Source organism: Doryrhamphus excisus, linkage group LG10, assembly GCF_037039965.1.
Source record: "Doryrhamphus excisus strain RoL-2023G ecotype Guam linkage group LG10, RoL_Dexc_Guam_v1.1, whole genome shotgun sequence".
Lineage (NCBI taxonomy): Eukaryota > Metazoa > Chordata > Actinopteri > Syngnathiformes > Syngnathidae > Doryrhamphus > Doryrhamphus excisus.
In genome coordinates this window covers 17828451-17948520 of record NC_136366.1, presented here as the reverse complement: position 1 = coordinate 17948520, position 120070 = coordinate 17828451, and the positions used below count along the sequence as shown (strand labels likewise).

The 120070-nt window shown below is 43.2% G+C and overlaps 7 protein-coding genes across 9 annotated transcripts; 4 read left to right on the top strand and 3 right to left on the bottom strand.

Annotated features, from left to right (window-relative positions):
* Positions 1-4544: 4544 nt before the first annotated feature.
* On the top strand, positions 4545-17655 carry LOC131119839 (long-chain fatty acid transport protein 6). The gene is made up of 10 exons (XM_058064771.2): positions 4545-5072; positions 8473-8676; positions 8796-8954; positions 10543-10667; positions 12964-13158; positions 13689-13779; positions 13842-14040; positions 15053-15150; positions 16461-16591; positions 16663-17655. Exons 1-10 carry the CDS (start codon positions 4601-4603, stop codon positions 16837-16839), a joined length of 1851 nt encoding a protein of 616 aa, XP_057920754.2. The 5' UTR covers positions 4545-4600; the 3' UTR covers positions 16840-17655.
* A 670-nt stretch (positions 17656-18325) lies between these two features.
* On the top strand, positions 18326-28159 carry prrc1 (proline-rich coiled-coil 1). Of its 3 annotated transcripts, none has more exons than XM_058059704.2 (9): positions 18326-18441; positions 18985-19122; positions 19349-19726; positions 19991-20133; positions 20367-20469; positions 20574-20737; positions 22235-22338; positions 22811-22913; positions 24655-28159. In XM_058059704.2, the coding sequence occupies exons 2-9, from the start codon at positions 19026-19028 to the stop codon at positions 24862-24864; spliced, it is 1302 nt and encodes a 433-aa protein (XP_057915687.2). In that variant the 5' UTR covers positions 18326-18441; positions 18985-19025; the 3' UTR covers positions 24865-28159. The 3 variants fall into 3 exon arrangements, with proteins under 3 accessions (XP_057915687.2, XP_057915697.2, XP_057915705.2); XM_058059714.2 differs by having other exon boundaries at positions 18417-18441; positions 18989-19122; XM_058059722.2 differs by lacking the exon at positions 18326-18441 and adding an exon at positions 18452-18615.
* A 2901-nt stretch (positions 28160-31060) lies between these two features.
* Positions 31061-42939, top strand: LOC144901179 (ras-GEF domain-containing family member 1B-B-like). The gene is made up of 13 exons (XM_078794364.1): positions 31061-31126; positions 31207-31326; positions 31401-31538; positions 32127-32309; positions 32458-32520; positions 32654-32731; positions 32835-32937; positions 33093-33172; positions 33257-33448; positions 33611-33734; positions 33886-33940; positions 38534-39015; positions 42902-42939. The coding sequence occupies exons 1-13, from the start codon at positions 31061-31063 to the stop codon at positions 42937-42939; spliced, it is 1722 nt and encodes a 573-aa protein (XP_078650490.1).
* Positions 42940-46320: 3381 nt separating this feature from the next.
* LOC144901178 (ras-GEF domain-containing family member 1B-B-like) lies at positions 46321-58155 on the bottom strand. The gene is made up of 14 exons (XM_078794363.1): positions 58116-58155; positions 56878-57115; positions 56651-56774; positions 52732-52821; positions 52532-52651; positions 52320-52457; positions 51561-51743; positions 51350-51412; positions 51139-51216; positions 50933-51035; positions 50691-50770; positions 50418-50606; positions 50132-50255; positions 46321-46334 (listed from the first exon to the last, which is right to left on the bottom strand). Exons 1-14 carry the CDS (start codon positions 58153-58155, stop codon positions 46321-46323), a joined length of 1584 nt encoding a protein of 527 aa, XP_078650489.1.
* Positions 58156-66391: 8236 nt separating this feature from the next.
* On the bottom strand, positions 66392-78290 carry LOC144901177 (ras-GEF domain-containing family member 1B-B-like). Its single transcript, XM_078794362.1, has 19 exons — positions 78225-78290; positions 78025-78144; positions 77813-77950; positions 77035-77217; positions 76819-76881; positions 76608-76685; positions 76402-76504; positions 76160-76239; positions 75887-76075; positions 75601-75724; positions 75395-75449; positions 70335-70389; positions 68109-68358; positions 67992-68048; positions 67369-67733; positions 67248-67310; positions 67119-67170; positions 66997-67061; positions 66392-66412 (listed from the first exon to the last, which is right to left on the bottom strand). Exons 1-19 carry the CDS (start codon positions 78288-78290, stop codon positions 66392-66394), a joined length of 2127 nt encoding a protein of 708 aa, XP_078650488.1.
* Positions 78291-90151: 11861 nt separating this feature from the next.
* On the bottom strand, positions 90152-96706 carry LOC144901176 (ras-GEF domain-containing family member 1B-A-like). Its single transcript, XM_078794361.1, has 12 exons — positions 96641-96706; positions 96441-96560; positions 96229-96366; positions 95456-95638; positions 95234-95302; positions 95029-95106; positions 94823-94925; positions 94581-94660; positions 94305-94496; positions 94019-94142; positions 90586-90646; positions 90152-90179 (listed from the first exon to the last, which is right to left on the bottom strand). The coding sequence occupies exons 1-12, from the start codon at positions 96704-96706 to the stop codon at positions 90152-90154; spliced, it is 1242 nt and encodes a 413-aa protein (XP_078650487.1).
* Positions 96707-97163: 457 nt separating this feature from the next.
* Positions 97164-118738, top strand: LOC144901175 (ras-GEF domain-containing family member 1B-B-like). Its single transcript, XM_078794360.1, has 21 exons — positions 97164-97178; positions 98328-98393; positions 98533-98605; positions 107061-107171; positions 107496-107576; positions 107715-107852; positions 107901-107998; positions 108773-108879; positions 109027-109171; positions 113348-113437; positions 113518-113637; positions 113712-113849; positions 114444-114626; positions 114780-114842; positions 114976-115053; positions 115157-115259; positions 115422-115501; positions 115586-115777; positions 115940-116063; positions 116215-116269; positions 118699-118738. Exons 1-21 carry the CDS (start codon positions 97164-97166, stop codon positions 118736-118738), a joined length of 2100 nt encoding a protein of 699 aa, XP_078650486.1.
* The last annotated feature ends 1332 nt before the right edge of the window (positions 118739-120070 follow it).

The window sequence follows — 120070 nt, the reverse complement described above, 5'->3', positions numbered from 1 at the left end:
CAGTAATGTTTGGTGAGACACACAAGCACCAGACTTGATCACTTTTATTGCAGGTTTGAATGATCTCACAATAGTGACAGTAAGCCATAACATGGATTACTGTTGTGGTATATATCTCAACTCTGAACCCCCGATGTCACTTCCTGGCTGGCCCCCACTCAGCTCCTCACACATTTACAGTAACACACATGATATTTAAAGTATCAAGGTGACTCTAGGGATGTTATTTAATGTCTAGAGGGCTCTAATAATGTAAAAGACTGTATAACTACCAAAATATTTCAAAACTGGCCCCAAAACTTGTGTGTCGTCTGTAATAATGTTGCATAACAAATACTGTACCATAAAACACAGGCCATCTTACAGTAGGGCATCATCAAGGTATTTATATTTTTAAGAACAAAGAATCAATTGCTTTATTGCTGTGCAATTTAAAAAAAGGCTGAGATGATCGTATGAAATTTAAGCTTAAGCTGGACTTTGGCTTTGTGAAAAGAACGCTCCCTGCGCTGATAATTGGCTGTTCCTGTTATAGGGGGAGGGAAAAAAAGGAAATTCCCCACACTTGATGAGTGATGAGTGTTTTTGAAGCATTGTAAATAATGTATAAAGTTTGTTCTGTTTTGATGTAAAAATGCAAACGTTAGTGTCTTATTTGTGTATATCAGTCAGAATATTGATATAATAATGTGTAACCATTTGGACTTTTAACCATCTCCCAAATGGCAGTTATGTTGGTTGTAGTCTTGACTGTGCATGTATTGCTTATAAAGACGTGTTTGGGTGAAAAGTGTAAAATAAAATTTATGTTGCGTTATGTTGGTGTCCTGGTCTAACACTGGTCTACATAGTTTGGACTCCATCTGCTTCCCAGAGTTCAATGGAAAGAGATCTAGAAGGGGAATGCAAAAAGTCCATCTTCTGACTTCAGGAGGTTTGCCACCAGCTGCTTATCATTATCTGACTTGCAGCTTCCAAGACACTATGATGCAAAAGTCAACGTCTGCTACCGTTTATGAAATTTCTTGACATGCTTGCATTTTGGACATTTCTACAAAAAAACAAAAACAAAACATTTATGTAAAAACTCTAGGCGTATTAAAAAGAACGTGTTGGAATGTGCAGACAGGCTTTCAGATAGAACAGGTTGTTATAGACACTCTGTACGTTCTGATAAACTACCGTTTTAGCAGTATTTTGCATGAGTTTTCTATTCCGTATCTTGGAAACTATAGCCAATCTGCACTTACTTCTTCTTTACTAGTGACCTAAACCAGGAGAAAATCACTACTTTTGTTCCGGAAGCATTTTGCTAGTAGATCAAATCAAAACAAAGTGAATTATTTTTGTCGCATACTACTTCTGGATGTCCTATGATGACATTTTATTAGACAAAAGTCTAATAATGCATCACATCCTTTGTGACCATACAAATCCTATACGGCTCCAACTCTGTGGGAACTGTTGCAGGAAAGACTCTTTCCTGTTTCCAGTGCTGACACACATCCTTGGACAGGTTCAGTTATTCAGTTGTTTTCTGTCATGCTCCCCTAGGGGACAGAAATTTTTCCAGGCTTCCCCTGCACTGAAATAGAATGAAGAACGAGGTATTTATCCCATGCATCAGTTCAAATCACTGTAGGATTGGCTTGCTGAAGCATAAATAAACAGAAAATAGACACTGGTCTATAAACACTTGAACCAGTCCACTGCAGGTCAATATATGCTCAGCTGTTTGGACAATACATTGACATCTTAGCTTCATGTTATTGCTGACAAAGTAAACTAGTGTAATACTATATCATAATACATCACATTAATGAAGAATCAACTTGCTGAGGGCCTACCACCTTTACAGATTGTTTAAACACATTTTCTGAAAGGATGCCTCATATTCTCAGAACTCAGAAATCCAAAAATCACTCACACATTTCTGAAAACCCCTCAATTCTCCTGCAAAATGAATCTCTACATCCAAAACAGTCTTCATTCTTCTCAAAATGGTGTTTTGTCTCCAAATGACGCACACAAACCACTATATGAACAACATTTATATGAACCAGTTGAACACTGATGTGCTCAGTGTAAAACACTGGGATTACATCATATTCATCATGACTTTTGTGTTCAGTGTGACACTTCTTGCAAAATGTTTTACAATTGTTTTTTGGTATTTTTTTGCCTCAGAACACAAAATTACACAGAAATATATATATATTTTTCACAGAAAAACAGTGTTCATCACAGCCAACACAAAGTTCCACATACAGTGGTCTGCATATAAATGTATACAGCTTCAGTTAAAGAAATAATCATAATCATGAAGAAAAAATCAATGAATAACAAAGCAAAAGTCTATGCTGCATCACGTCTTCTGTTTGGGTCAGGCCACAGCACCTCATCTGAAATATCGCCTAGCATGGCGAATCCAGCCATGGAAAGCATCCGCTGGAATCTCTCCACATGCATCTTCCATAGCTTGGAGAAGGGGATTGTGTGTTTGTGGATTTCTGACCCTCTGCCCAGCCTCCCTCATTGTTAGACCGCTAATCGTAAAAATGTGTGCCAGGTGTTTACCCATGTGATGAGTCAGTGTGAATAATAGGAATATTCATTTGACTGTTTTGAGTGGCATTGTGTTCTTTGTGAAAACAAGAAGTTTACTTCATGAAAATTGGGCCAAAACTCAGAGAATTGTGTGTAGTGTTTGGAAAAAAGTGTGTTGTAGATCTGCAGTCTAAAGTGTAAAGCAGGAATTGTGCTTATAGTTTAGCAGACTTGGTTCATGGAGTTGGTGCATTGGTTATATGTTGTGGTCATTGGGTCTCAGGCAGCACAAATTGTGTGTAAACAATCGAGAAAAACTGTAATAAAGAATCAACTTGCTGAGGGTCTACCACCTTAACATGATGGAGGCGCTGCTGCACGTTGTCCGGGGCTTTTATGCCCCCGGTGGGGTCACCTATCACAAACAGGTCCGCGGTGAGCTCAAAAGGCCATTATGATGAAATCACACAGTGTTCCATATTTACTCTTGCCTGGATGTGGATCACTGGAGGAGGGGCACGATGGCGAGCATCTAGTGGCCGGGCCTACACACATGGGGCCCTGCTGGGCATACCCTAAAGAGGCCCATATGGGTCCCCTCTCCAATGAGCTCACCACGGTGCAGAGTGAGCTGGGTGGCAATCAGAGGGGAAGGGGGGGACATTGGCGGCTGTTCCGGCTCGATATAGTCGGACTCACCTTAAGCACAGCAAGGGCTCTTGAACCAGTCCTCTCAAGGTCCTCGCTTCGAAGAGATTCTGGATCACCATCCGCCGTCTCACTGCACAGTTTCTACCGTGTATGGTGGCGATAGTTTGCTGCTGACCAAGGAATTTTATCAAGGATTTGTTTCTTCTCACGCCATGCTTTTGTTTCTTTAGAAACATTCCAACAGGTGTTCAGGGCATGTCCAACCGGTAGAAGGCCTTGGGGAAGAACCAGGACACGTTGGAGAGACTAGGTCTCCCAACTGGCCTGGGAACACCTCGGGATCCGCTGGGAAGTCTGGGCCTCTCAGTTTGGGCTGCTGCCCCCCAAAAATTGTAATCCAATGAGAAGAATTGTCATTTTATGACAACTTTTCTTTTTATGTACAGTGGAGAGTGGTTAGCGTGCAGGCCACACAGCTAGGAAACCCGAGTTTGATTCCACCCTCGGCCATCTGGAGTTTGCATGTTCTCCCCATGCATGTGTGGGTTTTTTTCCGGGTACTCCGGTTTCCTCCCACATTCCAAAAACATGCTAGTTGGGCAAAAGGTTATAACTGTATGAGAATAAAGTAAAAAAAAAAAGATTATGGGAATAAAGACATATTATGAGAGGAAAATTTCCAAGAAGAAATTAAAAAATTTTTTGAAATCTAAATATAAAATTAAAATATCAAAGAAGAATAACATTAAAAAAGGGCGGCACGGTAGTCGAGTGGTTCGCGTGCAGACCTCACAGCTCGGAGGACCAGGGTTCGATTCCATCTGTGTGTGGAGTTTGCATGTTCTCCCCGTGAATGCGTGGGTTTTCTCCGGGTACTCTGGTTTCCTCCCACATTCCAAAACCATGCTAGGTTAATTGGCGACTCCAAATTGTCCATAGGTATGAATGTGAGTGTGAATGGTTGTTTGTCTATATGTGCCCTGTGATTGGCTGGCCACCAGTCCAGGGTGTACCCCGCCTCTCGCCCAAAGACAGCTGGGATAGGCCCCAGCACCTCCGCAACCCTCATAGTCAAAATACTATGAGGAAAAGAAAAAGTTATAATATTTTGGGAATAAAGTGAAAATATTATGAAAAGAAATTTTACACAGAAAGTTTATTGAATATATTTTTAATAGTAAAGTTCCTCCATAATAATAATTTGTATATAGCTTGTTGTCATATCTACATGTGAAAATATGAAAGTGGCCCTTGCATTCTTTCATTCTTTACTATGTGGCCCTCGCTGGAAAAAAGTTGGACACCCCTATTCCCGATCCATGCATTGCGCATGCGCAGCTACCTATCAAGCCTTTGCCTGACTGTTTAGTGTGCTTTTGAGAAACAGTATTTTTACACCACGATGCTAACGGCGGTGTTTACTCTTTTAGCCGGGCTGCTGGCTCTTCTTGTCTACCAGAAAGTGTTTTATCCTTTCCTGTGGGTGGATTTAAGGTATTACTGGAAACTCCGGATGTACAGAAAGTCTTTGCAGGCTCGGGCGCAGCAAGGCTTGATCACATTTCTGGACGGCTTTCTCCTTCAAGTGAGGAGGAACCCCGACAAAGCCTTCATTATCTACGAGGACCAGACGCTAACATACCAGGATGTGGACAGAAGAAGTAACCAGTTTGCGAACCTATTCGGGGAGATGTCTTTAAAACAAGGAGACATTGTTGCGCTGTTGATGTGCAACGAACCGGATTTTATGAGCGTGTGGCTGGGACTTTGTAAACTGGGCTGTCAAGTCGCATTTCTGAACACCAACAATAAATCCAAATCGGTGCTTCACTGCATCCAGACTTGCGGAGCCAAGGCACTTGTTGTGGGCACAGGTATTGCACTGTTTCTGTGTTTCCATAATGGTGGTAGTACTACATGGAATGTGTTTTCCAAGACAGGCACAGACATGTGTAAAGATATCACTTGTTGTCATAATTACCAGTGGCAGGACAAAGCCCCTTAGCAAGAACTGACACATTGGACTAATGTAGAGCAGGGGTCTCCAATAGGTGGCTCGTGAGCCCGGTCCTGGGTGGCTCGTGAGCCCGGTCCTGGGTGGCTCGTGAGCCCGGTCCTAGGTGGCTCCTGAGCCCGGTCCTGGGTGGCTCGTGAGCCCGGTCCTGGGTGGCTCGTGAGCCCGGTCCTAGGTGGCTCCTGAGCCCGGTCCTAGGTGGCTCCTGAGCCCGGTCCTAGGTGACTGGTGAGCCCGGTCCTGGGTGGCTCGTGAGCCCGGTCCTGGGTGGCTCGTGAGCCCGGTCCTGGGTGGCTCGTGAGCCCGGTCCTGGGTGGCTCGTGAGCCCGGTCCTCGGTGGCTCCTGAGCCCGGTCCTAGGTGGCTCGTGAGCCCGGTCCTGGGTGGCTCGTGAGCCCGGTCCTCGGTGGCTCCTGAGCCCGGTCCTCGGTGGCTCGTGAGCCCGGTCCTAGGTGGCTCATGAGCCCGGTCCTAGGTGGCTCCTGAGCCCGGTCCTAGGTGGCTCCTGAGCCCGGTCCTGGGTGGCTGGTGAGCCCGGTCCTGGGTGGCTCGTGAGCCCGGTCCTGGGTGGCTCGTGAGCCCGGTCCTCGGTGGCTCCTGAGCCCGGTCCTCGGTGGCTCCTGAGCCCGGTCCTCGGTGGCTCGTGAGCCCGGTCCTCGGTGGCTCGTGAGCCTGGTCCTAGGTAGCTCACCAAAGGTCAAGATCAGCTGACGTTATACATCGTGACAAGTGAGATAATTAGCGTAAAAACAACGATCTGCTTCATAAATGAAGATCATTTAAAGGAAAAGCTCACTTTTGGGGGGAATTTTGCCCATCATCCACAATCCTTAAATGAAACATGAGCACGTCTTTCTGTACATTTTAAAGATATAAAAACAGACAGAGGGCTGCATGGCGGCTTAGTGGTTAGCGCGCAGGCTTCACAGCTAGGGAACCCGAGTTGAATTCCACCTCGACCATCTCTGTGTGGAGTTTGCATGTTTTCCCTGTGCATGCATGGGTTTTCTCCGAGTACTCCAGTTTCCGGTGTTATTTAATATCCTGGGCAATTTAAATGCCCATTTATGCAGGTGTTTCACATTTTCTATTACTGAATCACTACAGTCACATGGCTTGGTTGGTAGAGTAATACTTCCCAACCCAAATGTTTGTAGTTCAATTCCCAGGTAGGAATGTTGTATAAAACTATATTACCATACATCAGACAGAAGGCATTTTGGTACAGCTTCAGCTCAGATTCCAAACTATTGACATTCATTCTACACTTTAGCATATTTCCACAGCATTTCAGTCCAGCTTCAGCTGCCAAACGGCTGTTCCTTCTTCATTTCGATTTCCATAATTTTCAAAGCTTAGGCTTTCAGAATTCACACGCAATGTCTACTGACATGGGATCATCTATTGATTATTAAAATTGTGACGCCAATCCAAGTGCGTTACTGGCACATTGACAAGAAACGCGGCCAGTGCTGCTAAGTTTTTGTTTTAATTGCATCATTAAGTTCTATGATGACACTTCAAATCTGGCACTTGAAAAAGAACCATGACATATCCGAATACTAAATTCAGAGGATTGTGGACTGGTGTGATGATAACCATCTTGTTTTAAATGTGAACAAGACCGAGGAAATTGTGTTTGACCATCCAAGCAAACCATTGCTCAGGTGTATCACAAGTATCTTCACTGACAAACACACACACATTGGCAGGATCTACTGCACATTCCAACAGCAGTTGGAAAGCATCCCAGTATCACATCCTGGCTTTGTAACCTACCTGTGCAACCAAAGATAAACTAAGTCGGCTAATTCATGTCACTGGTAAAATTATGGGTACAAAAGACCACTGCAATAAAAATAAATAAAATCATCAATGATCCATGACACAACCTGCATAGTGAGTTTGAGCTGCTACCATCGGGTACAAGGTACAGAGTTCCTCACTGCAGACTGAACAGACTTAAAGTAGAGACTGGACAGTTCAAAGGTTCTCAACCAAAGAGGTTACTTCAAGATGTCTGGTAAGTAGCTTTAGCATTGGTAACGTGTAAAGTGCTCATTATACCTTTTTTGGGGGACTACCAATGTTTAAAATACTTGGATAGAGCCACTGATTGTAGTGGGAAACAGCTATTAGCAACCCCGTTCCCTGCATGCACACTCTATAATGCTACACAGGCAAGCGCTTTTGCTCCATGACTACATTGTTACTTACTGCTTGCTCTTCTGACTCAGGCTTCAGCAACAGTTTGTCGGCTAGTCCAGCTGCATACTGGCCAATGTTTACAAAACAGTCCAGTTTGAAATGCCGTTGACTGATTAAAATGCATTTCTTTTGCTAGTAGGGAATCAGGAACCCCAAGCACTTGGACCTTATACGTAATTAGGAAGTTTAAACAAACACTTCCCGTGAGCCATCGTTAACATCTGAAACACAAAAGCACAGCTTGGGGAAGGGCAGAGAGTACATCTGCGCTTCTACGCATGCCCATATAGGGATGCCCGGCGATCTGTGACATCACAAACCTCCAGTTTTACAACACCCTTTGAAACCGAGCGTTTTGTGCCATCCCAAACTTCCTTCAGGACTCACTTAGAAATGCACAAACTAGTGGTGTGTTGGTCATGAACGAACGGGTCAAAAGAACTAGTTCTTTTTTGTGAACCGAATGAACGAGGGCACCGCCCCTAAAATTTCCGTTCGGTCCGTTCAGTTGCAAATGCTTTTTTTTGATTGGCTGGAGAGTCAGTGCACCGTTCCTTTTGGATGGCGGGACCATCTGCGTGCTTGCCTGTCTTATCCTTCTGTCGCGCCTCGCTCTGTGGGTGGGTGGGTGGGGTTAGCTGACTGAAAGACCGAGACCTGGGGGGGCCGGACCGGGGAGCTTAGATGCTCCGATACGTAGGGCTGTAATAATACTTCAGATTTCAAGGTACGTCATCACGTGTTGTTGTGCTGTTGAGTCGGAACGAACGTGAACATGAGTGACGGACTGACTCGACACAGCTCACCGGGTCTATGCACAGAAAATGAACGGATCTTTTTACTGAATGAACCGCAATGATCCGGTCCACTGACATTAACGGTTTTGCCCACCACTAGCTCAAACGTCATTATCTGAAACTTGCACAACTTGCGGTCCGGACAACGTCTGCAAAATACATCCACATGCCAGTAAAATACCATGGTTGCATCACAGCAGGCAGTCAGGTCTGGTGGAAGATCCAAATCTCCCCCTCCTTGTGTCTGTCTATGCAGGTTTGGTCCATTTGGCGGAGGGTGTGCTACCTGACCTGAAGAAGGACAACATGACTGTGTTTGTGGTACACCACTCAGCGCCTTCAGAGGATTTTGTCAGTTTATTGGATAAGGTGGAAAACAGCTCAACAGAAAACCAAATTGAGCTTCCCAAAGTTGACATCATGTCCAATTTCCTCTTCATATTTACTTCTGGCACAACAGGTATCGTATAAGAGTTACTATGAATAATAAATGCGTTATTTTTAAAATACCCAATATGTTATTAACTCCACACTGTATGGTGTCAGCCCTAACTGGTGGTCTCTCCTTCTCCTGGACAGGTCTCCCAAAGGCCGCCTGTGTAAGTCATCTAAAAGCCATTATGAGTATGGCATTCTTTCAGATATGTGGGGCTACATCTGATGACATCATCTACATCACCCTTCCTCTTTACCACATGTCTGCTTCCCTGTTAGGAATTGGAGGAACCATACAGCTTGGTAAGCACATTTGATATCAGTAAGGAAAGCATCACAGTATCATCATTGATTGTGATCTGGGGAGACCCAGGTGGCACCATGTCATTTGCATAACTGGTCATGAATCATGCATTTCCTGTTTTCTTGGACTTATAGTGTAGTGCGACTTACAGTGATAGCAACTTATAGTCTGAAAAATACGGTATGTTATTATAGTGACTGTCGTAAGATCTTTCGAACCTGCAGTAAATGCCTGTTGTTCTGGCCATCCAGGCTCGCTGAACATTAAAGCAACATTACTGACATCTAGTGACCGGTGCGGAATACTACGTTCACAATTTGAATGAGTCTCCTCCATGCCTTGTATTTGGATGTTGCTTCATATGGCCAATTTTATGCTAGAAAATGCATCATTTAGGCAAAGTTTTTTTTAATTCTTGTAATAAATATGTAATGTATCTAATTGGGGATGGGTGGAGAAGCCAACAAAACAACTGTACTCATGTAAGAGTGTTGTTACTTTTCAGCAATTTTTGCCAAGAAAACATATACAGTGGTATGACAATGTTTGGGCACCCCTGATAATTTTGAAGATTTTACTTGCATACACAAGTGAAGCCAATCATGAGAAAGGGTATTCAAGGTGGCCAATTGTAAGTTCTGTATCTTCTTGTATCTTCTCTGTAGAGTAGCACCATGGTAGCCTCAAAACAACCGTCCAATGACCTGAAAGATAGATAGATAGATAGATAGATAGACTCCCTTTATTGTCATTGCACAAAAACACAGTAGTGAAATTGCCAACGAAATGTCGTTGCCTGGCTCCCATATAATAACAGACACAAAAGATAAGTAATAATAAATAATAATAATAATAATAATAATAATGTGGAGAATAAATAGATAGAACAGACACCAAATATGAACAACATAATGTAAAGTGCAGCGTGAACAGTAAATTGCCCAAATAATTTAAATAAATAATAATAATGTAATTAAGGGTAGAGGGGCTTATTTGGCATTCAGCAGTCTGATGCAAAGATTGTTCGACATCATGGTCGAAGGGAAGGATACAATAAGCTAGCTCAGAGATTTCATCTGTCAGGTTCCGCTCTGAGGAACATAGTGAGGAAATGGAAGACCACAGGCACAGTTCTAGTTAAGGCCCGGTCAGATAAGCAGAGGCCATGGAGATTATTGATTATTGAAAATCCGTGGTGTGGTTTAAAGTGGGCTTGGAAACCATCAAACCTGACTCACCTGGAGATGTTTTGGAAAGAGGAATGGTCAAAAATACCCTCAACCAGAATCTAGAACCTCATTGGAAGCTATAGGAAGCATTTATTTCTGCAAAAGGAGGATCTACTAAATATTGATGTTCTTTAACTGATATGGCTGATTCCAGTCCTTTATAAAGGAAAATCTTGAAAATGATCCAAACATTTTCATACCACTGTACAGTATGTGATGTTACACATATCGATTGATATCGGTTATCAACCAAAAAGCTAATATCGGACATCCCTAATTATATTGTAATAATTTCAATACTGATGTTCCTATAGCTTATACAGACTATGTCCTCTCTTTCTCTTCACTTGTATCAAAGGTGCAACTTGTGTCTTAAAGAAGAAGTTTTCAGCCAGTCAGTTTTGGAAGGATTGTGTGAAATATAAGGTGACTGTGGTGCAATACATCGGAGAGCTCTGTCGATATTTGGTCACACATCCCAGAGTAAGTTGAACCTTTTAAACCATTATTTTGTGATTCTTGCTTTTTTTAAATTTTCACACACATCGGCTTTGACTGTGGAAATGTATATACAGTAAAGTCTCGTTATATCAATATTCTCGGGAGTCGGAAAAAATACCGATATAACCGGACGATCCATATATCCGATCCTGCGCCGAACTGCATTAAAAGTGGGCGGATCTTTGATATGGCATGTCATTTTCTCCTTGAGTTCATGGATTGCGTATCTAGCATGCTTTTGTACTACAATAAATTTTGTACTACAGTAAATAAAAATAAACTTACGCTGTAGTGATTACCGGTTACCGGGACATAATTCACCCCGGAACTATCGATAGGGATGACGGGTGTTTTCCGCTGTGTGCTGCACTCTGGTGGTGGAAGTGTGAAAAATAAAGTTGACTGGAAGCAGCCGTTCGCCGTGTTCTTTTTTGGTATTGAAATCCTTAAGCAAAGATTGATTTAAGCTGCTTTTGTATCGATATAAGCAGACCAAATTGGCTGGCGGGAGATGAAAAGGGCATCCTAGTAACCGGATTATCATAATAACCGGGTATCGTACTAACGGAGCTAATTATATCATAAAAGACTAGAAATTTGCCGGGAAATGAAAATAGTATCGTAATAAGTAGTAATTCGTTTTAACCGATATCGATATAACGAGACTTTACTGTATATGATATTTTTGCTTCTTTTCTGATATGTTGACCAAACTAGTACTAACTGTTTCTTTGTGTCATTGGTTCATATTGATTTGGTCCTTCTAGGGCAGGGGTGTTCAAAGTGCATCTGCGGCCCTTTTATTGGCCCTTGACACATTCTGAAAAAACTGTAGTCTCTTTTAAGGTGTTATTTTGTACAGACAGTGCATCATAGTTAAGGTGCTTCTGTTGTTATTATTTTGACTTTTGGTCTGAATCTGGCACCCTAATTAAGAATGGTTGTGAATTTCCTGCTATATACAATATTGTTTCCACTTTAAAAATGATTATGTCAGAAGAGTAGTTTATACCGGAGGAATTGATTAACCTTTTAATACCAAAATCTGTATTTATATATTTTTATAATCCAAACTTCAGATCCCAAATGCGTATTTACCTTATTTTTGTGAGAGGCACACTAATGGATGTTTTAGAGCAGTTTTAAGCAATGAAAACGTCCAGAATTGTGGCAGAAGTGCAATGATAAGAGCTGGCATGTGAATTTGAATAGAAAATCAGCAACATTGTGGAGGAATGTAGCGTGGGGAGGGTTTTAACAAATTTGAACAAATGCATGCGCACACACATTTTCTTTTCCAAACGTGAAAAATGTAAATAGTTGTTATTTTGATGTAAAACGAACTTTTTTTGCACAAAAAGGTAGAAACACTTTTTTTGTCTGATGGTAGTCGGCTGCACGGCGGACGAGTGGTTAGCACGCAGACCTCACAGCTAGTAGACCCAAGTTCAATTCCACCCTCGGCCATCTCTGTGTGGAGTTTGTGAATAAATAGCGTAAAAACAACGAGCACCCTGTTTGAGTGGAGATCTGCTTCATAAATAAAGATCATTTAAAGGAAAAGCTCACTTTTTGGGGGAATTTTGCCCATCATCCATAATCCGTAAGTGAAACATGAACCCGTCTTAATAAAAACAGACAGAGGGCTGCTCGGCGGACGAGTGGTTAGTGTGCAGGCCTCACAACTAGGAGACCCGAGTTCAATGCATGTTCTCCCCGTGCGTGCGTGGGTTTTCTCCGGGTACTCCGGTTTCCTCCCACATTCCAAAAACATGCTAGGTTAATTGGTGACTCCAAATTGTCCATAGGTATGAATGTGAGTGTGAATGGTTGCTTGTCTATATGTGCCCTGTGATTGGCTGGCGACCAGTCTAGGGTGTACCCCGCCTCTCGCCCAAACACAGCTGGGATAGGCTCCAGCACCCTCCGCGACCCTCGTGAGGATAAATGGTAGAAGATGAATGAATGTGAGAGAAGACAGGAGTCTACTTTTTCTTTTGGTAGGTTCCATGTTTATATAGCCAGAGAACACAATATTCAAGTGCTTTAAAACGTCAACATAAACGGTTGCTTTTGTTAAAAAAAAAATCCATTATTATCGTCCATTCTCCGTACGTCTGGCCAAGTCACGGGAAAATGTGCAAGCAGTGGCTATGCCAACGTGAGTCAGCCAATCTGAGGTGTGTCGACTTAAACTTAAAACAGTCACGATGAAGGAACGTTTTCCAAATATTGTTCATCCATTCCACAGTCAAACTCATTCCTCTTCTCCACACAGGTTCCAGAAGAGAGAAGTCACATAGTTCGGCTAGCAGCAGGAAGTGGGCTTAGGTCAGACGTGTGGAAGGAGTTTGCCAAACGCTTTGGGAGAATCACCATCAGAGAAGGTTATGGTTTAACCGAGGCCAGCATTGGCTTCCTCAACTACACGGATGAGATTGGACCCATTGGAAGAGCAAGTGCCTTCAACAAGGTTGGGAAGTAAAAAAAAAGACCTTTTTTTATGGACCTTAATGTTGATGTGGAATTACTGTTCAACCTGGTGAGATTGGCCACACGGACGCCATCTTTGTTGTTTGGGATGACTCTTTTCTTTAATTAAATCTTGTTTCTCACCTTATTTATCAAATAGCTGCGCTCACGAGTCTCTTTGGCCCCATGGTGGGTTATTTCACCGAGTCCAACATACTGCATGATTATCAAGAGAGCGTACAATAACCAAAAAACTATGGCCAAGATTTGTATTGTATTAGTCCAAGGGTGTCCAAAGTGCGGAGGCTGTTTTTTTAACCGACATGTGGCACATATTAAAAATACAATTTCTATAAACACGATGTCTATTGTGGTGCATTCACAGTACGTTCATGACTAGTTCACATAAATCTGTACCTCATAGTTGTAGTAGAAATGTGTAAGTTGATGTGGAGTAGAAAAGACTCATTTGTCAGATGATTGCATCTAAAATGGCCATTTTTTCTTTTTATTTTTTCTCTGCTCCTTCAGCTTTTAACGCCATTTGAACTCCTGAGATATGACACGCAAACATACGAGCCCCTCAGAACGGCCTCCGGGAGATGTGTACGAGCGCAGAAAGGTAATCCCACCATCTCCACCAACGCTGAAAGCCAGTAATCGTAACACATCATCGATGAGCAGGTGAGGCTGGTATCCTGGTAGCTCCTCTGACACCAATGAACCGGTTCCCGGGTTACGCTGGAAATAAGGTCCAGTCTGAGAAGAAGTTGGTCAAGGATGTGTTCAGGATGGGTGATGTCTATTTTAACACCGGGGATCTTCTGCTCCAAGACCATAGAGACTTTCTTTTCTTCTGTGACCGCGTTGGAGACACTTTCAGGTAGTCACTGTCACAAAACATTTTCTACATCAAATGATCATGTTTACAGTGTTTGGCAAGTTCATTCCATAATGTAGACTGGAAGTACTACAACAAGTAGGTGATATTATACCAGTTTCACTATGGGAGGGGATGGACCGAGGTCTGTCCTGAGACCATCTTTAATGGTTGGTCCTCTTCACCTGAACGTCTGCAAAAACGTTCAGTTCAAGCTGTAGGCAGATTCAGTAAAAATACCATATACTTCAATTTCTGGAATGGGGCATGTTGTTCCAATAGCTGATGATAGCTTACAGGAACAGAAGCTAGGAGGACCTCTTCTTCTAGAGGTGCTGCTGAAGTCCTGAAGGCAGGGGTATGCTGGAGCCTATCCCAGCTGACTTTGGGCAAGAGGCAGGGTCACCAGTCTCATTTATACATGTAGATCCAACCAAACATCCAACACTGCTGGGAAAGCCGATGGACTTTTTCAAGACAACATGGGCCTCAGATCTGTCAGTTACATTTCTTTTATTGAACCAATTTAATTTATTTATGTACAGTAATACCTTGTTGATGATTTCATCGTTTTATTTGGATTCCTTATTTATAAATGGAATATTTTCATAGTTAGAGCATAGAAAACTTGTTTATGACCTTTGAAATATCAGTTTTTTAAATAGAATTAGAGCCCTGTATGCATGAAATAACAACCCTATTGTCACCTTTACATGGTAACAATGGTGACCTTTACACCTTTACACCCCATATAGTAGACACGATGAGAGCCAATAAGACATGCATGCTTGTGTGTGTGGCTGTAAATATGTTTCCGTGCTAGGGGAGCTGAGTGGGCAGGCGGACAGGAAGTGACATCAGGGCTTCACAGAGTTTTAACTTACTGTGGGGTTACGGCCACAATTATTGTACCTGCTGTGAGATCAGTGTATGATTAAATGAGAGTTCATATTGTTAAACTTAAGTGAGTTATTAATATCAATGTTAACATTTGAATGGGCCCCGTGTCTTACAGGTGGAAAGGAGAGAATGTGTCCACCATGGAGGTTTCAGACGTTTTATGTCTTCTTGACTTTATTCAAGAGGCCAGTGTGTATGGAGTCACAGTACCAGGTCTGCCACACTACAAGTCATGACCTCACTGTGACTGTGTAAACATTAGCACTTTCACTTTCAATCTAGCCATACAATAGGGATCCGCTTTTCACTCTGTTCGCTGTTGTTCTATGAAACGTTTAGGTGCTGAGCCGATGCACCTACCGTGAACCCTCTTACTGCCCTGGTGGGGGGGCGAGAGAGGAGGAAAACAGACACCCATGCATATGGAATGGCAAAATGATCAAGTTAATTTTCATTTATTGTGAGATTAATTCATTTATTTAACATCCTGACACCCCTATAAATATTAAATGGCATGGTCGGATTGAACTGCATAATCAAGGCCTCTCGCAGGGCTCCACGACTTGAAAAAAAATAACACAGGGTATTTTTATGAATATTTTCATAATATTTCCATAAATGTGTAACTTTTTTTCTCATTAGAATACAGTGGCTTTTTTTCTGCAATATTTTTACTTTATTTTCTATCTCTGCTTAGGTTTTTTCTAACTATTTCAACTTTCTTCTTGTAAATTTTGTCCCCATAAATTGGACTTTATTCCCGTAATATTCTGACTTCAGTCTCATAACTTTTCCTGCAACCTAATTTTCCATAATGTACAACTTTTTTCATTGTTTTGTTTGTCGTAATATTACGACTTTAAAAATAATAACGTCTTTTTCTTGAATATTACAAGTTTAGACAAGTTTTTTTCATGTTTATCACATTATTTTAGTCATATTAGTCTAAAATTATTTTAGTCATATAGTCATATTCCTTCTTCTGGTTAGATTACAACCTTTTTCTCTTAATATTTTCACTTTATTCTTGTAAAATGACGATGATTTTTCAGATTGGAGGTGGAGGTGCCCACCACCACAAAACATCAGTGAAGCATGAAGGCATAAACATAGAAATTATGGGGTTTTTTTATTATCAAATATTATTGACGTAGGGTGAATGAGGTGTGTGTTTTGTGGAAAAAAATGCCCATTTTGTGAACATTTTAAAATGCATATTTTTAACCACAAGCCCACAATTTTGTGACACCATGAATGCTCAATCGTAAATGTGCAGGGATCCGCTCTATATCCGTCCTTCAATCTATCCATGTTTTCATAAATAAATGTGATATGCACATCCAAATATTTCTAATATTTGTATACCATAAGGTCTAGTTGAATAGCTTAGTGTATGTAGCTTCCCATAGAAATGCTTTTGTGACAACCACACTCACGTAGCACAACGAGAGTTGCAAAAGAGAGTTGTTCGTGCTATGTCTTGAAGAACATGGAGTGAGTGAGAAACTTTGTGTCATTTGCAGGGCACGAAGGCCGAGCAGGCATGGCTGCTATTGTTTTAAAACCGGAACACAAACTGAATGGTCCAGAACTCTACAGACACTTGGTTGAAGCACTTCCTCAATACGCCTGGCCGTGGTTTCTCAGAATACGGGTATGTTTCTGAACATTTCTGAAATCCAGTTTGTATTTTTACAGCTCAGAATGTCAATGATTTCATTGCAGCCCTCTTTGGATGTGACGGAGACCTTTAAGCAGCAGAAGGGGAAGCTAGTCCAGGACGGATTTAACCCAGATATCACCCGGGATCCTCTGTTTTTCTTAGATATCACTCAGAAGGACTATATTCTCATCAACGAATCCCTTTATGAGAAGATTGTGTTGGGAAAAATCAAGCTATAATATATATATATATATGTATATATATAAGTCGTAAGGTCTTAATTGTCTTAATAAGTCATAGCATTAAAATAGATGGCATTTACATACAGAATTATGTTTCTTGTCAGCAAAGTTGTAGCTATTGTTCCAGCGGTCTTCAACGCAGAGTAAACCTGCATATACTCAAGTCAACGCCATAAAATGGTGGAATCAATTGTTATATACTGTACAAAGTCATGTATAAAACAATATTGCAAGACTCAGTTTAGCACAACAGCAGCAAATTACCCGCTGTACAAAATGTGGGTATGAGTACCGCCTCAGTACGGCTTTGGGAGCATGCAGACACTCTGTAGCACTTTTAGTGCAGGAGAAACTTTGGTTGTGTGTGGGGCTGCGTCGGGCTACGGATGACGTGTGACGTGGGTGCCCTCTGCAACCACTTCTGACTCTGTGGTGGGTGCATGTTAGCCTCGGCGCAAACCTGCTTTTCATTCAGGTTTTCAGTTAATAATGTGAGAAGACTAGAAATAAATGAATTGTCAAATACCAGCATGTTGTTCATGTTCTGGTAAAACAAGGATATTGGCTTTGCTTGGCTTGAAATAAGCTATGAAAATAAATGTTACAAAAATGAGTAGCTCTTGGCATCTATGTGATCAGTATCAGCCAATTTCACTTTCTGCTTTTAAACTGGATTTGGGTCCACCTGTCTCAGTTAGATGACAACTTCCTTCTAGAGGAAGGTGAAATGGTATATTTTGGATTGTCTGAGGATATTTGATGTGAAGAACATTTTACCAGTAGGATGTGAGAGAGGCTGTGTTGGCTTTTCTTCTACCATACATTTATTTTTTTATTTTTTCACTGTCGACATGCCCTGAGCATCAGTATGGACAGAAGCAGTGTTATCCAATAAACCAGGGTAAAACATTTAATCCAGATTGTGTTAGATTAGTCAATATTTAAAAAGTCCAGACAACTGAGGGAACTAAAGGACATTCTGATCTTACAGCAGCATATATGTGCACAAACATGCCTACAACTCTTTGCTGCCGACTGTGGGTACAATCGAGGTATTTTACTGTAGCGTGTCTTTTATTTTGAAGGCCTGATTTTACTGGTCACAGGATGTATTACTCCGATTTTTTCCGATGTGTTGTCGAGCTGACCGGAAGCCGTGTTGCTCTGACAGAACCGTAAAGGTTTTTTTATAAAGAAAAATACCTGAAAACACGGGAAACTATTAAAACGTGGGGCACCGGGGGAAAGGGACAAATATGACTGTTTCCTGGTGAAACGGAAGGGTTTCCAGGTATTCATCAACGTGAATTTTTAAAATGTATTTGTTGACTTGTTTTCCTCGTGAGATCTGGCAACACCCATTTTATTTTGTACACATTGCGTATCGACCATCATGAAGAAAATCAAATGTTATAAAATATTTCAAAGTTATTGTTAATATAGATTTATATTTCCTTTAATTGACTTGTACAAGTCCTCTCGCGACATTGTCCGGCTTCTCACGGTAGTGGGAGGGGCTACTATTGAGCAGACGTGGCAACGTGTGACGTCATCAAAGTGGGTCCGTGGTTGATGGGCTTGAGCTAGTCAAGCTAGCAGGTGAGTGGTCCAGCTGTTTACGTTTGTGCAGTATTGGTAACTTCTATAAAAGTCAATCGATACCTTTTCCTCCTCCTTTTAAGAACAGATAGCAGACGTTTTTGTAGTTGGGTTTGTCGTCAACATTTACCTAATAGCTTTGTACACGTGTACAGCTGATGTGGAATAGTGAAGGTGCTCGACTGAATTGGCCTGTAAAATGCCCATGTTCGAGTATTCATCACTAACGAAAAATTTTGCTGGATATTTTATGAATTAATCTGACACTGTAGCACTCTTAGCTAGAGTATTTTGTCAGAGTACATGTAGTCAGAGTACATACGGCTGTGTGCTCTGGCATCACAAATGCAGATTCTATTAAAAACAATTGTAACAACATGAGGCATACAGATTCTATGAATTATTTCCACAGCTCTTTAAATCTGCAAGAAAGGTCATGTTGGAGAATCATCTTTCTATGGCAGATAATTCACCCTGTTTTGAGTCTGCTGTCACATTGTTTCATACCATTTTGTGAATCACATGTACATGTATGTATTCCAGCTAGATTCTGCTCCCCATAAGTGGACGTTGAAGGCCAGGAGATGATGGAAGAGAGTGGGATTGAGACTACACCTCCAACCAGCCCTACACCCAGTGGGGGTGCAGCAGCCTCAGTCAGCTCCCCACCAATGAGCATGGGTGAGACTGCTGTGTGTGCTTTCTATGCCTGTCGATGGCCTTGTGTAATAGATCTCATAGAATAATAGACTGAATTCTAAGAACCCCAATGCTGAAAAGTGAAGGTGTACTCACTTTTGCATGGTGCTGTATGCTTTACCTTTTTACCTGTGCCATTTACCTGTTGGGGATAGAACATGATACAGAGATTGAACTCTAAAAAAATATCTGCTCACTTTTGTTACAGGTCTGTCGAGCCCCATTCCTGCTGCAGGCACCAGTTCAGTGGCCATTACTTCCCACTCAGTCAGTGGTCCTCCCCCACCTGGTCCCCCCCATCCCGCTTTTAGCAGCCCCATGGCTCCACTGTCCATTTTTCCTCCACCATCTTCACTTGCTCCTCCTTTCAGCACCACCTCTTCCTTCCCCTCTGTACCTTCCGTGTCTGTGCCCCCCCTGTCCTCTTCTACTGGACCACCCCCCTTGTCTTCTGGTGCACCTCCCGTTGGGCCGCCTATTTCTGGGTATTTCATGAGTGCAGGATATGACATCACACGGGGACATGCTGGTCGAACACCACAGACACCGCTGATGCCAACGTTTTCCAGTCCTTCCGCTATTTCAGGTAACGTCTCAAAAACACAACAGATCTCCCTTATGCTATGCTAATGTTTTTATACTGTTCTGTAATATACTACTTTTAACAAATAAAATGACATTGGTGTTAGAAGTTAAGCCCATGAAGCACACAAACTACTCTTGTCTTTGTAAGAAGGTACTCCTAACTCAATTTCCGCCCCTTGTGTTTAAAAACGGCTAATATCAGGAGAATCAACTGAAACATCACAATCGACCCATGGAAAGCTCACGTTTTTCCCTTTATCTCTAGGTGCAGTGTCCAACCCCATGGTTCAGCAGCCTGTCATGACAGGAGGTTTGGATGCCAGATCCCCTATCACATTTCCAGAGGAGCAGGAAGATCCCAGAGTCTCTGCAGAGAATTCTGGTGGAGGAATATGGGGCTTTTTTAAGGTAATACTGGTCAAATGTTTTTACTGTGGCGATGTGAATATTGTAGTTTAAAGGTATGAAGGTAATTCTTTACAGTAGCAGTCTATAAAATGAGGTTGTATTTCGTACCGATCATGTACAAAAGTTTAAAAAAGAATTTTCCAGTTGTAAAAGTTCAGTGTAGGCTGAAGCTACTGTAGTCTAAATGCATGCTGGTGATGTTAAGCCTACATAGAGTTTTTTGTTTCCTCTAGGGAGTTGCAGGGAACCCTGTCGTAAAAACAGTCCTGGATAAGACCAAACATTCCGTAGAGTCTATGATCACTACTCTGGATCCCGGCATGGCTCCATATATAAGTAAGCGAAGCATGTTTACAGCCAATTTTGTGGCTCTGCCGATGACGATCTTGATTTCACTGTGACGAGTACAAATACATTACAGAATGTGTTCTTGTTTACAGAGTCTGGAGGGGACATTGACATTGTGGTGACTTGCGAGAAAGAAGCGAATGTTGATGCAGTTCGGGATGCCTTTCAGGAGGTGTTTGGGATGGCCATGGTCACTGGGGAAAATGGTCTGTCCAACATTGCCCCACAGCCTGTGGGCTACGCAGCTGGGATGAAGGTGTGTTCACTGCAGATCATATCATTGAAAATGATATCAATGAAATTAAACTCACAGGTTGTACAAAGAACAACAGGCTGTGCAATTATATTGATAATGATCACTTGATAACAATACAGTAATGCTTTGTTTATCATGGTGAATTGGTTCCAGACCCCAACATGATAAGTGAATTTCCGCAAAGGAGGATTTGTTACTTGCAGATTGAAAATGTTTGAAGTTAGAGCATAGAAAACCTTTTTATGACCTTCTAAATATGGTTTTGAACATAATTAGGGGCCTCTAGACATGAAATAACACTCATATAGTCACCTTTACATTCATAGTATCCAAAATAGTAGACATGTTAAGAGAAAATAAGATTCATTCATTAATTTTCTACCGCTTATCCTCACGAGGGTCGCGGGGGTGCTGGAGCCTATTACACCCTGGACTGGTCGCCAGCCAATCACAGGGCACATATAGACAAACAACCATTCACACTCACATTCATACCTATGGACAATTTGGAGTCACCAGTTAACCTAGCATGTTTTTAAAATGTGGTGGAAAGCCGGAGTCCCCGGAGAAAACCCACGCATGCACGGGGAGAACAGGCAATCCCCACACAGGGATGGTCGAGGGTGGAATTGAACTCTGGTCTCCTAGCTGTGAGGCCTGCATGCATAAAGGCATAAATAAGATGTTAGCATTGTGAGATTTCTGTTTTTTTTCAGGACTGCATACGTCCTGCAGTGGCTATTGTCTCATCAATGACAATGAAATGGTGGTTGAATGACACCACATCACGATGGTTATACATTAGTCTTTTTATTTGAAATATATAAAGGGCAGATGGTCCAAACCTGACATGAGTAGTTCAATAGCTAAAGCCAGTGGCTATCATTAGCTGACAGCAAATATAGTAACTAATGCCTATGCTGGCATTGCATTGACATGTTATGTTCCATGCACTCTTGGGGCAGCTGGAGGAACCGCTGTCTCTTTAAGAGCAGCTGCTCTAAGCACACACATGCCACATTCTTACGATACAGAAGTGTACTTTTTGAATCAACTATGAAGCGCTTTGAGTAGATGACAGCTGAACTGTCACTGAGAGGCTGTAACAGGTGAACAACAGTTGTTCCACATGTAATCCTGATGCTAAGTTGTTTAAAACCCTACAGTGCTGCTTTGCTTGTGGGGGAAATCATTATTTGATCCCCCACTGATTGCATGAGTTTACCTCTGAAAAATGGGCATGCCCAATCCGCACCAGAGCGGGGGAGGCAGGTCTATGACAGGAGGATCCCGTGTTTCCCTAAAACCGAGCATTCAGAACCATCCCAAACCTCTTTCAGGGCTCACTTCTAAATGTGCAAACCTCATTATCTGAAACGTTTGGCATCATTTAACACGATAATACAACATTCTAACGACATTTATAGGTCAGAAAAGTGAGCATAGTAGGTCACTTTAACCTATCAAATGACCGACTGGCTTTTCTCTGTTGTGCAGGGGGCTCAGGAGCGCATTGATGGTCTCAGAAGATCCGGGGTGATCCATGAGAAGCAGCCTGTGGTCTCTCTGGAAAACTTTATTGCTGAGCTCTTTCCTGAAAAGTAAGAAACAAATCCAGTGTCTGAGATTGAGACAATCTTTGTTGGCGAAACGCACACATTGCCGCTTTAGTTGTTTGCAAAATGTTTTTTTAGTTATCTTTTAAACACCATAACCTTCAACAAAAGATTTGCAGAGCCCGCAGTTCATTCTGGATGTACAGTCTTCCAACTGTCCAACTGAAGTCTTCCTCGCGGACAGGAAGTGGCATTGGCGCTTGAGAGTAGTTTTAGCTTGTTGTTGGTTATTGTAACAACGCTAACCCACGCTGTTATTATAGAGCCTGGTGTGAGATAAACACATACGTAAGTATCCCCAGGTACTTCCTGTGGTGGCTATTGTTGCATCATTGTAACATTACTGACACCTACTGACCAGTGTAGAATAAAATATTACTATTACCTTTTGGTCTGGAACAGAGTACGGGACTATGGAAGTCTCAGTCTCATGACTTAGTGCTGGTTTTCTCTCCAGGTGGTTTGACATTGGCTGTTTGATCCTGGAAGACCCTGGTTATAACATCAGAGTGGAGGTCTTCACCCAAGCAATTCCTCTGGCTCTGGAACATGTCCAGCAGGTACGCATAATTACTTGGAACAGAACACCACACTTTTGTGTATCTTGACTTTTTCATGGCAGTGTGCACAGTACATTCTGCATTTTTTCAGGCCTCTTTTGTACGTGGGTATAAATTAGGGGTGTGAATCTCAGCACTGAAGGCGATTCGATACACATCTCGAGGCAAAGCCAGCGATACGATACTTTAACGATACATGGACTTTTCTGGCCATATGATGCGATACGATTCACCCTCTTCACGGTGCGATTTTATGTGATAATTATTAATTATAATTTAGTTCAAGTCAATGAGATCCAATACGGTGCAATTTCTTGTGATATGATGCAAATAAGGAAAAAAATGGAATTCAGTATGGTCCTATAAAAAGGATTTGGATTTATTCCTTGTAGGCACTTGGCAGTAAATTCAACAAAAGTGTTGTTTGTCTTTTTTACTATGCACCACTTCTTGATCATTCTTTTTGCCATCTTAAAACGGCAACGACTTTTCAAAAACAACTTTCCTCACACTTTCACATCAGCTATGCAATTACAATAGCAGCGGTTCAGTGGTGGAGTCAAACAATTAAACAATAATTACTGTTGTAAAGAATACAGTACGCAGCAACAGCAAAGTTAAGGTGACACTTTCAACAGTGTAATCAGTGTTTGTTTATATTCCTGTCTGCAAAACATACTGCTAATATGAATGCACTAGCAGCTAGGCTAATACGGTAGGGAGGAGCAGAAAGTGTAAAACAACTTTTACCTTTTTAAAATTGATGTTCTAATGTCACCTGCTGTGCTGAACACTCGTTCAGAGGGGGGAGGGGGCACTTGTTGCAGGGACGGACAAATAGCTCCTGGACAATTTTGAAAGCAGTGGAAGATCCACTTGTTCTGACCTGATTTGCTTGGTTTTTACCCGGTATCTGACGAGGAACTAGACGGGAGGCGGCGGTAGACTTGTCCGTGTTGTGGTGTCCCCTTTTTAAAGGGGTCTGCATTTTTGTCGTGCTGCTGTTCTTAACGTACAGCTTAACAGTACAGCTGGGATTCTTTGCAAATGACGGACGTTTTGTCGAGCTTTCCGCCGTTCTTTGTGAATCCATAGTGTTTCCAAACATACCATTTAAACGTTGTGGGTGGGTTAAATATAGAAACTTCCTGGCTGCTGCTTGCATGAGCAGGTACATGCTGTTTTATTACTTCTGTCCGTATTCAACACAAAAGGCGAAATAATGATGGTACATTCATTGCGCCTGGGGAACAGCATATGGGGTGAAGTTGAACATTAATAAAATGGCGCTTGTATCAGATTTTACCCACGAACGCATCGAGATGAATCTAGATTTCACCCGTTAGTTGCATCCATACCCAGTGAATGAGCCGATGCACTCGCATCGCGCACATGCGAAACGATGTATCGATTAATATTGATTATTTTCCACACCCTTAGTATAAATCCGATGTGACTGCAGTTTAACGTTAAGGTTGCATCTTCTGGCCATTGGAAATGATTTAACAATCCAGTTGGTAGTTGTATGTGGTGCAGCAAGACATACGTGTCCCTTTAAACATGGGGATGGAAGGGGGAACGTTCGTGATATTTCCTGGGCTCCACGTAAATGTAGGCTAAATTTAAATGAACTCATTGTACACCTCATGTATCATTGTATTGATTAACAGATGTGCAAACAAGTTTAGGGGACAAAGCTTCAAGTCAAACCAAATCCAATGTGTTTGTCATCTGCATACAGGCGCAGTCCCTGACTCCTCCAGACTACAGCCTTCGTTGGTCTGGTCTTACAGTTACTGTGGGTGAGATCCTGGAGCGCAATCTGCCCAACATCAATAGAACAGAATGGCATTTGGCCATGACGGGGATGACACAAAGGCAGATGATCCATAGTGCTGCCAGAGCCTTGGCTGGAATCTACAAACAGAGGCTGCCTCCTAGAACGACATGAGGCTTTACCGCTTTCTCTGTGTTTCTCATCTATTGAGGACTTCCAGACATTTTGAAGGAACACTAGCTGACCGCTACGTGGTATGTCGTTTTTTTATTTCCTCAGTGGGCAAAGCCAGATGCTCGTCTGTGAAGATTAGTGTTTATTGACATTCCAGCCCAACAGGATTTTACTGTAGCATATCACTTACAAACATCATCTCAAGGAAATTATTTCAAGTTCATGCATTGTGATTTATATTAATGATGGAACAATATTATTTTATGCGGTATACTGCCATTGTTACCTGGTGTGTACCCGTGTTTGACAGCCAAAAACGGTCCAAAAAATATGCTTCTGAAAAATCCAGAGTATCGGAATAAATGATGGAGATAACCCCCCCAGCCCACATTAGCTCCTTTAATTGAACAGATGGGTGCAGGTATGCACATTCTCCCAAACTTGCTTTTCATAATTCCTAAACTTGCCGAAAAAAGGGAGGTACGCTATTTTGCACCACCACAAATTTCCTAAATGAGACCGCAGATTATTGATGAGTGGAGTAAAATTGTAGCCATGCGGGACTCAGAACTCCGAGTGGTTGGCTGCCGTACAGATAATACAATATGAGTCTGTAAACACTGACAAATGCTACTAGCCACAATGCTACTTGCTACTGTATGGGTCAGTCTCCTGAATGGGTGACACAGCAAGCAAAAACTCCTCCAGGTTTTTGCTTTTACTTCAAACAACCCTCATTAAACGACAAAACAATGGACATTCAGGATATCACAACATTACATTTGAAATATCCCTAAATTGTCACAAACATGCTCCAAAACTCAGCAGAAGCATGATGTATTATTAACAAAAAAAAGAACATGGTCACACGTATCCCGGACATTACGCCATATTGCGTGTGGTGCACAATGAGGTGTTATATAACAGCGGCTGAAACATAAGTCCCCCTCTTTCGTATTATTTATTTCATTGTATTTGTGACAAACTTTGCATGTCACAAAAGTATGGTCCCAAAGTTGACGTCAGATTGTTTTTTTTTACACACAACAGACACAAATAAAATATGTTTCCCGTGTTTATTCAGTGGGCTTGCAGTATATTTCCATTGGTGGATAGCTGCAAGTCACTGTGGCCATGCCCCTTAAAGTGACAGCGCCCTCTTTGGTACCCCTTTCAGTAGATTGACCCATATACGGTGGATCCTCGCATATTTGTGGATTTTCGACAATTTGTTGGATAATAATCTCCAAAATGAAACCGTTTATTGATGCAATACCCATCATGTTCCTTATATACAGTCAATGGGACTGCAACTAATGATTATTATTTTTTTTGATTCATCTGAAGTTTGTTCTTTTGATTAAGTTATCAGTTTGGCCTCAGCCGGCCCAAATCAATATGAACCATAAACAGTTAGTGGTTTGGCCCACAGCATATGATTAATTGGATAATTGACTAATCATTGAGTCAATAAATGTTGCAGCTCTACCTTGATATTTATTGTGAGACATGAACATACATCTTTCTCTTTCCTGTGCATTCTAAAGATATAAAAACAGCTCAAATGTGGCAGCTCATGATTGCACGTAATGGGACACACCTAGAAAGTCTGCTATTAATATAATGATATCCTTATTATGATAACACGTAATGCTTACAGTTTTTGGCTGTATTTTGGTCATTTTAAGCATGACTGGAACTTCCTTCCTGGGCACAGCAGCAGTGGCAGTGCCCAAAGGGCAAAGGGTTACTTTATTGTTATTTTGGGGTGCACAGTGAGTGAGGCAGACGTTTGGTTTGATGACCCCTTAAATCAACAAGAACACAACACCTGCAAATCGTGGGGAAGTGCCATATACTGTATACATATATTAATATAGAATGTATTACATTATTTTTCAGTAGCATTTGTGCCTAAGACATGCCAAAAAGAGTTTACCTTATTGAAAAAGCGATGTCGCCAATGTAGGAAAAATATTCAAATGCGTGTTTGTGTGTCACAGCACAGTGTAGACTGTGTTTACATGCATGCAACTGAGTGAGAAAGACAGGTTGAAAAGTTACATTACGTTCCTTTGTGATTGTTACTTTCACTGTGTTTGTGCTCGAGGCTAACCTTGTGTTTGAATTGCATAAGTACCGTAAATGCTCCAATTTACACCGTGGCTCAAGGCAACCTCTTCATGTCGTTAATAACTCCACAAGATGGCAGTAGCCGCAATTGTTGCATCGTGAGTGTTTCGTATCGAGCAGCTTGATTTGCCTCTGCATGCGCTTGAAAACATCGATGGCGTTGCTCAGCTGACACATGCCATACTGTCATGCTGCTGTTTACATATGAACTCTTTACTGGTATTACAACATCGGTTCTGTTGATGCTGTGTTGTGCAACATACTTGTTAATAAATGACCGTGTGCTCAAAAAGAACTGTTTTCCATTCCACTTTCTCGTGTACTCTAAGTGATTATTGTATTATTAGATGAGTTTTTGAATTTCGGAAAACGGCCTCTGTCCAATGATAACTTACAGTTTAAAATTGGAGCATTTATGGCACATGTCTTTCAAACAACACTGATTTGATGTTTTTTTTCAGAATATGGAACACAAGCACAATAAAAAAAAAAAACGAGCAGTGGAATTCCGGTGTTCGTTATTAATCCATGCAAAAGGTGAATCCTTCTCATAAGAAATCATGTAAATCCAATTCATCCGTTCTAGACACCCAAAAATAAGAACACAAAACTCATTTTTACAGAGTAATTATGTGCAGAAAAAATGCAAAATACACATAAATCACAAATTACAGACTTGGCTGACTTTGTGTTGTGCGTCTCACTTACACTGGTCCTCCTGCAACTTGTGTTAAAAGTTCCTACCTTTACATTACAGTCCCATTGCAACAGACGCTACTTTCATTTTTACTATGACTTCCTTCTTGAATTCTCACCTTCCATATGAAAGTTCACCAGTTTGTCAGGTTGTTAGATGCACTGTTGAGCTGGTGTGAGCTTGGTTTGGTGTGTCATGTGCTTCCGTCTGCATGCCACACGTCGTTGTGCCTTGTGTATGACATCGTTTTCACTCAATGATCCGTTTCCGTTTGAATCCAACTATTTACTAATTAGGCATGCTTTGTTTTTTTTATTTTGCTTGTGTAAAAGTGCATTTTGTCTAATGAGCGGGAATTAAGGCTAGTTGAGCAATGCAGCAGCACGAATAAGAGTTTTGATGCAAATAATGTTCTGTTTTGTAAATGTGACTTTTCCACAAATAAAATAGAACTTTGAAAATCTTTCATGGCTGTCTTAAGTGTCCAGACTTTTTTTCCACACAAAATGTTAAAATTTATTACGGATTTTCTCAACAGCTTGATAGTTGAAACTTGTGGTTGGCAGGTTATAGCGAAGAACGGTGCATGCTGTAGAAATGGATTGCTCCAATTGTGTGAGTGTACACAGTGTGTTGCATAAAGACATGAAAAGTCAGTCTGCATGAATACATTCTTGCATGCGTCCATTCCATTTTTCATTTTTTTCCATCAGCGTGTCGTTTATAAACAGGTATTTGTAGTAAAACAGTGTTTGTCAATGTCCATTTGGAAGCCTGCGAGCACAGCTTTCATCCAGGAAGAAGATGTCTTTCATGGGAAGACAGAAGAAAGGAATGACAATCTTCTCCTGTCTTTATATTCCAGGACTTTTTCAGCGTAGAAAATCCAGTGAATTCCTTTTCATATTGGATGAGTGTTGACTGGCGTTTCATAAAACGGTGGGGCATCTCCTGTATGTCTCGCAATGAGTACTAGTGACAAAAAGGAAGGGAAGAAATATATCATATGAATAGAAAGTGACTTTTTCAGTGCCATTAGCTGACCAAAAGAAGCATCTGCACCATGTAGTGGACCAAATGAGACGTGTTAGTGCCATCTAGTGGACAGAAATTGTGTGATAATGACTTTGCCAACAGTGGAGAGGCATGTCAGTACCTTCTCAAAATAAAAAGTATCAGTGCAGTCTAATGGGCCGAACAGAGATAAATGTGCCATCGAGTGGATTGAATCCAGCATGGCAGCTGTCATGTAGTGTATGCCAAATGACAGCAGTTAGTGCCATCTAGTGAATAGAAAGAGGTATGTTAGTACCATCTATTGGGCACAAAAAAATCAATGTTTGCAATCGAAGATTAGCATGAAGGTGAAATGCTTAATTGGTGAAGATGTGTTTAAAAATGTTTGCACACAAAAGTGTCAACATGTCAGCAATATTATGCGTGTGTGTGTGTTTATAATCCACCTACCTGATAGCAGATGATCTCCAGAGCGCTGCTGCTCCAAGCACAGGTGACAAACTGGTGTCATTAGCTCGTACGGCTGCAAGAAGTGGCGTGAACTCAACAGGAAGTTGAAGATGTCTGACCTCTGATGATGTGAAGGACACAGAACAGGATGCTGAAGACAAGTGAGATTGCAAGTGCATAAAAAAACAAAACAATGACTGCTTGGAACTCACATCAGGGAAGAAATCCAAGTGATGGATCATTTCCTCAAGGGATTTCTTCGTAACTGGAATGATCACCTGCAAAAAAAAAACCCACGATAAACACACACGCTAATTCAACACATATGAAATCTCAGCTCATAATCAAGAAAATTACTACTAATAATAAGAATTTCAAAGTTTTAGGGGTTTTATTTCTTACAGTATACTAACGTTCCATTAGCCGTTACACAGCCGTTCGTTCGATGCACTTTCCACCTGAGCGACGTTAAGTACACTTAACGACAAATATGTAAAACTGTATCGGAAGTTAAAACTGGGACGTTATTTAACAGAACAATTTTTCAAATCACACCGACCTTTCGAGTGATATAGCTGAATTAAGTTCGGTGAACCGTCAGAAATTAAAACGGTCTATTTTTTTTTACTTCTGTCACTCACGAGCCACACAAAAGTGATTTCAGCAGGTTATCCGTTGCTAGCAAGCAACCCGCCACTTGACTTCCAGAGGCCCTGTAAACCTGACCAATCATAGCGCAGAAGTGGGACCACGTTGTACCAAGCGGACCAATCGCAGCAGGGCAAGGGGATCAGGACAAGTAAATGTCTACATTGATCAAATATTAGCAATGACATTCATAGCATTGCATGACAACTGCTACATTTTGTTTTAACACTTCTTAAAACCACCTTCTTTTTTAGTTCTTCGTGATTTTAAATCAATTCATAATTTATCATTACAATTGTGCCGCCTGTAATTTTAATGAATTATTTAATGTCGAAATATTTGTAAAAGAAATTCCCATTAATATATGGGTTATTTCTCCTCTATAATGCTATTAGATAAAGTTAAAGTTTAAACATGTACACAAACAACCATTTGATTGATAGATAACTAGATAATAATTCAAATAATTATAGTCATCATTTTTTATTTTTTATTTTTTTTACAGGGTATAGAAATGGATGGATGGATGGATGGATGGCAGCAACTGAACAGTTTACATACTCTGCTGCGATTGGTCCCCTTGATCCCACGTGAGACTTTTCACCTGGCCCTGATTGGTCAGGTTTATCGGGCCTCCAGAAATCAAGTTTACTGTGCTTGAAATATCAGGAGGGTAAACACCCAAGGGATCTGACAGCATCACGAACAACCTGCTTGAAGATTGATTTGTTTTGTCTGGATTTTTTGTGAAAAAATACATCGACAGGATACTTTCTAACGTCGTTGAACTGCATCATTGCGATGGTAAGTGCGATTTTCTAATTGTCTAATTGCATAAAGTTCCAGTTGTAACACAGTTTTGTGTATTTATTGTGAAAAAATAAAGATAAAATAACGTCAATCGGATGGAAAGTACATCGAACGAAGAATTAATAAATAATTTTCATCTAACGGCTAACGGAACGTTGAGCTGCATCATTGGACAGGTACGCTGGAAAAAATAAAACGCACGGCTTAAAAGAAATACATCGTAAAACAATTTGCTGATATTAGATGTTCTGCTTTGTTGGTTAGTTTTGTTAATTTTTACAGGCTGGTAACGTGTGATTTGTGTGTAGTAACGTGTTAATTATAATATGAAATATAACGACTAACTTGCACTTGTTTACTTACACGTTGACTTCGAGAATGAAAATAATATTTTGTTGTTTATTGTCTTGTTTGCAGGTGAACATGTTCAATTACAGGCAAATGGCAAACAATTTGGTTTCAGCATCTCTTGAGGCGCTGATCCAACACATGGATTACTACCCTGATGTGAGTTCCATCTTTCTGTCAATGCACTTGTCAGCCTCACTTGTCCTCACCATCCCCTTCTGTGTCCTTCACATCATTAGAAGCCGTACGCCTTCAACTTCCTGTTGACTTCACGTCTCTTCCTGCAGCCCTATGATCTAATGACACGAGTTTGCCACTTGTGTTTGGAGCAGGGCTCTGGAGATGACCTGCTAGATCAGGTCTGTAGATTACAACTGACAACAAGTTGTAATAACTGACAAGGTATTTATGCTTACATTTGATGTTTCTTCAGATACGTCTCTACGAAGAGGCGAAGAAGCTGGTGCAGCTGATGACTGAGTGGACTGAGGCCTTTCCACACGACTTCAGCGATGAGCGGATGATGCGTTCTCTCAGAGATATAACACATCATGTAGCTGGCGTGGACGAGGTTAGTGTCACATTTCCTCCGTACATCAAACACTAGATCAGTGTTTCTCCACCTTTCCTGAGCCACCTTTTTTTTGGGGGGGGGGGGGGGGGGGGATCTTGGGGCACATCACTAACCGAAAATGTTACAAAATGTCGCCATGACCTCTCACGTGCATCACTAGTCTATTGTAGGAACGATGCAATCTGCTTCGTGTTCCCACACGGACGAATATTACATTGCTCGGGCAGTCGTTACACCACGGACACGAGACAATTACATAATATTTGCAGAAAATTATTAATAAATGTTAATTTAAAAAAGTGATAATTCCTCACTAGTGCACCACGGCACAGTGGTTGAAAATTACCACACTAGATGACACTAACTATATTATATACTATATTATAGAGCTGTAAATCCCCATTCAATTCCATTGGACTGCACTGATGCTACTTTTTGTTCTGTCCACTAGAGGGCGCTAAACTCATTTTGTTCACTAGATGGTGCATATGCGTCTTTTGGTCAGCTAATGGCACTGACACACAGTTCACTCGTCATCACTTTCTATTCATATGATATATTTTTTCCCTTTCTTTTTGTCACTAGTACTCACTACGAGACATACAGCAGGCGACTGACCGTCTTATGAAACGCAAGTCAACATTCGCTGTGCTAAACTCCATGCTAGCCGAGCATCCTGCCTCACCGGAACCGGAGGAAAGAAGCGGCATACTGAGCATGTGCGATGACCCCATCATCTTCGCCCAGCAGCTCACACACATTGAAATAGTAAGCACTTACTTGGGACTCCATAGTATGATATTGTACACTAACCACACCTTTAGTCATACAGTAAATATGTGGTTGTGGTGTACAAATAGATGAAGATTTTTCTTCATCACCATTTAACTTTTATTGCTGATTCTTTTTCTTCCAGGACAGGATGAGTTTGATCGGGCCGGAGGAGTTCACCCAATCATTTGCAGTGAAGAACCCTCAGGTAGATGTGCAGTGACAGTTATTATGTCTGTGTGTGTCTGGACTTAAAAGATTACATGACCAATTTTCCCTACTTACTGACTTACAGGTGTTTGTGTGTTGGTCTTTTTTGTCTCTCATGTGCATGTTTTCAGTGTCAGGGCAGCAACCTTGAGGCTTATGTGAGGTGGTTCAACAGACTGAGCTCCCTTGTGGCTACTGAGATCTGTATGGTATGTTCACTGGTGTTTGCATTTAGTCAGCTTGTAAAGATTTCATGGCGCTCCATACGGGTTGTTTAGGAGTCTGTGACTTATTCGTGTTCTGGCATTGCAGCCGACCAAGAAGAAACACAGAGATGGAGTGGTCAAGTTCTTCATCGATGTGGCTCAGCAGTGTTTGGATATTGGAAACTTCAACTCCCTAATGGCCATCATTGGTGAGTATTTTTTTACCATGAACTCTGCTGCCTTTTGTTCCAGCTTTTGAGTTTTTCTTTTTCTAGACCTGATAGTGAAGTATTGTTGTCTTACAAAAAAAGCACAGATGGACTCTTTTTGTGTGTGTCACTAAATCTGTGATTCTACCTTTCAGCGGGGATGAACATGAACTGTATTTCCAAGCTGAAAAAGACCTGGAATAAAGACAACACTCACAGGTTTAAAACCTTAGAGGTGAGAAAAATCACATGACCAAATACTAAATACCATCATGGAGGACACAGTACACTATCATTGCCTTATTCTTGGTTGTCTCAGAACCTGATGGACCCATCCTATAACTTCAAGAACTATCGCACTGCGCTCCATGACGCCACTGAGATGTCCAACACTGCTGACAGCACCCAGGAGAAGATTGTCATTCCTTTCTTCTGTCTTCTCATGAAGGACATCTTCTTCCTGGATGAAAGCTGTGCTAGCAGGCTTCCTAATGGACACATCAACCTCGAGGTTGGTACACAATTAAACACACACCTCAGTTTTCATCATTAATCTGTACTTTAACCAAATAAACCACACAAATGTAATAAATAAAATATGGATGAGTATAGTGTATGTAAGTGTAGGTAGCTATGATTAGATTTGACTCAAATGTGTTTTCTTTTTTTTCAGAAACTGGAGGATATTACAAAGCCGATCAGCCAGTTTCTGCTCTGGCGTCAGGCCATATGCCCATTCCACAGAGATGAGACAATCCTTCAGTTTCTCATCACCATGCCGATCATCACCGAAGACGGTAAATCAACCCGCTGTTATATCTTGTCTTGTTTTATACTTTATCATGTACATTATATGGATAAAAATGACTGCATGTGGATTAGGGATGAATGTATTATTTTTTTATGAGACAATTAGTTAAAGTTATGTGTGGTGTTTTGTTTCTGCAGAGCTCCATCTGATCTCTGAAGGCATCGTGAAGGACAGCCGTCCATCTTTTTGGGGGTTCCTCACACAAAAATTAAAAAAAAAGAAAAAACAATAAACCATTCAAAACCATTCTTATATTCCTTTCTTTCTCTGAAGATCCTCTGTCCCATCAGTCCAGCATCATTCAGGATGCTCACTCACTTTTGTTCTGCTCAGCCATTGGGGCAGATAATTTTATTCATCTAAATGCTTTGGGGATGAGACTCTGAGGCCATGGTTTCAGTCCAAAAGGCCTTACTCAAACCAAAACGGATGCTAACCAAATAGATTTTTCTCATAAGAAATCATTCATTCATTCATTTTCTACCGCTTATCCTCACCAGGGTGCTGGAGCCTATCCCAGCTGTCTTCGGGCGAGAGGCGGGGTACACCCTGGACTGGTCACCAACCAATCACAGGGCACATATAGACAAACAACCATTCACACTCACATTCATACCTATGGACAATTTGGAGTGGCCAATTAACCTAGCATGTTTTTGGAATGTGGGAGGAAACCGGAGTACCCGGAGAAAACCCACGCATGCACGGGGAGAACATGCAAACTCCACACAGAGATGGCCGAGGGTGGAGTTGAACTCGGGTCTCCTAGCTGTGAGGTGCTAACCATTTGTCCGCCGTGCAACATTATTAGAACCCTCTAAATATTAAATAACACCCATATAATCACCTTTACATTTGTATTATCCAATATAGTAGCCATATAAACATGATAACAAACATGTTAGCAGTTCCGCATTCATTTTTTTATTTATTTATCGTACTCAACATGAAATTCCTCTCCGTGAATCACCACCTTATCGTGGTGGAGGGGTTTGAGTGCCCGAGTGATCCGAGGAGCTATGTTGTCTGGGGCTATATGCCCCTGGTAGGGTCTCCCAAGGCAAACAGGTCCGAGGTGACGGGACAGACCAAGAGTGATTCAGAAGACCCATATGAGCAAGAACGAGAGGAGACAACGTACCTCGCCCGGATGTGGGATACCGGGGCCTCACCCTGGAGCCAGGCCCGGGGGAGGGGCTCGCAGGCGAGCGCCTGGTGGTCGGGCCTTCACCCGTGGAGCCCGGCCGGGCCCAGCCCGAAGAAGCCACACGGGATCTCCCCCTCGTAGACCCACCACCTATGGGGGCAAGCATAAGGGTCCGGTGCAATGTGTGTTGGGTGGCGGTCAAGGGCGGGTGCGTAGGCAACCTGGTCTTCGGCGGCCAAATCTGGTTCTTGGGACATGGAATGTCACTTCGCTGGTGGGGAAGGAACCTGAACTTGTGCGAGAGGTTGAGACATTCCGACTAGACATAGTCGGACTCACCTCGACCCACAGTTTGGGTTCCGGAACCAAACTCCTCGAGAGGGGCTGGACCTTGTTCTACTCTGGAGTTGCTGCAGGGGAGAGGCGGCGAGCTGGTGTGGGCTTATTAATAGCCCCCCGGCTTGGTGCCTCTGTGTTGGAGTCAGCCACGGTGAACGAGAGGGTCATTTCCCTACGCCTTCGGGCTGGGGAAAGGGTCCTGACTGTCATTTGTGCGTACGCGCCAAATGGCAGTTCGGAGTACCCGGCCTTCTTGGAGTCCATCAGAGGGGTGGTGACTCCGTCGTTCTACTGGGAGACTTCAACGCCCATGTGGGCAATGACAGTGTGACCTGGAGGGGCGTGATTGGGAAGAACGGCCTCCCTGATCTGAACCCGTGCGGTGTGATGTTATTGGACTTCTGTGCGAACCACAGTTTGTCCATAACTAACACCATGTTCGAACATAGGGATGTCCATAAGTGCACTTGGCACCAGGACACCCTAGGCCGCAGGTCTATGATCGACTTTGTAGTCGTATCATCAGACCTGCGTCCGCATGTTCTGGACACACGGGTGAAGAGAGGGGCTGAGCTGTCAACTGATCACCACCTGGTGATGAGTTGGATTAGATGGCGGGGGAGGATGCTGGACAGACCTGGTAGACCCAAACGAGTAGTGAGGGTGTGCTGGGAACGTCTGGCAGAGTCTCCCGTTCGTCGAGTCTTCAACTCTCACCTCCGGCAGAGCTTCACCTGCATCCCGGGGGAGAACCGGGATATTAAGTCCGAATGGGCCATATTCCGTGCCTCTATTGCTGAGGCAGCTGACCGGAGCTGCGGCCGCAAGGCGGTCGCGGCAGCAGGCCCCGAACCCGATGGTGGACACCAGAGGTCAGGGCTGCCGTCAAGCTGAAGAAGGAGTCCTATCGAGCCTTGATGGCTTGTGGGACTCCGGAAGCAGCTGACAGGTACCGTCAGGCCAAACGGTTTGCGGCTTCGGCGGTTGTCGAGGCAAAAACTCGGGTGTGGGAGGAATTCGGTGAGGCCATGGAGCACGACTTTCGGTCGGCCTCGAAGAGGTTCTGGCAAACCATCCGGCGCCTCAGAAAAGGGAAGCAGTGCCCAGTCCACACTGTTTACAGTGGAGACGGGGGCCTGCTGACCTCGACTGGGGATGTAGTCGGACGGTGGAAGGAATACTTTGAGGCCCTTCTCAATCCCACTGACATACCTTCCATAGAGGAAGCAGAGTCTGAGGACACATACGTGGACAGTGCCATCACTGTGGCTGAGGTATCTGGGGTCGTTAAGACGCTCCTCAGTGGCAAAGCTCCGGGGGTGGACGAGTTCCGCCCAGATTTCCTCAAGGCTCTGGATGTTGACGGACTGTCTTGGCTGACACGTCTCTTCAACATTGCATGGAAGTCGGGAACAGTACCTTTAGACTGGCAGACCGGGGTGGTGGTCCCCCTTTTCAAGAAGGGTGACCGGAGGGTGTGTTCCAACTACAGGGGGATCACACTCCTCAGCCTCAAACGGGGCAGGAGTCTGGTTCGCATTGCCAGTAGTAAGTCGAGCCTTTTTAAACGTTGGCCTCCGCCAAGGCTGCCCTTTGTCACCGATTCTGTTCACAATTTTCATGGACAGAATTTCTAGGCGCAGCCAAGGTGTTGAGGGAGTCCAGTTCGGGGGCCTTAGAATCTCATCTCTGCTATTTGCAGATGATGCGGTTCTTATGGCTTCTTCGGGCTGCGACCTTCAGCGTTTACTGGGACGGTTTGCATCTGAGTGTGAAGCTTCTGGGATGAGACTCGGTACCTCCAAATCAGAGGCCATGGTTCTCAGTCGGAAAAGGGTGGAGTGCTCCCTCTGGGTTGGGAATGAGGTCCTGCCCCAGGTGGAGGAGTTTAAGTATCTCGGGGTCTTGTTCACAAGTGAGGGAAAGTGGGAGCGTGAGGTCAACAGACGGATCGGTGCAGCCTCGGCAGTAATGCGGTCGCTGTACCGGACCGTCGTGGTGAAAAGAGAGCTGAGCCGGAGGGCAAAGCTCTCAATTTACCGGTCGATCTATGTTCCCACCCTCACCTATGGTCATGAGCTTTGGGTCAAGACCGAAAGAATGAGATCGCGGATACAGGCGGCTGAAATGAGTTTCCTCCGTAGGGTAGCTGGACTCACCTGGACAAGAGATAGGGTGAGGAGCTCAGCCATCCGGGAGGGGCTCGGAGTAGAGCCGCTTCTCCTTCACATCGAGAGGAGTCAGTTGAGGTGGCTCGGGCATCTAGTCCGGATGCCTCCCGGACGCCTCCCTGGTGAGGTGTTCCGGGCATGCCCAGCCGGGAAAAGGCCCTGGGGCAGACCTAGGACACGTTGGAGGGATTACGTCTCACAGCTGGCCTGGGAACGCCTTGGTGTCCTCCCGGTGGAGCTGGAGGAGGTGGCCGGGGACCGGGAAGTCTGGGCTTCCCTTCTAAGACTGCTGCCCCCGCGACCCGGACCCGGATAAGCAGAGGAAAATGGATGGATGGATGGATGAACATGAAATTCCACTCTAAATACGCTCTGCAATATGACTCTTGAATATATGTCCATTGGGGGGCATGACAGAAAATAACATAGTAGCATTGATTTAGGGCAAGAATACATACAATTTGCTTAAACAGACATTTTGTATTTACTAATAGGTCGTATTCAACCATAAAACAGCGATCATTTAGTCATTATTTTTTGAAAAATCGTGATTACAGAGAGGGAGCGCTATTCCAACCACAATATAATAAAAGATGACTATTATTGTTTGTATTTCGTGATGCTCTTTACCTCACCCGCTTCCCCTGACCTCACATCAACGGGATAGAAAGAATGAGAAAAAACTAGAAGAGCGATTCTACTAAAAGTCATTCTACTAATGTTCCTAATGGAGCTGTGCTAACAGTCGCATGGTTGCAAAAATTGAAGTCCATTTGTGGCTCTACCCGTTCTCATTAGGTAGTTCCGCCCATAGTTCACAGACTTCAAGTCACGTGTTAGCAGAGTTCTTTTACCCAACGTTAAACGTTAAACGCACATAACACACGGCACACGTTGTTCAGTGCTGAGTGAAGCCAAAATGACTTTTGCTGAGTTTAAGACAAAACTCCGAAGTTATGAGGATGTTGAAAACATGCGTGCAACTGTGTCTGAGGACAATGTCATGAAGGCAAGAACACAGTTTGGCACAAAGCGCGCGCCCGCCGGAGTAAAGGACAGCAATTATGTGGACGTTGTATGTTACAAGTGTGGTGCAAGTGGACACATTGCCAGATCCTGTTCGTGCAGACGATGGTGCCATCACTGCAAAAGCAACACACACAACAGTGCCAGCTGCAGACGGAACAAGCAGCGGGATGACGTGCGTAAAGCAGCCGACGAGACTGGGGGCAAGGAGTATGCATTTCGGATATGCGACTCTGAAGAACCAGCGCTGGATGTCAAGAGGAAAGGCCTGATGGTGGATGCAGGTGCGACGTCTCACATAATCACGGACATCGCAAAGTTCAAGAAGTTTGACAGCAGTTTCCAAGCCGGGACTCACTGCGTGGAGCTGGCTGACGGCTCCAGATGCAAAGGAGTGGCCAAGCGCAGAGGTGACGCGGAGGTGTGGCTCATCGACAGCGGGGGCAGGAGCTTCCGAACAACGCTGAGGGGTGCCTTATACATCCCAACGTATCCACAAGATATCTTTTCAGTGAAAGCTGCCACTTCCAGCGGAGCCACTGTGACCTTCAGTGGGAAGAAAAATGTGCTGCTGCACAGAGACGGTACCAAATTCCCCATACACGTACACAACAAACTTTATTATCTGCACACATCAGAAAACATGTGTAAGACTAATGACCAGTGTAAGAAAAGCCTTGATTTGCAGAGTTGGCATGAAATCTTAGGTCATTGCAATTTTGCAGATATAATGAAACTGAAAAATGTTGTAGATGGAATGGAAATTAAGAATGAAGGTAACAAACCTGTTTCACAGTGTGAAGTATGCATTCCAGGGAAGTTTGTCCAAACTAGAAACAGAGGGCCAGATGTGAGGGCTAAAGCACCTCTGGACATGGTACACACTGACTTAGCGGGTCCTATAGATCCAGTGTCTAGAGATGGTCATAAATATGCACTTTCTTTCACAGATGATTACTCTAGTGCAATTTTTGTTGACTTTTTGAAACACAAAAGTGACACTGTACAAGCAACAGAAAAATTCATTGCTGATGTGGCGCCCTATGGCAAAATAAAATGTATGCGATCTGACAATGGCACAGAGTACACATCCAGAGAGTTCCAAGCATTAATGTGCAAGATGGGTATCAGGCATGAGACTTCCGCTCCATATTCTCCACACCAAAATGGTACAGCGGAACGCAATTGGAGAACCCTGTTTGAAATGGCCAGGTGTATGCTAATAGAGAGCAAGCTGCCAAAGATGTTGTGGACCTATGCTGTCCAGACAGCTGCTGTGGTGAGAAATAGGTGTTTTAATAGACGTACAAAACAGACACCTTACTACATGTTAACAGGCAGACAGCCAAATATTGCCAGAATGCAGAAATTTGGACAAGTGTGTTATGCTTACAAACAACAAAAAGGAAAGTTGGACTCTAAATGTGAGAGGGCCATTTTTATTGGATATGATAAAAATAGTCCGGCCTACATGGTGTACTATCCCAGCATCAGAAAAGTACAAAAACACAGACTTGTAGAGTTTGTAGTTAAAAAGAATGAGGAGGTACTGGATGCAGATGATGATTTTGACATTCAAAATGAGAGAAAATGTGTGACAAGCCCACTAGCTAACCCACAAGTGATAGAAAGTCAGGAAGTGTTCACAAACAATGAAGCAGATGTGAAAGACGAACAAAATGCTCAAACAGTGAAGTTAGAAAATGAAGAAGGCAAACAGGAAGAACACAAACCTGCTGAGAAACGTTATCCTGATAGGGAGAGAAGAAAGCCTGACTATTATGGTGATCATGCATGTGTTTTTGAGGAGGATATTACTAATATTGACTACTGCTACAGACTCCTGTGTAATGTTCCTCAAACATACACAGAAGCAATCACTTCAGTTAATGCAAAACAATGGGTTGATGCTATGGATGAAGAAATGCAGTCACTACAAGACAATGTAACTTTTACCTTGACCACTCTTCCCAAGGGTAAAGATGTAGTGGGGGGTAAATGGGTTTATGCAATGAAAAAGAACACTGATGGATCAGACAAGTACAAAGCCCGATATGTAGCCAGAGGGTTTAGCCAAAAGAAAGGTGTAAACTATGATGAAACTTTCTCCCCTACAGCTAATATGACCAGTGTCCGGGTATTAGCACAGAAAGCAGCACAGGAGCAGCTAGTTGTTCACCAGATGGATGTAAAAACTGCTTATCTTCATGCACCAATCGAGTGTGAAATCTACATTGAACAACCTGAAGGTTATGAAGTTGTATCAAAAGAAGGTGACAAATTAGTGTGCAAACTAGAAAAATCCCTGTACGGTCTAAAACAGTCAGGACGCAACTGGAATAAGATGTTGCATGATTATTTGTGTGAGATGAAATTTGTACAGAACCCAGCCGATCATTGTGTTTATAGCAAAATTACTGAACAAGAAAAAGTGCACATAATCATATGGGTCGATGATTTGATTATTGCTGCCAATGATGATGAGGTCTTACAATGTGTTAAAGAAATGTTGAAACTCAAGTTCAGAATGAAAAACTTAGGTAAACTAACACATTACCTGGGTATTGACTTTGAACAGTCTGCAGATTGTGTTAAGATGTCACAATGCAAATATGTACAGAAAATACTGAAGAGATTTGACATGTTAGACTGTAAAGCCAGAGCTACCCCTTGTGAACAGAAACTTGACTACAGTGATGATGCTAAACTAATGGATGATGTGAGGAAATACAGAGAGGCAGTCGGGAGCTTAATATACTTAGCAACATGTACAAGGCCAGACCTGAGTTTTATAGTGAGTAAACTATCTCAGTACTTCACTAGACCGACAACTGATCAATGGACAACGGTAAAGCATGTGTTGAGATACTTAAAAGGTACTCAAAACAAAGAACTTTGTTTCAAAAAGCACAAAGGTGAAAACACAATCCATGCTTATAGTGATGCCAACTGGGCCGCTGATATTGATCGAAAAAGCACGACAGGTTACTGTATCAGCCTGAACAAAGATGGGCCATTTGTTTCATGGAAAACTAAAAGACAACCTACAGTTGCACTCTCTACTTGTGAGGCTGAGTATATGGCTTTAGCTGCGACCATGCAAGAGTGTCTGTATTTAAAACAGCTTCTGAAGTATTTTGATGGACAGGTATACAGGTGTTTAGTCTATGAGGACAACCAGGGCACTATAGCTCTAGCCAAAAACCCTGTACATAGGCAAAGATGTAAGCATGTGGACATTAAATACCACTTTGTGAGATCTACTTTACAAACTGATGATGTGACATTGGAATACTGTCCAACTAATGAAATGGTTGCAGGCATCCTAACGAAACCAGCCAGTAAGCTGAAGTTGATGAACTTTGAAACCTTTATGTTTGATGAATGAACCATGGACTATGAACAACTAATGAACTCTGAACTTATGATTTTTGTGTGAGCATTGGAAAAAAAAAAAAAAAAACCTGTGAAGTTTATGTTGACATGATTCTTGTAAAATGTGAGCAAGTGGGGGTGTTGATGTGCTCTCATTTCATTTTGTTTGTTAAAATGTTATGATTTATTGGTTCATTTTGGTATCACGTGACTGTGATTAGGGAACTGCCCACATGCTCTAATTAATATAAAACAGGTGAGCCCGTGTGTGCGGGTGCTTCACTCAGCACTGAACAACGTGTGCCGTGTGTTATGTGCGTTTAACGTTTAACGTTGGGTAAAAGAACTCTGCTAACAGCAGCGATAGGGCTTGCCATTGCACAGCAGACAGTCGGTTCGTCCAACTGAAATTTGTCAATCGAAACGATTGATTGTGCCAGGTAAACAGATGCACGTCCCATAAACATCCGGAAAACGGTGTCGTTGGCAACTGGGGATGTAGATTCACTGTTGCTACACAAATAGAGTGGGGCCCTATCTGGTATAGCAAGTCCTCAGGCTTCTCCACATTCCAATCACACAGTGCCGTGTCATTCGTAAAACATGGGTCTCGATATATTTGCATTTGTAAGCATACTGTCCCCTTGTCCATTACGTCACAACCTTCCAGATCATAAGTCAGATTAGTCTGTGGACTAAACCAGTCCCCATGCGTTTTCAAGAAATAATAATGGTTTCCCACTATTAATGGCAAAATCCGATATCTGCATACGGTCATGGGTCGGGTTACGTTTACTTCCAACCACATTCCTTGACAGTGTGTTTCATTGCACTGAGTCAGGCTAGGTTTAACTTGTAACCATACGCGGTCCGATATGTTCCATAAGTGTCTCCACGGCTGCACTGCTGAGGAGGTCAATGTTCTCAACAAACGTTCTTGCTGAACTTTAGCATTAAGCATTTGCAAGGTACATTTGGTACTATTCAACGTCATTGTAACATCGTGTAAAACTTCTGATGTTGCATCCCACATATCAATGTTCCAACCCAGAAATGCGTCTATCACATGAGCTCCCCCTTTCTGTGTTTCTACAGTTGTAGGCATCCATTGTGCCACCCTGCGGAACCCATGAGCTGTCGCCTGACCTGTGGATGATAACATGGATCGTGTAACTTCTCCATCAATGGTGTTGAATACTCCTAGCAAAGTTCCTGTTCCCCCTAACAGTGTATCATACCATGCGCGCTTGTTCCTTCGTGGCCTGCAGGTTGGTATCGATGGTAACCTAATCTCCCAGTGAATCTCATTATGTGTCATCTGGTGAGCCATGTGTGTGCATGATGTCACTATTGGCACTAACGTAGGGTGTGTCACCTGCTGATGTTGTGGTACTACCAAAATGACCCAAATCATCGATGGTCGTACTGCGATCTCAGTTGAGTTCGAAATCTAAATATCCATGTCACTTGTTATCACCATCCATTGTGTCCCATTGGTCGATGAGCATGGTGCAGTTCCACCTGACGCGAAAGGATTACCCGTCAGTCGACAGAGGGCTACTTCAGCTGCAACAGTAACGTTGCATCCCGCCCTCAGGATTATGGACCACTTGTGTCGTCCTCTGTAGATGTCGCATTCCGAAGTGACGTTTGCGATATGACAGGCAGACCCCGCGGGACAGTGGAAGTCATACTGCGTGCGATCATTGGTGCTGTTCCTCCATCCCACTCGAACCACGTGAGGCAAGCGAGGAGCTCCTTCCACCAGTGTCACCCAAAAGTGGGCATTCCTCGGGCCGCATGCAAGCAGGACAGCCAGGAGAGTGCCCCAACATAGACCATCCTCATTTTCCTCGGGCCCCTCCCGCCGGACGTCCCACCAGCAACCTCAACATCCACGCCCCGACGCTTGCCACCAGACTGTGAACACAGATATAAATCATACTGAAAAACAAAAGACATGATTAGTTTTCTCTCCTATAACATTTATGGATGGGCACATTGACCCATTTAGTTTCTCCGTCATAGAGAATGGTCACTACTTTTATTTATTTACTATCATTTCCTTGCGCAATGATTTCTCCAGGTCTCGGCGGGCCTTGGGTCTGTTTGACCCACACTTTAGCCCCCACTTTATCTGTCGATCCAAATCCTCTGTCTCCCCTTGGCGTTTGTGCGACAGGAGGATCCACCTCTACTGCCAGAGAGAACAGGCAGGGTTTGACCAGGAGCTGAGCGATCTTGTCGCCCTTTCCTCAGCAGGGGGCACTGTTCTCTGTACGCGTCGCCGACGCTCTGACTGGTTCGAAATGGTTTAGCGTTCTTGATCTTGAATCTGGATATTACCAGATCGACATGAATGAGGCCGACAAAGCTAAAACAGCTTTTGTGACGCCCATCGGATTCTGGGAGTTCAATCGGATGCCCCAAGGGGTAACAAACGCTCCATCCACATTTCAACGGTTAATGGAGAAGAGTATGGGAGATCTTCATCTAAAAGAAGTTCTTGTTTTCCTTGATGACCTAATTGTATTTTCAGATACACTGGAAGAACATGAGCGGAGGCTGTTGCGAGTATTACATCGGTTGAAGGAATATGGTCTGAAACTCTCTCCAGAGAAATGTAAATTCTTCCAAACATCTGTGAAGTATCTGGGACACATTGTTTCGGAAAGGGGAGTAGAGACAGATCCAGACAAGATTCATGCCTTAAAGTCCTGGCCAATTCCGAAAACTTTGAAAGAACTGAAGTCATTCTTGGGATTTGCTGGGTATTACCGGAGGTTTATTAAGGGGTATTCCACCATTGCCAAACCTCTCAATGACCTAACCCGGGGGTATACACCTACCTCCAAGTCTCTGAAGTCCAGCTTAGCAAAATCCCAGGATGCCAAACAACCCTTTGGTGAGCGATGGTCGTCTGCTGGCCAAGTAGCATTTGACACGCTCATTACAAAGTTGACCAGTTCCCCTGTCCTTGGTTTCGCCGACCCGAAGCTGCCGTATGTCTTGCACACCGACGCCAGCACTACCGGGCTCGGGGCTGCTCTATATCAGGAACAGGAGGGTCAGCTGAGGGTTATCGCCTACGCCAGTCGTGGCTTGTCAGCAAGTGAATCAAGGTACCCTGCCCACAAACTGGAATTTCTTGCACTTAAGTGGAGTGTCTGTGAAAAGTTTCATGACTATCTGTACGGGGGCCACTTTGTAGTAGTGACTGACAACAACCCGCTAACTTACTTGTTAACCTCTGCAAAGTTGGATGCCGCCAGTCACAGATGGCTTGCTGCCTTGTCCACCTACACTTTTAAGTTGCAATATCGAGCTGGGAAGCAGAACCTTGAGGTCTCGTCGACCTCACAGGCACCCTACTGACCTGACAGTACCGAAAGACTGGGATCTGATCTCCAAATTCACAGATGAGCATGTGGTAGAACCAGGTGAAGTAGATGAACTTGATCCTGATGTTGTTTCTGCTATCTGTCATCGCTGCCTTGTCATCAGTCAGCCGGGCAGTGCAGCAGAGAGTTCCCTAACTCTGGTTGAATCTTTGAGTTTGACAGCCAAAGCCATCCCTGACTGTTATGTCAGCGAGGACCATCATGGTTTACCAGTTGTTCCCTCCCTGTCACACCTGGACCTCAAGGAAAAGCAACGTGCTGATCCTGTCATCAGAGAGGTCATACATCAGATGGAGACTGGAGAGAAGGTCCTTCCAATGCAAAAACAAGAGCTACCAGACCTTGTGTTGCTGCTGAGGGAGCTTGGCCGTCTTGAGCTACAAGAGGATGTTTTGTATCGGAAGAGGTATGAAAGGGATAAAGTCTTTTTCCCGTTGGTGCTACCAGAGGAGCTGCGGTCAGTAGTTCTCACAAGTCTGCATGATGACATGGGACATATGGGTATCCAGTGAACTTTGGACCTTGTAAGTTCTCGGTTTTTCTGGCCTCATATGACTGCCGACATTGAGACTAAAATCAGGACTTGTAACCGTTGTGTGAGACGTAAGACACTACCAGAAAGATCTGCACCATTAGTTAATATAAAAACCACACGTCCTTTGGAGTCACTTTGCGTGGACTATCTGTCACTAGAGCCAGATCAAAGCAATATTAAAGATATCCTTGTTTTCACCGATCACTTTACAAAGTTTGCAATAGCTATACCCACAGCAAACCAAAAGGCGAAGACGGTGGCAAAATGTCTATGGGAGAACTTCATTGTGTGCTACGGAATACCTGAACGGCTCCACACAGACCAAGGACCTGACTTCGAGTCTAAAATGATTAAGGAGCTTTGCCAACTTGCTGGAATTTCAAAGACTAGAACAACTCCATATCATCCTCGAGGGAACCCCGTTGAGAGGTTCAACTGCACACTACTTGCCATGCTCGGAACTCTTGAGCATAAACAGAAAAGCAAATGGAAAGATTATGTAAAACCGTTGCATACCGTGCATGCATATAACTGCACAAAGAATGGTGAACGCAACAAAGCACGATTTGATCAGCGAGTTACTCCGTCAAGTCTGGAAGAAGGAGATCGAGTCTTAGTACGGAATGTCAGGCTTCGTGGTAAGCACAAGCTGGAGGACAAATGGGAGCAGGAAGTCTATGTTGTTGTGAAGCGTGCTGGGAATCTGCCTGTGTATACAGTACGACCTGAAAACAACGTGGACGGACCAGTTCGTACCCTGCATAGAGATTTGCTACTTCCATGCCCTTTCCTACCAGCAAGTGGTGACTCAGAGCTTTTACAGACTACACCACACTTGCAAGTAAAAAGAAACTCACCTCTCTGTGTCTTCTTTTGTACAGGCAGTGTTTTTTTACAAGTGTCGGGATTTTGAACCTGACATGTCTGATATCTGCAGTCAGATGTTTCTGTGACAGATCAAAACCTGTTTGTGGTACAGTAAAGTCTTGTTATATCGATATCGGTTATTTCGAAGTACTGCTTATTACGATACTATTTTCATTTCCCGGCAAATTTCTAGTCTTTTATGATATAATTAGTTCCGTTAGTACGATACCCGGTTATTATGATAATCCGGTTACTACGATGCCCTTTTCATCTCCCGCCAGCCAATTTGGTCTGCTTATATCGATACAAAAGCAGCTTAAATCAATCTTTGCTTAAGGATTTCAATACCAAAAAAGAACACGGCGAACGGCTGCTTCCAGTCAACTTTATTTTTCACACTTCCACCACCAGAGCGCAGCACACACACCGATTCCCGCACTTCCTGGTTCACAGGTCATGCTCAACCCGCCCCACATAGCTGGCCAAACACATGCCTGCAACAGAAGAACCAACTGACATAGCATACACACCTATTCCAACGAAGACACAAGCGTACAAATACATGTATTTAATTGTGTTGTATTCAGATATCTTTTTATCGCTTGCAATAATCACTGTTTTTCATATGTACATGCTGGCGTTTGTGGTTTCTCTCGTGTGTATAGAATCTATATACACACAGAAACCATGAACGCAGTTGGTTCTTCTGTTGCAGGCATGTGTTTGGCCAGCTATGTGGGGCGGGTTGAGCATGACCTGTGAACCAGGAAGTGCGGGAATCGGTGTGTGTGCTGTGCTCTGGTGGTGGAAGTGTGAAAAATAAAGTTGACTGGAAGCAGCCGTTCGCCGTGTTCTTTTTTCGTATTGAAATCCTTAAGCAAAGATTGATTTAAGCTGCTCGACATTGTTCTATACTATAGAACATATGCATTATTGCCCACTTTTAATGCAGTTCGGCGCAGCATCGGATATATCGACAGTCCGGTTATATCGATATTTTTTCCGACTCCCGACAATATCGATATAACGAGACTTTACTGTATTTGTGTTGGCCCCTGCTGTGCGGCCTACCCCCCGCCCCCCACTTCTCTCTCTCTCTTTCTCTCTCTCTGTTTAGGTTACTGCAATATCTGATGCAATACCAATACCTAATGCAGGTGAACTCCCGATAAACAAGATCACAGCAGAGGAACCAGAGTACTGACACAGACATCAGTGTTGTTACTGAGCAGGTCTACAATAACTAAATTGAAAGCTTTTAAAATAAAATACAAATAGAAAATACTTATCTTCTACAAGATGGATGGATGGATTCTATATTATACTCCTACTGCACTGATATCATGGCTCAGTCCATCCCCCCAACGCATTCACTTCAAAATTCTTCTCATCACCTACAAAGCCCTCCATGATCTGACCCCCCATATCTCACAGACCTCCTCAATCCACATAATCCCCCGCGTCCCCTTCGCTCCTCAGACTCAAACCTCCTGGCACTCCCCTGTAAGACCAAGCTCCGAACCTGGGGAGACAGAGCCTTCTCCATCGCTGCCCCCACCCTCTGGAACTCTTTGCCCCATTCACTCCGTGCTTGCCCTGACCTTCCCACCTTCAAAAAACAACTCAAAACCCACCTCTTTAAATCTGTTTTTAATGTCTAACCTTTTATATCTGACTGCTGTGCCCCGCCCCGCTTTTACTCATTTTTTAACTGTACTCATGTTTTTACTCATGTATTAACCAATGAATGTTGTATTTTGGTGTGTCTTTTATTCTGTTTACTTGTTTTATTCAACTTCATTCTTTTGTAAAGTGTCTTTGAGTATCTTGAAAAGCGCTATACAAATAAAATGTATTATTATTATTATTATTATTATTATTCAAAAATGGCATAATAAGGTTTCACTCTCCCAGGTGTTCACATGATCCAGGAGATGTATGGCTATGAATGGAATGATGAGATTAATTTCATGGTTGGCGTTACGTTGGAGTAGACTTAATATCGTTGGACATGAAGACATGAATATGGACTAAACTAACGACTAAGTATGACTTTATGAGGCCTTGTCTTGACTACTGTAAGTATTACTTTTATGGGGCGTTGTCTTGACTTGAAGTCTGTGAACTATGGGAGGAACTACCTAATGAGAACGGGTAGAGCCACAAATGGACTTAAATTTTTGCAACCATGCGACTGTTAGCACAGCTCCATTAGGAACATTAGTAGAATGACTTTTAGTAGAATCTCTCTTCTAGTTTTTTCTCATTCTTTCTATCCCGTTGATGTGAGGTCAGGGGAAGCAGGTGAGGTAAAGAGCATCACGAAATACAAACAATAATAGTCATCTTTTATTATATTGTGGTTGGAATAGCGCTCCCTCTCTGTAATCACGATTTTTCAAAAAATAATGACTAAATGATCGCTGTTTTATGGTTGAATACGACCTATTAGTAAATACAAAATGTCTGTTTAAGCAAATTGTATGTATTCTTGCCCTAAATCAATGCTACTATGTTATTTTCTGTCATGCCCCCCAATGGACATATATTCAAGAGTCATATTGCAGAGCGTATTTAGAGTGGAATTTCATGTTGAGTACGATAAATAAAAAAAAATTTATGAGAAACTGCTAACATGTTTGTTATCATGTTTATATGGCTACTATATTGGATAATACAAATGTAAAGGTGATTATATGGGTGTTATTTAATATTTAGAGGGTTCTAATAATGTTGCACGGCGGACAAATGGTTAGCACCTCACAGCTAGGAGACCCGAGTTCAATTCCACCCTCGGCCATCTCTGTGTGGAGTTTGCATGTTCTCCCCGTGCATGCGTTTCCTCCCACATTCCAAAAACATGCTAGGTTAATTGGCCACTCCAAATTGTCCATAGGTATGAATGTGAGTGTGAATGGTTGTTTGTCTATATGTGCCCTGTGATTGGTTGGTGACCAGTCCAGGGTGTACCCCGCCTCTCGCCCGAAGACAGTTGGGATAGGCTCCAGCACCCTGGTGAGGATAAGCGGTAGAAAATGAATGAATGATTTCTTATGAGGAAAATCTATTTGGTTAGCATCCGTTTTGGTTTGAGTAAGACCTTTTGGACTGAAACCATGGCCTCAGAGTCTCATCCCCAAAGCATTTCGATGAATAAAATTATCTGCCCCAATGGCTGAGCAGAACGAAAGTGAGTGAGCATCCTGAATGATGCTGGACTGATGGGACAGAGGATCTTCAGAGAAAGAAAGGAATATAAGAATGGTTTTGAATGGTTTATTGTTTTTTCTTTTTTTTTAATTTTTGTGTGAAGAACCCCCAAAAAGATGGACGGCTGTCCTTCACGATGCCTTCAGAGATCAGATGGAGCTCTGCAGAAACAAAACACCACACATAACTTTAACTAATTGTCTCATAAAAAAATAATACATTCATCCCTAATCCACATGCAGTCATTTTTATCCATATAATGTACATGATAAAGTATAAAACAAGACAAGATATAACAGTGGGTTGATTTACCGTCTTCGGTGATGATCGGCATGGTGATGAGAAACTGAAGGATTGTCTCATCTCTGTGGAATGGGCATTTGGCCTGACGCCAGAGCAGAAACTGGCTGATCGGCTTTGTAATATCCTCCAGTTTCTGAAAAAAAAGAAAACACATTTGAGTCAAATCTAATCATAGCTACCTACACTTACATACACTATACTCATCCATATTTTATTTATTACATTTGTGTGGTTTATTTGGTTAAAGTACAGATTAATGATGAAAACTGAGGTGTGTGTTTAATTGTGTACCAACCTCAAGGTTGATGTGTCCATTAGGAAGCCTGCTAGCACAGCTTTCATCCAGGAAGAAGATGTCCTTCATGAGAAGACAGAAGAAAGGAATGACAATCTTCTCCTGGGTGCTGTCAGCAGTGTTGGACATCTCAGTGGCGTCATGGAGCGCAGTGCGATAGTTCTTGAAGTTATAGGATGGGTCCAGGTTCTGAGACAACCAAGAATAAGGCAATGATAGTGTACTGTGTCCTCCATGATGGTATTTAGTATTTGGTCATGTGATTTTTCTCACCTCTAAGGTTTTAAACCTGTGAGTGTTGTCTTTATTCCAGGTCTTTTTCAGCTTGGAAATACAGTTCATGTTCATCCCCGCTGAAAGGTAGAATCACAGATTTAGTGACACACACAAAAAGAGTCCATCTGTGCTTTTTTTGTAAGACAACAATACTTCACTATCAGGTCTAGAAAAAGAAAAAAGAAAAACTCAAAAGCTGGAACAAAAGGCAGCAGAGTTCATGGTAAAAAAATACTCACCAATGATGGCCATTAGGGAGTTGAAGTTTCCAATATCCAAACACTGCTGAGCCACATCGATGAAGAACTTGACCACTCCATCTCTGTGTTTCTTCTTGGTCGGCTGCAATGCCAGAACACGAATAAGTCACAGACTCCTAAACAACCCGTATGGAGCGCCATGAAATCTTTACAAGCTGACTAAATGCAAACACCAGTGAACATACCATACAGATCTCAGTAGCCACAAGGGAGCTCAGTCTGTTGAACCACCTCACATAAGCCTCAAGGTTGCTGCCCTGACACTGAAAACATGCACATGAGAGACAAAAAAGACCAACACACAAACACCTGTAAGTCAGTAAGTAGGGAAAATTGGTCATGTAATGTTTTAAGTCCAGACACACACAGACATAATAACTGTCACTGCACAACTACCTGAGGGTTCTTCACTGCAAATGATTGGGTGAACTCCTCCGGCCCGATCAAACTCATCCTGTCCTGGAAGAAAAAGAATCAGCAATAAAAGTTAAATGGTGATGAAGAAAAATCTTCATCTATTTGTACACCACAACCACATATTTACTGTATGACTAAAGGTGTGGTTAGTGTACAATATCATACTATGGAGTCCCAAGTAAGTGCTTACTATTTCAATGTGTGTGAGCTGCTGGGCGAAGATGATGGGGTCATCGCACATGCTCAGTATGCCGCTTCTTTCCTCCGGTTCCGGTGAGGCAGGATGCTCGGCTAGCATGGAGTTTAGCACAGCGAATGTTGACTTGCGTTTCATAAGACGGTCAGTCGCCTGCTGTATGTCTCGTAGTGAGTACTAGTGACAAAAAGAAAGGGAAAAATATATCATATGAATAGAAAGTGATGACGAGTGAACTGTGTGTCAGTGCCATTAGCTGACCAAAAGACGCATATGCACCATCTAGTGAACAAAATGAGTTTAGCGCCCTCTAGTGGAAAGAACAAAAAGTAGCATCAGTGCAGTCCAATGGAATTGAATGGGGATTTACAGCTCTATAATATAGTATATAATATAGTTAGTGTCATCTAGTGTGGTAATTTTCAACCACTGTGCCGTGGTGCACTAGTGAGGAATTATCACTTTTTTTAATTAACATTTATTAATAATTTTCTGCAAATATTATGTAATTGTCTAGTGTCCGTGGTGTAACGACTGCCCGAGCAATGTAATATTCGTCCGTGTGGGAACACGAAGCTGATTGCATCGTTCCTACAATAGACTAGTGAGGCACGTGAGAGGTCGTGGCTACATTTTGTAACATTTTCGGTTAGTGATGTGCCGCAAGATTTTTCCACCCCAAAAAACGTGGCTCCTGAAAGGTGGAGAAACACTGATCTAGTGTTTGATGTACGGAGGAAATGTGACACTAACCTCGTCCACGCCAGCTACATGATGTGTTATATCTCTGAGAGAACGCATCATCCGCTCATCGCTGAAGTCGTGTGGAAAGGCCTCAGTCCACTCAGTCATCAGCTGCACCAGCTTCTTCGCCTCTTCGTAGAGACGTATCTGAAGAAACATCAAATGTAAGCATAAATACCTTGTCAGTTATCACAACTTGTTGTCAGTTGTAATCTACAGACCTGATCTAGCAGGTCATCTCCAGAGCCCTGCTCCAAACACAAGTGGCAAACTCGTGTCATTAGATCATAGGGCTGCAGGAAGAGACGTGAAGTCAACAGGAAGTTGAAGGCGTACGGCTTCTAATGATGTGAAGGACACAGAAGGGGATGGTGAGGACAAGTGAGGCTGACAAGTGCATTGACAGAAAGATGGAACTCACATCAGGGTAGTAATCCATGTGTTGGATCAGCGCCTCAAGAGATGCTGAAACCAAATTGTTTGCCATTTGCCTGTAATTGAACATGTTCACCTGCAAACAAGACAATAAACAACAAAATATTATTTTCATTCTCGAAGTCAACGTGTAAGTAAACAAGTGCAAGTTAGTCGTTATATTTCATATTATAATTAACACGTTACTACACACAAATCACACGTTACCAGCCTGTAAAAATTAACAAAACTAACCAACAAAGCAGAACATCTAATATCAGCAAATTGTTTTACGATGTATTTCTTTTAAGCCGTGCGTTTTATTTTTTCCAGCGTACCTGTCCAATGATGCAGCTCAACGTTCCGTTAGCCGTTAGATGAAAATTATTTATTAATTCTTCGTTCGATGTACTTTCCATCCGATTGACGTTATTTTATCATTATTTTTTCACAATAAATACACAAAACTGTGTTACAACTGGAACTTTATGCAATTAGACAATTAGAAAATCGCACTTACCATCGCAATGATGCAGTTCAACGACGTTAGAAAGTATCCTGTCGATGTATTTTTTCACAAAAAATCCAGACAAAACAAATCAATCGTCAAGCAGGTTGTTCGTGATGCTGTCAGATCCCTTGGGTGTTTACCCTCCTGATATTTCAAGCACAATAAACTTGATCTCTGGAGGCCCGATAAACCTGACCAATCAGGGCCAGGTGAAAAGTCTCACGTGGGATCAAGGGGACCAATCGCAGCAGAGTACATAATCTGTTCAGTTGCTGCCATCCATCCATCCATCCATCCATCCATCCATTTCTATACCCTGTAAAAAAAATAAAAAATAAAAAATGATGACTATAATTATTTGAATTATTATCTAGTTATCTATCAATCAAATGGTTGTTTGTGTACATGTTTAAACTTTAACATTATCTAATAGCATTATAGAGGAGAAATAACCCATATATTCATGGGAATTTCTTTTACAAATATTTCTACATTAAATAATTCATTAAAACTACAGGCGGCACAATTTTAATGTTAAATTATGAATTAATTTAAAATCACGAAGAACTAAAAAAGAAGGTGGTTTTAAGAAGTGTTAAAACAAAATGTAGCAGTTGTCATGCAATGCTATGAATGTCATTGCTAATATTTGATCAATGTAGACATTTACTTGTCCTGATCCCCTTGCCCTGCTGCGATTGGTCCGCTTGGTACAACGTGGTCCCACTTCTGCGCTATGATTGGTCAGGTTTACAGGGCCTCTGGAAGTCAAGTGGCGGGTTGCTTGCTAGCAACGGATAACCTGCTGAAATCACTTTTGTGTGGCTCGTGAGTGACAGAAGTAAAAAAAAATAGACCGTTTTAATTTCTGACGGTTCACCGAAATTGTTAAATAACGTCCCAGTTTTAACTTCCGATACAGTTTTACATATTTGTCGTTAAGTGTACTTAACGTCGCTCAGGTGGAAAGTGCATCGAACGAACGACTGTGTAACGGCTAATGGAACGTTAGTGTACTGTAAGAAATAAAACCCCTAAAACTTTGAAATTCTTATTATTAGTAGTAATTTTCTTGATTATGAGCTGAGATTTCATATGTGTTGAATTAGCGTGTGTGTTTATTGTGGGTTTTTTTTTTGCAGGTGATCATTCCAGTTACGAAGAAATCCCTTGAGGAATGATCCATCACTTGGATTTCTTCCCTGATGTGAGTTCCAAGCAGTCATTGTTTTGTTTTTTTATGCACTTGCAATCTCACTTGTCTTCAGCATCCTGTTCTGTGTCCTTCACATCATCAGAGGTCAGACATCTTCAACTTCCTGTTGAGTTCACGCCACTTTTTGCAGCCGTACGAGCTAATGACACCAGTTTGTCACCTGTGCTTGGAGCAGCAGCGCTCTGGAGATCATCTGCTATCAGGTAGGTGGATTATAAACACACACACACGCATAATATTGCTGACATGTTGACACTTTTGTGTGCAAACATTTTTAAACACATCTTCACCAATTAAACATTTCACCTTCATGCTAATCTTCGATTGCAAACATTGATTTTTTTGTGCCCAATCGATGGTACTAACATACCTCTTTCTATCCACTAGATGGCACTAACTGCTGTCATTTGGCATACACTACATGACAGCTGCCATGCTGGATTCAATCCACTAGATGGCACATTTATCTCTGTTCGGCCCATTAGACTGCACTGATACTTTTTATTTTGAGAAGGTACTGACATGCCTCTCCACTGTTGGCAAAGTCATTATCACACAATTTCTGTCCACTAGATGGCACTAACACGTCTCATTTGGTCCACTACATGGTGCAGATGCTTCTTTTGGTCAGCTAATGGCACTGAAAAAGTCACTTTCTATTCTTATGATATATTTCTTCCCTTCCTTTTTGTCACTAGTACTCATTGCGAGACATACAGGAGATGCCCCACCGTTTTATGAAACGCCAGTCAACACTCATCCAATATGAAAAGGAATTGACTGGATTTTCTACGCTGAAAAAGTCCTGGAATATAAAGACAGGAGAAGATTGTCATTCCTTTCTTCTGTCTTCCCATGAAAGACATCTTCTTCCTGGATGAAAGCTGTGCTAGCAGGCTTCCAAATGGACACATTAACCTTGAGGTTGGTCCACAATTAAACACACACACACATTGACTTAGTGACACATTAAGAAATAAATGAGTAATCACAATGCTATGATGTAACAATGCCACCTTGTGGATGTGTATAGCACACAATTGCTTGTGTACAGTTGTCCCTCATTTATAACGTAGAATTGGTTCCAGACCAACAATAAATTAATTTCTCGTATAATGTGAATAAATGGATAGACCATAGAAAAACGTTAATGTTTATGACTTTCTAAATATGTTATTTAAACATCATCGGAGACCTGTTGACATGACATAACACCTCAATAGTCACCTAACCAGTTAGCCTTGAATTTATTTGTTCTTAACTTAACTTCATGCAGTGTTAAAGGGGACCTATTATGCTTGGCCCTTTGTATTGTATAGAGTGATGAAAATTTATTATAACATATTGAAAGACAGCTACTTCCCCCTGGCCATCAGACTGCTGAATGCCAAATAAGCCCCTCTACCTTTACTTACATTATTACTATTTATTTAAATTATTTAAATTATTTGGGCAATTTACTGTTCACACTGCACTTTACATTATGTTGTTCATATTTGGTGTCTATTCTATCTATTTATTCTCCACATTATTATTATTATTATTATTCATTATTACTTATCTTCTTTTGTGTCTGTTATTATATGGGAGCCAGGCAACGACATTTCGTTGGCAATTTCACTACTGTGTTTTTGTGCAATGACAATAAAGGGAGTCTATCTATCTATCTAAAAAACTTCATTTTGTCAAGGCAGGACGTGGGAAGGAGGACCCAAAGGCAGAATTGGCAGGCACTGCACGAGGTAAGGTTCTACACGCGGGTGAGGGTCGGTACACAGGAAGTCAGTCCAATAAGGCAAAGGTATCCAAGAGCGGCAGGCAGTAGGAGAGGTCGAAAGGCAGGCGAGGGTCGAGAACCAGGCGAGGCGATGACAAGGAATGCTAGAACGAGACATGAGAGTACAACGAACTTGCACCAGACAGGAGGAATCAGAGGCAATATATAGCAGCCGGAAATTGGGTGATGAGGGACACCTGAGCACAATCAGGCAGGAGGCGGGGTCTCCAAAAAGAAGGCGGGGTATGCAATGGCAGGCATGACAGAACCCCTCCCTCAATGGCCGGCTCCTGACGGCCCAGGAACCTCAGGGTGAGCTACATGAAAGTCTTTGATGGGGGAGGGATCCAAAATGAACCGGGAGGGTACCCATTGGCGTTCCTCAGGTCCATATCCCTCCCAGTCGACGAGATACTGCCAACCTCGACCCCGCCGTCGAGCAGCCAGCAGTTTCCTGACTGTCTAAACCGGACCTCCATCCAAGATTCGGGCGGGTGGTGGGTGGCTGGCTGGTGGGACCAGGGTGCTGGTTTTCGCAGGCTTGATCTGGCTCACATGAAAGGATGGGTGGGTTCGCATGGATCTAGGTAGTTTCAGACGGACTGAGACCGGATTAATAACTTTGGAAATTGGAAATGGGCCGACGAACCTAGGAGCAAGCTTCTTAGACTCCACTCTCAGGGGAAGGGTCTTGGAGGACAGCCAAACTCTTTGGCCCACCGTATAGGCAGGAGCAGGAATTCTTTTACGGTCCGCCGCCACCTTGTAAATATCAGACTGCCTTTGAAGGTTCTTGCGGGCCCTCTGCCAAACTCTCTTGATGCGGCCCACCAAGGCCAAGGCGGAGGGAACCACGGAATCCTTGCTGAGAGAGGGGAACAAGGATGCTTGGTGACCAAATACCACATGATGCGGAGACATACCGGTGGATGCACTAGGCAAAGTATTGTGGGCCAATTCCACCCACAAGAGTTGTTTAGCCCAAGAGGAGGGGTTTTGAGAGGCAAGGCACCTCAACTTTGTCTCAAGCACCTGGTTGATCCTTTCTGCCTGTCCATTCGACTGGGGGTGAAATCCAGATGAGAGACTGACTGTGGATCCCAGCAAGCTGCAAAATTCCTTCCAAAACAAGGAGATAAATTGAGGACCACGATCGGACACTATGTCCTGAGGGAAACCAAAAATGAAAAATATATTGTTCATCAGTGCCTCGGCCGTTTCTTTGGCCGAGGGAACTTTAACAAAAGGAATGAACCTTGACATCTTGGAAAATCTGTCCACAACTGTGAGTACCACTGTCTTCTCCTCTGACGGGGGCAATCCACAAACAAAGTCCAACGAGATATGGGTCCAGGGCCGGTGGGGAATAGACAAGGGCCTGAGTTCTCCCACAGGTTTCTGTGATGAAGATTTGTTCGCAGCACAAACAGGACAGGCAGAGACATACTCCGAAACATCCTTTGCCATGTTGGGCCACCAAAAGCGTTGCTGGGTTACGAATATGGTCTTTTTAACCCCAGGGTGACAGGAGGTCTTATTGGTGTGAGCCCAATGAATGACCGGACCCCTCGTGGCTTCCACAACAAATAATTTATCTGGAGGGCAGTTCGGGGGCCGAGGCACTTCAAGTCCTTCCTCCCTAACCTTGTCTTCTATTACCCACTGCAAGGCTGAGACAAAACACGAGTTAGGTAGGATGGTTGCGACTTCCTCAGGTTCCTTTTCCGAAGGAAAAAAAATACGGGACAAAGCATCCGGCTTGGTGTTCTTGGAACCCGGACGGTATGACAAGGTAAAATTGAAACGGCTGAAGAACAACCTAGCCTGTCGAGAATTTAATCTCTTGGCGGATTTGAGATATTCCAAATTTTTGTGGTCAGTCCATACCTGGAACGGCAGCGTAGACCCCTCCAGCCAGTGTCTCCATTCTTCAAGAGCCGTCTTGACTGCCAATAACTCGCGATCCCCAATGTCATAATTGCACTCTGCCGAAGACAATTTTTTAGACAGAAAAGCACATGGATGCAGTTTACCGTCTTTTGTACCGATCTGGGACAGGACGGATTAGCAAAAGGAGCAGCACCTGTCATAATTAGACCCAAAACAGAGCATCGTCCCAGGATAAAACAATACCCTCTAAAACCAGATGCAATGGCAGGAATAGAGCCAGTGATTGAAGATCTAAAGAAGGCAGGTGTACTAATAGAATGTGCTGACTCCCCAGTAAACACACCAATATTTCATGTGAAAAAGGCACCTTCATCAACAGGGTGGAGGATGGTTCAGGACTTAATAGCAGTAAACAACGCAGTAATCAAAAGATCTCTGTGTGTTGCAGATCCACACACGCTGCTGAATTCGCTAAATCCAAAAGCTATATTCAGCATGACTAGGCTTGTCTTAACAAATACAACCAGAACCAAATGATGAACCAATAGTATACAGGTAAGGGCCAGAAAATTAGAATATTTTCATAAACCTGATTTATTTCAGTCATTGTGTTCAAAAGGTATAACTTTTACATTATATTTAATCATTGCACACAGACTGATGCATTTCAAATGTTTATTTCTTTAATTTTGATGATTATAGGTGGCAACAAATGAAAATCTGAAATTCCGTGGGTCAGAAAATTAGAATATTACCTAAGGCCAATACAAAAAAAGGATTTTTAGAAATGTTGGCCAACTGAAAAGTATGAACGTGAAAAATATGAGAATGTACAGTACTCAATACTTGGTTGGAGCTCCTTTTGCCTCAATGACTGCATTAATGTGGCGTGGCATGGAGTCGATCAGTTTCTGGCACTGCTCAGGTGTTATGAGAGCCCAGGTTGCTTTGATAGTGGCCTTCAGCTCTTCTGCATTTTTGGGTGTGGCATTCTGCATCTTCCTCTTAACAATACCCCACAGATTTTCGATGGGGCTAAGGTCAGGCGAGTTGGCTGGCCAATTGAGAACAGAAATATCATGGTCCTTAAACCAGGCACTGGTAGATTTGGCGCAGTGTGCAGGCGCCAAGTCCTGTTGGAACGTAAAATCCCCTTCTCCATAAAGCAGGTCAGCAGCAGGAAGCATGAAGTGCTCTAAAACTTGCTGGTAGACGGCTGCGTTGACCTTGGATCTCAGGAAACAGAGTGGACCGACACCAGCAGATGACATGGCACCCCAAACCATCACTGACGAGGTCCCACAGTCTGGAGGAAGAGAGGAGAGGCACAGGATCCACGTTGCTTGAAGTCTAGTGTGAAGTTTCCACCATCAGTGATGGTTTGGGGTGCCATGTCATCTGCTGGTGTCGGTCCACTCTGTTTCCTGAGATCCAAGGTCAACGCAGCCGTCTACCAGCAAGTTTTAGAGCACTTCATGCTTCCTGCTGCTGACCTGCTTTATGAAGATGGGGATTTTACGTTCCAACAGGACTTGGCGCCTGCACACAGCGCCAAATCTACCAACACCTTGTCTGGTTTAAGGACCATATTATTTCTGTTCTCAATTGGCCAGCCAACTCGCCTGACCTTAGCCCCATCAAAAATCTGTGGGGTATTGTTAAGAGGAAGATGCAGAATGCCACACCCAAAAATGCAGAAGAGCTGAAGGCCACTATCAAAGCAACCTGGGCTCTCATAACACCTGAGCAGTGCCAGAAACTGATCGACTCCATGCCACGCCGCATTAATGCAGTCATTGAGGCAAAAGGAGCTCCAACCAAGTATTGAGTACTGTACATTCTCATATTTTTCACGTTCATACTTTTCAGTTGGCCAACATTTCTAAAAATCCTTTTTTTGTATTGGCCTTAGGTAATATTCTAATTTTCTGACCCACGGAATTTCAGATTTTGATTTGTTGCCACCTATAATCATCACAATTAAAGAAATAAACATTTGAAATGCATCAGTCTGTGTGCAATGATTAAATATAATGTAAAAGTTATACCTTTTGAACACAATGACTGAAATAAATCAAGTTTATGAAAATATTCTAATTTTCTGGCCCTTACCTGTAAGTACAAGTACACCTAATAAAACTAAATTCATATGAAGGAATAAAACCAGCAATAGAAGATTTGTTAAAAACTAAATAGTCTTTGTAGAATGCGATAACCCACCATGTAACATCCCTATTTTTCCGGTGAAAAAAAAAAGTGCAACTCTCTGTGGGATGGAGAATGATACAGGACAAGCTGTAAATCAAACTGTGGTGGCGAGAGCACCTTGTGTGCCTGACCCACACACATTGTTAAATTCTTTACCAACAGATGTCACATGGTTCACCGTAGTAGACATCAGGCCAGTATGTCCACGTTTGAACCCCCAAATGGAAGCCAGAAACTATTATATGTAGATGACATCCTACTAGCGTCACCAGATAGGAAGTCATGCTAGGAAGACACAATAGCCTTATTGCATCAATTAGCGAAAGAAGGCCATAAAGTGAGTAAAGACAAACTACAATTTTGTAAGCAATCAGTGAAGTATTTAGGCCATCAGTTGACAGGACAAGGGCGAACCATTCTAACAGACAGAAAACAAGCAATCTTAAATGAAGCTAAACCACATTTAACACTTGAGCGATGCACCACGCTCAACCCAGCTACCCTTCTACCATTCCCTGAGGAAGGCCAACCACGTGATTGTTATGAGCTAACAACACAAACTGCAAAGTGTAGACCAGACTTATTAGATCAGACACTAACAAAAAGGGGTGATTTTGTAGATGCTTCCTCAAAGGAAAAATTATTTGGGAAAAACAATAACAGGCTATGCAGTCATAGCGCTTACAGAAGCATGCACATTAATGAAAGGTCAAAAGGTGACAAATTATACTGATAGCCAATATGTATATTCAACAGTACATATCTTTGCACAATATTGGCAAAACAGAGGTATGATAACATCAACGGGAAAACCAGTAACTCATGCAGGATTATTAACAACCTTACTAGAAGCAGTGCAATTGCCAAAACAAATTGCTGTATGTAAATGCACGGCACATACTAATAATTCGGATCCAATATGTTTAGGAAATATGTTTGCTGATAAAATGGTAAAACAAGCGGCACTAAAAGAACTGAACCATCTTAACACAGAAAAAAAAAATTATTACAAGTACACTTTGAGATCCTGGCAGACATGTAACAACAGAGTCCAAAGCAAGAAATTGACCACTGGCTAAGGAATAAAGCAACCCTGGACAAAAATGTTAATATGTCGACAAATAATAAAACAATCTTGGAAAAAAAAATAAAAAAATTTGCATAAGTGGGACGCTATTTTGAGCCATGGTTTTACACATGTCTCAACAGGAGGGATGTGCTGTGGCACAATAGTGTGCTATTAACACCCACTTTACTACGTAGGGATTTAATTCTTATTCAAAAAATTTTTGTAGAGCGTGTTTAACGTGTACAAAACACAATGCCCAGGGCAGCTTGCGACCTCGGCGTGGCCAATTTCAAAGAACCACAATACTTATTTCAAGAAATACACATGGACTTCATTGAACTCAACAACAGTGAAGGGAAAAAATTCTGTTTAGTGATAATAGACTCAAGACTAGAGTCTATGAATAGACTTTTCAAAATGGATAGAACTGTTTCCTACAAAACATCCAGATGCACTAACAGTAGCTAAAGCTCTATGCAAAGACATAATTCCACGCTATGGTATTCCAGAAAAAAATTACAGTGATAAACTATGACTAAATTATCCATCTCCATCTTAGTATTTACCCTAACTGTACCTATTTGCGTCATGATAATAGCATTGTGGTATCTGCTGTAGATTTGTAGCTCCTCAACGACCTTCAGAGGAAGTCCGGCTACAAAGGGGGCTGTAATTCTAGTTTGCAGTCGTCTCAAACCGGTGAAGATTGTCCACAACTCTGTTGTGTTATTAGGAGGGGTTGCAAGCCTGCAGGTAAGATGATAAGATGATTAGGTGGGCATACAACAACTCCATATGTATGACCATAGCCCCAAATTCGACTACCAAATACCCATATCATCGTTGAAAGGATTTTCAAATAGACATCAGGTGTCAGGGGAGACATATGCTAGTTATTGGTGGTATGTTACTGGACACATGTTAGATTTAAGTTGGGACACATTGATTACCACACAGGAAGGTGATTACTGGGCACCTGGTACCACATTAGAAGCCAGGCATTTCCATAATAAAATTATGTTAAAGAAACATGGGGCCATATTAAGTATGACGTTTGCTTTTAGCTCAGCTAAGCTCAACCCATATGACCAACCATTGGGCACTACTTTAAATACCTCGTGTTGGGGTTTCCTTTTATGGGCCTACTCTTCTGGGGCAGATCCCTACTTTCCTATAATTATTTGCAAAAATCAAACTATGACCCCTGTTGAACTGCCAATCACAAATAACTACACACGTCACGCTGGAGTTAAAATAGCCGTAATTCGAAATACAGATGATTGGTTTCAGGTCACTACGGGCATCTCACAACAAAGTAATAACTGGCTGCTGCTAGTGGAACAGGCAGCAAAAAAGTCAAATCAAGAAGATTGTGTAGTATGTATGGGAGCCAGACCACTGTTACAAGTAGTGCCTTCAACTATGGGAATAGATTGTTTGATCGAAGTAATGAATAAAACCATTGCATAAGAAAGAAAAAAAAAATTGTTCACAATGGGATAAGGTCTATCCTCTTACTTCCACTGAAAAACCAAAACCAGTATTTTCTAAAAAGGTAGCTGTAGGAAACTTCTCATGCATAAACAGAACAGGTGTTGGAATCAAATTAGGAAGATTGAATGACACTGAGTGTCAATCAATAGAGCTGGTAGACATAACATTCAAACCCAGAATCAAAGAGATCAGTGTCAGGGTGGGATAAAAATGATCCCACCTACATAGACAGTATTGGAGTTCCGAGAGGAGTCCCTGATGAATACAAATTAGTCAACCAGATAGCAGCAGGTTTCGAATTATCGATTTGCTGGTGGTGCGTTCATTCCGAACAACACAGCAGCAGACGGGAGTCTCACCAAGGCCTTGGAAGGTCTAAGGTCCCTTAACAGCAAGATGAAAGACCATTCTGGAGTTGACACGTCAATGTGGGATGGTTTTGGAGACGTATTTGGCAAATATAAACAACTGATAATGTCAGTTTTAGTGTTAATCGCTGTATTTGCAGCTATTCTCACCTTATGTGGATGTTGTTGCATTCCCTGCATTAGAGTTTTGTGCACCAGGCTAATCACCACTGCTATCCAACCAATTAAGCAAGAGGTGTCAGAAATGTATGCGCTCCTTACTCCAAAAGGGGAGCCCCAAGAAGACAGCTACGATGGAGACACCGAAACTAAAGAGATAAATGATGAAACATCATGGCATTTTCCGGACTTGCCAGGACTGAAAATCTAAGAAGAAGAGGTCAATGGAGGATGGGAGAATATAGTGCAAAATGAATAAACAGGAGGGAAATGTTGGAAGAATTGTACATAAAGTTATTCTATTTTTACTATATTCTTATGACCTATTTTTCTCATGACCTACAAACATTTCATATCACTCACATAACAAAGTAAGATTAACGCTGTACATGTGTTTCATATCACTCACATAGCAATGTAAGATTAATGCTGTGACGCCTGCACTTGTGGTGTAAATCATGATTAGAGAAAACAGAACGTGACAGAACATTCTCTCACCAGATAGTTCTATCATACCCTCGTGGACAGGAAATAGCCGCATGTGACCCAGAATGTATATGTGTCAACTGGAATAGTTAGACCCCCCTTCCCTTAGCAGGTGAAACCACGTGTAACTAGGGCATTCCTGATTCAATAAATAGCGAGGAGAATGGAGACTGTCTCAGAGTTGGTAGGAGGATTGTAACTGTGCAGTCTCCATCATCTCTCCTTGCAAGTAAAAAGAAACTCATCTCTCTGTGTCTTCCTTTGTACAGGCAGTGTTTTTTACAAGTGTTGGGGTTTAAACCTGACAATTATATTCTTAGCGTTTAAGTTCCAAGTTTACGTTTAACTAAGAAAGTCAAGACTGGAGAAAAGGGACTGGAACCAAATAGGAAGTGACGACAACATAAGGGCAAGAAAACACACTGTAAAAAATGTTTGTAAAATTGACAGCAGAATGCGGTAAAATCATGACATCATCAAAATGTCAACAGAAAAACAAAGAACCCCTGTTTATTTTACAGCTATTTCTTGTAAAATACAAAACAAGACAAAACTGTTATTTTTAAAGTAAAATTATGTGAAAAAAATAAACTTTGTTTGTAGGATTGACAGATCCCTATAACTTAGACACAGAAAACTTGTAATGCAATAAACATTACAATGAGGTCACAATTACAACATTAAAGTGTTAAAATAATGGATAATTTATGTTTTTACAAGAATAAACTGTACAATTTAAGAACATTTATTCATCTTATATACCTTGTTACACAAATTACAATAGAGGCCAAAAGATTAAATCTATCACACGATTGAAAACTTGGCTGAAGGTTAAAAGCAACCTCTTTGTGTTTTTTACAGCTTATACCTATAATACTGTTGTCACTGACTACAACGACTAAACTCCTCTTGACTTATACCAAATACAAAAATAATACAAATAAATTAAGGACATAGTGTGTTTGAGTCATCAAATTTTATAGCAATGAATAGATATGAATTAGAAGTAGCTATAAAACTAACATTTATCATCTTCACTGCTTTTCTCTTCAAAACCTAAACATTCTGATTCTTGAGCTTTCGTTTGAACACTGTTGGAATTTGACCACCTGTTCTTAGGTCAGTGATTCCTGTGGGTGTCGTGTTGGAGGCAAGAGATGACAACAAACTTGTCAGTTATATGGTTTACTCTCAGACCAGTCAGATTACACGGAGCTCCGGGCTCATAAGTCTTCCCCTAACACCTGCAGAGACGTAGGCTTTACTTACAGGTCAGAACAAATGAGTACAGCTAACTGTCCCTGCCCGGCTTTTATTATGCTAAGAAATGTCGGTAGATCTCTGGCGTATCACAGGTGGCCCCCCTCCTTTCCTCGGCCGACGTCTTCTCACCAACTCAAGGCGGGCGGGGTGGAGCAGTGGAGCCAGCCGTTATCGACAGGCCATGGCTGCCGACGTCATGCTCCCCCGTTATCTGTTGTTAGTCAAAATTGTGGATGTGTAGGAGAGCTCCGGAACTGTATGTGCCTGAAAGCGATTATGTGTCCTGTGATTTGCCCAAGGCTGCTTGGTTCTACTTGATTACATGTAGTGCATAGTTATATGAGTGAGACACAAAAAATAGGAGACAAACATATATGAGACACAAAGAATAGGAGACAAACATATATGAGACACAAAGAATAGGAGACAAACATATATGAAATCCTTCAGTTCCCACCCTCACCTATGGTCATGAGCTTTGGGTAGCCTCAACAGAGGCCACAAGGTGAAACTCGGACCTGAACTCGGATCAGAGTTTGGGAAGAAGCACCCGGTCACCCTGTGGGAGCGGTGGATGCAGGCGGGCCAACTGATATTGACCTCGCCCATCGGCCGCCATCACCCTGGACAAGATGAGCTGGAAAAGGCACTTGGAACACGGGAGACAACAGCAAACTGACAACGAACAAACGAAAAGACCAGCCAAAACAAGAAACACTAAAACTGTAATAATAATGCCGGAGGCCAACTCTTTCCCCTTACCAAAGTAGCTCATCAACAAGTCCCACGGGCTGGTGTCCACACCGACATATGATTTCATGCGTTTATTCAAAGCTGTGAGACCTTCAATTGCACGAGACAAACGACCACCCGGTGCCGTAATGTTTGGGATGAAAGTGCAACATTCCGTACCAATCATTGCACACACACCATGTTTTTCTGCCAATAACATATCGAGAGCGATACGATTTTGATAGGACATCAAAGACGTGGCCCGCAACCGTTCATTTACCGCCTTGGAGCCTTCTTCGGTCTGATTGGCGAGGCGCTGAAGATTGTAATGCACATAATTGATGCAATCAACATTTTTATTAACGGTGATCCAAGGGATAATTGACTCAAAACCTGCCGCAATCTGATTGACTAATTTATATTCGTCTGGAACTCTCTCTTGTAACGTTTAGAAGCACTGGTGGACACCATTCCGTCTGGGACCGCCGTGGCAGTTATTCGGCCTCCGACCACACCTACAGACGAAAAAGAACACAGAGTGAGATAAAGAAGTATAGCTAATGACAAAAATGTCAAAACAAAGCCAGGAAGCTTATCCTAAGTGGCATGTAATATAGTTTGCCGCTTGCATGTATGTTGTGTGTGTGTGTGTGTGTGTGTGTGCGTTAGTTAATCCAGAAATCGCCTCAGTTGTTGGTTGGGGAGGAGGAGCCCCCAGGGCTCGGGATATCGCCAAGGGCAGCGACATCTTCACCACCTCCCTCCTCACGAGCTGCATCCAATGCAGACCGAGGCGAGCTAAGAGAGCAGACATCCTCCGGGGCAGGGTGGTCTTTTGGATGAGAGTCGCGACCCCCGCGGTGTAACGAGTACACAACGGTTGTCTGCGAAGCCAAAGCAGAGGCCAACGACTGAACTAGTGGCTAGTGGCTAGCACGAAGGCTAGTGAAGTCCCCGAGTCCCAGTCCAGCCTGGCGTTGGCATGCTTAGAGCCCTTGGCACGCACTAACGCGCGCAAGGGTGCAGTGCATTCCGCGTAGCAGGGGATGTACTGTCGACTGTAACCACACAGTCCCAAAAAGGACAGCATTTCACCCACCATGGAAGGCTTAGGATGCCTGAGGATGGACGCACGATGGGCGTCCGACATGGCGTAGCCAGCAGCTGAGAGAACACGACCCAGAAAGGCGACAGTTTTCCTCCAGCATTGTAGCTTTTTACGTGAGACTTTGAAACCCAATTTGTACAGGCACAGCAGCACGGCTTCTGTGGCCTGCAAACAACAATCAGCAGAGTCAGTGGCGAGGAGGAGATCGTCCATCCATCTGGAAGCTGCAAAACTGACAACACCTGGCGCAAATGATGATTGAACAAACCAGGGTTGTTCTTGAAACCTTGGGGCATGCGGGTGTACTGGAACCGTTGGCCATGATAGGTGAAAGCACAATACTTTCAACTCACATAAACCTACGTCAAATGGACCGTTGGACCACGCCCCCTCCGGGATGGTGTCCAACATGGGTCCGGAGAGTTTGTGATCTGTCAGTGTTTTTAGCTCGTACCTGTCAATCAAGCGATGTTGAACAACGGACACGTCTGTGCATTGGCACACCACACCATACGCCGACTCCGAGGGAGAGTGTTGTACCTGCGGTACCTCAGGGAGCGGCGTCCAGTTTTTAGCTGCCAACAACCGTTTCACCATGGGACCCAAGGACCGTTGTTCATGTCCTGGGGCCACAGCCAAAGAGATGTGTGGCGCTGAATCAGGGGTGCCTTTGTACCAGGCCTGTTCCAACTTAACAAAATAGACGCTGGCCGCCACCCCCTCAGGACCTGTGAAAAGACGAGAAGAATTTAACCACTACTCCATACCTTCCTGATATGTCATATCCTGTTGTGTGTTGTAAAACAATGTGCAATGTAACGGGGTGGTGGGAGGCATATACGTGGCCTTGGACAGGATCCATGGTTTCCACGTCTCATAGACTGACACCACACTGCTCGGTGACGAAGTCCGAGTCAGAAGGCACCAATAAATGTTGGCTGTTGTGGTTGCCGGCAGTTCTTTGAGCAGGTATTGTCCTCCTGTACTTTGGTTGTTGCAGTCCACTGTCGTGCCATCTGGCAACGTCAGGGTTAAACCAGAGTCTGTGCACAAAATAGTAGCATTAGAAGCAGTCAATATGTCACGACCAAGCAAGTTCAAACCAGTTGGCACCGCCGTGCTGGTCTTGGTAGTATTGGCTAGCAGGGGAGGTTGAGAAGCCGCTTGCTGTTGCTGAAGTCGGTGGAATGGGCGGCCCCGCCCATGTGAGCCTCCTTGTGACTGCATGCCTGGTGGTTGATGAGCCCGCTGGTGGTTGCTGCTGCTGCTGTTGTTGTGGTTGCGACTGCGGTGGTCCTGATGGTGGCCACTGTCCAGTGCAGGTGAGGCAATCTCGTGCCCAGTGGTCAAGAGCTCCGCACACGAAACAGCCAGTGTAGCCCTGAGACGGTCCACCCCTTCTCCCACCTCGGTTAGACATGCCACCACACCCCTGCCACATTATGTTTTTCTCTTTCTTTTTATCTGAGGTGAACTCTCGTTCAATAATAATTTATAATATAATTTCAATAGTTGTGCTGCTGAATCCTTTTGTGTTTTAGCTTTTTCGTCCTCCTCCTCACGGTGCCTGCGCATGTGGTGTAACAAGATTGCTTTGTATGATTTTTCTGTTTCGACTGACAGATTAGGAACATCTTTTAATTTATTAGCCACTGACGAGGGCCCTCCAGCTAGCACTGCCTGAAACAGTGTAGTCACAGACAGCGGACGTCTCCCCAGGCCAAACTGAGGCCAGCTGTGAGGCGCAATACCTCGCTGATCCATGGGTCTGCTCCACGGGCTAGTGGAGGCAACTTACGACACATGCCGTCAATGTCTGTTATGGTAAAAGGTGTGTATTCTGTGTGCTGGCCCGCCACGTCAACTTTTAAAGGCATAACTGTTTTCGATCGAGCCCCTGTGTTGTCTCGTCTCACAGGGGCTGGTGAAGACGGGGTTAGGGATATGTCATCTTCCGATTGGGTATCCCGTTCCGCCGTAGGTGTCGCCGGCTGGCGCCTGCCGTAATCTGTCTCAGCAGTGTATCGGCGCCTGGTACTGCCTTCTGGCAACACATTAGACATGTCAATTCGTTTTAAAATCTTAGATATGCTTTTACTGTGTCTGGCCGAATCTATAAGGGACATGTTTTGCGCCGCACCCGTGCAGGAAGTCGCACCGCCAGTCTCCACTGACGGGTCGCCAACCTGTGGCACGGGGGCGCCTATGTCTGTTGGGGATGGCGCCTTGCTTGTTGTAGGGTCGGAACGTGTCTATTTAACTCCTCCCCATTAATGTCGACTTCTCCCTGGAATCTTAGAGTAGGATAGACTCCACTGGGAGGGTTTGAATTGGGCGGGGGTGCCGATGGCGTGACCACTAGGGCCCTTCTCGCCTTCGACTGATTTTCCCGCGTCATGTACGGGGCGGCCAAAGCCAAGCTTGCCATCCCCATCGAATGAATCATTCGCCTGGAATCTTCCAATTTTTTCAGCGTCTTCTTAAGTTCTGACTTCTGCCAGAATGACGCCTGCTCAATTTTCTCCTCCACCTGTCTTATTTATTTCATAATCTTTTCCTCCTCCTGTCTTAACTTACTCTGAACCTTCACAATATTATCCCGACTCTGTCCATCACACACTTCCCATGTTTTACGTACCATCTATCTATCTTTATTCTTATCCTGACTTACCAAGCCACTCATAACCTGACCTTCCACAAGACCAAACAACTCACTTTCTGACACCCTCGGGGGACCCCCACACATTTCCCACTCCTCACATTCTCAGTCCAACTCACCTTCCCTTCTATTCCCACAACAATTAAAACAAAAAAACAAATACAAAACTGATAGTTGCAAGGATTTTGAGCAATAATGAAAGTTATCAAATAGACCCTGTCTATTTAAGCATCCATGTGAAGCGTTCCCCTCACCGCCTGCTGGTGTACTGCCCTTCACTGGACCCGAATGGAGCGTTACATTTACGGCCCTCCACCCAGTAAAATTAGCGCAATAGACCCTGTCTATTGTTAAGCATCCAAGTGAAGCGTTCCCCTCACCGCGCTTGGTGTACTGCCCTTCACTGGACCCGAATGGAGCGTTACATTTACGGCCCTCCACCCAGTTGGGTACGCCGACCCTTAGTGGTCCCGGACCACGCAGTTTTCTGGAACACACACCGGTTTTCTCAAAACTTCACAATAATGTCACAAAACACACACTATGTCAACACACCTGCTAGCGTAATAATATTCCCCCAAGACAATAATTACAGACACAATGCTACCAGGTTTCCACCAAATTTGTTATTGACCAATAGCAGAATTTGAATAAACAGGTTTCTGCTTACCTTATTATCTGTAGAGGCGCGCCTGTAGTGGAAGCCCAGAGCATCGAACTGCAGCCTAAAGTAAGACCAAACCACACAACACAACTCCCCCTCCAACCACGTTGGGCGCCAATTGTTGGAATTTGACCACCTGTTCTTAGGTCAGTGATTCCTGTGGGTGTCGTGTTGGAGGCAAGAGATGACAACAAACTTGTCAGTTATATGGTTTACTCTCAGACCAGTCAGATTACACGGAGCTCCGGGCTCATAAGTCTTCCCCTAACACCTGCAGAGACGTAGGCTTTACTTACAGGTCAGAACAAATGAGTACAGCTAACTGTCCCTGCCCGGCTTTTATTATGCTAAGAAATGTCGGTAGATCTCTGGCGCATCACAGGTAGACCCCCTCCTTTCCTCGGCCGACGTCTTCTCACCAACTCAAGGCGGGCGGGGTGGAGCGGTGGAGCCAGCCGTTATCGACAGGCCATGGCTGCCGACGTCATGCTCTCCCGTTATCTGTTGTTAGTCAAAATTGTGGATGTGTAGGAGAGCTCCGGAACTGTATGTGCCTGAAAGCGATTATGTGTCCTGTGATTTGCCCAAGGCTGCTTGGTTCTACTTGATTACATGTAGTGCATAGTTATATGAGTGAGACACAAAAAATAGGAGACAAACATATATGAAATCCTTCAGTTCCCACCCTCACCTATGGTCATGAGCTTTGGGTCAAGACCGAAAGAATGAGATTGCGGGTACAGGCGGCTGAAATGAGTTTCCTCCGTAGGGTAGCTGGACTCACCCTAAGAGATAGGGTGAGGAGCTCAGCCATCCGGGAGGGGCTCAGAGTAGAGCCGCTTCTCCTTCACATCGAGAGGAGTCAGTTGAGGTGGCTCGGGCATCTAGTCCGGATGCCTCCCGGACGCCTCCCTGGTGAGGTGTTCCAGGCATGCCCAGCCGGGAAAAGGCCCCGGGGCAGACCTAGGACACGTTGGAGGGATTATGTCTCACAGCTGGCCTGGGAACGCCTTGGTGTCCTCCCGGTGGAGCTGGAGGAGGTGGCCGGGGACCGGGAAGTCTGGGCTTCCCTTCTAAGACTGATGTTCAAATGAAATAAAATCATTACCATTACCATTGTCATTACCATTACCATTACAACAGGCTCTTATTGCAGGTTTGAATGATCTCACAACAGGCACAATCATCCCTAATAAATAATAAGAAAAATAACTTTGCCCACTCAACTCAACTCTGAGTCACTTCCTGTCTGTTTCTCGATGAGGCCCCGTCAGGAAGACGTTTATAGTAACACACGAGCATGACTACTATGTACTTAAACGGCCTAGTAACTCTAAATTTTCTACTGTACTTTACTGTACTTTCCTAGTGTATTTCATTTGTAAGGTCCTCTCATGATGGTAAATGTTATTTAACTGTTTTTTCCCTATGAAAATATTCACTTTATGAATAAAGATATCTACTTTGCACATATTCATTGATCCCAGTTGGCACAGAAACCAAGTAGCGGCAATGAACGATAGATTATTTATACTTAAAACATCGTGTTTTGCCTTGCCGCCTTATTATTATTATTCCTATTAAAATTACAGTGGAACCTTGGTTAGCATCATTCATTTGTTCCAAAAGGTCTTACTCTAACCAAAACAAATGCTAACCAAATAGATTTTTCTCATAACAAATCATTCATTCATTCATTCATTTTCTACCGCTTATCCTCACCAGGGTCGTGGGGGTGCTGGAGCCTATCCCAGCTGTACACCCTGGACTGGTCGCCAGCCAATCACAGGGCACATATAGTCAAACAACCATTCACACTCACATTCATACCTATGGACAATTTGGAGTGGCCAATTAACCTAGCATGTTTTTGGAATGTGGGAGGAAACCGGATTACCCGGAGAAAACCCACGCATGCACGGGGAGAACATGCATGCAAACTCCACATACAGATGCCTGAGGGTGATATCAAACTCAGGTTTCCTAGCTGCAAGGTCTGTGCGCTAACCACTCCTGTGCCGTGCAGCCCTCATATAAAACTATAATTGCAAAACTATAAAAACATGTTTTTTTATTGTTGTTCAAATGTATTAACCGGGGGGAATGTTAACTGAGGTTCCACTATCATTATTTTGTCCTCATGCCACTCCTGCCTTGTTTTGTTTGTTGCCTTCAAACTCCTTGCATCACCGTTAGTGATTTATCCAGTTCTTTCCATGGCCCTCTGCAAAGCTTTTTGTTGTTGTATTTTTACCATTCATGGTTTTAGTACTTTTTTTTCAAGACACCATGCATCACTCTAAATTTATCTAAATTTTTTTAAGTAATGAAGACTCTACATCTTGAGTTCTTGAGTCTTATTTGCAAGTATTTGTTCTCTGTGGTCCGACAGTTAAAAACTACCACACATACTGACATTCATTCCTTAAAATGCATGTTTTGGGCTGTGGAAGGTTACCATAGTAGGAAGAATAATAAACTCCATATGTATGTATCACTATTATATGAATTAAATGTACTTACTTTGTTGGAAATTCTGCCGGGTGTCTTAGTGGTGTCTGATATCTGCAGTCAGATGTTTCTGTGACAGATCAAAACCTGTTTGTGGTACAGTAAAGTCTTGTTATATCGATATCGGTTATATCGAAGTACTGCTTATTACGATACTATTTTCATTTCCCGGCAAATTTCTAGTCTTTTATGATATAATTAGTTCCGTTAGTACGATACCCGGTTATTATGATAATCCGGTTACTACGATGCCCTTTTCATCTCCCGCCAGCCAATTTGGTCTGCTTATATCGATACAAAAGCAGCTTAAATCAATCTTTGCTTAAGGATTTCAATACCAAAAAAGAACACGGCGAACGGCTGCTTCCAGTCAACTTTATTTTTCACACTTCCACCACCAGAGCGCCGCACACACCGATTCCCGCACTTCCTGGTTCACAGGTCATGCTCAACCCGCCCCACATAGCTGGCCAAACACATGCCTGCAACAGAAGAACCAACTGACATAGCATACACACCTATTCCAACGAAGACACAAGCGTACAAATACATGTATTTAATTGTGTTGTATTCAGATATCTTTTTATCGCTTGCAATAATCACTGTTTTTCATATGTACATGCTGGCGTTCGTGGTTTCTCTCGTGTGTATAGATTCTATACACACGAGAGAAACCACGAACGCAGTTGGTTCTTCTGTTGCCCACTTTTAATGCAGTTCAGCGCAGGATCGGATATATCGACAGTCCGGTTATATCGATATTTTTTCCGACTCCCGACAATATCGATATAACGAGACTTTACTGTATTTGTGTTGTCCCCTGCTGTGCGGCCTACCCCCCGCCCCCCACTTCTCTCTCTCTTTTTCTCTCTCTCTGTTTAGGTTACTGCAATATCTGATGCAATACCAATACCTAATGCAGGTGAACTCCCGATAAACAAGATCACAGCAGAGGAACCAGAGTACTGACACAGACATCAGTGTTGTTACTGAGCAGGTCTACAAGAACTAAATTGAAAGCTTTTAAAATAAAATACGAATAGAAAATACTTATCTTCTACAAGATGGATGGATGGATTCTATATTATACTCCTACTGCACTGATATCATGGCTCGGTCCATTCAATAATGGCATAATAAGGTTTCACTCTCCCAGGTGTTCACATGATCCAGGAGATGTATGGCTATGAATGGAATGATGAGATTAATTTCATGGTTGGCGTTACGTTGGAGTAGACTTAATATCGTTGGACATGAAGACATGAATATGGACTAAACTAACGACTAAGTATGACTTTATGAGGCCTTGTCTTGACTTGAAGTCTGTGAACTATGGGAGGAACTACCTAATGAGAACGGGTAGAGCCACAAATGGACTTCAATTTTTGCAACCATGCGACTGTTAGCACAGCTCCATTAGGAACATTAGTAGAATGACTTTTAGTAGAATCTCTCTTCTAGTTTTTTCTCATTCTTTCTATCCCGTTGATGTGAGGTCAGGGGAAGCAGGTGAGGTAAAGAGCATCACGAAATACAAACAATAATAGTCATCTTTTATTATATTGTGGTTGGAATAGCGCTCCCTCTCTGTAATCACGATTTTTCAAAAAATAATGACTAAATGATCACTGTTTTATGGTTGAATACGACCTATTAGTAAATACAAAATGTCTGTTTAAGCAAATTGTATGTATTCTTGCCCTAAATCAATGCTACTATGTTATTTTCTGTCATGCCCCCCAATGGACATATATTCAAGAGTCATATTGCAGAGCGTATTTAGAGTGGAATTTCATGTTGAGTACAATAAATTAAAAAAAAAAATTAATGAGGAACTGCTAACATGTTTGTTATCATGTTTATATGGCTACTATATTGGATAATACAAATGTAAAGGTGATTATATGGGTTTTATTTAATATTTAGAGGGTTCTAATAATGTTGCACGGCGGACAAATGGTTAGCACCTCACAGCTAGGAGACCCGAGTTCAATTCCACCCTCGGCCATCTCTGTGTGGAGTTTGCATGTTCTCCCCGTGCATGCGTGGGTTTTCTCCGGGTACTCCGGTTTCCTCCCACATTCCAAAAACATGCTAGGTTAATTGGCCACTCCAAATTGTCCATAGGTATGAATGTGAGTGTGAATGGTTGTTTGTCTATATGTGCCCTGTGATTGGTTGGTGACCAGTCCAGGGTGTACCCCGCCTCTCGCCCGAAGACAGCTGGGATAGGCTCCAGCACCCTGGTGAGGATAAGCGGTAGAAAATGAATGAATGAATGAATGATTTCTTATGAGAAAAATCTATTTGGTTAGCACCCGTTTTGGTTTGAGTAAGACCTTTTGGACTGAAACCATGGCCTTAGAGTCTCATCCCCAAAGCATTTAGATGAATAAAATTATCTGCCCCAATGGCTGAGCAGAACAAAAGTGAGTGAGCATCCTGAATGATGCTGGACTGATGGGACAGAGGATCTTCAGAGAAAGAAAGGAATATAAGAATGGTTTTGAATGGTTTATTGTTTTTTCTTTTTTTTTAATTTTTGTGTGAAGAACCCCCAAAAAGATGGACGGCTGTCCTTCACGATGCCTTCAGAGATCAGATGGAGCTCTGCAGAAACAAAACACCACACATAACTTTAACTAATTGTCTCATAAAAAAATAATACATTCATCCCTAATCCACATGCAGTCATTTTTATCCATATAATGTACATGATAAAGTATAAAACAAGACAAGATATAACAGCGGGTTGATTTACCGTCTTCGGTGATGATCGGCATGGTGATGAGAAACTGAAGGATTGTCTCATCTCTGTGGAATGGGCATATGGCCTGACGCCAGAGCAGAAACTGGCTGATCGGCTTTGTAATATCCTCCAGTTTCTGAAAAAAAAGAAAACACATTTGAGTCAAATCTAATCATAGCTACCTACACTTACATACACTATACTCATCCATATTTTATTTATTACATTTGTGGGGTTTATTTGGTTAAAGTACAGATTAATGATGAAAACTGAGGTGTGTGTTTAATTGTGTACCAACCTCGAGGTTGATGTGTCCATTAGGAAGCCTGCTAGCACAGCTTTCATCCAGGAAGAAGATGTCCTTCATGAGAAGACAGAAGAAAGGAATGACAATCTTCTCCTGGGTGCTGTCAGCAGTGTTGGACATCTCAGTGGCGTCATGGAGCGCAGTGCGATAGTTCTTGAAGTTATAGGATGGGTCCAGGTTCTGAGACAACCAAGAATAAGGCAATGATAGTGTACTGTGTCCTCCATGATGGTATTTAGTATTTGGTCATGTGATTTTTCTCACCTCTAAGGTTTTAAACCTGTGAGTGTTGTCTTTATTCCAGGTCTTTTTCAGCTTGGAAATACAGTTCATGTTCATCCCCGCTGAAAGGTAGAATCACAGATTTAGTGACACACACAAAAAGAGTCCATCTGTGCTTTTTTTGTAAGACAACAATACTTCACTATCAGGTCTAGAAAAAGAAAAAAGAAAAACTCAAAAGCTGGAACAAAAGGCAGCAGAGTTCATGGTAAAAAAATACTCACCAATGATGGCCATTAGGGAGTTGAAGTTTCCAATATCCAAACATTGCTGAGCCACATCGATGAAGAACTTGACCACTCCATCTCTGTGTTTCTTCTTGGTCGGCTGCAATGCCAGAACACGAATAAGTCACAGACTCCTAAACAACCCGTATGGAGCGCCATGAAATCTTTACAAGCTGACTAAATGCAAACACCAGTGAACATACCATACAGATCTCAGTAGCCACAAGGGAGCTCAGTCTGTTGAACCACCTCACATAAGCCTCAAGGTTGCTGCCCTGACACTGAAAACATGCACATGAGAGACAAAAAAGACCAACACACAAACACCTGTAAGTCAGTAAGTAGGGAAAATTGGTCATGTAATGTTTTAAGTCCAGACACACACAGACATAATAACTGTCACTGCACATCTACCTGAGGGTTCTTCACTGCAAATGATTGGGTGAACTCCTCCGGCCCGATCAAACTCATCCTGTCCTGGAAGAAAAAGAATCAGCAATAAAAGTTAAATGGTGATGAAGAAAAATCTTCAAAAGTTGTATTTGTACACCACAACCACATATTTACTATATGACTAAAGGTGTGGTTAGTGTACAATATCATACTATGGAGTCCCAAGTAAGTGCTTACTATTTCAATGTGTGTGAGCTGCTGGGCGAAGATGATGGGGTCATCGCACATGCTCAGTATGCCGCTTCTTTCCTCCGGTTCCGGTGAGGCAGGATGCTCGGCTAGCATGGAGTTTAGCACAGCGAATGTTGACTTGCGTTTCATAAGACGGTCAGTCGCCTGCTGTATGTCTCGTAGTGAGTACTAGTGACAAAAAGAGAGGGAAAAAATATATCATATGAATAGAAAGTGATGACGAGAGGACTGTGTGTCAGTGCCATTAGCTGACCAAAAGACGCATATGCACCATCTAGTGAACAAAATGAGTTTAGCGCCCTCTAGTGGACAGAACAAAAAGTAGCATCAGTGCAGTCCAAAGGAATTGAATGGGGATTTACAGCTCTATAATATAGTATATAATATAGTTAGTGTCATTTAGTGTGGTAATTTTCAACCACTGTGCAGTGGTGCATTAATGTGCCGTGAGGAATTATCACTTTTTTTAATGAAATTAACATTTATTCATAATTTTCTGCAAATATTATGTAATTGTCTAGTGTCCGTGGTGTAACGACTGCCCGAGCAATGTAATATTCGTCCGTGTGGGAACACGAAGCAGATTGCATCGTTCCTACAATAGACTAGTGATGCACGTGAGAGGTCATGGCGACATTTTGTAACATTTTCGGTTAGTGATGTGCCCCAAGATCCCCCCCCCCTCCCCCCAAAAAAGGTGGCTCAGGAAAGGTGGAGAAACACTGATCTAGTGTTTGATGTACGGAGGAAATGTGACACTAACCTCGTCCACGCCAGCTACATGATGTGTTATATCTCTGAGAGAACGCATCATCCGCTCATCGCTGAAGTCGTGTGGAAAGGCCTCAGTCCACTCAGTCATCAGCTGCACCAGCTTCTTCGCCTCTTCGTAGAGACGTATCTGAAGAAACATCAAATGTAAGCATAAATACCTTGTCAGTTATTACAACTTGTTGTCAGTTGTAATCTACAGACCTGATCTAGCAGGTCATCTCCAGAGCCCTGCTCCAAACACAAGTGGCAAACTCGTGTCATTAGATCATAGGGCTGCAGGAAGAGACGTGAAGTCAACAGGAAGTTGAAGGCGTACGGCTTCTGATGATGTGAAGGACACAGAAGGGGATGGTGAGGACAAGTGAGGCTGACAAGTGCATTGACAGAAAGATGGAACTCACATCAGGGTAGTAATCCATGTGTTGGATCAGCGCCTCAAGAGATGCTGAAACCAAATTGTTTGCCATTTGCCTGTAATTGAACATGTTCACCTGCAAACAAGACAATAAACAACAAAATATTATTTTCATTCTCGAAGTCAACGTGTAAGTAAACAAGTGCAAGTTAGTCGTTATATTTCATATTATAATTAACACGTTACTACACACAAATCACACGTTACCAGCCTGTAAAAATTAACAAAACTAACCAACAAAGCAGAACATCTAATATCAGCAAATTGTTTTACGATGTATTTCTTTTAAGCCGTGCGTTTTATTTTTTCCAGCGTACCTGTCCAATGATGCAGCTCAACGTTCCGTTAGCCGTTAGATGAAAATTATTTATTAATTCTTCGTTCGATGTACTTTCCATCCGATTGACGTTATTTTATCTTTATTTTTTCACAATAAATACACAAAACTGTGTTACAACTGGAACTTTATGCAATTAGACAATTAGAAAATCGCACTTACCATCGCAATGATGCAGTTCAACGACGTTAGAAAGTATCCTGTCGATGTATTTTTTCACAAAAAATCCAGACAAAACAAATCAATCTTCAAGCAGGTTGTTCGTGATGCTGTCAGATCCCTTGGGTGTTTACCCTCCTGATATTTCAAGCACAGTAAACTTGATCTCTGGAGGCCCGATAAACCTGACCAATCAGGGCCAGGTGAAAAGTCTCACGTGGGATCAAGGGGACCAATCGCAGCAGAGTACGTCAACTGTTCAGTTGCTGCCATCCATCCATCCATCCATCCATTTCTATACCCTGTAAAAAAAATAAAAAATAAAAAATGATGACTATAATTATTTGAATTATTATCTAGTTATCTATCAATCAAATGGTTGTTTGTGTACATGTTTAAACTTTAACATGATCTAATAGCATTATAGAGGACAAATAACCCATATATTCATGAAAATTTCTTTTAAAAATATTTCTACATTAAATAATTCATTAAAACTACAGGCGGCACAATTTTAATGATAAATTATGAATTGATTTAAAATCACGAAGAACTAAAAAAGAAGGTGATTTTAAGAAGTGTTAAAACAAAATATAGCAGTTGTCATGCAATGCTATGAATGTCATTGCTAATATTTGATCAATGTGGACATTTACTTGTCCTGATCCCCTTGCCCTGCTGCGATTGGTCCGCTTGGTACAACGTGGTCCCACTTCTGCGCTATGATTGGTCAGGTTTACAGGGCCTCTGGAAGTCAAGTGGCGGGTTGCTTGCTAGCAACGGATAACCTGCTGAAATCACTTTTGTGTGGCTCGTGAGTGACAGAAGTAAAAAAAAATAGACCGTTTTAATTTCTGACGGTTCACCGAACTTAATTCAGCTATATCACTCGAAAGGTCGGTGTGATTTGAAAAATTGTTCTGTTAAATAACGTCCCAGTTTTAACTTCCGATACAGTTTTACATATTTGTCGTTAAGTGTACTTAACGTCGCTCAGGTGGAAAGTGCATCGAACGAACGGCTGTGTAACGGCTAATGGAACGTTAGTGTACTGTAAGAAATAAAACCCCTAAAACTTTGAAATTCTTATTATTAGTAGTAATTTTCTTGATTATGAGCTGAGATTTCATATGTGTTGAATTAGCGTGTGTGTTTATTGTGGGGTTTTTTTTGCAGGTGATCATTCCAGTTACGAAGAAATCCCTTGAGGAAATGATCCATCACTTGGATTTCTTCCCTGATGTGAGTTCCAAGCAGTCATTGTTTTGTTTTTTTTATGCACTTGCAATCTCACTTGTCTTCAGCATCCTGTTCTGTGTCCTTCACATCATCAGAGGTCAGACATCTTCAACTTCCTGTTGAGTTCACGCCACTTCTTGCAGCCGTACGAGCTAATGACACCAGTTTGTCACCTGTGCTTGGAGCAGCAGCGCTCTGGAGATCATCTGCTATCAGGTAGGTGGATTATAAACACACACACACACATAATATTGCTGACATGTTGACACTTTTGTGTGCAAACATTTTTAAACACATCTTCACCAATTAAACATTTCACCTTCATGCTAATCTTCGATTGCAAACATTGATTTTTTTGTGCCCAATAGATGGTACTAACATACCTCTCTCTATCCACTAGATGGCACTAACTGCTGTCATTTGGCATACACTACATGACAGCTGCCATGCTGGATTCAATCCACTCGATGGCACATTTATCTCTGTTCGGCCCATTAGACTGCACTGATACTTTTTATTTTGAGAAGGTACTGACATGCCTCTCCACTGTTGGCAAAGTCATTATCACACAATTTCTGTCCACTAGATGGCACTAGCACGTCTCATTTGGTCCACTACATGGTGCAGATGCTTCTTTTGGTCAGCTAATGGCACTGAAAAAGTCACTTTCTATTCATATGATATATTTCTTCCCTTCCTTTTTGTCACTAGTACTCATTGCGAGACATACAGGAGATGCCCCACCGTTTTATGAAACGCCAGTCAACACTCATCCAATATGAAAAGGAATTCACTGGATTTTCTACGCTGAAAAAGTCCTGGAATATAAAGACAGGAGAAGATTGTCATTCCTTTCTTCTGTCTTCCCATGAAAGACATCTTCTTCCTGGATGAAAGCTGTGCTAGCAGGCTTCCAAATGGACACATTAACCTTGAGGTTGGTCCACAATTAAACACACACACACATTGACTTAGTGACACATTAAGAAATAAATGAGTAATCACAATGCTATGATGTAACAATGCCACCTTGTGGATGTGTATAGCACACAATTGCTTGTGTACAGTTGTCCCTCATTTATAACGTAGAATTGGTTCCAGACCAACAATAAATTAATTTCTATGATAATGTTAATAAATGGATAGACCATAGAAAAACATGTTTATGACTTTCTAAATATGTTATTTAAACATCATTGGAGACCCGTTGACATGAAATAACACCTCAATAGTCACCTAACCAGTTAGCCTTGAATTTATTTGTTCTTAACTTAACTTCATGCAGAGTTAAAGGGGACCTATTATGCTTGGCCCTTTGTATTGTATAGAGTGATGAAAAATTATTATAAAATATTGAAAACTTCATTTAAGCTGTCTATTGTCTTGTATTTGGTTGAACCATGTAAACATGTATTATAGTTAATATTTTATGGTATGAACATTTGTATGAATCAGTTGTCTGTACATTTAATCAAAATTGGATCAACCCAATCAATATGATGATATGCTAAGAAGTTCTCTATGTATTTATATATAAATAAAGTAGTATGGACTTTCGCCAAGGCTGCCCTTTGTCACCGATTCTGTTCATAATTTTCATGGACAGAATTTCTAGGCGCAGCCAAGGTGTTGAGGGAGTCCAGTTCGTGGGCCTTAGAATCTCATCTCTGCTATTTGCAGATGATGTGGTTCTTATGGCTTCTTCGGGCTGCGACCTTCAGCGTTTACTGGGACGGTTTGCATCTGAGTGTGAAGCTTCTGGGATGAGACTCAGTACCTCCAAATCAGAGGCCATGGTTCTCAGTCGGAAAAGGGTGGAGTGCTCCCTCCGGGTTGGGAATGAGGTCCTTCCCCAGGTGGAGGAGTTTAAGTATCTCGGGGTCTGGGTGGTGTGTGAGGATGTGGAGCATGCTCCTCGGAGTGGGGCCTGCTGGGGGGGCGGTGCTCCTCCGGGCGTTTGGGTGTCTGCTGCCACTGGTCCTATGCTCTGCTGCATCGCTGTCCCTGTCTTTGCCCATCCCCAGTCTTGCCTTATGGCTCGTCAAGGATGGTTCTCCGGTACGTGGGTGGAGCGCTGCTGGTTCTGGGGGGGGGGGGGGTTGGCCCTCCCGGTGGATGGTGGGGTCCGTCGGTGGCCTTGCGTTGGTCTTTACTCCTCGGCTCTGGTGCTTGGCCTCCCCATGACTTGGAGCTATGGCTCTCCCTCACGGGGGTGAGCTGCCCGGCGGGTGTCGGCCGGCGCGGTGGAGCGCCTCACCACTCGCCTGCTCGCCCCCTCCGCTTGCTCATGTGCGGGCCTCCTCCCCTCACCCGCTCCTTTGTCTGCCACACTGCCGTAGCCCTGATGCCGTGGTCGAGGGGAGTCTGGGGGTACTATGCCTTGGCGGTCCGTACCTCCCTGGGCTCGGGGCCTGGTTGTGGGTCTGGGACCCCGCCCTGTGATGCCCCGGACACCCCACCCGGGGACGTCCACAGTGTGTGCTTGCGTGTGTGTGTATTGAGTGGATGGGGTGTGCGCGTGTGTCTGAGATTATTTTATGTATTTATTGTTTTAAATACTTAGATAAATAATGATTAGTTGTCACGGGGTGTCAAGGGTTGGGCCCCAGATGCAGAGGTAGGCCAGCAGGAGTTGCAGTAAATGTCCTTTAATAGGCAAATTCCAAGAAACAAACTGCCCAGGGGGCAACACAAGGTGGTGGCGAGGAAAGACACCAAAAATCTCGCCACAGAGTACAGCTAGCATAAACTACTAAATAGAACAACAGGAGGCTGGCTGGACGGCTAGGGAGTGCAGGGTAGACCGAAGCACCAGTAGGTAAGCAGGAAACGATACGAGGAACCAGCGACTCCCGCTGCAAGCGGCGGCCTTAAATGGGCAGTAGATTAGATGGGCTTCAGGTGTGCCCAGTCCTCCCGCCTCCAGCCCGCTCCAGGACATCTGGAAAACATGGAGAAGCAGACCAGGAGAAGGCAGGAACAGAACTGTGACAGTACCCCTCCCTCTAAAGGTCGCCACCTGGCGGCTTACCTGGCTTCTCAGGAAAACATCTATAGAAATCAGAAAGGAGGGTGGGGTCAAGGATGAGGGAGCGGGAAATACAGGAACGTTCCTCCGGCCCGTACCCCTCCCAGTCCACCAAATACTGGAAACCCCTGCCCCTTCTTCTCACGTCTAAAATGGCCTTGACTGTAAAAGCGGGGTGGCCATCGACCAGTCTGGGCGGAGGGGGAGGCACCTCCGGGGGGCTGAGGGTACTGGAGGCAACTGGCTTGAGGAGGGAGACGTGGAAGGCTGGGTGTATCCGGAGAGATTCAGGGAGGCGGAGCTGCACAGAGGAAGGGCTAAAGACACGTACTACTGGATATGGGCCGATGTACCTGGGTTGGAGCTTCTTTGAGTCCGTGTGGAGCGGTAGGTCCCGAGACGAGAGCCACACCCTCTGTCCAATCTTGTACTCTGGGGCGGCCAAACGGTGGCGGTTGGCCAACCGCTGGTTCCGCTCGGAGGTGCGGCCCAGCGCGGCCCGGGTGTTGTGCCATCCCCGGCGAGCACGTCTAAGGTGGGCTGCCACTGAGGGGACAGCAGACTCTGACTCCAGTGAGGGAAAATTCTGGGGTTGGTATCCGTACGCCACATGGAATGGTGAGAGGCCTGTGGCTGAGCTGATCAGCGAGTTGCGAGCGTATTCAATCCAGGGGAGATTATAGGACCAGGAGGCGGGTTGCTGATGGCAGACGCAACGGATGGCCGCCTCCAGGTCCTGGTTGGCTCTCTCCATTTGGCCGTTGGTCTGGGGGTGGTAACCCGAGGACAGGCTGGGTGAAGCACCAAGTGACTTGCAAAAAGCCTTCCAGACTGCTGACGTGAATTGGGGGCCCCTGTCCGAGACAATGTCCAAGGGGATACCATGCAGTCTGAAGGCATGGTGGACCAACAGGTCGTCCGTCTCCAGGGCAGACGGGAGTTTGGGGAGGGCGACGAAATGAGCCATCTTTGAGAACCTGTCGACCAGCGTGAGTATGACAGTGTTGCCATTGGATGGAGGGAGGCCAGTGACGAAGTCCAGAGCCACATGGGACCACGGGCGGGAGGGAATGGGTAGTGGTTGCAGCAACCCAGCTGGAGGCTGATGGGAGGACTTGTTCCGAGCACAGATGGGACAGGCTGCCACAAACTCCCATACGTCCGCTCGGAAGGAAGGCCACCAGAACCGCTGTGCCAAGAGGAAGGCGGTGCGCAACGCCCCCGGATGGCATGCCAACTTGGACTCGTGTGCCCAGCGGAGGACCTCAGGTCGGAGTCCTGGGACGACGAACAGGCGCCCTGACGGGCAGCCGTTGGGCGGGGTGACCTTCTCCATGGCGTCGGCCACTTGCCTCTCCACATCCCACTGGAGGGCACCCAGAATCCGGGATTGTGGGATGATGGTCTCCAGGGGGGACTCCTCCGAGGGTGAAGAGTGCAGTCTGGAGAGGGCGTCCGGCTTGCTGTTCTGTGAGCCTGGACGAAAAGTCAGGGTGAAATTGAACCGTGCGAGAAAAGCGCCCACCGTGCCTGTTGGGGGTTGAGCCTCTGGGCAGAGCGGAGGTAGGCCAGGTTCTTATGGTCCGTGTGCACGATGAAAGGTGGTTCCGCACCCTCCAGCCAGTGCCTCCATTCCTGCAGAGCGAGTACAACAGCCAGCAATTCCCTGTTGCCGATGTCATAATTCTGTTCGGCCCCGGTCAGGCGACGAGAGAAGAAGGCGCAGGGGTGCAGTTTCTGGTCGGAGGTGGAGCGCTGGGAGAGGACCGCCCCAACGCCCGTATTAGAAGCGTCAACCTCGACAAAGAATTGGGCAGCAGGGTTGGGGTGAATGAGTACCGGAGCGGAGGTGAATAGACCCTTAAGCCGGTTGAAAGCCGACTCAGCCTCTGGGGTCCAACTAAACGACTCCTTCACTGATGTTAGCCTTGTGAGGGGTCCAGCGACCCGACTAAAATTCCGAATGAATCGCCGGTAGAAATTGGCGAAGCCCAGGAACCGTTGGAGGTGCTTCCTAGTTGTAGGAGCAGGCCAGTCGGCCACAGCCTGGATCTTGGCTGGGTCGGGTTTAATCTTACCACGCTCCACGATAAACCCCAGGAACGCGACTGAGGAGGTGTGAAAGGCACACTTCTCAGCTTTGATGAACAGCCTATTCTCTAGGAGTCTTTGGAGGACCAACTGGACTTGTTGCACGTGTTCAGCGAGGGAGGAGGAGAAGATGATTATGTCGTCCAGGTAAACGAAGACGAACCGACCCAACATGTCCCGCAGGACATCGTTTATCAAGTTCTGAAAAACGGCCGGGGCATTGGTTAGGCCGAAGGGCATGACCAGGTACTCAAAATGCCCGAGGGGAGTATTGAACGCGGTCTTCCACTCATCCCCCTCTCGTATGCGCACCAGATGGTAAGCGCTATGCAGGTCGAGCTTAGAAAAAACCTTGGCGGAGTGAAGCAGGTTGAAAGCGGAGTCCATAAGCGGCAGAGGGTACTTATTCTTAACCGTAATGTCGTTGAGCGCATGATAGTCTACGCAGGGACGGAGTGATTTATCCTTCTTTTCTATAAAAAAGAACCCAGCGGCTAACGGTGACGAGGAGGGCCGGATGAGACCAGACGCGAGGGACGAGGAGATATACTGCTCAAGTGCCTCCCTCTCAGGCCGGGAGACATTGTACAGCCGTGACGACGGCAGCACTGCTCCTGGGAGCAGATTAATGGCGTAATCATACGGCCGATGAGGTGGGAGGGATTGGGCTCGATCCTTGCTAAAAACCTCCCGCAAATCGTGGTAGGCGTCAGGAACGGAGGAGAGGTCGATCTTCTCGGGAGGGGCAGAGCAGGAGGACGTGGTACGAGGCCACGCTGATTTGAGGCAGTGTGTGTGGCAGAACACCCTCCAGTTTAAGATGGAGGATTTGACCCAATCGATATGCGGGTTGTGTTTGAGTAACCAGGTAAGCCCTAATACGACCAGAGCGGAGCGTGACGGGAAAACAAAAAAACTCATGGACTCGTGGTGGTTACCGGACACACCTAGTGAGAGAGGCGCGGTCTGGTGAGTAACCGTGGCCAGGTGACCGTGGCCCGTCGAGGGAGTGCACAACTTGTGCCGCAGACAATTTAATAACAGGAATGCCGAGGCGTTTAACAAATGACTCGTCCACAAAACTATCATCAGCTCCAGAGTCAATAAAGGCTGAAATGTCAACGTATCTGTCGCGCCAGGAGAGCGTACCTGGGAGTTGTAGTCTGCTGACTGCCGGGTCTGCTAGTGACGTCATCCCAGCAGGTTGTTCCACCGTTGCGCCACGAGGAGGCGATGCTTGAGAGTGTGGGCGATCTGGGCGGATCGGGCAGCGAGAGATAGTGTGGCCCGCCTGACCACAGTAAAGGCAGAGCCGCATCCTTCGACGACGGTCCTTCTCGGCCGGGGTGAGGCGACTTCCTCCCAGCTGCATGGGCTCGTCGTATCTTGGTGCAGATGCCGGCTCGACGGCGGGGAGGGGGCCTACTGCCCCTCCCCACCCCACCTTTCTCTTCTTCTTTTCTGTTCTTCTTCTTTCTCCGGTCCAATCGCTCCAAATGGCATAACAAAAACATCAAATAACGGCAAATAAAAATTCATGGTACAGGGAAGTTGTAGCCAACACCTTTCCTGACACAGAGCAAATCTGTCTAGCATGTAAGGGCATTTAGATCAACAATACTATCTGCCCCAATGGCTGGACGGGACAAAAAGAAAAAGTATCTCGGGGTCTTGTTCACGAGTGAGGGAAAGTGGGGGCGTGAGGTCGACAGACGGATCGGCGCAGCCTCGGCAGTAATGCGGTCGCTGTACCGGACCGTCGTGGTGAAAAGAGAGCTGAGCCGGAAGGCAAAGCTCTGAATTTACCGGTCGATCTATGTTCCCACCCTCACCTATGGTCATGAGCTTTGGGTCAAGACCGAAAGAATGAAATCGCGAATACAGGCGGCTGAAATGAGTTTCCTCCGTAGGGTAGCTGGACTCACCCTAAGAGATAGGGTGAGGAGCTCAGCCATCCGGGAGGGGCTCAGAGTAGAGCCGCTTCTCCTTCACATCGAGAGGAGTCAGTTGAGGTGGCTCGGGCATCTAGTCCGGATGCCTCCCGGACGCCTCCCTGGTGAGGTGTTCCGGGCATGCCCAGCCGGGAAAAGGCCCCGGGGCAGACCTAGGACACGTTGGAGGGATTATGTCTCACAGCTGGCCTGGGAACGCCTTGGTGTCCTCCCGGTGGAGCTGGAGGAGGTGGCCGGGGACCGGGAAGTCTGGGCTTCCCTTCTAAGACTGATGCATGTTCAAATGAAATAAAATCATTACCATTACCATTGTCATTACCATTACCATTACAACAGGCTCTTATTGCAGGTTTGAATGATCTCACAACAGACACAATCATCCCTAATAAATAATAAGAAAAATAACTTTGCCCACTCAACTCAACTCTGAGTCACTTCCTGTCTGTTTCTCGATGAGGCCCCGTCAGGAAGACGTTTATAGTAACACACATGAGCATGACTACTATGTACTTAAACGGCCTAATAACTCTAAATTTTCTACTGTGCTTTACTCTACTTTCCTAGTGTATTTCATTTGTAAGGTCCTCTAATGATGGTAAATGTTATTTAACTGTTTTTTTCCCGATGAAAATATTCACTTTATGAATAAAGATATCTACTTTGCACATATTCATTGATCCCAGTTGGCACAGAAACCAAGTAGCGGCAATGAACGATAGATTATTTATACTTAAAACATCGTGTTTTGCCTTGCCGCCTTATTATTATTATTATTCCTATTAAAATTACAGTGGAACCTTGGTTAGCATCATTAATTTGTTCCAAAAGGTCTTACTCTAACCAAAACAAATGCTAACCAAATAGATTTGTCTCATAACAAATCATTCATTCATTCATTTTCTACCGCTTATCCTCACCAGGGTGGCGGGGGTTCTGGAGCCTATCCCAGCTGTACACCCTGGACTGGTCGCCAGCCAATCACAGGGAACATATAGTCAAACAACCATTCACACTCACATTCATATCTATGGACAATTTGGAGTCGCCAATTAACCTAGCATGTTTTTGGAATGTGGGAGGAAACCGGAGTACCCGGAGAAAACCCACGCATGCACGGGGAGAACATGCATGCAAACTCCACATACAGATGCCTGAGGGTGATATCGAACTTGGGTCTCCTAGCTGCAAGGCCTGTGCGCTCACCACTCCTGCGCTGTGCGGCCCACATTTTCATTCATTCATTCATTTTCTACCGCTTATCCTCACAAGGGTCGCGGGGGTGCTGGAGCCTATCCCAGCTGTCTTTGGGCGAGAGGTGAGGTACACCCTGGACTGGTCGCCAGCCAATCACAGGGCACATATAAACAAACAACCATTCACACTCACATTCATACCTATGGACAATTTGGAGTCGCCAGTTAACCTAGCATGTTTTTGGAATGTGGGAGGAAACCGGAGTACCCGGAGAAAACCCACGCATGCACGGGGAGAACATGCAAACTCCACATACAGATGCCCGAGGGTGATATCAAACTCAGGTTTCCTAGCTGCAAGGTCTGTGCGCTAACCACCCCCCCGCTGTGCAGCCCTCATATAAAACTAGAATTGCAAAACTATAAAAACATGTTTTTTTATTGTTGTTCAAATGTATTAACCGGGGGGAATGTTAACTGAGGTTCCACTATCATTATTTTGTCCTCATGCCACTCCTGCCTTGTTTTGTTTGTTGCCTTCAAACTCCTTGCATCACCGTTAGTGATTTATCCAGTTCTTTCACTACCACACATACTGACATTCATTCCTTAAAATGCATGTTTTGGGCTGTGGAAGGTTACCATAGTAGGAAGAATAATAAACTCCATATGTATGTATCACTATTATATGAATTAAATGTACTTACTTTGTTGGAAATGCTGCCGGGTGTCTTAGTGGTGTCTGATATCTGCAGTCAGATGTTTCTGTGACAGATCAAAACCTGTTTGTGGTACAGTAAAGTCTCGTTATATCGATATCGGTTATATCGAAGTACTGCTTATTACGATACTATTTTCATTTCCCGGCAAATTTCTAGTCTTTTATGATATAATTAGTTCCGTTAGTACGATACCCAGTCATTATGATAATCCGGTTACTACGATGCCCTTTTCATCTCCCGCCAGCCAATTTGGTCTGCTTATATCGATACAAAAGCAGCTTAAATCAATCTTTGCTTAAGGATTTCAATACCAAAAAAGAACACGGCAAACGGCTGCTTCCAGTCAACTTTATTTTTCACACTTCCACCACCAGAGCGCAGCACACACACCGATTCCCGCACTTCCTGGTTCACAGGTCATGCTCAACCCGGCCCACATAGCTGGCCAAACACATGCCTGCAACAGAAGAACCAACTGACATAGCATACACACCTATTCCAACGAAGACACAAGCGTACAAATACATGTATTTAATTGTGTTGTATTCAGATATCTTTTTATCGCTTGCAATAATCACTTTTTTTCATATGTACATGCTGGCGTTCGTGGTTTCTCTCGTGTAAGTAAGTAAGTAAGTAAGTTTTATTCATATAGCACCTTTCTCAGACAAAAGTCACAAAGTGCTTCACAAAAGGCAAAACACAGGGTTAAAATACACATAAAAAATACAATAAAACAATGTACAATAAAAATAGACATAAAACAGTACATAAAAACAGTATACAATAAAATAGACATAAATATATGATGGTCATAGTACCCTAAATCTACTGAGCTGGGTATGCCTGCAAAAACAAGTGAGTTTTAAGGTTACTCTTAAATGCATCGACAGAGTCAAGCGAACGTAGGGAGGGTGGAAGGTCATTCCAGAGCCTCGGCGCAACAACCTGAAAAGATAGGTCTCCTCAGGTCCTAAAACGACTACGAGGGACCATGTGTACATTTTGATCTAACGATCTCAGCCTCCGAGAGGGGGTATAGGGACACAACAAGTCTCGTATGTAGACAGGGGCCAGGCCGTGCAAGGCTCTAAAAGTGAGCACCAGGATTTTAAAATTCACACAGGATGAGACTGGGAGCCAATGGAGAGCTTTCAGAATCGGCCTGATGTGAGCCCTTCTGTTGCATCAGTCAATAACCGCGCAGCAGAATTTTGAACCTGTTGCAGACGAGACAACTCTTTTTTGTTTAGACAAGAAAACAAACTATTACAGTAGTCTAAACGAGAAGACACAAAGGCATGGATTATCATCTCGAGCTCACCTTTAGATACCATTGTTCGAAGTTTCGAGATTTTTCTTAGCTGAAAGAAACAATTCCGAGTGAGCTGCTTTGAGTGGTGCTGTAATGACATTTCCTTGTCAAAAATTACTCCAAGATTTCTGAGGCTTGACTTACAAGACAGGCTGTGAATACTCAAATACTGTTTGATCCCTGGAATAACTTCATCAGGGGCAATCACCAGCACCTCAGTTTTATCTGAATTAAGTTGAAGGGAATTAGCGCCGAGCCATTGTTTTATTTGCACTAATTTTTGTATCTCCGAAGCCTTAAAAGAACAGTACAGCTGAATGTCGTCAGCAAACAGATGGTAGGAGACATCATCAAAATCCTGGATAATCTTTCCTAGAGAGAGAACATATAACAAAAACAAAATCGGACCCAAAACAGAGCCCCAAGGTACTCCAAACAACAGATCAGCAGAGTCAGATCGGATCTGGTTAACTGAGACACTAAAACTCCTGTCTGATAAATAAGAAGAGAACCAAGCTAGGACAGAGCCTGACAGTCCGACTAAGTCATGTAGTCTTGTTTGCAAAATCTGATGATCAACAGTGTCAAATGCCGAGGAGAGATCTTGCAGAACAAGGACCGTGCATTTTCCAGAATCTGCAGACATCATGATGTCACTAGACACTTTTAACAGGGCAGTTTCTGTTGAGTGAAGCTTGCGAAAACCAGACTGGAAAGTGTCAAAAATATCATATTTTTGCAAGAAATGTAGTAGCTGTTCAGAGACCACCTTCTCTAAGATTTTAGACATGAAAGGAAGCTTTGATATAGGTCTGTAATTTTTGGGATCGGCGACATCCAGATTTGATTTTTTAAGAAGTGGCTCCACAATAGCATGTTTAAAAGCACTGGGAAAAACACCAGTAGCGAGTGACAGATTGATCACTTTAGTAACCCAGGGGGCAATGACATCAAACACTTTCAAAAAGAGTTTAGAGGGCAGCACATCAGATGAACTGGAAGATGGCTTCATTTTTGTTACCAGAGCTGAAATCTCAACCTCAGTCACAGGTTTAAAAGAGGACCACTCATGGGGTGCAGGCTCCTGAACAACAGGGTTACACCCACAGAACACTGGAAGACTGTTCTTAATGTCCTGAATTTTGCTGAGAAACACTTTGAGAAAATCATTGCTATCAGCTTTGCAAAAAACAGGAATAACAGGAGCAGCAGGAGAGACAATAGAATTGATGGTGTCAAAGAGAACTTGAGGTTTCTTCTTATTTGAGATAATCAACTGCTTAAAGTAGTCAGATCTAGCAGTTTTTATCATTTCATTTAAAGATGACACAAGTTCCCGAAGGTGCAATCGGTGGACCTCAAGTTCAAGTAGTAGCCTTCCACAGACGCTCAGTTTTCCGACAAAGTCGCTTCAAATTCCGAATACAGTCATTTATCCAGGGACATACAGATTTTTGAGACACCAGATTGGATTTAACAGGTGCAACCAAATCTAAAATTGATTCACAGTGGTCGTTAAAACAATTTATAAAATGTATAGATTCTATACACACGAGAGAAACCACAAACGCAGTTGGTTCTTCTGTTGCAGGCATGCGTTTGGCCAGCTATGTGGGGCGGGTTGAGCATGACCTGTGAACCAGGAAGTGCGGGAATCGGTGTGTGTGCTGCGCTCTGGTGGTGGAAGTGTGAAAAATAAAGTTGACTGGAAGCAGCCGTTCGCCGTGTTCTTTTTTGGTATTGAAATCCTTAAGCAAAGATTGATTTAAGCTGCTCGACATTGTTCTATACTATAGAACAATGTCGAGTGCATTATTGCCCACTTTTAATGCAGTTCGGCGCAGGATCGGATATATCGACAGTCCGGGTATATCGATATTTTTTCCGACTCCCGACAATATCGATATAACGAGACTTTACTGTATTTGTGTTGGCCCCTGCTGTGCGGCCTACCCCCACCCCCCACTTCTCTCTCTCTCTTTCTCTCTCTCTGTTTAGGTTACTGCAATATCTGATGCAATACCAATACCTAATGCAGGTGAACTCCCGATAAACAAGATCACAGCAGAGGAACCAGAGTACTGACACAGACATCAGTGTTGTTACTGAGCAGGTCTACAATAACTAAATTGAAAGCTTTTAAAATAAAATACGAATAGAAAATACTTATCTTCTACAAGATGGATGGATGGATTCTATATTATACTCCTACTGCACTGATATCATGGCTCGGTCCATTCAATAATGGCATAATAAGGTTTCACTCTCCCAGGTGTTCACATGATCCAGGAGATGTATGGCTATGAATGGAATGATGAGATTAATTTCATGGTTGGCGTTACGTTGGAGTAGACTTAATATCGTTGGACATGAAGACATGAATATGGACTAAACTAACGACTAAGTATGACTTTATGAGGCCTTGTCTTGACTACTGTAAGTATTACTTTTATGGGGCGTTGTCTTGACTTGAAGTCTGTGAACTATGGGAGGAACTACCTGATGAGAACGGGTAGAGCCACAAATGGACTTCAATTTTTGCAACCATGCGACTGTTAGCACAGCTCCATTAGGAACATTAGTAGAATGACTTTTAGTAGAATCTCTCTTCTAGTTTTTTCTCATTCTTTCTATCCCGTTGATGTGAGGTCAGGGGAAGCAGGTGAGGTAAAGAGCATCACGAAATACAAACAATAATAGTCATCTTTTATTATATTGTGGTTGGAATAGCGCTCCCTCTCTGTAATCACGATTTTTCAAAAAATAATGACTAAATGATCGCTGTTTTATGGTTGAATACGACCTATTAGTAAATACAAAATGTCTGTTTAAGCAAATTGTATGTATTCTTGCCCTAAATCAATGCTACTATGTTATTTTCTGTCATGCCCCCCAATGGACATATATTCAAGAGTCATATTGCAGAGCGTATTTAGAGTGGAATTTCATGTTGAGTACGATAAATAAAAAAAAAAATCAATGAGGAACTGCTAACATGTTTGTTATGTTTATATGGCTACTATATTGGATAATACAAATGTAAAGGTGATTATATGGGTGTTATTTAATATTTAGAGGGTTCTAATAATGTTGCACGGCGGACAAATGGTTAGCACCTCACAGCTAGGAGACCCGAGTTCAATTCCACCCTCGGCCATCTCTGTGTGGAGTTTGCATGTTCTCCCCGTGCATGCGTGGGTTTTCTCCGGGTACTCCGGTTTCCTCCCACATTCCAAAAACATGCTAGGTTAATTGGCCACTCCAAATTGTCCATAGGTATGAATGTGAGTGTGAATGTTTGTTTGTCTATATGTGCCCTGTGATTGGTTGGTGACCAGTCCAGGGTGTACCCCGCCTCTCACCCGAAGACAGTTGGGATAGGCTGCAGCACCCTGGTGAGGATAAGTGATAAGTGAGTGAGCATCCTGAATGATGCTGGACTGATGGGACAGAGGATCTTCAGAGAAAGAAAGGAATATAAGAATGGTTTTGAATGGTTTATTGTTTTTTCTTTTTTTTAAATTTTTGTGTGAGGAACCCCCAAAAAGATGGACGGCTGTCCTTCACGATGCCTTCAGAGATCAGATGGAGCTCTGCAGAAACAAAACACCACACATAACTTTAACTAATTGTCTCATAAAAAAATAATACATTCATCCCTAATCCACATGCTGTCATTTTTATCCATATAATGTACATGATAAAGTATAAAACAAGACAAGATATAACAGCGGGTTGATTTACCGTCTTCGGTGATGATCGGCATGGTGATGAGAAACTGAAGGATTGTCTCATCTCTGTGGAATGGGCATTTGGCCTGACGCCAGAGCAGAAACTGGCTGATCGGCTTTGTAATATCCTCCAGTTTCTGAAAAAAAAGAAAACACATTTGAGTCAAATCTAATCATAGCTACCTACACTTACATACACTATACTCATCCATATTTTATTTATTACATTTGTGTGGTTTATTTGGTTAAAGTACAGATTAATGATGAAAACTGAGGTGTGTGTTTAATTGTGTACCAACCTCGAGGTTGATGTGTCCATTAGGAAGCCTGCTAGCACAGCTTTCATCCAGGAAGAAGATGTCCTTCATGAGAAGACAGAAGAAAGGAATGACAATCTTCTCCTGGGTGCTGTCAGCAGTGTTGGACATCTCAGTGGCGTCATGGAGCGCAGTGCGATAGTTCTTGAAGTTATAGGATGGGTCCATCAGGTTCTGAGACAACCAAGAATAAGGCAATGATAGTGTACTGTGTCCTCCATGATGGTATTAAGTATTTGGTCATGTGATTTTTCTCACCTCTAAGGTTTTAAACCTGTGAGTGTTGTCTTTATTCCAGGTCTTTTTCAGCTTGGAAATACAGTTCATGTTCATCCCCGCTGAAAGGTAGAATCACAGATTTAGTGACACACACAAAAAGAGTCCATCTGTGCTTTTTTTGTAAGACAACAATACTTCACTATCAGGTCTAGAAAAAGAAAAAAGAAAAACTCAAAAGCTGGAACAAAAGGCAGCAGAGTTCATGGTAAAAAAATACTCACCAATGATGGCCATTAGGGAGTTGAAGTTTCCAATATCCAAACACTGCTGAGCCACATCGATGAAGAACTTGACCACTCCATCTCTGTGTTTCTTCTTGGTCGGCTGCAATGCCAGAACACGAATAAGTCACAGACTCCTAAACAACCCGTATGGAGCGCCATGAAATCTTTACAAGCTGACTAAATGCAAACACCAGTGAACATACCATACAGATCTCAGTAGCCACAAGGGAGCTCAGTCTGTTGAACCACCTCACATAAGCCTCAAGGTTGCTGCCCTGACACTGAAAACATGCACATGAGAGACAAAAAAGACCAACACACAAACACCTGTAAGTCAGTAAGTAGAGAAAATTGGTCATGTAATGTTTTAAGTCCAGACACACACAGACATAATAACTGTCACTGCACATCTACCTGAGGGTTCTTCACTGCAAATGATTGGGTGAACTCCTCCGGCCCGATCAAACTCATCCTGTCCTGGAAGAAAAAGAATCAGCAATAAAAGTTAAATGGTGATGAAGAAAAATCTTCAAAAGTTGTATTTGTACACCACAACCACATATTTACTATATGACTAAAGGTGTGGTTAGTGTACAATATCATACTATGGAGTCCCAAGTAAGTGCTTACTATTTCAATGTGTGTGAGCTGCTGGGCGAAGATGATGGGGTCATCGCACATGCTCAGTATGCCGCTTCTTTCCTCCGGTTCCGGTGAGGCAGGATGCTCGGCTAGCATGGAGTTTAGCACAGCGAATGTTGACTTGCGTTTCATAAGACGGTCAGTCGCCTGCTGTATGTCTCGTAGTGAGTACTAGTGACAAAAAGAAAGGGAAAAAATATATCATATGAATAGAAAGTGATGACGAGTGAACTGTGTGTCAGTGCCATTAGCTGACCAAAAGACGCATATGCACCATCTAGTGAACAAAATGAGTTTAGCGCCCTCTAGTGGACAGAACAAAAAGTAGCATCAGTGCAGTCCAAAGGAATTGAATGGGGATTTACAGCTCTATAATATAGTATATAATATAGTTAGTGTCATCTAGTGTGGTAATTTTCAACCACTGTGCAGTGGTGCATTAGTGTGCCGTGAGGAATTATCACTTTTTTTAATGAAATTAACATTTATTCATAATTTTCTGCAAATATTATGTAATTGTCTAGTGTCCGTGGTGTAACGACTGTCCGAGCAATGTAATATTCGTCCGTGTGGGAACACGAAGCAGATTGCATCGTTCCTACAATAGACTAGTGATGCACGTGAGAGGTCATGGCGACATTTTGTAACATTTTCGGTTAGTGATGTGCCCCAAGATCCCCCCCCCCCCAAAAAAGGTGGCTCAGGAAAGGTGGAGAAACACTGATCTAGTGTTTGATGTACGGAGGAAATGTGACACTAACCTCGTCCACGCCAGCTACATGATGTGTTATATCTCTGAGAGAACGCATCATCCGCTCATCGCTGAAGTCGTGTGGAAAGGCCTCAGTCCACTCAGTCATCAGCTGCACCAGCTTCTTCGCCTCTTCGTAGAGACGTATCTGAAGAAACATCAAATGTAAGCATAAATACCTTGTCAGTTATTACAACTTGTTGTCAGTTGTAATCTACAGACCTGATCTAGCAGGTCATCTCCAGAGCCCTGCTCCAAACACAAGTGGCAAACTCGTGTCATTAGATCATAGGGCTGCAGGAAGAGACGTGAAGTCAACAGGAAGTTGAAGGCGTACGGCTTCTAATGATGTGAAGGACACAGAAGGGGATGGTGAGGACAAGTGAGGCTGACAAGTGCATTGACAGAAAGATGGAACTCACATCAGGGTAGTAATCCATGTGTTGGATCAGCGCCTCAAGAGATGCTGAAACCAAATTGTTTGCCATTTGCCTGTAATTGAACATGTTCACCTGCAAACAAGACAATAAACAACAAAATATTATTTTCATTCTCGAAGTCAACGTGTAAGTAAACAAGTGCAAGTTAGTCGTTATATTTCATATTATAATTAACACGTTACTACACACAAATCACACGTTGCCAGCCTGTAAAAATTAACAAAACTAACCAACAAAGCAGAACATCTAATATCAGCAAATTGTTTTACGATGTATTTCTTTTAAGCCGTGCGTTTTATTTTTTCCAGCGTACCTGTCCAATGATGCAGCTCAACGTTCCGTTAGCCGTTAGATGAAAATTATTTATTAATTGTTCGTTCGATGTACTTTCCATCCGATTGACGTTATTTTATCATTATTTTTTCACAATAAATACACAAAACTGTGTTACAACTGGAACTTTATGCAATTAGACAATTAGAAAATCGCACTTACCATCGCAATGATGCAGTTCAACGACGTTAGAAAGTATCCTGTCGATGTATTTTTTCACAAAAAATCCAGACAAAACAAATCAATCTTCAAGCAGGTTGTTCGTGATGCTGTCAGATCCCTTGGGTGTTTACCCTCCTGATATTTCAAGCACAATAAACTTGATCTCTGGAGGCCCGATAAACCTGACCAATCAGGGCCAGATGAAAAGTCTCACGTGGGATCAAGGGGACCAATCGCAGCAGAGTACGTCAACTGTTCAGTTGCTGCCATCCATCCATCCATCCATCCATTTCTATACCCTGTAAAAAAAATAAAAAATAAAAAATGATGACTATAATTATTTGAATTATTATCTAGTTATCTATCAATCAAATGGTTGTTTGTGTACATGTTTAAACTTTAACATGATCTAATAGCATTATAGAGGAGAAATAACCCATATATTCATGAAAATTTCTTTTAAAAATATTTCTACATTAAATAATTCATTAAAACTACAGGCGGCACAATTTTAATGATAAATTATGAATTGATTTAAAATCACGAAGAACTAAAAAAGAAGGTGATTTTAAGAAGTGTTAAAACAAAATATAGCAGTTGTCATGCAATGCTATGAATGTCATTGCTAATATTTGATCAATGTAGACATTTACTTGTCCTGATCCCCTTGCCCTGCTGCGATTGGTCCGCTTGGTACAACGTGGTCCCACTTCTGCGCTATGATTGGTCAGGTTTACAGGGCCTCTGGAAGTCAAGTGGCGGGTTGCTTGCTAGCAACGGATAACCTGCTGAAATCACTTTTGTGTGGCTCGTGAGTGACAGAAGTAAAAAAAAAATAGACCGTTTTAATTTCTGACGGTTCACCGAACTTAATTCAGCTATATCACTCGAAAGGTCGGTGTGATTTGAAAAATTGTTCTGTTAAATAACGTCCCAGTTTTAACTTCCGATACAGTTTTACATATTTGTCGTTAAGTGTACTTAACGTCGCTCAGGTGGAAAGTGCATCGAACGAACGGTTGTGTAACGGCTAATGGAACGTTAGTGTACTGTAAGAAATAAAACCCCTAAAACTTTGAAATTCTTATTATTAGTAGTAATTTTCTTGATTATGAGCTGAGATTTCATATGTGTTGAATTAGCGTGTGTGTTTATTGTGGGGTTTTTTTTGCAGGTGATCATTCCAGTTACGAAGAAATCCCTTGAGGAAATGATCCATCACTTGGATTTCTTCCCTGATGTGAGTTCCAAGCAGTCATTGTTTTGTTTTTTTATGCACTTGCAATCTCACTTGTCTTCAGCATCCTGTTCTGTGTCCTTCACATCATCAGAGGTCAGACATCTTCAACTTCCTGTTGAGTTCACGCCACTTCTTGCAGCCGTACGAGCTAATGACACCAGTTTGTCACCTGTGCTTGGAGCAGCAGCGCTCTGGAGATCATCTGCTATCAGGTAGGTGGATTATAAACACACACACACGCATAATATTGCTGACATGTTGACACTTTTGTGTGCAAACATTTTTAAACACATCTTCACCAATTAAACATTTCACCTTCATGCTAATCTTCGATTGCAAACATTGATTTTTTTGTGCCCAATAGATGGTACTAACATACCTCTTTCTATCCACTAGATGGCACTAACTGCTGTCATTTGGCATACACTACATGACAGCTGCCATGCTGGATTCAATCCACTCGATGGCACATTTTTCTCTGTTCGGCCCATTAGACTGCACTGATACTTTTTATTTTGAGAAGGTACTGACATGCCTCTCCACAGTTGGCAAAGTCATTATCACACAATTTCTGTCCACTAGTTGGCACTAACACGTCTCATTTGGTCCACTACATGGTGCAGATGCTTCTTTTGGTCAGCTAATGGCACTGAAAAAGTCACTTTCTATTCATATGATATATTTCTTCCCTTCCTTTTTGTCACTAGTACTCATTGCGAGACATACAGGAGATGCCCCACCGTTTTATGAAACGCCAGTCAACACTCATCCAATATGAAAAGGAATTCACTGGATTTTCTACGCTGAAAAAGTCCTGGAATATAAAGACAGGAGAAGATTGTCATTCCTTTCTTCTGTCTTCCCATGAAAGACATCTTCTTCCTGGATGAAAGCTGTGCTAGCAGGCTTCCAAATGGACACATTAACCTTGAGGTTGGTCCACAATTAAACACACACACACATTGACTTAGTGACACATTAAGAAATAAATGAGTAATCACAATGCTATGATGTAACAATGCCACCTTGTGGATGTGTATAGCACACAATTGCTTGTGTACAGTTGTCCCTCATTTATAACGTAGAATTGGTTCCAGACCAACAATAAATTAATTTCTATGATAATGTTAATAAATGGATAGACCATAGAAAAACATGTTTATGACTTTCTAAATATGTTATTTAAACATCATTGGAGACCTGTTGACATGAAATAACACCTCAATAGTCACCTAACCAGTTAGCCTTGAATTTATTTGTTCTTAACTTAACTTCATGCAGTGTTAAAGGGGACCTATTATGCTTGGCCCTTTGTATTGTATAGAGTGATGAAAAATTATTATAACATATTGAAAACTTTATTTAAGCTGTCTATTGTCTTGTATTTGGGTGAACCATGTAAACATGTATTATAGTTAATATTTTAAGGTATGAACATTTGTATGAATCAGTTGTCTGTACATTTAATCAAAATTGGATCAACCCAATCAATATGATGATATGCTAAGAAGTTCTCTATGTATTTATATATAAATAAAGTAGTATGGACTTTCGCCAAGGCTGCCCTTTGTCACCGATTCTGTTCACAATTTTCATGGACAGAATTTCTAGGCACAGCCAAGGTGTTGAGGGAGTCTAGTTCGTGGGCCTTAGAATCTCATCTCTGCTATTTGCAGATGATGTGGTTCTTATGGCTTCTTCGGGCTGCGACCTTCAGCGTTTACTGGGACGGTTTGCATCTGAGTGTGAAGCTTCTGGGATGAGACTCTGTACCTCCAAATCAGAGGCCATGGTTCTCAGTCGGAAAAGGGTGGAGTGCTCCCTCCGGGTTGGGAATGAGGTCCTGCCCCAGATGGAGGAGTTTAAGTATCTCGGGGTCTGGGTGGCGTGTGAGGATGGGGAGCATGCTCCTCGGAGTGGGGCCTGCTCGGGGGGCGGTGCTCTTCCGGGCGTTTGGGTGTCTGCTGCCACTGGTCCTATGCTCTGCTGCATCGCTGTCCCTGTCTTTGCCCATCCCCAGTCTTGCCTTATGGCTCGTCGGGGATGGTTCTCCGGTACGTGGGTGGAGCGCTGCTGGTTCTGGGGGGGGGGGGGGGGGGTTGGCCCTCCCGGTGGATGGTGGGGTCCGTCGGTGGCCTTGCGCTGGTCTTTACTCCTCGGCTCTGGTGCTTGGCCTCCCCATGACTTGGAGCTATGGCTCTCCGTCACGGGGGTGAGCTGCCCGGCGGGTGTCGGCCGGCGTGGTGGAGCGCCTCACCACTCGCCTGTTCGCCCCCTCCGCTTGCTCATGTGCGAGCCTCCTCCCCTCACCCGCTCCTTTGTCTGCCACACTGCCGTAGCCCTGAAGAAGATGTCTTTCATGCCCTTCTGCCCTAGTGGGGTATGGTCTCCCGCTGGTCTCGGGGGTGCGGCTCTCCTCTGGCCTGCTGGCGCCCTGTTGCCGGTTGGGATTGCTCCTCCATGGCCTCTTGCTGGTCTCTTCGGGGAGTTGCTTCGGGGGCGGGTCTTGGGGAGTCGGCCCTGGCTTTGCCCACACCCACGGGGCCGGAGGATCTCTGGCGGTGGGGGCTTGACCTGGCTGCGCGGGGCGGGGTTTGCTGGGTGGTAGAAGGCAGTCTCTCTCCTTTTGTCATTCTCTACACAATCTACACAATCTTCTTGATTTGACTTTTTTGCTGCCTGTTCCACTAGCAGCAGCCAGTTATTACTTTGTTGTGAGATGCCCGTAGTGACCTGAAACCAATCATCTGTATTTCGAATTACGGCTATTTTAACTCCAGCGTGACGTGTGTAGTTATTTGTGATTGGCAGTTCAACAGGGGTCATAGTTTGATTTTTGCAAATCATTATAGGAAAGTAGGGATCTGCCCCAGAAGAGTAGGCCCATAAAAGGAAACCCCAACACGAGGTAATTAAAGTAGTGCCCAATGGTTGGTCATATGGGTTGAGCTTAGCTGAGCTAAAAGCAAACGTCATACTTAATATGGCCCCATGTTTCTTTAACATAATTTTATTATGGAAATGCCTGGCTTCTAATGTGGTACCAGGTGCCCAGTAATCACCTTCCTGTGTGGTAATCAATGTGTCCCAACTTAAATCTAACACGTGTCCAGTAACATACCACCAATAACTAGCATATGTCTCCCCTGACACCTGATGTCTATTTGAAAATCCTTTCAACGATGATATGGGTATTTGGTAGTCGAATTTGGGGCTATGGTCATACATATGGAGTTGTTGTATGCCCACCTAATTATCCAAGGTGTTTGTTTGATCTGCGTTTGTGATCGGTTAGGGTCCCCACCCTTCTTTTCTGCATGTTAAGATTTTTATTTTTATTTTATTATTTTATTTTTTATTTTTTTCCTTTCTACTTTTATTTTTATGCGTCTGAGTGATCATCTTACCTGCAGGCTTGCAACCCCTCCTAATAACACAACAGAGTTGTGGACAATCTTCACCGGTTTGAGACGACTGCAAACTAGAATTACAGCCCCCTTTGTAGCCGGACTTCCTCTGAAGGTCGTTGAGGAGCTACAAATCTACAGCAGATACCACAATGCTATTATCATGACGCAAATAGGTACAGTTAGGGTAAATACTAAGATGGAGATAGATAATTTAGTCATAGTTTATCACTGTAATTTTTTTCTGGAATACCATAGCGTGGAATTATGTCTTTGCATAGAGCTTTAGCTACTGTTAGTGCATCTGGATGTTTTGTAGGAAACAGTTCTATCCATTTTGAAAATGAGTCTATTATCACTAAACAGAATTTTTTCCCTTCACTGTTGTTGAGTTCAATGAAGTCCATGTGTATTTCTTGAAATAAGTATTGTGGTTCTTTGAAATTGGCCACGCCGAGGTCGCAAGCTGCCCTGGGCATTGTGTTTTGTACACGCTAAACACGCTCTACAAAAATTTTTTGAATAAGAATTCAATCCCTACATACTAGCACACTACTGTGTGCTGTGCTGTGGCACACTATTGTGCCACAGCACATCCCTCCTGTTGAGACATGTATAAAACCATGGCTCAAAATAGCGTCCCACTTATGCAATTTTTTTTTTTTTTCCAAGATTGTTTTATTATTTGTCGACATATTAACATTTTTGTCCAGGATTGCTTTATTCCTTAGCCAGTGGTCAATTTCTTGCTTTGGACTCTGTTGTTACATGTCTGCCAGGATCTCAAAGTGTACTTGTAATAATTTTTTTTTTTCTGTGTTAAGATGGCTCAGTTCTTTTAGTGCCGCTTGTTTTACTATTTTATCAGCAAACATATTTCCTAAAGATATTGGATCCGAATTATTAGTATGTGCCGTGCATTTACATACAGCAATTTGTTTTGGCAATTGCACTGCTTCTCGTAAGGTTGTTAATAATCCTGCATGAGTTACTGGTTTTCCCGTTGATGTTATCATACCTCTGTTTTGCCAATATTGTGCAAAGATATGTACTGTTGAATATACATATTGGCTATCAGTATAATTTGTCTCCTTTTGACCTTTCATTAATTTGCATGCTTCTGTAAGCGCTATGACTGCATAGCCTGTTATTGTTTTTCCCAAATAATTTTTCCTTTGAGGAAGCATCTACAAAATCACCCCTTTTTGTTAGTGTCTGATCTAATAAGTCTGGTCTACACTTTGCAGTTTGTGTTGTTAGCTCATAACAATCACGTGGTTGGCCTTCCTCAGGGAATGGTAGAAGGGTAGCTGGGTTGAGCGTGGTGCATAACATATAACATATTGAAAACTTCATTTAAGCTGTCTATTGTCTTGTATTTGGGTGAACCATGTAAACATGTATTATAGTTAATATTTTAAGGTATGAACATTTGTATGAATCAGTTGTCTGTACATTTAATCCAAATTGGATCAACCCAATCAATATGATGATATGCTAAGAAGTTCTCTATGTATTTATATATAAATATAAGTATTATGGACTTTCGCCAAGGCTGCCCTTTGTCACCGATTCTGTTCACAATTTTCATGGACAGAATTTCTAGGCGCAGCCAAGGTGTTGAGGGAGTCCAGTTCGGGGGCCTTAGAATCTCATCTCTGCTATTTGCAGATGATGTGGTTCTTATGGCTTCTTCGGGCTGCGACCTTCAGCGTTTACTGGGACGGTTTGCATCTGAGTGTGAAGCTTCTGGGATGAGACTCAGTACCTCCAAATCAGAGGCCATGGTTCTCAGTCGGAAAAGGGTGGAGGGCTCCCTCCGGGTTGGGAATGAGGTTCTGCCCCAGGTGGAGGAGTTTAAGTATCTCGGGGTCTGGGTGGCGTGTGAGGATGGGGAGCATGCTCCTCGGAGTGGGGCCTGCTGGGGGGGCGGTGCTCTTCTGGGCGTTTGGGTGTCTGCTGCCACTGGTCCTATGCTCTGCTGCATCGCTGTCCCTGTCTTTGCCCATCCCCAGTCTTGCCTTATGGCTCGTCGGGGATGGTTCTCCGGTACGTGGGTGGAGCGCTGCTGATTCTGGGGGGGGTTGGCCCTCCCGGTGGATGGTGGGGTCTGTTGGTGGCCTTGCGCTGGTCTTTACTCCTCGGCTCTGGTGCTTGGCCTCCCCATGACTTGGAGCTATGGCTCTCCCTCACGGGGGTGAGCTGCCCGGCGGGTGTCGTCCGGTGCGGTGGAGAGCCTCACCACTCGCCTGCTCACCCCCTCCGCTTGCTCATGTGCGGGCCTCCTCCCCTCACCCGCTCCTTTGTCTGCCACACTGCCGTAGCCCTGATGCCGTGGTCGAGGGGAGTCTGGAGGTGCTATGCCTTGGCGGTCCGTACCTCCCTGGGCTCGGGGCCTGGTTGTGGGTCTGGGACCCCTGGGTCCCCTGCCCTGTGATGCCCCGGACGCCCCACCCGGGGACGTCCACAGTGTGTGCTTGCGTGTGTGTGTATTGAGTGGATGGGGTGTGCGCGTGTGTCTGAGATTATTTTATGTATTTATTGTTTTAAATACTTAGATAAATAATGATTAGTTTTATTATAATTATAATTATAATTATATATATATATATACATATATATATATATACGTATATATATATATATATATATATATATTGCACTGCTTCTAGTAAGGTTGTTAATAATCCTGCATGAGTTACTGGTTTTCCCGTTGATGTTATCATACCTCTGTTTTGCCAATATTGTGCAAAGATATGTACTGTTGAATATACATATTGGCTATCAGTATAAATTGTCTCCTTTTGACCTTTCATTAATGTGCATGCTTCTGTAAGCGCTATGACTGCATAGCCTGTTATTGTTTTTCCCAAATAATTTTTCCTTTGAGGAAGCATCTACAAAATCACCCCTTTTTGTTAGTGTCTGATCTAATAAGTCTGGTCTACACTTTGCAGTTTGTGTTGTTAGCTCATAACAATCACGTGGTTGGCCTTCCTCAGGGAATGGTAGAAGGGTAGCTGGGTTGAGCGTGGTGCATCGCTCAAGTGTTAAATGTGGTTTAGCTTCATTTAAGATTGCTTGTTTTCTGTCTGTTAGAATGGTTCGCCCTTGTCCTGTCAACTGATGGCCTAAATACTTCACTGATTGCTTACAAAATTGTAGTTTGTCTTTACTCACTTTATGGCCTTCTTTCGCTAATTGATGCAATAAGGCTATTGTGTCTTCCTAGCATGACTTCCTATCTGGTGACGCTAGTAGGATGTCATCTACATATAATAGTTTCTGGCTTCCATTTGGGGGTTCAAACGTGGACATACTGGCCATCATTGCTTGTTAATAAATTGTCGGGCTTTCACAATATTCTTGTGGTAAGCGTGTGTACGTATATATATATATATATATATATATATTATTTATTTATTAGGTGTACTTGTAATTATACTACTGGTTCATCATTTGGTTCTGGTTGTATTTGTTAAGACAAGCCTAGTCGTGCTGAATATCTGCTCATAATCTTTTCCTCCTCCCGTCTAAACTTACTCTGAACCTTCACAATATTATCCCAACTCTGCCCTTCACACACTTCCCACGTACCATCTGTCTATCTTTATTCTTATCCTGACTTACCAAGCCACTCATAACCTGACCTTCCACAAGACCAAACAACTCACTTTCTTTTTCAATCTCTTCTCGTTTTGCTTACATTTCTTTTTCCGATGAATTTGTGCTATTTTATCCAATAATATAGGGGGTCTACTGCTAGACTATCCTCTTTTTCAACTACCTTCCAGTCCTTGCAGGAGAGTTCTTCAAGGACTTTTTGTTTTTCTTTACTTTGTCCCTTCCCCATTTTGAACTAAATTTGGACCCAGTGGTTCTTAACACCTGTCGTGTTCTAACACTGGGGTTATTTTCAACAAGATGGTGATCAACAACCTTTTGTGGTAAAATTCTCTTCAACCTTTTCAGGTGGAATTTTCTTGCCTACAAGCATCCACAAAGGCTCACCATTTGCTTCTTGTTGGTTTGGTATAAAACACAGTTACCTAGTGGTAATTGTATTTTCATTCATACATTCACATTCACACTTCGCGCGTCTTTATTTTTCCAGCCCAGAGGACTCCGCCATCCTAAAGAGTTTAACTAGTCTGTTTCAACTAGGGGAGTCTACCCTCCACGGAATTTAACTGTCTGACCTGATAGAGTCTAGAATTGTCAGGGTTTGTTACACTTCTATTTTACTTTTTTCTCAGCACAGAGGACTCCGCCATCCTATGTAGAGTTTAACTAGTCCTTTTAAACTAGGGGAGTCTACTCCTCCACGGAATTTAACTGTCTGACCTGCAGGGTTTGTCTCTTCTTCTTCTATTTTACTCTTTCTCTTCTACTTTACTCACTTTCATTTCTTTTAAACAAAATTTGTACTCACAGTCTCTGCGTCTCTGGATTTCCTTCAACCTTCGGATCCCAGCCCGCAAGAGAGGGACCAGTCCCGGAAAGGGTCTGAATGCTGTGGCCACAGTCTTGCCTGGATCTCGCTTGCCCGCTGGGATCGTCAGGTGTCTTGGAATCCGGCTCGAAGGACCAATTAAAATGTCAGGTCCCGATGCTTGTAAAAAACACTGCCTGTACAAAGGAAGACACAGAGAGATGAGTTTCTTTTTACTTGCAAGGAGAGATGATGGAGACTGCACAGTTACAATCCTCCTACCAACTCTGAAACAGCCTCCATTCTCCTCGCTATTTATTGAATCAGGAACGCCCTAGTTACACATGGTTTCACCTGCTAAGGGAAGGGGGGGTCTAACTATTCCAGTTGAAACCGGTTCTTTTGCACAACATGTTATCCATAGTGTGTGGGTATCTCCTCTTTGGCATGTGATCTTCCGGAGACACTCACACACACACACACACACACACACACACACACTCTTTGAGGTCACATCTACTTCTGACCCGTGCAGCTACATCATCTCGAGAGTGTGATAAAACTATCTGCTGAGAGAATGTTCTGTCACGTTCTGTTTTCTCTAATCATGATATACACCAAAATGTACAAGCGACACAACATTAATCTTACTTTTGCCACGTGAGTGATATGAAATGCTTGTAGGTCATAAGAAAATAGGTCATAAGAATATAGTAAAAATAGGTCATAAGAATATAGTAAAAATAGAATAACTTTATGTACAATTCTTCCAACAGGCGGGTTTCTTCTTTGTTGAGAAAAAAGACAAATCCCTTCGGCCATGCATAGACTACAGAGGCCTTAACGACATCTCCATAAAGAACCGGTATCCCCTGCCCCTCATTGCCACCGCCACTGAGCTCCTGGAAGGAGCTAAGATTTTCACCAAGCTGGATTTGCGTAATGCCTATCATCTTGTCAGGGTACGAGAGGGGGACGAATGGAAATCAGCCTTCAACACCCCAACCGGACATTATGAGTACTTGGTGATGCCCTTTGGACTGACCAATGCCCCAGCAGTGTTTCAGGGCCTTGTCAATGACGTTTTGAGGGACATGTTGAATATTTTTGTGTTTGTGTATCTTGATGACATTCTTATTTTTTCTCATGATGAACCTACCCATGTGCAGCATGTCAGGAAGGTGCTGCAAAGGCTCCTTGACAACCACCTATTTGTGAAGGCAGAAAAATGTGACTTTCACCAGTCTTCTGTATCGTTCTTAGGGTTTATTCTGTCCGAGGGGGAGGTGAGGATGGACCCGGGAAAAGTCTCGGCGGTGGCAGAGTGGCCCACTCCCAAGTCTCGTAAAGATGTTCAAAGATTTCTGAGATTTGCTCATTTTTATCGTAAATATATCAGAAATTTTAGCTCGGTAGCCTCTCCTCTCCATACCCTCACCTCTCCGCACAAACCATTTCACTGGACTTCTGAGTGTGAGAAAGCTTTTGTGAAGCTTAAGGAGAGCTTCACCACAGCCCCGGTGCTGGCCATCCCTGATCCCCATCTGCAGTTCGTGGTTGAAGTAGATGCATCAGATATTGGAGTCGGAGCCGTCCTGTCCCAGATCGGTACAAAAGACGGTAAACTGCATCCATGTGCCTTTCTGTCTAAAAAATTGTCTTCGGCAGAGTGCAATTACGACATTGGGGATCGCGAGTTATTGGCAGTCAAGACGGCTCTTGAAGAATGGAGACACTGGCTGGAGGGGTCTACGCTGCCGTTCCAGGTATGGACTGACCACAAAAATTTGGAATATCTCAAATCCGCCAAGAGATTAAATTCTCGACAGGCTAGGTGGTCATTGTTCTTCAGCCGTTTCAATTTTACCTTGTCATACCGTCCGGGTTCCAAGAACACCATGCCGGATGCTTTGTCCCGTATTTTTTTTCCTTGGGAAAAGGAACCTGAGGAAGTCGCAACCATCCTACCTAACTCGTGTTTTGTCTCAGCCTTGCAGTGGGTAATAGAAGACAAGGTTAGGGAGGCAGGACTTGAAGTGCCTCGGCCCCCGAACTGCCCTCCAGATAAATTATTTGTTGTGGAAGCCATGAGGGGTCCGGTCATTCATTGGGCTCACACCAATAAGACCTCCTGTCACCCTGGGGTTAAAAAGACCATATTCGTAACCCAGCAACGCTTTTGGTGGCCCAACATGGCAAAGGATGTTTCGGAGTATGTCTCTGCCTGTCCTGTTTGTGCTGCGAACAAATCTTCATCACAGAAACCCGTGGGAGAACTCAGGTCCTTGTCTATTCCCCACCGGCCCTGGACCCATATCTCGTTGGACTTTGTTTGTGGATTGCCCCCGTCAGAGGAGAAGACAGTGGTACTCACAGTTGTGGACAGATTTTCCAAGATGTCATGGTTCATTCCTTTTGTTAAAGTTCCCTCGGCCAAAGAAACGGCCGAGGCACGGATGAACAATATATTTTGCATTTTTGGTTTCCCTCAGGACATAGTGTCCGATCGTGGTCCTCAATTTATCTCCTTGTTTTGGAAGGAATTTTGCGGGTTGCTGGGATCCACAGTCAGTCTCTCATCTGGATTTCACCCCCAGTCGAATGGACAGGCAGAAAGGATCAACCAGGTGCTTGAGACAAAGTTGAGGTGCCTCGCCTCTCAAAACCCCTCCTCTTGGGCTAAACAACTCTTGTGGGTGGAATTGGCCCACAATACTTTGCCTAGTGCATCCACCGGTATGTCTCCGCATCATGTGGTATTTGGTCACCAACCCTCCTTGTTCCCCTCTCTCAGCAAGGATTCCGTGGTTCCCTCCGCCTTGGCCTTGGTGGGCCGCATCAAGAGAGTTTGGCAGAGGGCCCGCAAGAACCTTCAAAGGCAGTCTGATATTTACAAGGTGGCGGCGGACCGTAAAAGAATTCCTGCTCCTGCCTATACGGTGGGCCAAAGAGTTTGGCTGTCCTCCAAGACCCTTCCCCTGAGAGTGGAGTCTAAGAAGCTTGCTCCTAGGTTTGTCGGCCCGTTTCCAATTTCCAAAGTTATTAATCCTGTCTCAGTCCGTCTGAAACTACCTAGGTCCATGCGAACCCACCCATCCTTTCATGTGAGCCAGATAAAGCCCGCGAAAACCAGCACCCTGGTCCCACCAGCCAGCCACCCACCACCCGCCCGAATCATGGATGGAGGTCCGGTTTACACAGTCAGGAAACTGCTGGCTGCTCGACGGCAGGGTTGAGGTTGGCAGTATCTCGTCGACTGGGAGGGATATGGACCTGAGGAACGCCAATGGGTACCCTCCCGGTTCATTTTGGATCCCTCCCTCATCAAAGACTTTCATGTAGCTCACCCTGAGGTTCCTGGGCCGTCAGGAGCCGGCCATTGAGGGAGGGGTTCTGTCATGCCTGCCATTGCCTACCCCGCCTTCTCCTTGGAGACCCCGCCTCCTGCCTGATTGTGCTCAGGTGTCCCTCATCACCCAATTTCCGGCTGCTATATATTGCCTCTGATTCCTCCTGTCTGGTGCAAGTTCGTTGTACTCTCATGTCTCGTTCTAGCATTCCTTGTCATCGCCTCGCCTGGTTCTCGACCCTCGCGTGCCTTTCGACCTCTCCTACTGCCTGCCACTCTTGGATACCTTTGCCTTATTGGACTGACTTACTGTGTACCGACCCTCACCCGCGTGTAGAACCTTACCTCGTGCAGTGCCTGCCAATTCTGCCTTTGGGTCCTCCTTCCCACGTCCTGCCTTGACAAAATGATGTTTTTTAGATAGATAGATAGATAGATAGATAGATAGATAGATAGACTCCCTTTATTGTCATTGCACAAAAACACAGTAGTGAAATTGCCAACGAAATGTCGTTGCCTGGCTCCCATATAATAACAGACACAAAAGAAGATAATAATGAATAATAATAATAATAATAATGTGGAGAATAAATAGATAGAATAGACACCAAATATGAACAACATAATGTAAAGTGCAGTGTGAACAGTAAATTGCCCAAATAATTTAAATAATTGAAATAAATAATAATAATGTAAGTAAAGGTAGAGGGGCTTATTTGGCATTCAGCAGTCTGATGGCCAGGGGGAAGTAGCTGTCTTTCAATATGTTATAATAAATTTTCATCACTCTATACAATACAAAGGGCCAAGCATAATAGGTCCCCTTTAACACTGCATGAAGTTAAGTTAAGAACAAATAAATTCAAGGCTAACTGGTTAGGTGACTATTGAGGTGTTATGTCATGTCAACAGGTCTCCAATGATGTTTAAATAACATATTTAGAAAGTCATAAACATGTTTTTCTATGGTCTATCCATTTATTAACATTATCATAGAAAGTAATTTATTGTTGGTCTGGAACCAATTCTACGTTATAAATGAGGGACAACTGTACACAAGCAATTGTGTGCTATACACATCCACAAGGTGGCATTGTTACATCATAGCATTGTGATTACTCATTTATTTCTTAATGTGTCACTAAGTCAATGTGTGTGTGTGTTTAATTGTGGACCAACCTCAAGGTTAATGTGTCCATTTGGAAGCCTGCTAGCACAGCTTTCATCCAGGAAGAAGATGTCTTTCATGGGAAGACAGAAGAAAGGAATGACAATCTTCTCCTGTCTTTATATTCCAGGACTTTTTCAGCGTAGAAAATCCAGTGAATTCCTTTTCATATTGGATGAGTGTTGACTGGCGTTTCATAAAACGGTGGGGCATCTCCTGTATGTCTCGCAATGAGTACTAGTGACAAAAAGGAAGGGAAGAAATATATCATATGAAGTGACTTTTTCAGTGCCATTAGCTGACCAAAAGAAGCATCTGCACCATGTAGTGGACCAAATGAGACGTGTTAGTGCCAACTAGTGGACAGAAATTGTGTGATAATGACTTTGCCAACTGTGGAGAGGCATGTCAGTACCTTCTCAAAATAAAAAGTATCAGTGCAGTCTAATGGGCCGAACAGAGATAAATGTGCCATCTAGTGGATTGAATCCAGCATGGCAGCTGTCATGTAGTGTATGCCAAATGACAGCAGTTAGTGCCATCTAGTGGATAGAAAGAGGTATGTTAGTACCATCTATTGGGCACAAAAGAATCAATGTTTGCAATCGAAGATTAGCATGAAGGTGAAATGTTTAATTGGTGAAGATGTGTTTAAAAATGTTTGCACACAAAAGTGTCAACATGTCAGCAATATTATGCGTGTGTGTGTGTTTATAATCCACCTACCTGATAGCAGATGATCTCCAGAGCGCTGCTGCTCCAAGCACAGGTGACAAACTGGTGTCATTAGCTCGTACGGCTGCAAGAAGTGGCGTGAACTCAACAGGAAGTTGAAGATGTCTGACCTCTGATGATGTGAAGGACACAGAACAGGATGCTGAAGACAAGTGAGATTGCAAGTGCATAAAAAAAAACAAAACAATGACTGCTTGGAACTCACATCAGGGAAGAAATCCAAGTGATGGATCATTTCCTCAAGGGATTTCTTCGTAACTGGAATGATCACCTGCAAAAAAAACCACAATAAACACACACGCTAATTCAACACATATGAAATCTCAGCTCATAATCAAGAAAATTACTACTAATAATAAGAATTTCAAAGTTTTAGGGGTTTTATTTCTTACAGTATACTAACGTTCCATTAGCCGTTACACAGCCGTTCGTTCGATGCACTTTCCACCTGAGCGACGTTAAGTACACTTAACGACAAATATGTAAAACTGTATCGGAAGTTAAAACTGGGACGTTATTTAACAATTTTTCAAATCACACCGACCTTTCGAGTGATATAGCTGAATTAAGTTCGGTGAACCGTCAGAAATTAAAACGGTCTATTTTTTTTTACTTCTGTCACTCACGAGCCACACAAAAGTGATTTCAGCAGGTTATCCGTTGCTAGCAAGCAACCCGCCACTTGACTTCCAGAGGCCCTGTAAACCTGACCAATCATAGCGCAGAAGTGGGACCACGTTGTACCAAGCGGACCAATCGCAGCAGGGCAAGGGGATCAGGACAAGTAAATGTCTACATTGATCAAATATTAGCAATGACATTCATAGCATTGCATGACAACTGCTACATTTTGTTTTAACACTTCTTAAAACCACCTTCTTTTTTAGTTCTTCGTGATTTTAAATCAATTCATAATTTATCATTACAATTGTGCCGCCTGTAATTTTAATGAATTATTTAATGAATAATATTTGTAAAAGAAATTCCCATTAATATATGGGTTATTTCTCCTCTATAATGCTATTAGATAATGTTAAAGTTTAAACATGTACACAAACAACCATTTGATTGATAGATAACTAGATAATAATTCAAATAATTATAGTCATCATTTTTTATTTTTTATTTTTTTTATAGGGTATAGAAATGGATGGATGGATGGATGGATGGATGGCAGCAACTGAACAGTTTACATACTCTGCTGCGATTGGTCCCCTTGATCCCACGTGAGACTTTTCACCTGGCCCTGATTGGTCAGGTTTATCGGGCCTCCAGAGATCAAGTTTACTGTGCTTGAAATATCAGGAGGGTAAACACCCAAGGGATCTGACAGCATCACGAACAACCTGCTTGAAGATTGATTTGTTTTGTCTGAATTTTTTGTGAAAAAATACATCGACAGGATACTTTCTAACGTCGTTGAACTGCATCATTGCGATGGTAAGTGCGATTTTCTAATTGTCTAATTGCATAAAGTTCCAGTTGTAACACAGTTTTGTGTATTTATTGTGAAAAAATAAAGATAAAATAACGTCAATCGGATGGAAAGTACATCGAACGAAGAATTAATAAATAATTTTCATCTAACGGCTAACGGAACGTTGAGCTGCATCATTGGACAGGTACGCTGGAAAAAATAAAACGCACGGCTTAAAAGAAATACATCGTAAAACAATTTGCTGATATTAGATGTTCTGCTTTGTTGGTTAGTTTTGTTAATTTTTACAGGCTGGTAACGTGTGATTTGTGTGTAGTAACGTGTTAATTATAATATGAAATATAACGACTAACTTGCACTTGTTTACTTACACGTTGACTTCGAGAATGAAAATAATATTTTGTTGTTTATTGTCTTGTTTGCAGGTGAACATGTTCAATTACAGGCAAATGGCAAACAATTTGGTTTCAGCATCTCTTGAGGCGCTGATCCAACACATGGATTACTACCCTGATGTGAGTTCCATCTTTCTGTCAATGCACTTGTCAGCCTCACTTGTCCTCACCATCCCCTTCTGTGTCCTTCACATCATTAGAAGCCGTACGCCTTCAACTTCCTGTTGACTTCACGTCTCTTCCTGCAGCCCTATGATCTAATGACACGAGTTTGCCACTTGTGTTTGGAGCAGGGCTCTGGAGATGACCTGCTAGATCAGGTCTGTAGATTACAACTGACAACAAGTTGTAATAACTGACAAGGTATTTATGCTTACATTTGATGTTTCTTCAGATACGTCTCTACGAAGAGGCGAAGAAGCTGGTGCAGCTGATGACTGAGTGGACTGAGGCCTTTCCACACGACTTCAGCGATGAGCGGATGATGCGTTCTCTCAGAGATATAACACATCATGTAGCTGGCGTGGACGAGGTTAGTGTCACATTTCCTCCGTACATCAAACACTAGATCAGTGTTTCTCCACCTTTCCTGAGCCACCTTTTTTTTTTTGGGGGGGGGGGATCTTGGGGCACATCACTAACCGAAAATGTTACAAAATGTCGCCACGACCTCTCACGTGCATCACTAGTCTATTGTAGGAACGATGCAATCTGCTTCGTGTTCCCACACGGACGAATATTACATTGCTCGGGCAGTCGTTACACCACGGACACTAGACAATTACATAATATTTGCAGAAAATTATGAATAAATGTTAATTTCATTAAAAAAAGTGATAATTCCTCACGGCACACTAATGCACCACGGCACAGTGGTTGAAAATTACCACACTAGATGACACTAACTATATTATATACTATATTATAGAGCTGTAAATCCCCATTCAATTCCATTGGACTGCACTGATGCTACTTTTTGTTCTGTCCACTAGAGGGCGCTAAACTCATTTTGTTCACTAGATGGTGCATATGCGTCTTTTGGTCAGCTAATGGCACTGACACACAGTTCTCTCGTCATCACTTTCTATTCATATGATATATTTTTTCCCTTTCTTTTTGTCACTAGTACTCACTACGAGACATACAGCAGGCGACTGACCGTCTTATGAAACGCAAGTCAACATTCGCTGTGCTAAACTCCATGCTAGCCGAGCATCCTGCCTCACCGGAACCGGAGGAAAGAAGCGGCATACTGAGCATGTGCGATGACCCCATCATCTTCGCCCAGCAGCTCACACACATTGAAATAGTAAGCACTTACTTGGGACTCCATAGTATGATATTGTACACTAACCACACCTTTAGTCATATAGTAAATATGTGGTTGTGGTGTACAAATACAACTTTTGAAGATTTTTCTTCATCACCATTTAACTTTTATTGCTGATTCTTTTTCTTCCAGGACAGGATGAGTTTGATCGGGCCGGAAGAGTTCACCCAATCATTTGCAGTGAAGAACCCTCAGGTAGATGTGCAGTGACAGTTATTATGTCTGTGTGTGTCTGGACTTAAAACATTACAGGACCAATTTTCCCTACTTACTGACTTACAGGTGTTTGTGTGTTGGTCTTTTTTGTCTCTCATGTGCATGTTTTCAGTGTCAGGGCAGCAACCTTGAGGCTTATGTGAGGTGGTTCAACAGACTGAGCTCCCTTGTGGCTACTGAGATCTGTATGGTATGTTCACTGGTGTTTGCATTTAGTCAGCTTGTAAAGATTTCATGGCGCTCCATACGGGTTGTTTAGGAGTCTGTGACTTATTCGTGTTCTGGCATTGCAGCCGACCAAGAAGAAACACAGAGATCGAGTGGTCAAGTTCTTCATCGATGTGGCTCAGCAGTGTTTGGATATTGGAAACTTCAACTCCCTAATGGCCATCATTGGTGAGTATTTTTTTACCATGAACTCTGCTGCCTTTTGTTCCAGCTTTTGAGTTTTTCTTTTTTCTTTTTCTAGACCTGATAGTGAAGTATTGTTGTCTTACAAAAAAAGCACAGATGGACTCTTTTTGTGTGTGTCACTAAATCTGTGATTCTACCTTTCAGCGGGGATGAACATGAACTGTATTTCCAAGCTGAAAAAGACCTGGAATAAAGACAACACTCACAGGTTTAAAACCTTAGAGGTGAGAAAAATCACATGACCAAATACTAAATACCATCATGGAGGACACAGTACACTATCATTGCCTTATTCTTGGTTGTCTCAGAACCTGATGGACCCATCCTATAACTTCAAGAACTATCGCACTGCGCTCCATGACGCCACTGAGATGTCCAACACTGCTGACAGCACCCAGGAGAAGATGGTCATTCCTTTCTTCTGTCTTCTCATGAAGGACATCTTCTTCCTGGATGAAAGCTGTGCTAGCAGGCTTCCTAATGGACACATCAACCTTGAGGTTGGTACACAATTAAACACACACCTCAGTTTTCATCATTAATCTGTACTTTAACCAAATAAACCACACAAATGTAATTAATAAAATATGGATGAGTATAGTGTATGTAAGTGTAGGTAGCTATGATTAGATTTGACTCAAATGTGTTTTCTTTTTTTTCAGAAACTGGAGGATATTACAAAGCCGATCAGCCAGTTTCTGCTCTGGCGTCAGGCCATATGCCCATTCCACAGAGATGAGACAATCCTTCAGTTTCTCATCACCATGCCGATCATCACCGAAGACGGTAAATCAACCCGCTGTTATATCTTGTCTTGTTTTATACTTTATCATGTACATTATATGGATAAAAATGACTGCATGTGGATTAGGGATGAATGTATTATTTTTTTATGAGACAATTAGTTAAAGTTATGTGTGGTGTTTTGTTTCTGCAGAGCTCCATCTGATCGCTGAAGGCATCGTGAAGGACAGCCGTCCATCTTTTTGGGGGTTCCTCACACAAAAATTAAAAAAAAAGAAAAAACAATAAACCATTCAAAACCATTCTTATATTCCTTTCTTTCTCTGAAGATCCTCTGTCCCATCAGTCCAGCATCATTCAGGATGCTCACTCACTTATCACTTATCCTCACCAGGGTGCTGCAGCCTATCCCAACTGTCTTCGGGTGAGAGGCGGGGTACACCCTGGACTGGTCACCAACCAATCACAGGGCACATATAGACAAACAACCATTCACACTCACATTCATACCTATGGACAATTTGGAGTGGCCAATTAACCTAGCATGTTTTTGGAATGTGGGAGGAAACCGGAGTACCCGGAGAAAACCCACGCATGCACGGGGAGAACATGCAAACTCCACACAGAGATGGCCGAGGGTGGAATTGAACTCGGGTCTCCTAGATGTGAGGTGCTAACCATTTGTCCGCCGTGCAACATTATTAGAACCCTCTAAATATTAAATAACACCCATATAATCACCTTTACATTTGTATTATCCAATATAGTAGCCATATAAACATGATAACAAACATGTTAGCAGTTCCTCATTGATTTTTTTTTTTTATTTATCGTACTCAACATGAAATTCCACTCTAAATACGCTCTGCAATATGACTCTTGAATATATGTCCATTGGGGGGCATGACAGAAAATAACATAGTAGCATTGATTTAGGGCAAGAATACATACAATTTGCTTAAACAGACATTTTGTATTTACTAATAGGTCGTATTCAACCATAAAACAGCGATCATTTAGTCATTATTTTTTGAAAAATCGTGATTACAGAGAGGGAGCGCTATTCCAACCACAATATAATAAAAGATGACTATTATTGTTTGTATTTCGTGATGCTCTTTACCTCACCTGCTTCCCCTGACCTCACATCAACGGGATAGAAAGAAGGAGAAAAAACTAGAAGAGAGATTCTACTAAAAGTCATTCTACTAATGTTCCTAATGGAGCTGTGCTAACAGTCGCATGGTTGCAAAAATTGAAGTCCATTTGTGGCTCTACCCGTTCTCATTAGGTAGTTCCTCCCATAGTTCACAGACTTCAAGTCAAGACAACGCCCCATAAAAGTAATACTTACAGTAGTCAAGACAAGGCCTCATAAAGTCATACTTAGTCGTTAGTTTAGTCCATATTCATGTCTTCATGTCCAACGATATTAAGTCTACTCCAACGTAACGCCAACCATGAAATTAATCTCATCATTCCATTCATAGCCATACATCTCCTGGATCATGTGAACACCTGGGAGAGTGAAACCTTATTATGCCATTATTGAATGGACCGAGCCATGATATCAGTGCAGTAGGAGTATAATATAGAATCCATCCATCCATCTTGTAGAAGATAAGTATTTTCTATTCGTATTTTATTTTAAAAGCTTTCAATTTAGTTCTTGTAGACCTGCTCAGTAACAACACTGATGTCTGTGTCAGTACTCTGGTTCCTCTGCTGTGATCTTGTTTATCGGGAGTTCACCTGCATTAGGTATTGGTATTGCATCAGATATTGCAGTAACCTAAACAGAGAGAGAGAAAGAGAGAGAGAGAAGTGGGGGGCGGGGGGTAGGCCGCACAGCAGGGGCCAACACAAATACAGTAAAGTCTCGTTATATCGATATTGTCGGGAGTCGGAAAAAATATCGATATAACCAGACTGTCGATATATCCGATCCTGCGCCGAACTGCATTAAAAGTGGGCAATAACGCACTCGACAGCTTAAATCAATCTTTGCTTAAGGATTTCAATACCAAAAAAGAACACGGCGAACGGCTGCTTCCAGTCAACTTTATTTTTCACACTTCCACCACCAGAGCGCAGCACACACACCGATTCCCGCACTTCCTGGTTCACAGGTCATGCTCAACCCGCCCCACATAGCTGGCCAAACACATGCCTGCAACAGAAGAACCAACTGCGTTTGTGGTTTCTCTCGTGTGTATAGAATCTATACATTTTATAAATTGTTTTAACGACCACTGTGAATCAATTTTAGATTTGGTTGCACCTGTTAAATCCAATCTGGTGTCTCAAAAATCTGTATGTCCCTGGATAAATGACTGTATTCGGAATTTGAAGCGACTTTGTCGGAAAACTGAGCGTCTGTGGAAGGCTACTACTTGAACTTGAGGTCCACCGATTGCACCTTCGGGAACTTGTGTCATCTTTAAATGAAATGATAAAAACTGCTAGATCTGACTACTTTAAGCAGTTGATTATCTCAAATAAGAAGAAACCTCAAGTTCTCTTTGACACCATCAATTCTATTGTCTCTCCTGCTGCTCCTGTTATTCCTGTTTTTTGCAAAGCTGATAGCAATGATTTTCTCAAAGTGTTTCTCAGCAAAATTCAGGACATTAAGAACAGTCTTCCAGTGTTCTGTGGGTGTAACCCTGTTGTTCAGGAGCCTGCACCCCATGAGTGGTCCTCTTTTAAACCTGTGACTGAGGTTGAGATTTCAGCTCTGGTAACAAAATTGAAGCCATCTTCCAGTTCATCTGATGTGCTGCCCTCTAAACTCTTTTTGAAAGTGTTTGATGTCATTGCCCCCTGGGTTACTAAAGTGATCAATCTGTCACTCGCTACTGGTGTTTTTCCCAGTGCTTTTAAACATGCTATTGTGGAGCCACTTCTTAAAAAATCAAATCTGGATGTCGCCGATCCCAAAAATTACAGACCTGTATCAAAGCTTCCTTTCATGTCTAAAATCTTTGAGAAGGTGGTCTCCGAACAGCTGCTACATTTCTTGCAAAAATATGATATTTTTGACACTTTCCAGTCTGGTTTTCGCAAGCTTCACTCAACAGAAACTGCCCTGTTAAAAGTGTCTAGTGACATCATGATGTCTGCAGATTCTGGAAAATGCACGGTCCTTGTTCTGCAAGATCTCTCCTCGGCATTTGACACTGTTGATCATCAGATTTTGCAAACAAGACTACATGACTTAGTCGGACTGTCAGGCTCTGTCCTAGCTTGGTTCTCTTCTTATTTATCAGACAGGAGTTTTAGTGTCTCAGTTAACCAGATCCGATCTGACTCTGCTGATCTGTTGTTTGGAGTACCTTGGGGCTCTGTTTTGGGTCCGATTTTGTTTTTGTTATATGTTCTTTCTCTAGGAAAGATTATCCAGGATTTTGATGATGTCTCCTACCATCTGTTTGCTGACGACATTCAGCTGTACTGTTCTTTTAAGGCTTCGGAGATACAAAAATTAGTGCAAATAAAACAATGGCTCGGCGCTAATTCCCTTCAACTTAATTCAGATAAAACTGAGGTGCTGGTGATTGCCCCTGATGAAGTTATTCCAGGGATCAAACAGTATTTGAGTATTCACAGCCTGTCTTGTAAGTCAAGCCTCAGAATTCTTGGAGTAAATTTTGACAAGGAAATGTCATTACAGCACCACTCAAAGCAGCTCACTCGGAATTGTTTCTTTCAGCTAAGAAAAATCTCGAAACTTCGAACAATGGTATCTAAAGGTGAGCTCGAGATGATAATCCATGCCTTTGTGTCTTCTCGTTTAGACTACTGTAATAGTTTGTTTTCTTGTCTAAACAAAAAAAGAGTTGTCTCGTCTGCAACAGGTTCAAAATTCTGCTGCGCGGTTATTGACTGATGCAACAGAAGGGCTCACATCAGGCCGATTCTGAAAGCTCTCCATTGGCTCCCAGTCTCATTCCGTGTGAATTTTAAAATCCTGGTGCTCACTTTTAGAGCCTTGCACGGCCTGGCCCCTGTCTACATACGAGACTTGTTGTGTCCCTATACCCCCTCTC

What these genes read in the sequence shown, in the direction of transcription:
- LOC131119839 (XM_058064771.2), top strand. Translation starts at nt 4,601, where the DNA reads ATGCTAACGGCGGTGTTTACTCTTTTAGCCGGGCTGCTGGCTCTTCTT. An exon ending in ATTTGGTCACACATCCCAGA is followed by an intron (nt 10,668 to 12,963) that starts GTAAGTTGAACC and finishes TTCTCCACACAG; the next exon opens with GTTCCAGAAGAGAGAAGTCA. An exon ending in CGTGGTTTCTCAGAATACGG is followed by an intron (nt 16,592 to 16,662) that starts GTATGTTTCTGA and finishes ATTTCATTGCAG; the next exon opens with CCCTCTTTGGATGTGACGGA.
- prrc1 (XM_058059704.2), top strand. Translation starts at nt 19,026, where the DNA reads ATGATGGAAGAGAGTGGGATTGAGACTACACCTCCAACCAGCCCTACA. An exon ending in GAATATGGGGCTTTTTTAAG is followed by an intron (nt 20,134 to 20,366) that starts GTAATACTGGTC and finishes TGTTTCCTCTAG; the next exon opens with GGAGTTGCAGGGAACCCTGT. An exon ending in GCTGAGCTCTTTCCTGAAAA is followed by an intron (nt 22,339 to 22,810) that starts GTAAGAAACAAA and finishes TTTTCTCTCCAG; the next exon opens with GTGGTTTGACATTGGCTGTT.
- LOC144901179 (XM_078794364.1), top strand. Translation starts at nt 31,061, where the DNA reads ATGGCAAACAATTTGGTTTCAGCATCTCTTGAGGCGCTGATCCAACAC. An exon ending in ATGGACACATCAACCTCGAG is followed by an intron (nt 33,449 to 33,610) that starts GTTGGTACACAA and finishes CTTTTTTTTCAG; the next exon opens with AAACTGGAGGATATTACAAA. An exon ending in GCCGATCATCACCGAAGACG is followed by an intron (nt 33,735 to 33,885) that starts GTAAATCAACCC and finishes TTGTTTCTGCAG; the next exon opens with AGCTCCATCTGATCTCTGAA.
- LOC144901178 (XM_078794363.1), bottom strand. Translation starts at nt 58,155, where the DNA reads ATGGAGACACTGGCTGGAGGGGTCTACGCTGCCGTTCCAG. An exon ending in ATGTAGCTGGCGTGGACGAG is followed by an intron (nt 51,744 to 52,319) that starts GTTAGTGTCACA and finishes TTTTGTCACTAG; the next exon opens with TACTCACTACGAGACATACA. An exon ending in TTGCAGTGAAGAACCCTCAG is followed by an intron (nt 51,217 to 51,349) that starts GTAGTTGTGCAG and finishes GCATGTTTTCAG; the next exon opens with TGTCAGGGCAGCAACCTTGA.
- LOC144901177 (XM_078794362.1), bottom strand. Translation starts at nt 78,290, where the DNA reads ATGGCAAACAATTTGGTTTCAGCATCTCTTGAGGCGCTGATCCAACAC. An exon ending in GAGATGACCTGCTAGATCAG is followed by an intron (nt 77,951 to 78,024) that starts GTCTGTAGATTA and finishes ATGTTTCTTCAG; the next exon opens with ATACGTCTCTACGAAGAGGC. An exon ending in GGCATCCTAAGCCTTCCATG is followed by an intron (nt 66,413 to 66,996) that starts GTGGGTGAAATG and finishes TTTCGTCTGTAG; the next exon opens with GTGTGGTCGGAGGCCGAATA.
- LOC144901176 (XM_078794361.1), bottom strand. Translation starts at nt 96,706, where the DNA reads ATGGCAAACAATTTGGTTTCAGCATCTCTTGAGGCGCTGATCCAACAC. An exon ending in TGAAGAACCCTCAGGTAGAT is followed by an intron (nt 95,107 to 95,233) that starts GTGCAGTGACAG and finishes GCATGTTTTCAG; the next exon opens with TGTCAGGGCAGCAACCTTGA. An exon ending in CTCCCTAATGGCCATCATTG is followed by an intron (nt 94,661 to 94,822) that starts GTGAGTATTTTT and finishes TCTACCTTTCAG; the next exon opens with CGGGGATGAACATGAACTGT.
- LOC144901175 (XM_078794360.1), top strand. An exon ending in ACATGGATTACTACCCTGAT is followed by an intron (nt 113,438 to 113,517) that starts GTGAGTTCCATC and finishes TCACATCATTAG; the next exon opens with AAGCCGTACGCCTTCAACTT. An exon ending in ATGGACACATCAACCTTGAG is followed by an intron (nt 115,778 to 115,939) that starts GTTGGTACACAA and finishes CTTTTTTTTCAG; the next exon opens with AAACTGGAGGATATTACAAA.